Raw genomic sequence first — 106,105 nt, 5'->3', positions numbered from 1 at the left:
CATTACAATTTCTATTTGGTATTTTAAAAAAGCTGCTCTTTAATATTCCTTGTCTGTCTGTCTGTCTGTCTGTCTGTCTGTCTGTCTGTCTGTCTGTCTGTCTGTCTGTCTGTCTATCTATCTATCTATCTATCTATCTATCTATCTATCTATCTATCTATCTATCTATCTATCTATCTATCTATCTATCTATCTATCTATCTATCTATCTATCTATCTATCTACTCCCTGTGTATGTGCCCATATGCCCTGCCCATTACATAATGTCATTACTATAAAATACCATGATCAATACCTGAACTTGAACAGTTATTCATAGTTCATCCATCGCATGTATGAACTATTTCACACCTCCACCACCAGGTGGCAGTCTAACACCTGTTTATACCGCATCCAGCAATCCGGTTTGCTGGATAGTGTCAAGTAGTTCCGGTCCGTTTTATCACTCTAAATTAATGCGCTGCCTTATAAATAACTGTAATTATACTAACACGCAGTCCCAGTTATTATCACCTTACTGAGATAAACAGATCACTTCTACTGGTAAATGTGGCGTTGTTAATAAATATACCGAGGTACAAAATAATCTGGAGAAGAAAATTAAATTACCAGTGGACTTTATCAGGAATTATGCCATTATTTAATATATAATTATGCCCTCTTATCATATTAATGATATTCCACATATTAAGAACTTTCATATGCGATCCTATATATTATATAATCACTATAGTTGTTTCCCGTAGGATTTGTCTTTGCCAAAACGACCATGCATTTCATATTATTCCTATTATATTCGTTAAAGAAATTCGTTATAAAATATTTTCACTTTCTCATTGAAATGTAATTAGGATTTTTTTTTCTTGAAACTGTACAAAATTAGCCCAGACAATACTAATAAATAGAATTTAGGTTGATAAATGAATAGGTTGATAAATAAATGAGCATGAGGATTTTTTTTTTTTTAGCCGGGTTTATTGCTATATTCTGCCCCCTAGTGGAATAACAGAGACTAGCTCTTTTCTACCCCAATCCTTCAATTTAATTATAGTCAAGATTATTATCCAATTTTACAGCTGGATAAAGACAAGGGTGAATAAAGGGATGAAGAATGCACACAGAAATCTCACTTCCACCTAGAATGAAATTCACAATATCAGTAATAGATCCCATATTAACCCAAACACACGTGTTACATAAAACTGCAACATAGTCAAATATAAGGCCTCTTTCTTAGCTTTAATATGCAGTGTCTATTCTCCACTGTGCGATATCTTGCTGCACAGTCTGATCCTAATGCACTCTTTAATACTTGCACTGTCTAATGTGGTTTGCTGCACTAATGATCATGACAGTCTAATTCTGCAAACTAGAACAAAACCAAAAACATATCCTGTTGACACAACCAGTAAGAAAAAATAGCATGTACTTTTCACACCTGTAGTGCTGTTTTAATCAAATGTTGGGTAATGCTGTATCGATGATGATTAGCCATAACAAGAGGAGAAAGCAGAAAAAATAAACAGTTTAAACAGTTTTTAATATTATCAAACTATATCTTAAAATACAAATAAATATAATTATCTGTAATACACTGACTAAAGAGTCAAATATATATTAAAAACACTGCTTTTTTTTTAAATAGAACATTCTTTTAATTTCACATCAGACAAAAAATGTAATGATGCTTGAAAAATGTTGATTGAAATTAGAACGTTTTTGTCAAATATGTCAAGGTGAATGTATTTTTTCTTCGATTAATTTTATAATGATTATTTTTTTAAAAAATCACAGCTTCACTTAATAGTTTAGCTTGCACATTTAAATTAATAATATTTACAGCAACTTTTTTTCATCTGGTTTGCATGTCTAAGAGCCCCCACATCCCCCCATATGATTGAGAACACTGCTTTTTTTTAATTTCCCATTTATCTATTAAATAAATATTTGCAAAATGTATAAAAAAAAAAACCCCAAAAAAAACAGGATTAATTTCATAAGTTTCTGTCTAGACATTAAATCTATCTAGCTTATAACGGAAAAAAAAATCAGTGGTTCATTAAACTCTTCAGGCTCTATGTGACTTATACACAGCGAGTAATGCTCATGTGTGGTTATGTTCCTTTTCCATCTTAAACTCTTCCTGGGCAAAGTGAGGTATGCAACGACGTGAGAACCACAGTGGACCAACAAATCTCTGCGGTCATAAGTGAGAACAACTTCATCTGCAATTTAATCTATCTACAAAAGTCATTCATAAATACGTCGGAGAGAATTCTGGCTGAAGCTTTGACATCTTCCTGACATGAGCATGCACAGCACCAGGAACTGCTCAGGAAAACTCTGCTATCTTCCAGCTGGGGTTTAAGCTCTAAAGCGTCACTCGATCACTGTCATGTGTCCCTTGAGACTGGTGGAGTTTGTGCCGCAGTCCACGTAAAGGTAACTCTCCTGAGAGACCTGTTCAGCGTGGCCAAAGTACACAGTGGTGACAGTCATCCTGAGGAACACAGACCACAGAATAATGTGAAGGTATAAAATAAACTGCAATACAAGGCAGAGTTTCTAAGGGCATGTTCACAGAATGGTAAAGTGATCTTCATATTAACATTATAAACATATAAACATTCTCTACCTTCATACTCAATTTTATGGTCTTTATGATGCTTTTATAAAACTTAACCCGGGTGTGAAAATCTTTTACGCTCTTATAATACTTCATAGATCAAACATAGATAATATCTTGCTAAATATTATGATCATGTTAGGACTTGTAATGACTCACAGTACATTAAAGCACAACGAACCAGTGTGTACATGTGTCATTGTTAAATATGGGCCTGCACTAATCTGACCAAAATGATTGTTTTTCCTGACACCATTTATCAAAACAACGCTTATCTGTGACCTTTAGGGGTCGGCCAGAAATGAGTACAAAGCAAATGGCGCATTAATAAAAAAAATATGTTATAAATACTGGTCATATTTAAATTTACAGGATAGCCTTCTGAATTGTCAATATTACATTATAATAGATTATAATGCAATAATGATTAAATGCACTTAAAACTGAGTTAAATGACTGATACCAACGATTGAAGGTAAAAACACAATAAGGCTTGCATTTATAAACGACACCAACAACAAGGTGCTGTGATGCAGCCTGACATGGGGTTTTATTCGCCTATAACATTTATCATTTCTTTTATAAAAAAAAAAAAATTATAATAAGATTTAGTTATTGTGGAACATTCATGAAACAATTGCATTCATCTTATCACAAATACCTTATAATGGCTCCTACCAATTACAACTCCTTCACCAGCATCTCTTTTTCTCATGTCATTTTTTAGACTTCTTTCATAAATTCTATATAAAAATCTCCTCCCAGAGAATGTCACAATCTTCATTTTAACCCATTTATGAGCATGCAAATATACATCTGCCCTATAACTGAAACTACTACCCGAGCCATCGTTATAAAAATTGCTCAACACCTTCTGACCAATCAGAATCAAGCATTCAGTAGCACTGTGGTAAAAGGATTGAGAATGAACAGTACTCTTCTACTCGGTTCTCATGTACTTACTGCAAGATGACCACAATGTTGTGCACTTTTATGGACTGCATGGTACAAAAGTCACTGAAAAACAAAGACAACATTTCACGCACACACCCACACATAAAACTGTAAAGAATAATGAATATAGGAAACTCAAAGTATGTCAAATATGTCAAAACTCAAAGTACTTACTATATGTAGCTCATCTCATTGGCTATGACTGTGGAAACGGAGAAATCAACCTAAAAAGAATTCAGAGGGTATTGTATTTGTTGTAAAGGTTGTAAAAAACGAAGTGCTCAAACAGCATTGAGCCAGCTGATTATATAGTCAATGTTAAGGCAGTTAAAATGCAAGGAAAGATAAAAGGTAAGATGTTTGCTATAAAAACTATAAAGTGTACTCATAGGATGTCAGTCTATAAAACCTCTCAGAGAGGAAGTATACATTCAAATACACTATACCAGTTTTATACTGTCTATTTATTTGTGTCAATTCATCAGTAGACTTATTGCTATGCTCCGTTGTTATCTTGAGTTCATGAGGGAACTGATGACTCACTTTGAACAGGATCTAAAAAACAACATGTAAAGGCACTCTTTAAACTAGCCTAATGACTAACAGACAACAGGACACAATCACTGTAGCCACAGGCTACACCCATAGCCTTGAGCATATTATAAAAGCTGGAAGGGAAATATAACCTCTTAAAAGACCTGCCAGATTTACATTCACACCAATGTAACTACATAAATCTTGTCAGTCATCCCAATTTGGATACAGGACACTCCATCCTAATAGCTATGTATGGGTGGATGTGAAATTGTTCTACTTTATAATTCTAAACCATCATTTATAAACATACATATCTTCCTCTTTTCAAAATAACCACGAATTTACAACAAATACAGTTCTATAGTGATTAATTCCGATATAACATTAAATCAAACAACTCGTCAATAACCCTCCTAAAGACTGATATTCACCATGTACGAAAATCATATTTATCCCTCAAGGCTTAAGTCATCGTTTGTTGAGGAACTTTGTTTTCCTGCCTCATATACATTTAAATATACACAGACGAATAACAGCTGAATAACGGTGTAATAAGCAGCAACTTCAGAGGATTAAAAAAAAAAAAAAACATTACATGAATTTCAAAGTTTAAACAATAGTCTATAGAGCATGAAGCGCATTTTGGGGGGCATTCGGATTTGCATGTGGATGTGAAAGTAAAGTGACATTTTTAACTGAAAATATGCCACAAATGAGGAATTTACACACCTGCTGCATGTCTAGGGGCATCACGCTCGTCAAATTGCTCACAAATGACTTTCCGATCACTGTTTTATAGAACTGCACCTGCGCTGTGATGTTTGCCACTTGTACTGGATAGTAGTTGTTATTAGTAATGTTCAGAGTGTTCTGAAATGAAAAGACAATAAACTTTGTTAATTCCAAAAAGCGCAAAATGACACACCACTTCTTCAAATTAACCTAGAAAAACACTGAGTAAAAAAATTAGTTCGGTATCTGAAGCATGAGTATAATGGAATATAACTGCACAAGGCTGTCTAGTATATATATATATATATATATATATATATATATATATATATATACACATATACACAAATCAATGAAAAAGACAAAACGTCTCACTGTAATGTTCAGATAGATGATTCGATGCTGTGTATCAAACTGGACATATGTAGATTTCACACCAACGTAGGCGACATCAATGGTGCGGGGGAAGAGGAAAAACACAGCCAGGCCAGAAAGCAGAAGACACAACACCACTGACAAGCTAACATACAGCTTACTGTAAAAAAACACAAGTTTGCTCATTAGGATTATAACACAGGGAACTTTTCCAATAAGAGAATTATGCAGTCATGTCTAAAAACCAGTCAATTATTATTGCACAGAAAAAAAAACAGTTAGTATAATATATGTATAACATTGTAATAAACTGTCTACCGAAGGGGCTTCAATTAGTGTGGCGGCATGCTGTAATATTTCATACATCTGATGTTAAAAAATTGAACATGCATTTCATTCTTCCGCAAAAAATAGACAGGACAAATTGCAAACTGTTTAACTGGAAATTTTAGCTGACAAGTATATAGACTATAGCTAATAAATCTTTGAAAAAGGATTGTGCTGGTAAAACATACGTTCGTCTTGGTCTCAGTCTTTGGTCGCTGTATGGTATCAAGGCAACAAGCTGATTTTCTTGTTCTGAGCAGAAGAGAAAAACACATTATTACAACTTATGCTTAAACCCTCTTCTATTGTCACTGACGAAGTTCATGAGATATTGATGGAAGTGCTAGAGTTGCGTTGCACCACAATGACGGCTTGAACCAGAAGGGTGTTAAGTGATACTTGAGAAACTTGAGACCCAGAGTAAACTTTGACAATGTTGGGTTTCCTGATAGGCTGATAAATTGTTCTAGATTGGCTGCTAATGTAAGTAATTTATGTAAATTGGTGCTGGAAACATCTTAAGAATTGTATATAAACCCCTTCTGGTTCCAGTTCTCTATATAAGTAAGAATATACATTAATATAATAAACAATAAAAATATAGGCACCAAAGTGATCTTAAGCACCTCTAGCCAAATGAAAAGAATACATAAACCCTCTTTGAGGGAAAAAAAAACCCTCTCATTCAACAGTATATGGTTTTCTAGTTAACATTAAGTTACCTCTTGGTATTCTTCCTGTTCCCTGACAAGTGGGACAGGTGACACTGTCCCTTCCTGTGAACTCAACATAAGGGAACTGAGAGATATCATTTTTATCATCCTCTTCTGATGATTGATGGGAATGATTATCATCGGATGCCAGCTTCTCCTGGCTCTCACATTTTTGACTTGGCAAAGAGAAAATTGACTTGCCCATGACTGCAATTAAGGGAGAAAGAGGAAAAGTACCTTTGAAGCAGAAAGCATCAGTTAATATCTGTAAAAGGCTGTAAAATGTATAAAATAACTGGTCATCTTACACAAACATCGCTTCACAAAGGCAATATGTGACATACAGCAAATAAAATGTTTATGCAAGTCATGTTTTTTTTGTGTGTTTGGATTATCAAAATCTTTAGATTTCCTGTATTTTTTGCACACATTAGATTTTAATAAACATCATTAACATTCTCTTAAATGCACTCTCAGAAATAAAAGCTACTAAGCTGTCCTTTTCCTTGTTACAGGAGTGGTAATATTAAGGCTATATTGTATGTATACTTTCTCACCTGTGCACCGCTAAAGGTGCGTATTTGTTGTACCAATTGATTTAGAGCTGTTTTACACTTTCTCTTCAGGGTCCATTATAATAATACATTATTTATATATTATATTTTATATTACACATGATATAATATTACATAATTCATACATTATAATACATTACAATCAATATTCCCTTACATTTGCACTGTATGTGCTGCAATGGTATAAAAAAAGTGTCTATTGTAACATAGTTCCTTAAAGTGGGACCTTTATATACACACAGATAATTAAAAAAACATACAGATATTATCATGTACAATAAATAAGTCATGAATGTCATTTCAGAAAATCTCTCTTTATATAATGTGTGTTATATAATACTACTACAGGGCATAAGTCTGTGTTGATTTGTCTATGTAACTATTGCTTTAGTATAAATTCAAAGCAAAGCAAATGTTATTGTAAGAAAATATTATGCTTTATATCAGTAAACACACACACGCGCATATTAGCATTAGCATAAATACAGCTCTCCTGCCTGTGACATTGTTTACGTTATTTAACGTCGTCATGCAACCATTTATTGGTCACGGTGGAATAAAACGTGAACAAAAACGCGTTGTGGATCTATATAAGAATATAACTAAGCAAGAAAATCAACGAAACATTTTCCCAGTCGGTTCTTACCTTCGTGTTTTAATACCGCGTCTACTTGATATCTGCTAGTTTGCCCCAATACCGCTGAAACAACACTGGACCTGACAAGTTGACGCACTGAGCTTAAACGCGCATGCGCAGAACTGCGCCCTCACGTGGTCGTTAGCAGGAGATGGTGGCGTTATACAGCAGGCCATAATTTTTATATTAGATTATTTTTGCTGATGATCAGGTTTATTATTCAGATGTTCAGTAGTGAACATCAGGGGCCAGCTGATGATCTCAGGAAAGATAGAACTACACTGAACTGACATTTTGTGTCACCCAGATGTGTCTCTTGAGTCATCTCAAGCTTTCTTCCTCATTCCATCACAGGAAGTTTTTTCTTGCCACTGTCGACATCGGCAACATAAAAATTTGTGCTTTTCTATCTTCATCAGATGAGCTTTCATATTTTCAATGCAACAGTATTAAAAGTATGATTTGCCATGTTGCTGATAATGTTGCTAACACTACTTTAATACATGTTTCACATCATGTTTCAAATGTCTTATTATTATTGTTTCTGTTTGAATAAAAACAATAATGTTGAACAGTTTTGAAAACAGCATATATATTTATATATTTATATCAAGAAATCTATTTCATAATATTTAGACAGAAGTAAGGAATGAGTGAAGCATAGATAAATTTAGGGATAGATAGATAGATAGATAGATAGATAGATAGATAGATAGATAGATAGATAGATAGATAGATAGATAGATAGATAGATAGATAGATAGATAGATAGATAGATAGATAGATAGATAGATAGATGATGATGATGATGATGATGATGATGATGATGATGATGATGATGACAGACAGACAGACAGACAGACAGACAGACAGACAGACAGACAGACAGACAGACAGACAGATAGATAGATAGATAGATAGATAGATAGATAGATAGATAGATGGTACTGCATCCAGTTCACAGACATACAACAATGCACAAGCAACAAGGTGTAGAAGAATATTGAGAATTTTTTTTTAAAGAACTGAGAAAGGCAAATTAAGGCACACTAACGAGTTAAAAACTTCGCAAAATAATAATATACTCTTTCTATGTACATGATTATATATACTGGTTGGAACCTAAGTACATAAAGTTTTACATAACCCTAGTTGAAATAACAATAAAAAGAGAGAATGAAAGTGAATGATCATATCATTGCCTTCAGGTCTACAACCAAAGAGACTGTAGATTAGTGTGCATTGCTGGTATTTTAGTAGCTTAACATTATGGTTAATAAATACAGAACAGAATGTATATGTTCCTATTTATACAGAGCAGTGTTATCGTAAAGTCTAATTGCAGTCAGCAGGGGGAAAAAAAGATTTCCTGTAATGAATTCTCCTGCTGAAAGTGCTTTGTGGTTTAGCCAGGAGTTTGTGGAGGAAGGGGATGTGGGTTTGTGAAGAATCCTTCTCTCTACTACCAACTCCAAGAGCCCTGATAGTGAACTGGCCGTGTGGATAAGTTTGTTGATTTTCCTAATGCTATTTCTCTAATAATTTAGTGGAAGAAAATGTTGTATTCCCCCTATACCACAGTTGTCACATTCATAGTTCAGAGAGAGTGAAAGAGCAAAAGAGCATGTGTAATTGCAGTAATGAGACAAAAAAGCCTGCCTAACTATATATATTTTTTTTGCTTTAGTTTTTTATTATCTGCCATAGTAAACAAAACAGAAGAACCTGCTAGCAAGTACCAATATTTATTTATTTTTGTTTGTTTGTTTGTTTAAAATTTCCAAGTTAACATTCTAAAAGCATTTGATATTAAAATAAACCACTGTTGCTCTAAAGGTCAGGTGGTATTGTGGGAGCTTGAAACTAGGCTTTATCGGTTTTGCTGCACTTTGTTTCACTAATGATTACCCTTATCGGTTGTGTACCAGGACCAAACCATGTTCACTGGTTTGAGGAATACCGGGCGTAGCCACTAAACTATAAATCGAACTTTGTACAAAGTTTACGCCGAAATAAAAGGAGGAGCAAACTCTTATACTTAGTCTGGAAAACGACATGTAATAATAACGCGTCCCATTCCACAACCTCTGACATATATAGGACATGTTTTCAGGGAATCCCTGTAAGTTTCGGTAAAGGCGGCTTGGTGGAATCGTCCTTCCTCCCTCACCTGTTCAGTTTCAGGTTGTGGTCTCACACCTACACGACACGGCGCGGACAAAATGGAGGATTTACCTGTGTGAGGGAAAATAAGTGCAGACAAGACAGCCGAGAAACGTGCTTACAGATGTTTTGTCGAGTTTCTTAAGAACGAGTGTTTTAAGTGATTTTAAGTCAGTTTTGGTTTTTTTTTTTTAATTTGCCTGCTGTAGAAGAGCGTGTGCCAAAAAATGCGCTTGTTATTTGTGATCCTTATCATCTTCGTGGTAACAGGTACGGATATTCACCATATTCAGCTACATGTCTTTTTCTCTCTTGTTATACTTTTCTTTTGTTCTTTTCACATTCCTTATTTTTTTATATATATATATCGTTAGCATTTTAACTGAATTGTGGATATTTTGACAGACTATGGTATGCAATGAATTTCTGGGCCTAAGACAAGCTTTCAGTTTTTTCAGTGCAGTACTAACACACACACACACACACACACACACACACACACAATGTATAGACAAACACACAACACATAAGCACACAATGTATACACGAACACACACAACACATAAGCACACAATGTATACACACACCTCACATAAACACACTGTGTGTGTGTGTGTGTGTGTGTGTGTGTGTGTGTGTGTAAGCAGGTATCTACATGATCATTTTATTCATATTCTTTATTATGACTGACCCCTTTTTGATTTGCTATAAGTTTTTTATATTTGCTATGTTGGACCATATGGTCTGTATCGTGTTTTTAATACCAGGCCCTACATTATTGTTTCATAACTTCCTCACATCACAGAATAATCAGATCAACAACAAACAACTTAAACTCAACCTGCTCAAATAAGACTTCTTTTTTTTTTTTTTTTTTTTACCTTGAAAGTTACAACGACTGAAACAGTGACCAAAAATTGCATAATATTTATTGCATGCGGACAAAAAAATCATTATTCCGGTCCCTAAAAGTAGACTCTGTGTGAGTGGGTTTCTGCATGACCCATTCAGTGGTTTCTGTCTAAAGTATGTGAGTCACAGCTCTGCCAGTTTCAGTTACTACAGTCTTTTTGTTTGTTTGCTTTTGTGGCATACTTTTGCAAGACTTTAATGCTCTCCCCAAGACGTCATTCGGCAATGATAAAATAGAGTAAATTTAGTAAAAAACACCACGTGCTGATCTGTATTCTTTCAGTAATGATCATGCCTTAGAAGAAAAGCTGCTTTGTTCTATTGGACATACAGATGTGTGTGTCTATGGGCTATAGTGCAGCACCTGATCTTTACTTTACTTTGTATTTGGTAATTACGCGCTACTTGACAAAGGTTAGTTTGTTTTCTCAGAAGATCCAAATATGTTACAAATTTGCATTTTTTATTAATCAGATTTTAAGAAGCTAGGAAGTGCTATTAAATAATTGTGAATAAAATGGGTAAATTAATCAGATTTCTTAGTGTGTTAAATATAAATATGGAATGTGACACTCAACAACCTCTTGCTATTATATCATATGTAAATGCTCATATAATTCATTTAATATACAGTGTACATTATATATATATATATATATATATGTGTGTATATATGTACACTGTATATTATACATACTTACACACACACACACACACACACACACGTAAAAAATGTATAACTTTCTTATGTCTCTATTACTTTCCTCTCCTTTTTCCTCTATCTTTTTTTTTTATTTTATTTTTTATTTATTTTTTTAAATCCTGTGTAATGTTTAAAATGTAATATTGCTGTAGTTTGCCTGGAGCCTCTCTTAAGAATTTCATTGTGCAATCTGTCACTGACATCTGTACATATTACAAATAAAACTTGAAACGTATGCAATCATGTATCACACAATCAAGATGTGTATATTCACATAAAGCTTGATTTGAGTGTTTATGATAAGCAGGCTTATGAGAATCTTTTCTTTTAGTGACATTTATCAGATATCACCTTAATATATCTTTATAAATATGGAGGAATACTTGGAGGAAAAGGATGTACCATTGGTATATCCAGTTATATTAATCAAAACTAAAATAAATACATTTGGCTCACTGAAAACTTCCTGAATTGGTTATTTTATATTATATATCTTTTTAAAAATCTTCTTGAAGGTTCCTATGAGGGCATATCACACCTGAGTGTTTGTTTTATGATTGCAGCAGCCACACTTTTTTTACTTCTTGAAATTGTGCAGTATAAATGAGAAAAGGTTAAGCCTTCAAACATCCAAAGATTGCTACATTAAGACCATAATAATTAGTGTAACAGTACAAGAAGATTTCTGACACAATTATGGTAATACTGCTGGATTTGCTTTACAATCTGGGGTTCCACTGACTATCCTTTTTTTTTAAATGCAGGTTTTACCTCAGGAGTCAATGTTAACTGCCCGGTGAAGCGCTATGTGGTCATTCTCTTCCAGCCGGTCACGCTGAGGTGTGATTACACTACTACAGCAACAGTGCCCCCTCTTATCACCTGGAAGTATAAGTCTTTCTGCAGAGATCCGATCCAAGCTGCCCTGAACCCGGGCAGTGCGGATAATGCTATCGCCCAGGCCAACCCCAACTACAACCCCAACATCGAATGTTCAGACAGTTCAAGAACTATACGCATTGTGGCTTCTAAGCAGACCTCAGTCACACTGGGAACTGAATACCAGGGCCGCAAGATCAGCATTATTAACAGTAAGAGAGAATCATTGTGATATGCGACTTCAGAGGATACTACTCATTGTCACTGTAATGGTAAAACACTAGTTTTTAAATGTGCAGGTTTTGGAAGTCGCTGTCAGGTGGCACAATTATATACTATATATGGATGTCTAGTAATAAATCTCATATTTTCATATTTAATATTTTGCATTATAATGCAGTTTCACTGATACCATAGCACTTTTTTTCTTTCAGATGCTGACCTCAATTTTGCTCAGACTGCATGGGGTGATAGTGGTGTGTATGTGTGCAGTGTTGCTTCTTCCCAGGATCTCTCAGGAAATGGCGAGGACTACACCGAACTCATTGTTCTGGGTAAGAAGCATTGATTTTTTTTGATGTGTATTTAATATCTGCACACAAACGCAAACTTTAGACTGTAAAGTTTCTGACACCTGTAAATTAGTTTTAGTTTCCCTTAACGAGTGGTGGCATGTTTGTAAAGGAGGTGAAGTCGCCAAGTCTTTTATTATTGTGGTGCTTTTTGTACTGTCCAGCATTGTGTTGCCGCATGGTTGAGTTAGAGAGTAGAGCATTTTAAGAGCAGGGAACTTTGCTGCTTGGATAGTTGCAGCAAAACCTTTTTCAATCATGGCTTTGTCCTCCTTCTTTCACAGAGAGAAAGTCAAATACTACAGACCTGCTGCCTGGCATTGACTTACTGATCATGGAAGGTACACTAAGTGCACCTCTTTAGTCCTAGAAAACCCCCCCTTTGTGTTCTGCAATTTTGATTCCTTCACCAGGGAAGATACTTTGTTTTCGGATATTGATTTGAAGGTCATTGAATTACTGAAGAGTCTGCAAATTGGATACAAATATCTGCTTAGTTGATGGTGAAAGTATCAATAGGTGCAGTTGGTCTGTATGAATCCAGGTTTATGCTCTTAAACTCCAGGAATCAGCTCAGCCTACAGTAAAAGGTGCACCACGGCAGGGATTGAGGTAGTAATGTAAAATATGTTCAGGCATGAGTCTGTCATTTGTGACATTTGTGCTTGTTGCGTGTGATTTAAATGGTTGTTATGATTTTGGTGGTATAACCACTGGTGAGAGAAAGACCTGTCAAGCTGGTTTCACTTCCCTTTCTTTTCTTTTTTTTTTTTTTGTATAAATCGGATGATCTCTAGCACTGCATTTTGGTGTTCCCTGTTCACTGCAATGGAAAAATATGTACAGACATTTCTTTCCTTAAGAAAAAAAATGTCACCAACTTTCCCCAAGATGTTCTTACTCAAAGTATGCATATTTGGGGTGCACATGTCATAAGTTTTATTTTTCCTAAGGGTGATTTATCTATAATTTGATGTTGCCAGGATAAAATATTGAAATTCTTTAGCCATGTGTATTTGGGATTCATTCTATAAAAAAAAAAAAAAAAGAAACTGAGAACACCACATCTTGTTGGACTGTAACTTTTACGATAAGAAACGATTTAATTTAGAAACGTGTTTGCAAGGGATCTTTCGGAATGTGTCAACTGAATGGGTTTTTTTTCGTCTCCCGTAAAGCTGAAATGTTTTATATGGTAATTTAAATATAATGGATTTGATGATTGTGTCTGCTATGTATATGCTAACATGCTGCCATGTTAGCCCTGATGCTAACATTGTGTTAAAGCTCAATAAACAAACAAACAAACAAAAAACTGAGAACATTGAGCGCCAAATATAATTAAGTGTAATATTATTTAATATAACACTTTAAAAAGTTTTTTTTTTTTTTTTTTTTCGTTGTCTATTATGGTATTTTTTTTAATGGTTCAAAAGAGAACCTTTCAATCAATCCCTATGTTTGCTGAGTCTTATTTAATAGTTGAGTTCAGTTTGTTCACCATTTAAATGTTTAATTCTGGTCTCTTTTTCAGATTGGTTGTTGGTAGTGTTGGTGGTGCTTGGCTTCTTGTTGTTGCTTCTCTTCATTGGGATCTGTTGGTGTCAGTGTTGCCCTCACACATGTTGCTGTTATGTGAGCTGCCCATGTTGCCCAGAACGCTGCTGCTGCCCAAGAGCATGTAAGTACAATTATACCTAAATTTACATGTTCCTAAAATTTTTTTTGTTGTTGTCTTTAACTTTGGCTAGAATCTTTAGATGTGTGTTATGGTAATGTAGGCAATGTATTAATAAGCACACTAACTTTGTTTCTTCAATTACAGTGTATGAAGCAGGTAAAGCTGTGAAGGCTGGATTTCATAGCCAGTATGCAGCCGCTATGTATGCTCCTAGTGGGTATGGACAGCCAGTGTATGTTGGAGGGCCATCACCACCAATCCCAATGCTCCCCATGCCTCAGGGTGTCGGTGTTCCCCCCTCTAATGGCTATGGGAGAGAGTATGACACAGCTAGCTCAGGTGTGTGACTCCTTAAATCTTCTATGCACAGGATTATTATCATAAATTTTTTTAGGGTAAATTATTATTAGTATACATGGAGAAAATGACTAATAAAATGGCTTTTTTTTTTTTTTTTACTCAAATGCAATAATGCATAGTATAAATACATTAATCACTCTATTGTATATGTGGGGTACATTTATATGCATGATTATATAAAATAGTAGCTGTTTAAAAGCAAATTATATATATATATTTTTCTGTGGCAATGTTTAATATTAAGCCGAACTGAAAACATGTTTGGCTGTATGATCAGTAATAAATGTGTAAATAATCCTTTAAAACAGAGGGGCCCAAACGTTTTACTATGAAGGAACAGAAATCTAAGATGATTGAGGGCTGTGAGCCAGAAATAAATGTTGCATTATGCAAATATATTTGCATTATACCAAACATTTAATTAAAATGAAATTTGACATGGTTCTTTTCATTTCAATTTAATAAATAAAAAAACCCCCAGAAAACATTACTTCGTCCTTCATTAATCTGCTTAACTAATGCAGTTTTGTTGTGTATGTATGTATGTGTATATATATATATATATATTACACACACACACAGTACAGACCAAAAGTTTGGACACCTTCTCATTCAAAGAGTTTTCTTTATTTTCATGACTATGAAAATTGTAGATTCACACTGAAGGCATCAAAACTATGAATTAACACATGTGGAATTATATATGGAATTATATACATAAAAAAGTGTGAAACAACAAAAATGTCATATTCTAGGTTCTTCAAAGTAGCCACCTTTTGCTTTGATTACTGCTTTGCACACTCTTGGCATTCTCTTGATGAGCTTCAAGAGGTAGTCACCTGAAATGGTCTTCCAACAGTCTTAAAGGAGTTCCCCAAAAGATGCTTGGCACTTGTTGGCCCTTTTGCCTTCACTCTGCGGTCCAGCTCACCCCTAAACCATCTCGAATTGGGTTCAGGTCCGGTGACTGTGGAGGCCAGGTCATCTGGCGCAGCACCCCATCACTCTCCTTCTTGGTCAAATAGCCCTTGATGCCTTCAGTGTGACTCTACAATTTTCATAGTCATGAAAATAAAGAAAACTCTTTGTATGAGAAGGTGTGTCCAAACTTTTGGTCTGTACTGTATGTATGTATATATATATATATATATATATATAATTATACTATACAGTGAGGAAAATAAGTATTTGAACACCTTGCTTTTTTGCAAGTTTTCCCACTTAGAAATCATGGAGGGGTCTGAAATTGTCATCGTAGGTGCATGTCCACTGTGAGAGACATAATAAAAAAAAATAAATAAATCCAGAAATCACAATGTATGATTTTTAAACTATTTATTTGTATGATACAGCTGTAAATTAGTATTTGAACACCTGTCGATCAGCTCGAATTCTGACCCTCAGAGACCTGTTAGTCTGCCTTTAAAATGTCCACCTCCACTACAATTATTATCCTAAATTAGATGCACCTGTTTGAGGTCATTAGCTGCATAAAGACACCTGTCCACCCCATACAATCAGTAAGAATCCAACTACTCACATGGCCAAGACAAAGAGCTGTCCAAAGACACTAGAGACAAAATTGTACACCTCCACAAGGCTGGAAAGGGCTACGGGGAAATTGCCAAGCAGCTTGGTGAAAAAAGGTCCACTGTTGGAGCAATCATTAGAAAATGGAAGAAGCTAAACATGACTGTCAATCTTCCTCGGACTGGGGCTCCATGCAAGATCTCACCTCGTGGGGTCTTAATGATCCTAAGAAACTCGAGAAATCAGCCCAGAACTACACGGGAGGAGCTGGTCAATGACCTGAAAAGAGCTGGGACCACCGTTTCCAAGGTTACTGTTGGTAATGCACTAAGACGTCATGGTTTGAAATCATGCATGGCACGGAAGGTTCCCCTGCTTAAACCAGCACATGTCCAGGCACGTCTTAATTTTGCCAATGACCATTTGGATGATCCAGAGTAGTCATGGGAAAAAGTCATGTGGTCAGATGAGACCAAAATAGAACTTTTGGGTCATGTTTCCTCTAAACGTGTTTGGAGGAAGAAGAATGATGAGTACCATCCCTACTGTGAAGCATGGGGGTGGTAGCATCATGCTTTGGGGGTGTTTTTCTGCACATGGGACAGGGTGACTGCACTGTATTAAGGAGAGGATGACCGGGGCCATGTATTGCGAGATTTTGGGGGAACAACCTCCTTCCCTCAGTTAGAGCATTGAAGATGGGTCGAGGCTGGGTCTTCCAACATGACAATGACCCGAAGCACACAGCCAGGATAACCAAGGAGTGGCTCTGTAAGAAGCATATTAAGGTTCTGGCGTGGCCTAGCCGGTCTCCAGACCTAAACCGAATAGAGAATCTTTGGAGTGAGCTCAAACTCTGTGTTTCTCAGCGACAGGCCAGAAACCTGACTGATCTAGAGAAGATCTGTGTGGAGGAGTGGGCCAGAATTCCTCCTGCAGTGTGTGCAAACCTGGTGAAAAACTACAGGAAACGTTTGACCTCTGTAATTGCAGACAAAGGCTACTGTACCAAATATTAACTTTGACTTTCTCAGGTGTTCAAATACTCATTTCCAGCTGTATCATACAAATAATAGTTAAAAAATCATACATTGTGATTTCTGGATTATTATTTTTTTTTTTAGATTAGATTTAGACTGTGAGATGTCTCTCACAGTGGACATGCACCTACAATTTCAGACCCCTCCATGATTTCTAAGTGGGAGAACTTGCAAAATAGCAGGGTGTTCAAATATTTATTTTCCTCACTGTATATATGTGTGTGTGTGTGTGTGTGTGTGTGTGTGTGTGTGTGTGTGTGTGTGTGTGTATATGTGTGTGTGTGTGTGTGTATATGTGTGTGTGTGTGTGTGTATATGTGTGTGTGTGTGTGTGTATGTGTGTGTATGTGTGTATGTGTGTGTGTGTGTGTGTATGTGTGTGTGTGTGTGTGTGTGTATATATGTGTGTGTGTGTGTGTGTGTATATATGTGTGTGTGTGTGTGTGTGTATATATGTGTGTGTGTGTGTATATGTGTGTGTGTGTGTGTGTGTGTGTGTATATATATGTGTGTGTGTGTGTGTGTGTGTATATATATGTGTGTGTGTGTGTGTGTGTATATATATATGTGTGTGTGTGTGTGTGTATATATATATATATATGTGTGTGTGTGTGTGTATATATATAATATAATATAAAATAATATAATCATGAAGTGGAACGAAATTTATTGGATATTTCAAACTTTTTTAACAAATAAAAAACTGAAAGATTGGGCGTGCAAAATTATTCAGCCTCTTTACTTTCAGTGCAGCAAACTTTGTCCAAAAGTTCAGTGAGGATCTCTGAATGATCCAATGTTGACCTAAATGACTAATGATGATAAATAGAATCCACCTGTGTGTAATCAAGTCTCTGTATAAATGCACCTGCACTGTGATAGTCTCAGAGGTCTGTTTAAAGCGCAGAGAGCATCATGAAGAACAAGGAACACACCAAGCAGGTCCGAGATACTGTTGTGGAGAAGTTTAAAGCCGGATTTGGATACAAAACGATTTCCCAAGCTTTAAACATCCCAAGGAGCAGTGTGCAAGCGATAATATTGAAATGGAAGGAGTATCAGACCACTGCAAATCTACCAAGACCTGGCCATCCCTCTAAACTTTCAGCTCCTACAAGGAGAAGACTGATCAGAGATGCAGCCAAGAGGCCCATGATCACTCTGGATGAACTGCAGAGATCTACAGCTGAGGTGGGAGACTCTGTCCATAGGACAACAATCAGTCGTATACTGCAAAATTCTGGCCTTTATGGAAGAGTGGCAAGAAGAAAGCCATTACTTAAAAATATAAATAAAAAGTGTCGTTTAAAGTTTGCCACAAGCCACCTGGGAGACACACCAAACATGTGGAAGAAGGTGCTCTGGTCAGATGAAACCAAAATCTAACTTTTTGGCAACAATGAAAAACGTTATGTTTGGCGTAAAAGCAACACAGCTTATCACCCTGAACACACCATCCCCACTGTCAAACATGGTGGTGGCAGCATCATGGTTTGGGCCTGCTTTTCTTCAGCAGGGACAGGGAAGATGGTTAAAATTGATGGGAAGATGGATGGAGCCAAATACAGGACCATTCTGAAAGAAAACCTGATGGAGTCTGCAAAAGACCTGAGACTGGGACGGAGATTTGTCTTCCAACAAGACAATGATCCAAAACATAAAGCAAAATCTACAATGGAATGGTTCACAAATAAACATATCCAGGTGTTAGAATGGCCAAGTCAAAGTCCAGACCTGAATCCAATCGAGAATCTGTGGAAAGAACTGAAAACTGCTGTTCACAAATGCTCTCCATCCAACCTCACTGAGTTCGAGCTGTTTTGCAAGGAGGAATGGGAAAAAATTTCAGTCTCTCGATGTGCAAAACTGATAGAGACATACCCCAAGCGACTTACAGCTGTAATCGCAGCAAAAGGTGGCGCTACAAAGTATTAACTTAAGGGGGCTGAATAATTTGCACGCCCAATTTTTCAGTTTTTTATTAGTTAAAAAAGTTTGAAATATCCAATAAATTTCGTTCCACTTCATGATTGTGTCCCACTTGTTGATTCTTCACAAAAAATTACAGTTTTATATCTTTATGTTTGAAGCCTGAAATGTGGCGAAAGGTCGCAGAGTTCAAGGGGCCGAATACTTTCGCAAGGCACTGTATGTATAAACAGCTATTTAGTGGACTCCAATGAGAGACAAAGCTGGTCCTTCTTTGGAAAAACATTAAAAAAATTAGCATTTTTGTTCCTCGTTATTATTTTTTTCATATATGGCACGGCAGGCCAAGTCAAAGGTCACTACGGACCAACTTTTTTCAGGCATCTCTGCTCTAAAATAAACAAATTTGATTTTGATTCCTCATTCCTGCATTGTGCTTTCTATTGTAGTTGGTCATGGATCACAGGTACCATTGCTACATGACCATGATGGCGGAGCAGGCCAGAGTAAGTTAAGAAGCTACTACTTTCATAGCTATATGACCTTTTCTGATATATTTTTAAAGATTTTTATTTTCCCTAATTTGCACGTCACTAAAGACATTTGGGTTCGGGATCAGAAAATGAATATGAAACTTATATTTTCGTCACAGACTTGGTGCCCTTAATGGAAGCCAGGGATACATAACCAAATATTAAGTGCTGTTCACTTTATGGCTGCCATGTTTTGAGAAGTTCAACACATTTAGATGTAGATATCAGGAAATAAAAGCTAAAAATCTAAATCTTATTGAATTTATCAACCCCAAGCGATTGTGTATGGCAAAAAAAGATCTTTCTCCTCATTAACCATTGACTGTTTCGGAGAATTCTTTTATTCTGTTTATATTTATTTGATATTTGGTTGCATTTTAGCCCGCAGTGGATACCGCATCCAGGCTAATCAGGATGGGAATCCTACTCGTTTGCTGTACTATATGGAACGAGAACTGGCCAATATAGACCCCAGTCAGCCTGGAGGTGTCGCAGGCAAATACGGTCACAGTGAGTTCCCGTGGCTATTGATCTATTATTGAACTTAATTGATTTAAGTGATCTGGGGAAAACAGAGATTTTTGACTAGTGTCCCTTTGTATCTAATTAATCCAAATCTTAATTTTCTTATTTCCACATACCCTTTCCTATTACAAACACTTGCATTCTCACACAATTTCTCATTCCTCTTTCCTTCAACCAAAACTTATTGCCTCATACATTCCCTCCTCCTACACCTCTTTTTTTTTTGCACCCAGATGATGGTATGAGTGAGATCAGTTCCCTGCATGATGGTGGAGACCCTCGTAATCGTGGACGATCTAGGCCTCCTCAGCTAAACACGGTGTTTGATGATGAAAACATGAGCACCATCAGCAGCGTATCTCAGAACATGCGGAGAGATGAGCCCAGAAGAGGGGGCGGAGGTGGTCCTAGTCGTGGCCGTGCTCGTTCCATGGACAATCTTGACGATATTGTCCGAAATGACAGAGACCGCGATTATCCCTCTAGAGGAGGCAGAAGAGGGTGAGCTTATGGCTTATAACTAATCTGAATAAATATAATCACACATTTGTGGGGTTTGATCATTTGATTTGATTGTCAAATTAAAATTAATTTAATCTCTCTGCAGTTCTGACGATGAATGGAGCAGCAGCGCACGTGGATATGACCGTGTCGCAGATGACCGTCGTCGTGACTATTCGCCTGACAGTCGCTTCCGCAATGATCCTCGGGGAGTCGGCTTACAGGGCCGCCGCAGTCGTAGCCGTGATGATTTAATGGATCTGGAACGTGCTCGGGGTGGCAGAGGCCAGGATGCATATGATGACAGTTTCCTGCGGGAGGCAATGGAGAGGAAGAAGATGGGTGAGCAGCAGCGGGCCCGGAGCCGTGAGCACCTAGACAGTGACGGCGAGCGCTCAGATCGCTCCAGGGGAGGACGTGGGGGGCCACCACCACTCCCTCTCAGCAGGCCTGCAGGCAATCCCGACCATCGGCATGCCAACACCAGCTTCCCACCTCCACCCTCCTACACAGAGGATACAGACAGCTTAGCATCGTCCAAGAAAAGCAATCTCCGCAAGGTAAGGATTTCAGACGTGTTATTTTTGTAGCTGAGTGTATGTCAGACATTGTACACTAGTATTGATAAATGTTATAGTATTATATATCACCATGTTGAAAAATAAAAAATATATAATTCCAAGGCATCATCTTTTCATGATCTGATAGAGCAGGTTTTTGAATTTTTGTGAAATTGTCCCGTTTCCATAGAACGGAGCCGTGAGTCGTGAGAGTCTGGTGGTGTGAAACAAGTGATTGCAGTCAACGTTGGTGTGTACATTGTTTTATAAGTTTGTGTTTTTCAGTGTCAGTTGCTGAATGTTTAATGTGGTGGTACTAAATGGGGAGGTGTGTGTGTGAATGCAATTTTAATTGAGACAAAGTCTTAAGACTTAATGCAATGTTACTATTTCAATAGTTTTACAAGTTTTTATGTGATGGATTTATAGCTGAAGTCGCTGTTCATGTTTTATAATTAATAGTGCATTTTTAAATAACTGTTTTTCCATTTTTTATATTATACATAAAATATCCCGTAACACTAAGACTAGGCGGTAACTATGCACTTAACAAGCTTTGCATTTTATGGCTTAGCAACTGAACTGTAAATGTGTACAAATTATAATGAAAACAATTTCACAGATCTTTGTATTTACTGTAAAGATTTTCCCACTGTTCAGATTTAGTTTCAGTATGACAGAAATAACTTCTCTGTATTGCAAGTTTTATGGTTTAGAAAAGAAATGACCTCTTTTCACAATGTTGTACGTAAGTTTTCGAAATTCTTTTTTAACTTTTTTTTTTTTTTTTTTTTTTTTTTTTTTAAACCAGACATGTAAATTACTTTCATACATTTTTAGTAATGTTATGGAACTGTGATCATGTGATTCATTTGCTAATGCTATATAAATCACTTTATAATAAATTCTTTCTATATAAAATACATTTCATATTGTTTATAGTAAACAAAACAGGCTTGCTATGTATTTTCTTTTGCTGCCACTAGGTGGGGGTAATTTTCCTTTAAAACCTGTGTGTTGAGTTTTGTAGTTGAATGTCATTGGACCTACAGTTTATAGAGCTCTTTGCCCCCAGTCACTTTCATTATCACAGATGTATCAAAGCTTTCCATGTTGATGTTAGGTTTGTATTTCTGGTTTTGCGTAAAGGTGTCCCAGCCCTTAACTATTGAATAATTGATAAATAAAAAATATTTTATTTGAATTTACTTGCACCAAGCTGTTGAAGTGTTCAAAGAAGTAGTTAATTAAAACTGCATTTTTAGAACAGTAGTCTATCAACAACTATCATATTTTAAACTATTTATAAGTGGGACTCATTTTACAGAAAAAAATACATAATACATAAATTTAATTTAATGAATAGAATGAGCTTAAATCCAGCACACTGGTAAGAGATAAAGTGCACTTTGTACCATAACAATGTGTGTTGTTCAGTGTTATGGCAAATGATATATATCCCTTAACCTTCGCAGCTGATCTGATTATTTAATATAAGTGAACGGACATATTTCTTCTGTAAATAAAACGACAAACATACAATGAAATATTGTATACAGTAGAAAACCTGTTCAAATAATGATCTTACTAGTACACATTTAAATGGCCTTTAACCTTCCAGATTCTTAACATTCAGAATAATCCATAGGGTCTACACTAACCTTAAGCCAAAGAAAAATGATCCACTGATTGTGTGTGCGTGCACATTGGGTGGAGGGGATCTTGTAGACAGTGGGATGAAAAGGGAGGGCTTGGGCACACACATGCCATGGGGAAGGAGATTTGCATCATACTGGCATTGCTGGCATTTTAGTCTTGCTTTTTAGGGAGTGAGGATCCTCCTCCAAGGTAAGTGTGTTCTTTCTGTAATATTACCTGTGAATAGTATCAGGTTTAGAAAAGATGGTTCAAATCAAATGCAAATTAGTTTGAGAACGAGTGATGTTTGCATAAAAAAAATATATATATATATATAATGTGTGTGTGTGTGTATGTATGTATGTGTGTCTCACAAAATATGGTCACAGTTATTTGTAAGATAAAGATGCATGCAATTTGTTTTTGAAATGTCCAGATTGGTTCTACATTTGAGCATGTACTAGTATCTGATGAGTTATATTCAATTAATTATTTATTAATTAAGATAAATATATGGTCATACTGTATCAAGACAACTACATACATGTTTTGTTAAATGTGCATCTTAGATATTAATTTAATGTTGCTTACAGTATTTAAAAAAAATCGTATTTCTTCTGCAAAGTTGTCATGTAATGACATGCATTAGCAAATAAAAGGTTGTTGTACACAAATTCAATACCCGTCTGAGCAGATCGAATGCAGAAACAGCTACATATTTAAACAGTCTCCTGTGTAATCTGGGCATGCTGTGTCTTGCTTTTTAGCAACACTTCTGGAAAATCGATTTTTGTTTAATCATGATCCAAAGGGAGTCATGCAGTTACAGGTGACACACATATTCACAAGAGTCAATAACTGATATTGTTTCTTACTTGATAATAAGCTTTTAATATGACTTTGGTAACTGTCAAGATTAACGTACCCACTGAAATTTAACGAATAAGCTACTCATGATAACTGATCGCACTCTATAGCATGATAATGTTGTATTGGTGGTGGTGCTTCTTCATAGCTCCAAGCTCCTGTAGTTATAAGCATACTGAATGTGTGAATGTTTTTACTGTGTCTGCGTGGGTTTGCTTTAGATTCTCGGGTTTCCTCTCATCTCCCAAAGCCACTTGTGTGAGTGAGAGCTCTAAATTGTCCTTAGGTGGGTGTGTGTGTATGTGTTTGTGTTTGTGTGTGTACATGCACATGTTGCTCTGCAATAGAGTGGCTTTCCTTGCCCAGTTTCCTTATGCCTAGTTCCTCCGAGGATTATCTTTGGATCCACCACAACCCTGAGGTGGAAAAAAGGTTTACAAAAATACATGAATGATTGAAAGATGTCTTCTGGACTGTACTTGTTTGTCAGTCAGGGCGAGTTAAAGATTATTTACAATCGTGTATAATTTGGATTTAGATTCAGCTTTCATCCTAATGTTATGTGGAGTTGCTGTTCTAGCTGTTAAAAGCATCTTGCTAGAAGTTTACCACCCTGTAAAGCGAAAGTATTTTAACAGAATTTTTGTTATTCTACTGAATATTTTGCGGCACACTTTGTGCCTGAAGTTAATTTAGTTGTTTTGTTAGTTAATAATACAGGTTAGATTGCATCACAGTAAAGTCAACTGTTTCTATGTTCTCTGTGTATATGACGACAGTTTGGTTGAAGAGCTGGAGGCTTGTTTTATATACCTTACCTCACCTCATTTATTTACGACCTACACTTTGCATGAGGTCAGTGTTAAGTGCATGGACACAATAGTAGAAAAGTATAAATACTAGCGGTAAATCCACCACAGTAGATGAAAAAACAGAAAGCATACTGGGTCAACTAATAACAGATGCCGGTGCTGTGGTCATGACCAAGCTGTTACATGCGCTTAGAAAGTTTGGTGAAACACAGGCAAAAGAAAACACTCCTTTATGTTGCACCAGGTAATTGTAAAGGCTGATGGCGGCAATATCAGAAAAGGCTCTGAATATAACCAATGAACCTACAACGGAAGTGTGCACAAAAATCAGCAAGGTCTTGAAAAGAAATGAGGATTGTTTACTTAAGGTTTATGCCATTAGATGATGGTTAGAATGTAAACTCATTCCTAATGCAGCAGGCCAGCTGTTTTGAATCGGCAGCCTGTGGATGTAGCCTTCCTTATAGTGGGACAGGAATTATTCATTGTATACCCAGCTTTAGAATCTATGAAAAAGTTAAGTTACTGTAGACCTGACTGAATACACCAACCCCATTAGCACTCTCAGATATACGCATCTTGCTAACTTGCCCCTACAGCCGCTGAATAATGTATGACCCGTGCTTCAGTGCTTCCTATTGGTTCAAATGGTCCTACTGCCTATTGACCCTTCATATTGGTTAAAATATTTATTGAGAGAGAACCTTTGTTATTAAGTGTGCTAAGTGGGCCAACAATTGATACCCACCTTGGTGAACCTTGCAAAGCCCTGCTTTTTCACAGTTACCACACCCTCATACAGATGTGCTATTTGAATGTGTTAAAAAACAAACAAACAAACAAAAAAAAGCTCAATTTAAACATGTAAGTGAGCTCATGGGAACTAAGCAGTCATTCAACTTGTATAGAAAAGAACAGTATTGGAAAGAACACCCCGATTTTTCTCCAGCACAAATGGGGAAAAAAGAGAGAGTGGGATGACTCTCAGAACTACCAGAAGCTTTATACAATACTTACACTTATACTTGTTGTTTTGGGGTACTTGAATGGCAGAAATACAACGGTTGTCCTTCTCTGCTACATGGCAATCTATTGAGAAAATCTCTTCAGCACCTAAGAATAGCAGGTGGAATCACAGGCCATCATTCCAGAAGTTGAGCCTTACACCTTAGCACGACCCACCATGCCCACATCCTGATGAGTCAGCCAGTGAGTTGAGACAGTCCACCAACACTGTGCTAGCCTCCTTAAATACCTCCTTGTCAGATCCATCCATGCCAGTTCCAACGCAGTAACAGAATCTCACACGTTACATCACAGCTAGTGCTCAGCATCATCATATGGTGGCTGAACTCACTATTCACTTAACTGGCCTTCAAGCATGGAGGAATAGAGACAGGAGAACATATCATTACTGTATTTGTTAAAATACAATATAAGGTGTGTTGTGATTATATTACATAACTGTGTTATTTATATTGTTTGACTTTAATATTGTGTTTAATGATAGATGCTTGTGTATTTCATTAAACATTTTTCCAGTTTACTTAACATTCACTTTGAGCATGAATCCTACAACAGATATGGATGATTGGGGACTACACAGATACAGTACTTATAGTATCATTGTGCTACATCCTAATATAGAGATAATAAATGTTTTTTTTTTTTTTTTACCAGAGCAGTACTGCAGTGTGGTTACCTCAGACTTCACACGCTTTTATTGGAGTCAGTCAGTTCCATGATTCTTCTCTCAACAATCTCCTCTATCTCGTCATTCTAAACCCAATCTATCTAGTCTGTCTCCCCAAACAGCTAGAGGGACAATAGTCCTTTTCTTTAGCAGTGAGCCTGCCTGTAGGGCACAAGCTCTGGCCTGCGCATCACTGACATCATGACCTTTACAAATGAAGTCGAGAGCACGAAAGGGGGTGGTGGTGCATGTGTTTGCTAAAGGGAGATGCAATTTGCTGTAATGTGCCGCAAAGAAACATGATTTGTATATACTACAGAGAATAGGAATGCAAAAATCGGCCAAGACATACATCCCAACTAATATAAAGAAGAGGGGGAGGATTGGATGTGATGGACAATTATCAGTGCACATCAGCTTTCCTGTGTAGTATGGTGTCAGGCTCGAACTGGCCTGTTCGGACAATAAACTCTGTGTGTGGAGGCACAAGGGGAAGGCGTGAGTGTGTGTGTGTGTGTGTGTGGGTGGGTGGGTGTTTGCTTGAGAGTGTAGCATTTAGATTGTTATTTCATGGCTGAGAAGTGTACTATTGTCAGCTCACAGAACGATGAAAAAGTGTGGTACAGTGTTATCTAAAGCAATGACATCATATCTGTGTCATAGCACCAAAATATGCAGAAGTTCAAAATATGTCTTCCTGATTACCCTATCTTCAATACTTATACAAGCACAAACCTAATTATTTTTTGGACAAAATGTGGCACAAAAGTTTGCACAACCACCAGTTTTTTGGAATGGGAAATCAGTAAAAGTAGCACTACTTGAAGGTTATCAAGAAATAAAAATCCACTACAATTGTTTGATCAACACAATACAACTGAGAGGATCAAGAAGGTCTTCACAGTGGAGATAATAAAACAAAATATTGCAGTATACACATACTACAATATTATACTGTTCTATTTCACTATTCTCTCTCTCTCTCTCTCTCTCTCTCTCTCTCTCTCTCTCTCTCTCTCTCTCTCTATATATATATATATATATATATATAAAGGTTTCCAGGTACCACTTAATATCCATGTAATATACTATTATACTGTACTAATATAATATTATATTATAATACTACACACACACACACATACAGACACACACGTACCTGCTATAGAGCTCTGATCTCATCCCTACTTAACACCTCTGGGATGAACTGGAACTCTGACTGCAGGTTACCTGCCTTTTGTAATACCCTTGTGACTGATGAAAACAAATATCCATAAGCATACTCCAAAATCTGGTGGAACATCTTCTCAGAAGAGTGGAGGGAATTATAAGCGCAAATTGTGACTAAATGTGAAATGCAATGCTCAAAAATCACATACTGTACTTATCTTCCTGAAACACACCTAATGTCTAAGTGTTGCTATATATTAAGGTTTTCTTCTTTATTGTGTCTTATGGGAGTTTTCTTTAATGGCACAATGAGCATTTGGCATAATTCTTTAACTTCAATTACAAAACAGTGTATAAAAATTATTTTCCAGTTTTATCTCCTTGCTATGAGGTGTCATTTTCTGTAGCCCGATGGCAATTTTTTGCTGCTACTTTTATACCTCTAAAATAGTTGTGTTGGAGGGCTACTGTGATGATTCTGCTCCTGAGTCATCACAACTTTAATTCGAGAGAATCCAGAGAAAAAGTCAAACATTGTATCATCCACATTTGATCTATTTACATTTTTCCTCACATGCTGACAAAATCTTCACAGAGTCATTCTGCTCAGCATAGATGTGTATCACTTGTTCTTTTCTCTGCATCTCATTTGTTCCTTTCACCCTCTGCCTCACCCGTTTTTGTGTTGTGAACGAGGAACAGTGGTGCTTATTGTGCCAAGAGAAGCATCGGGGGTCGCTTTATGAATGGCCTCACGAGAAGAACAATGCTCTGTACACTGCAGCCCTGACATCTCCATCCAGCATAGAGGGAGTGGAGAGTGTGTTGGGGCAAGGTACAGGGGGTGGAGAGATGGAGTGATCTTGACTCCAGGTTGGGTGGTACAAGGGGTGTGTGAGAGGTTGAGTGTGTATCAGGGTACGGCTGCTCTCCCTGCTGATTAATGCTTACTATTTGATCAGAAGTGGAGGCCTGGACTGATTTGGTGAGTGAGTTTTCAAATTGAAAATTTGATCTGAAAGCCTATTTATTTTTTGTTAGCTTGTACGTGTTTCTTTGGTTTGCAATTATATGCTAGAAAAAAAAAAAACAATCTTCATCTTGGCTTTTTGTAATTCCATGGATTTGATTTGATTGCACTGGTATTTGTGGCGGTCAGAGAAGGAGTCGTGCCTATGACTGTGTCACGCTGTTCTGGAGAAAAGCTTGCGTGTGGGTGGCTTGGAGAGGATTGCATTTGCTGGCATAAGTGTGCAGGATGTTACTGAGACAGAGCCAATGCATGGATGGAGTGACAGAGCGATAGCAAGAGATGCTCAGGTGAAGGAGGGGGGTGGAAAGGCTGGGGTGCATGCTCATTTAATTCTTTTTAATAGTACAGATTTTTTTTTACCGATTATTGCAATGAAAGGTTTCATCGCTTTCATCAGAACCAGGCTGTCCTTGTTTTTTATTTATTTATTCATTATACTTAGAAAACACAGAAATGAATAACACAGATTGCTTTAATTCTTTGGTAACATTGTTGTTTGTCTTCGAGGAATAGTCATTGGCAATTTGCAGATCTTTTGCTTATTTGGAAATTACTTATTTGGTCAACATTGATCATTTTATGGTTCATTTTATCAAGCATAAAATGAATTTATTTAATATCAAATGTAAATAGACAATAAGAATAACAATGTAAAAGAAGGATATAGGCTCCTCCGAATTGGAACTGGGCCCCTCTCTCCACCCTGAGGTGTGGGCAGGAAGCTACAGTGTAGCACAGAGAGACCACTGAGTCCACCATCTGCCCATAGCTGCAAGTCAGTATACAACAGATAATAACATTGCTTGCACATACCGTAAAGCACACTTGAGAGAGTACGAGACTTGCCAATGTACAGTGTTATTTTGGTGACTAATCCTTTGCTCATGATCTACAAGACAACATAAGAACAAACAAGTCTAAGGCCACAACTAAGCAACTGTCCAGCTGGTTTCAAATGTCTGAATATTTAAAGAAATGAAAGCAGGTGGTCAATCCAAATGGCTTCTCCTTGATTGACACCAGTATGGGAAGTGCCAGCATTATATTTATATATAATATATTGGAAATGTCACACAGCTACAATGTGATGCCTTTCTCATTTGGTCAGCATCAACCAATATAGAACAGACAATTATTTGTTTTGATCTGCACTGGTTTTGAACTGGTTGTATCTAGTTTGAATAATCACATTTGTTTTCTTACCATAAATCCAGCAATATAGCACAATATAGCAATAAACAAAAATTTGTTAAGACTTTAAAGATTATACACAGATATACAGTAAATCTACACTCAAACACAAGGGAGTACTGTTTTGAGACCATCTGGTCCTTGGGTAATTTTAGTGGGCACCTGCGCTGGCGTATGGGGCGCACGTCACGGGAGAACCATAAGGCAAGCTGTGCATTTGCCTGTTCTTGAAAAATCCTTCATAACTTTAATATTTTATTCCCTTTATGAACTGAAAAAGAGCAAAAATGTTAAATAAATGTTAGATTATATTTAGCAGACACACTGGTTATCTAATTGTAGGACAATTTGTTGTTAAAACTCTCTTGTCTCTCTTTCTCTCTCAGTATTTCATTACCCCTCTCTGGTGCTCTCTCTCTCTCTCTCTCTCTCTCTCTCTCTCTCTCTCTCTCTCTCTCTCTCTCTCTCTCTCTCTCACACACACACACACACACACACACACACACACACACACACACACACACACACACACACACACACACACACACACACACACAGTATTACGAAAGAAAGGCTATGGTTTGCTTAACAAGGTCACATAACTACTTTGTTGCACTAACAGTTGTGCACTGACGTGTGTTTCAGTGATTGAACTTTTCAGAAATTTTCCCTATGTGTGGGGTGCTGTGGCATGTTGTGTGCTATAAACTTTACACAGTCTGCATTGTTGTGCTTCGATCTCTGACTGCCTTTCTTCCATCTTTCCTACGTGAATCCACCGTATATGCCAGCTGTTCATTTGTCTATTGGACAAAGTGCTAAACGCTCTAAAAAGCTGAGATAACTTTTAAAAGGGCACTCAACCTACATACACCAACCGCATTATACTATACAGCAAAGAAACATGATCTGGGGATTCCTGCATAGTCTTGAGCAATTTTTAGCTAAAATAAACCATTTTGGAGGGGAATCATATTGATAATTGATTCTATATTGTATTATCTGGAGAGATGCCAGATATGAATGGTGTTTGTCAGTCTAATTGTATTAAATTTGGATTCATTTTAACAGGATTATAATCATTAGAACACAAGACAACTTAAGAAGATCGTCAGCAGATGTAAAACTATCATCAAATTCCACATTCGGTTTGCATGTTTATTGTTGTAGTTTAACTGAGATCATTTCAAAGTTTCGACCCATGGATAGAGTATAATTGCTACAGGTCACAGAGAAAGCACTGATGCAAATGTAGATTGATGGATGCCAATGAAGAGGAATGTTGGTGTGGGTTTGGAGCATGGAGAGAAATGTCTGCATATTCAAAACTACCCACTGCAAGCATTTGCACATATTCATAACTAATGCATCCTTTATCATCTCCTTTCCCTGACCATGTCTTTGTCTCCTGGACTTTCAGCGATCTCCAAGAGAGGCAAAGCAGTGGAGTTTTTTGGAGAAACACAGCAGGAAGAATTGAGCTTTAGGATTCAGAAGGCCAGAACAGAGTAACGAGCTGGAGCTGGTATGAGGCAAGTGCTTTGGCGATGCTGTGAAAGTCTTGTTTGTTTGCTGTGAATGGTGTACTTGTTTTGCATGAGCAGTGTTTCAGTGTTAGAAAGAGACTGATGTCTACTTTTAGTCACTGTCAACTGTTGCTTAGTTCTTGCTATATTTATGATGGAATGGTAGTTTCTATGCTTTGATGAGTGGGTCTAGGGTGGTTACGGAAATTGGCAAAATTATTTAGAACAACAAAGATTTGGCCAAAAGATTCTGTATGGTTTTGCGCTACAAATTTGGCTTGGTACATATTCTTCAGTGACATTGTGTGCCTTTTGTAAGCATTATCTACTTATCTGATTAAATATCACCTGTTATGTGTTGTGTAATAAAGCCCTTCCTTTCAGTGTAGTAGGTAGTTGGCTGTGAAAGCACCGATTATCCACTTCATGATCATCTTTTTCTTAGAAAATAATGAACAGAAGTTTTATGTTTTTCTCTGTGAGTCAGGCTTAAGAGTTTGAGCTGTCTGGGGAATTTCCAAACATGTCCATCATGGAGATTTTCTTAAGCAATCCATTCCAAATCTCCCCATCTGTGGTGCCCGTCTGTTCATCAGGGCGTGATTGTTTACATGCATGATTGTGTGTAAAGGGAGAAAAGAGAAAAAGAAATTTGAATTTGTGCAGTTTGTGTGCGTGTGTGCGTGTGTGCGTGTGTGTGTGTGTGTGTGTGTGTGTGTGTGTGTGTGTGTGTGTGTGTGTGTGTGTGTGTATGTGTGTGTGTGCGTGTGCGTGTGTGTGTGTCTGGCCTTAACTAGAGGACACACACTGACACCATACCATTACAGCCTGCAAATAAATTAAAGCAGTTGGTTATGCAATTCTGTCTAATGATTTCTGAATGATGCACCATCACCAAACTGTGCTTAGAGTATTTGTGTCATGAAGATGCAAAAGTCTGACATCACACTAAGCTATTCTTCTCTCTGACACACTGCAGCTCTGTAGACATCAGGTACTGATCATCTGATGTATGGAAATTATTGTGTAGGGGTCTGCGTCTGAAAATAGAGAATGTTGTTAATGAAGAAGTGTAATGTCATTGCTGATCGTTGTCTTCATCCTTATCTGATAATTTCATAGAGAAGTCAAAAAGACAGTTAATCTGCAGCACATTCAATGAAATTTGGTTCTGTGACTTCATATAGTGCAGTGATAATTTGTTTGTTTTCATGAGCTATTGCTAATCATAATGCATTGCAAGGTCAAATCAGGTACAATTAATTACTGATATGCTTCAATCATATTTTTTAGTATTCTTCCAATAACTTGAATGCTAAAGTGACTTTTGTGTTATATTTTAACAAGGATATTGTTTAACTGGTAAATGTATTCTATTCATGGAATTGTTTAATACAACAGTACTATATTTATAATAGAAATAATATTATACATTAAAGCTGTGTGATTTATACATTTGACTCATTTAATGTAGAACTTTTGTGAAATTATGAAACACTTGTGAAATTGCGTTTTAAGGTTAATGGTCCTGAGTTAAACCACCACTATGAAGTCCTTGGAACTGCTGCTGCTGCCTTTACTGCTACTTGTTCGAGGTAATAACATTGTAAATGTTGAACTAAAAATTACATTTCTGTTGCAAGAGTAATTTGCTCTCTTCAATGTTTAAATGTCACATTTTTTCCTCTTTTTTTTTTATTCAGATATACATGCTCAATGGACAGTTTGGATGCCCAGAGACATCTCAGCCATGACTAACTCCTGTGTGGTAATCCCATGCACATTTATATACCCGTCAGGAGTCAGGCCATACAAGGGCACCCATGGAATATGGTATTTTGGCCAGCCCTATCCACAACTCTTCCCTCCGGTGGTTTTCAAGTCTCGCACAGGCATTGTGCATGAAAGCTACAGTGGCCGTTCCAAGCTTCTGGGTGACCTGTCACAGAAAAACTGCACGCTGCAAATCAGCAACCTTGGAGTTGAACATGCAGGGAGGTACTACTTCAGAGCTGATCTAGGAGGAGCAAACATTTATACCTACCCAGATTTCACTGAACTCAGGGTGTTGGGTAAGAACTCTAGAGTACTATAACATTACAGGCAATAAATTGTCCACATAGTAAAATATACATCATAATATTGGCAAAATAATTTTGCACTTCCTAAATATAAACTTTAACCACTTGAAACCATTTGCTTCCTTCTTAGACCAGCCCAACATTGATACCCCTGAAGAAATACTGAGTGATGAGAGCTTGGACTTGACTTGCTATGCTCCAGACAACTGTCCTGACATGAGTCCTGAGATCCATTGGATGTACACAGACTATCTTCCTGATCCTCTTTTTACAACAGACTATGTTGAGGAAAGCAACACTGCAGTGATTTCAAGCACACTTACTTTCACACCCAAAGCTATGCACAATGGTCAATTGGTTGGCTGCAGGGTCCATTATCCTAACACCACTTTTGTCTATGAGCGCCTCATCTACCTGGATGTCAAATGTGAGCACACAATCCAATAACATATACACTAATTTGAAGAAATCAAATAGAGGCACACTGTTACCTGATAACTGACAATAGAGTTCAGCAATATATAGCTTATACTGGCATAAGTTTTCATACACAGTACCATCTTTAATGTTTTTAGGATTGTTAGTCAAGGACAATTTGGTTAGCTGCACTAAACTAAAGGCAATGCATGCTGTAAAATACAGAGAAAAACATCAAAATATATGATAGAAAAGCTGTCTTTTGCTGCCCAATTATGTTTTCTATACTTTCTGTCTGTAGATGCCCCTAGGAAAGTTTGGGTAAATGTTTCTCATGAGGCCATGGAGGGGAGCTCTGTGGTACTTCACTGTGATGTGGACAGCAACCCTGTTCCACGGATTACGTGGTTCTTCAGAGATGAAGAGCTGATGGCAGAAACTGCTTCGAATGCTTCTCTTTTTCTGGAGTCCTTGACTCCAGAGCAGGATGGTTTATACACATGTGTAGGGGACAATGGCTATGGGTCAATGAACACCTCCTTGTACTTGGCTGTCAGATGTGAGTTTCATGTTACATTTTTTAAAGGTTTTGAATGACTGGTTTCACATTTTGCATTTATTTATTTATTTACTTTATTTCATTATCATAGCGCACACTATTTTGTTTAATGGGTTGTCTAATAGATTCTCCAAGAGAGCCAGTGGTGAACACCTCTCTGGTGGTGATGGAGGACTCCTCTCTGGCTCTTCATTGCAGCACTCAGGGCAATCCAGTACCTACACTTACCTGGCTAAAGGATGGAGACCTGGTGGGGACAATAAAAGCTGGAGAGCTGTCCATACTCGAGCTTAAAGATATTGACTCACAGGATGATGGCACATACCGCTGTCTAGCTGAAAATGAACATGGCCGAGCCAGCAGCTCTTTAAACATCACAGTGGAGTGTGAGTTATTTAAAAGCTGAGCAGATTTCTTAGCTTGTATGAAGTTTTGAATGAGGCTTACAGACAAATAATGGACATTCGATTAGTTCAATTTTGGCATGCTAAGTGCTATAATGAATACTTAGAATGTTATCAAGAATGTCTCATTTCATTAAGAAGTTAATTTGAGGTAAGCTGAATGTTCCTCACTCTTGTGTCTGTTCTTATAGTTGCTCCATTTTTCCTGGATGATTCCAAGTGCACCATAGTGCGAGAGGGTGTGCAGTGTGTCTGCATCGCCACAGGAAATCCTGAGCCATCCATAGTATTCTACCTGCCTGACCACAATATCACCATTAATGAAACAAACAGCCGTTACAACTTTTATACACATTCGGATGGCTATACATCAACTGGCATGATCAAACTAAGGGAGAAAGGTGATCGTGAGAACAACGAAGACATGGCTGTTCATGTACACTGTGGCATCTCTAACGCGTATGGCTCTGACTCTATCCGTCTGGAGCTGCAGCAAGAGAGTGAGTTTCCATGAAATAAACCAGAGGTGGCAAAAGTACACACATTTTCCACTTAACTAGATGTACAGATCCTGTTTTAAAAGACTCTTTTATATACTTTGTTTTTTTCAAGGTAAAGTAAAGAAGTTTGGGCTCTGACATTTACTTAAGTAAAAAGTAGCCATTACTACTACCAGTTTTAGTGTCATGCTGGTAACGGGACCTCACATCATATTGATATAAAAATTCAAAACAAATTTAAAATTTTGCTACCTAATAAATGTATTCAGGCTGAACAACCACCATATAGAATAAAAGCAGAGCAAAGATGATGATGATGATCGGGTAATCAGGAATGTCTCTGTTCTCAGTCATGTTTACATCACTGACTCCCTCTGTCTCATCCACATTAACCCCATACTTCTTTCTGCCTTCTGCCTTGGTTGTTGTGAGTTTCGTTAACTAGCTTACGTCTGTGGTGCATGATAGCCAGGGAATGATACGCCAGTGGTAGACTGAAAAAGTCTTGCAATGACAGGAAATAGGTTAATGGGATGAAAATATTGACATTTCACAAATTAGATCAAAACTAAAGTAACAAACCTGTTTTGAAAATGTAAGAAGTAGAAAACACAGATATTTGTGTAAAAAATTTAGAATGAAAGTGAACAGTTACTGAAAAATTAACAGTGAAATAAAGTACTGATACCAAAAATAAAAATCTACTTAAGTACAGTCATGAAGTATTTGTACTTCGTTTCTTCCCACCTCTAAAATAAACTATTAAAAAATCTTAAAATATATTAACCTAAAATATTTGAACAGTTTTATGTCTCATTTATGATGCTGTTTGTTCATATACATACATGTTGGGATTTAAGAAATCAAAGAAATCACTTCACTTTATCTTACCTTTAATTATATAATTAGAATGTGCTACTTATAAATCTGCTCTGATCATTTTTAAAACGTAATGAAAATAATGTTCACAATTTTGAGATTGATTAAAAAATATATATATGATTTTCAGAAAAATACCTGATGGCTGTGATAGTGGGAACCATTGGAGGAGTGGCAGTTATTGCTTTTATCATTGCTGCTGTAAGATATGTGGGACAAAACAACAAAAAGTGAGTAATTGATCATATCCACTGGACAGGTCTGGGGGAATGGGCAAAGCAAGGAAACACCAAAGCCTAGTCATCCATTCTCAAATGTGTTTCTTTTAATCTTGCTATACATACATAACCTATTCAGAGCTGAAACAATTTGATCAAGTGGTAAGATGGTACATGCAACGAGTTGGCAAACAAAATGACAGTGTTGGCCATGATGTGGACTCCAGATGACCAGACTAACAAGACTTTGATTTGCCTTCCACTGCTTTCTATCCTTAAACACTAAGCTAATCTAAGCAAAGGCACTTAACCTCAAGTGCTTCAGCAAATATACAACCACTATTATACTCAAGTCAGCAATAAATACAACAGTTCCACCGATTTGGACAGTGGAACCAAAAAAGCAACTCACAAAGAGCCACTTGGTTAGGGAGGCAAAATCTTCCTTTCTCAAAATGGATGCCCAGGCTTACAGTGTTGCCCTGAGCTAGTCAATAGCGTCATTCCGTGTGAGACAGAGTCTGATCCTCTGACTCCAACCTCCAGAGAGAATGGCAACCCTGGGCAGGACGTGGGCTCTAGAGTGGAGAATCCCTCCATGTACTACAGCGCAGTCAAGAAGGACAAACAAAGTCTCAGGAAAAAAGTGGTGAGATATTATGCCAACGAATCCTAATTATAATACAACTTTTACATGTGCAGTTGTTTATAGTGGTGTTTTGCTGATGTCTTGGGGTTGTTACATTCTTTGAATGGCACCAAGTCATAAGATTTAAATATCAATTATTTGATTCTGTTCATTTAACATATTAAGTAATAATAGGTTAAGTTTCTGTTGTTCGTTTTGGTCTACAGTATATGCTTCTGCCTAAATGTAAGACAAACACGAATAATACTTAGTTATTTGTTCTCGCTACAATGACAAAGGATGTTTTTTCAGGATCCTGATGGATGTCTTAGGCTAAGTGTACATTATAAGCTTCATTGCTCAGTTGTGCTTGTTTGCTTAGATTTGATCTGTCTCACTTGATAGTTCACATCTGTAACTGCAAATATCCATCTTTAATGTGATTATTATCACCCTAAATAGACATGACTTTTGCCATGAACAATAAATAAACGGCATTCTTTATAGTTTAGACATTAATTAAACGCACCACTAGAACTGCGGTCATGTTCTTTTTTGACCTTAGTGTTGTTCACAAGGAAAAAATAGGGGGATTATCACACACAATGCACTCGAGTTGTTTGGAAATGGGGCACAATGAGCAGCCATGACCTCTATGTTAATTTAAGTGTTTTTTTCGTTTTGTTATTTAGCCGGATTGTTTCAAACACTACTGAGGTTCGGTTTTTTCTTTCTAGTTTTGCATACAACAAATAATTTGCCCAAATTTCGAGAAAATCATAAATTTCTTCATCCTTCACTGAAAATAGTCAATACTGCTGTCATCATTCTGATTCATATCGTATGTATCTGATCTTGGACCATGTACAAAAGTGGCTCAGTGTTGACGAATAGATTCGGGGGAGTATTTTTACATAGTCCTAAGATCAGATTCACATTAACAGAACATTAGTTTTGCGTCACTGTACTGACAGAGTACTATTTACTGAATTATCTGCTGTTAAGTAATATAAAGTACATTTTTTATAAAGGAAACAGGACAGGATTTTTTTTATGAATAAATCAGTTGTTTCCCAGTATTATACAGTAGGGCTCTAGGGGTCTAGTCGTTGTTATTTGCATGCTTGACGGTGGAGTATGGCCTTTGCTTTAAAGCATTTCCTGACTATTCTTTCATCCTTCATTGCTTTTCTGCATTCTCTCTCTTTTGTCTTTCCCCTAACTTAACAGCTTAAGACTGAGCTGCTGGGCTCTAAGTTTAATTCCATCCTAGAAGAGAGCACGGTAAGGCTAACAAATCAACAGACTGGGTACAAGTACTCCTTATGAACAATGTAGAAAACAAACTGTAGTACAATTGGAGAATATATTTTCTTAAAACTTGTTTCTCATTCTGGTATGTAATCAATCATACTTGCATTAGATTCGGTTACTGCCTAACATATTACCAATGCTTGGCATCTTTTGGCTTTGCTACGTTTAACCTAACAACCTGCTTTTGATTGCCAACTCATGTCATTATTTTATAAGGATACACATTGGGAAAAATGTATGAGGCTGTCTAGCAATTGCTTCTCAATGCAATAATGCCTTGATCTGTTTTTTTCAGGGAGAAGACAGCGATTACCAGCATGTTGGATCGGCTGCAGGAATGGCGAGGCAAGAGCTGAACTTTCTCGGACGGGCCCGAGAAGGAGGATTGGGGAGGGGGGACGACACCACTGACTACTCAGAGATCAAAGCTAAATGAATTGCGATCCTTCCCTGAAGCCTCGGCTGAAAGGGATACAGTGGCCTCTAGTTCCTAACAAATTGATTTGTGCAATGTGCTTTAGTTTATAGCACTTAGCATGCCAAAATTGAACAAATCCAATTGGCTTGGACCAATATTTGAATCTATTTTACAGAAGACGTTTTGGAAACATGCAAGTCTCTGCACACAACCATATTTTGTTCCTTTTAGTCTTATTGTTGCATCAGACATTGTGCAACAGTGGGTCTAAATGGGCTTGCAAAGGGTTGTGCAAAAACATGTACAAAATTATATTAATGTTACTGTTAATTTTAGGTATTTGTTAAAGAAGAACAGGCTTTGGTTTTATCGCAAAACTATTCCACTAGTGGTCATTTACACTGTGTCCGCAGCAAGCCGAAGCATCAGGGAACGAGACATGCAGCATGTCTCAATGTTCTAGCACTATCTCCAGTAGAATGTTATCTCAAATCCAGAAGATCTCTCGGCCACTTTCAAACTGTACCATGATAAGCACTCCATGGTATGCACTCTTTATTTATAATGACATACCCTTAAGTGATTGTAAGAGTGTAAGTGTAAATAAGGATATTGTTTACCCAATGAATCTCTTTGACATGGGCTAAATGAATGGCTAACTAATTATCGGTCTTTTTTTTTCTGTTTTTCTTAGCGTGATGATGTATTTTTTCCCCTGTCAAATGTCACATTTAAGCTTAAGAGGTGATTAGTGGACGTATCTGCATTTTTGATAAGTAAAATTGCTTTTGAAGCATATTGTTTATTGAGGGAAAGGAATTGCTATTGCAATGTGAAATACTGTTGTAAAGAGGAAATTGTGTCATGACTTTGCCTTTCTACACATTTAAGACACATGGCAAACAGAATAGACTTTTACACTCTTCTTTCTTCATTTATTACATTTTGTCATTTCTTTTGTTTCAACGATGCTCCAATCTTTTTTCATTGTTTAAATGTAATTTTAAAACTCTTCACTCTAAGGGTAAACTCAGAAAACCAACCAACCAGAAGACAGAAGAAAATCTAATCAAACCCAAGATATTTAAAGCAAGGATGAAGTCATATCTGTTGAAATAAAAACACAAAGCCATCACTTTGAAACTATCAGTTGACCCAGGGGTGCTTTAATTATATGTATTATTTATTATCTTTTTAACACCCTCTATTGTGGTTATATCAGATTCAACAATATATCAATATATATGCATATCTCAAATATTAACATATGCAACTCAATTTTACTAAATACTTAACATAATATTACTCACCTTATATTTGTAAAGAATTCATAAAAAGCACCAATATAAAGAGATATGAAATATGTAAATACGCATCTATTCTCTGATGTGAATCCTTTAAAACCTAATAAAAGGTTTTTTTGCTGGATTTGCAGCACAGAAATATAAAACAGGCAGTTAATAACCAATTTATTTATAAAAATATTCCCGTGGGCTCACCACCTGCAGGAGGGACCGTAAGGGACCGGTGCTGAGAGGATTGGGCAGCAGTCGAAGGCGGGGGCCTTGACAGCCCGATCCCCGGACACGGAGAAGTGTCTGGGGAATCTGCTTAGACTGCTGCCCCCGCGACCCGAATTACGGATAAGCGGGAGAAGATGAAATGAAATGATGATGATGAAATTTATAAAAATAGATATATTTAGAAGAGAAATTTTGGTTGTCCAGTCTAATTATTCACTTTGTGTATTGTAAAGAGTATTTGTAAGCATTTGACTGTGTGATGATAATAACGATGGATTTTTAAAATTTTATTTTATTTAATTTAATTTTATTTAAGTTTCAATTTTGACAGGGACTTTTCAACCAATGGGCAACACAACATTGTTCATAGCTAATCGAGCATATGATTGAATGATTTATTTTTTTGTTGTTAAAAAACTTTCACCTTTAATGCCATCTTTAATGCAAACAAATAAAGTAAACAAGATGGGGACCAAAAAAATCATCTACTTGATGTTTTGTTTTATTAAAATGTAAAATTAATTTTTTTTAAAGAGGTAAAGGTTATTACCAGGAAAAATGGATCAGTAAAATCTGCTGAAGAACAAACAAAGAACATGCAAAATATTTGACATCGGTGTTAGTGTATATGACACCACAACTGCTATTTTTTAACTGTCTGATTATAATGTTAGAGATCAGTATTATTGTTCCTTTTTCTTCTTATTTGGCCTGCTCTCTGGAGAATGGCAACTCTAAAGATGTTACCGTTGTGCTGCGCAACACATTTTGATAGGAGTGTCACAGAGGAAGTCTGTGGTACACTTCAGCTTCCGTATCTCATATCCACTGTAAAAAAAAAGACCTAGCTGAGATAGGGATTCCTCTGCAGTGGCCTGTTGTGAAAACTGCTTGTGTTCAAAAGGTATTAAGTAAAATATTGACTTTTTAATAAAACCTATATTTAAAGGTCTTGGGATCTCAGACGGTGTTTTAAGAGTAATAAAGACTTAGAAAGAAAAGAAAAGAAAAGAAAGAAAGAAAGAAAGAAAGAAAGAAAGAAAGCAAGAAAGAAAGAAAGAAAAGAAAGAAAGAACAGGGTAGTATTCAGTTATGCATGAGTTGGCTTGTGAAAAGAAATATTTTGAAGTGTGTAAAAGGTGGAAGTACTTTTATTTATAAGTGTGAAGGAGGATGTGAAAGCAGTACGAACTGCCTTTACCAACACACAAACTCTGTAAGCACACTAAATAAAACCAGGCTGTGACAAGAAGAGGTAAGTTTGTTTGGCTTGTAATGAATATTCAAGGTACTTCATCATCTATAAATTATTATCTTTTTAAGCAATATCTATTTTGAATGGTTGACAGTAAAGCTCAAAGTGTCTCCTTTAAAAATATATTTAAATTGTGTATGTAGTTCACCTTTTTCAGGAACTGTTAACATTTAAATGTAGGTAAAGCATATTTAGCTGTGAGTCCAAAATGCAGTGACGAAGGCTAACAGGTTAAATGCTAGAGATAATAGTAGTGATAATAGTAGTGATAATAGTAGAAAGGCATACTGTGGCTCTCACTATTTATCCTGTAATGCTGACACTACTCATGGTTTATCAATAAATGTTAAATTCTTCTTTAGAGGATACATAATCATTACTCAATACACTAATCAGTACACTAATAAAACAATCTCCTACTGAATTATAATTATAGAGAGACAAGTGTATGAACAGTAAGCATGTTTTTAATTATGCGCAGATCTGTCTTTGGGTCCGAGTGAATCCTGAAATATGAATATACTAATAATCTGCATTTTGCTTTTTACATTTACACCAAAGAGCAAAGGTAGGTGTTGTTCATTGCCATAGCACGTATACCACTCTACCCATTCTGTACATGTTTCATATTGTTTTTTAGGTAATGCAGTAAAGAATAAATTAGTTAGTGCATGCAAACTTCCTTTTTCTTTCAAGGGGAATTACACTCCATTTAAGGTATCGCTTTTCTAAATACATAGTAAAATGCTACATCATTACTCAACACAACCTTTCATTTACTTGTTTTCACCAAAGTAATGTAAACTCCCCTTATATTGCTACTATGGATGTGGAAAATCGTGTAGACTGACACCTGTGCTTCCCTTTAAAAGTGTTGAAACGGCATAGACAATACTCTTTTGGTATTCAGTAGAAACATTTGAGTGTGAGATCAAAAGATGAATATGAGATGAAAGAGCAGAATTTTAGCTTTTATATCCTGACATTTTGATCTGCAAAGTGTTACAGCTTACAGTACATGTGCATGCGAACTACATACAGTTTTCCTACATACAGTAACACACCTTTTTTTTCTTTTCAAGCGAATACTGTTGGACCTAATAAGACTTCTCAAACCATACCTATTTCAGGTATTTCTTTCTATTATTTTATTAAATTGGCAAACAATTGTGCATCATTAGTCAGCACAACCTTTTTTTATGTGTTTTTACCAAAATAATGCAAAGTACTCTTTAATGACTACTGGATAAACGGAATAAATAAAAACTAGAATAATAATGAGATAATATGAGATGAGAAATCAGAATTTTCATATCCTGATATTTTTCATCTGCAAATTGTTAAACTGCTTACGTGTTTATGCTAACACCTTTCCTACATAGAGTAACACACCACTTTGTTTCTTTTTATGGAGAAAATTATAATAGCAATAGCACTACAACTGAAGCCAGCTTCCCACAAGGTATTTCCTATTTAATGTATCAAACAATGCTTCATCCTGGTCAACAAAACCTTTGTATGTGTGTTCGTGTTTTTGTGTGCATGTGTTTGTTTACCAAAATAATATGAGATCCTCTCCACGTGGATAAACTCATATGATTCAAGATTCAGTTTATTGTCGAGATTGAGTTTATTGTCATATGTCGTATGTTACAGCATACAAAGATACAATGAAATTCTTGTTCTGGGAATCCTCCAAGCAGCAAATGAAAGACATAAGGAAACAGACAAAGACAAAAGATTAAGTAAATTAATTAAATAGCAAATGTACATATGGTTTCCTCCAAAATTATTGGAACAACAATGCTAATTCTATTGTTTTTGATATACAGTAAAGATATTTTAATTTGAGATGAGATAACGAATTTGTGAAAAGAGAATTTCAGCTTTTATATATATATATATATATATATATATATATATATATATATATATATATATAAACATACATATTATATATGATATTTTTATCCACTTAGATATAGTAGTGAACGACTTGCATGTACAAGAGATCACGCAAATATGCAAACTAATTTTTTTACATAGTAACACAAGCATTTTCTTTTTAAGGTGATGATGAAAGTAATACAAGCAGTGATAGAAGCCTGTCCAGTGAAAGTTATACTGTGGGAGAGGGTATAAGCACGGAAATAAGCAACGCCACGACAGGTCAGGTGCAAAGGCTCAACAGCCACTTTTATTTATTTTAGGTCTGTCTGCTTAGTGCTGCACGCAGCACTTTTCTGGCCCACGCACACACCCACACACCTCCATGCTCTCCTCCTTAAATGCCTCCTCCAATCACTGGAAAAGAGAGAACTTCATTGGACCTCATTAGCTTCAGGTGAGGCAATCCTATGTCTAACTGCTCCTGGCCTCACCCTCCATTCACAAACCGGCGCTGGGCCACGCCCCCGCTGCCACAATTACTTTCTATTAAACTATAAAATTTTTAAACAATGCTCCATTTTTACCCAGCACAACCTTATATAAAAATTTGACAAGATATCAGAATTTAAGCTTTCATTTACTGATCTATTCATTTACATAGATTGTACATACACAGGTCTACATAGATGTACATACAAAGTTCATTACTTTATACAATAACACACCTCTTTTTTCTTTTATGATAACATATTAGACCAGGGGTCACCAACCTTTTTAAAACTGACCGCTACTTCTTGGGTACCGATTAATGTGAGGGGCTACCAGTTTGATACACACAGTTTTCAGTTTGATCTGAAAAAAAAAAATTTGCTTAATTTACCTATTATTATGTTATTATTAATAATGAATGATATTCAATTATGTGAAGACACTGATCATGTTAATGATTTCTCATAATAAGTATCAACAATGATTTAACAAAGTAGGAAACAGCTATTTTTAGAAAAGGCCCGCATGTGGTCCTTGCAGGCTACCTGGTGCCCACGAGCACCATGTTGGTGACCCCTGTATTAGACGTTTCAAGTGTTTCAAACATCCTCACTTGAGGTAGTGTATTACTTTTGTACTGAATTTATTAAATAATGCTGAATTCTATCTACATAGATGTTTTAGACAACATGAGCAACTTTTTAGTTGGGTTTTTTTTGTAGATGTTCTATTCTTCAATTAATAATGTATATAATATAATCATTGCTAACAATTTTTCTATGACATCTAGTTGCAGTGTTCCTCACATATACTTATTTTAAAGCATAATTCTTTTTCAGCATAACTCTCTTAGAATTTTACAGAAATAGTTGTAATAATATTGTTAAGCCACTTCTCAAATAATATCGTTTTAGAATAGCACTGAAACTGTTTTACATGGCACATACATACATAGAACTCTTGACCCTTTGTCCAATGACAAAGGTGAAATGTAAAAGGCTTACAGAAATATTACATGTGAACATGTCATTTGTAGAAAACTAGTTTGTCTCTTTTTTTAAGCAGAAGCTGTTATTTTGGTCTTAGTGAGAGGAAGTTTTGAATGTCTCATCTTTTTTCCACTTAACCACAGTGTTCAAGTAGCCTATTAATATAACTACTTGTATAACTTTAAGAAAGAAAGAAATAAGGAAATAAGAAAGATAGATCAAATAGATCTAGGCTTATGGCTGTTATTATTGTGATTAATGTTCAATAACATTTGCCAGTTGTTGTTTGCAATTTACATATTATATCCTATTCAGCCACTTTAGATGGTAAAACGACAAACATCACCAAATCGACGATGCCTTTAACCAAAACCTCAAAGTCACCAGGTAAGCTTCATAATTCTTTCTAGATCAGAATTTCAGCTTTCATGTCCTGATATATTCATCTGCATAGTTTTAAATAGCTTACATATGCAAGCAAAATTCCTCAATGACCATTGCGTGTGTGTGTGTGTGTGTGTGTGTGTGTGTGTGCGTGCGTGCGTGTGTGTGTGTGTGTGTGTGTGTGTGTGCGGCTGCTAAATGCCACAAATGTAAATGTGTGTGTGTTTTACCAACCTAAAGTAATTTCCACACATACTGCTACGATGTACAGTGCATTCGGTAAAGTATTTAGATCCCCTTTACTTTTTGCAATTTTTTTTTGTATTGCTGCCTGACACAACAATCTTTCAAATCTATTTTTCTCATTGATCTACACTCAGTACCCTATAATGACAAAATTAATTCTGTAAATGTATTTAAAAAAAAGAAAAAAAAGAAAATATAAAATTTACATAATGTGTTTAAAAACTTTGCAACAACACAAAATTAGCTCCAATTGTCTTGATCTCTGCTGAGATGTTTCTACTCCTTCGATTAGTCCAGGTTTATTGATTGGACATGATTTGAAAAGATACATACCTGCATATCAGACAATGCATATCAGAGCAAAAACCAAGTCATGAGGTCAAAGGAACTCTCTTCAGAGCTCAGAAACAGGATTGTAGCCAGGCACAGATGTTGTGAAGGCTACAAAGAGTTCTTCTCCATTGAAGATTCCCAAGAGCACAGTGGCAAAGCTCCAAAAGGACAACCATCACTGCAGCCCTCCACTGATCAGGGCTTTATGGCACAGTGGCTAGACAGAAGACTCTAGCGTAAAACCCTTGGAACTTAAAGTTTGCTAACAAGCACCTAATTGACACTCAGAATGTGTGGAACAAGATTCTCCATTCTGAGGAAACCAAGACTGAAATGTTTGGCATCAGTTCTAAATGTTACATGTTAACATCATCATGCTGTGGGGGTGTTTTTCTGCAGCAGGGATTTGGCAACTGGTCAGGGCTGAGGGAAAGCTGATTTGATCAAAGTACAGTTTCACAGTGTTTAGGACACCTTCCTACATGACAACAGTCATGTAGCTACGGGTGTGCCTGCATGGTCCTTGCCCCACCCACCTCTCAGTCAGAAGAGAATTCAGATGTTCAGAAGCCACAAATTTCAAATAGTAAGGAGCTAAATAGCTCTGCTGAAGCTAATGTTAATTCACCTATTTCTCATTCACCAGCAGCTCTCCATTCTCCACCATCTATCATCCCTGTACGCCAGTGTACAGGTATATATGTCACCTCCTGTTATAATCACAAGTAAGCCAAGCAACATTTTCCTACTATGTACAGTAGCTAGCTATTCAATGTTGTTGTTTTCAGGTCATTTATGTGGCCACTGAGTCAGCCTATGACCAAGCATTGTTTTTACATTATGTCTGCTATTGTACTATCTAATACTTCTGATTCGATGATAGTGTTGCGCTGCGTCTGTCAGATGCATGTGTGTGGTGAGGCTGCCTTACCAATGGCGTTCTTATCGTTATTTTCTTAACACTGCTGATGATGACATAAAGGCTTGTGCTCTGATTGAACGGTATTCAAACAGGTGTAGTTGTGTTGGCCCATTTTGATAATAGATGCATTTTAGGCTAGGGACCCCACATGTTTTTCTCTGCGCCCACCCACATTGTGATTTCTGGCTGCGCTAGTGTATGACAACAACCCTAGCACACAGCCAAAGCAACAAACGAGTGCATGGATAATTTTGTGAATACTAACCCTGCCAGAGCCCTGACTTGAACCCTATTTAACAACTCTGGAGAGACATGAAAGTGGCTGTCCAGCGACGGTTCCCCTATCGAATTTGACTGAGCATGAGAGGATAAGCCATGAAAAATGGCCAAAAAGTTCCCCAATTCAGGTGTGCAAAGCTTCATACAGAAAAAGACTTGAGGCTCTAATTGCTGCCAAAGGTGCTTCCAACTAAATACATGCAAATGTGATATTTCATGTTTTATAAATAAATGAAAAAATCACAAACATTTCTAGAATTCTGTTTTCACTTTGTCATTATGGGGTACTGAATGTAGATTAATTGGAAAAAAAAAAATCAACTGGGACGAATGTAGTGTCAGGCTGCAACATAATAATACTGAAAAGTGAATATATAGTTATAGTGCTATCTACAAGGTTATTTATAAAATAGTTGAACCTGGTATTTTCAAATTTATTATTGATAAAGTTCATGAAATCATTACTACAGTGGTGGCAAAAGTACACACATCCTTCACTTAAGTAGAAGTACAGATATTCATTTTCATGTAATTAAGTAAAAAGTAGTCATTACTACTACTACCTGTTTTAGTGTCACGCTGGTAACTGGACCTCACGTCAATCAATTAAAATATTTAATTGCAACTTAATTCGCACTTAAACTTATTAAAAATATTTAATCGCAACTTAAATCGCACATTATTATCTGTTCTAAATGTGCCATATATAGATACTTTGTTTTTATACTCTAAGCAACATGGACATGGAAAAATATGGATGCTTTATGCAATTGTATGTTTATTATTGGTGTAACCACACATAACATAGAGCATGAAGACAAAAAAAAAATCTTGTAAATGTTTTAAAGTAATTATAATGTTTTAAATGACTAATCATTAGGACACCAAACAGAACTTTTGCTATGTTTTCACACGGACAGTTAATGAGGTGATTCAGGAGAAAATGTCCACTGCATTAATCGCGAGTTAAGAAAATTTAGTGCGTTAAAATGAATTTGCGTTTTAATTTTGACAGCCCTAATATCCACACACACACACACACACACACACACACACACACACACACACACACACACACACACACACACACTATATATATATATATATATATATATATATATATATATATATATATATATATATATATATATATATATAAATATATATAAATACAAAAACAATTTGTACTGAAGAGCCTGTTTTGAAAATGTAAGAAGTAGAAAGTACAGATATTTCTGTAAAAATGCAACAAGAAAAAGTAAAAAGTTTTCCGAAAAATAAATAGTGAAGTAAAGAAAAATCTACTTAAGTACAGTAACGAAGTATTTGTACTAAATTTCTTTCCACCTCTGCATTACTACCTATTGATAGTTTGCATGTAGTGCAGTGCTTTTATTTCCTGTTCATTTTGCTATGGTACTGAATAAAAATCTAGGATTATGCTTATTTTCTATGAGGGTGGAGAAATATGCTGATCTAGCAGCAATAAGAGCTTTTCTATAACTCAGGAGGCTCTCCTTCCATGCTATTTGAAATACAGTACTGTTTGATCTGAAATAACAGATTTTCTCAATTTACCTTTTATTATATGTTATTATTAATAATTAATGATATTCATCTATGTGAAGACACTGATCATGTTAATGATTTCTCATAATAATTAACAACAATGATTTAACAAAGTAGAAAACAGCTATTTTTAGAAAAGGCCCGCGGGTTACTCATGTGGGTTACTCAATATAAAAAATATATTTTTTATATTGAATTTAAATGTTAGTATTAAATAAAGAATGTGTCCACCACTATAAGTGGGTCCTAAAACATTCTGATTAATTCCTACTGAATCTAGAATGGACACAATTGCTGTTCTTAAGGAGTCTTACTAATTATTAAAATGAAAAGTCACCAACAATTATTAAATATAATTATAAAAATATTTGTTTTGCTAGCAGCTAGAAAAACTAGAATACTTTTTAAGTGCACTGTATATTGAGTAAATAAAAAAGGGAATAAAAAAAGCTTACTAAACAATGACCTGATCCTATGGGTGGTGCTTTTGAGGCTGAACCTACAGTAATCCTACAACAAAACACACACAGAAGTCTTCGTTTACTCAGACAGATACTGAGAAATGGCTTTTATTAACATGGTCACATTTTATTCAGATGTAAACATTTAATGCATGGTCTAAACATTATTATTGGTATCTTTCATGTCTTAAGACATAAAGGTAAATAAATAAATGAATTCTCTCCACTGTACAATGATAAAGTGAAAGTAGCTATCATTTATTTTGCCTTGTAATGTAACTTGTAACTTGCATTTCGGGGATGTTTAGAACTAATCAGATTACTGTAATTGCAAAATGAGTAGGTTCCTCATTGCACATGTAAAAAACAAAAATAGAAAAAAGATGAACTAAGAAAAGATAAGAATGGTGTGAAACAATCAAAGATCAGATAGCAATCACACAGAGTTATGAGTTAAATAAGTTAAAAATGAGCTTGATCACAGTATGTTCTGCACCAATAAATTAAGCTATTGCACCTACACTAATGTTTAAATCTGTGTTATGTTTTTATTCAACATTGCTTGTGAATTTGTACAGACATGCAATCTGGAGCCAAAGGAAAAACAAATGGTTGGACACATGTTAGTGGGATGATTCTCCCATTTATTATGGGAATGATTTTTTCATCAATTCTTTTCTCTACTGTGTTTTGCACTGTGCTTATCTGCAAAAGGTACAGTAACATTTTATATATAATGAAACTCTAGTTTCTGATTTTATGATTGCATCAAAATTATTTTCTGAATTGTAAGTTCATCTGTTGTCAAAGTGGCAAATGTTGTGATTGAGGAAAAATTTACATTAACTTTTCAATTCATACCATGTCATTTTTTTCATATACTATTATATTATAGCTACTGGAGGCTTGTCTGTGTATTACTTCCTGTTGACACTTCTGATAAGAGCAATACAATATTTATGTATAAATGTTTTTATATATTGCATGTCTTTGTGCATGTGTTGAAATGGAAACACAGAAGTCGAGGATAATTAATAAACAGTACTCTAGCTGATATTGAAAGCGTTTTCATATTCACAGAAATTGTCATGAATATGTGGTTTACATACATTTACAGAAGCCTGTGTACTTGTTCACAATAGTTCTTCACACATTTTCTGTGCAGGTGCAGAACAACAGATACAAACGCAGACAAAGAACGTATTACCTTAAAGGCTGTTAAACATGACCAAGTAAGATTTGTATCATTTTTTAGTTTTTCCTGTGCATGCTTCCAAAATGACTAAGAGCAACAAGGGCCTGGTGTAATTGAGTAGCAGTACAAAGCCATTTTTTTTGGAAAGAAAGAAAGAAAGAAAGAAAGAAAGAAAGAAAGAAAGAAAGAAAGAAAGAAAGAAAGAAAGAAAGAAAGAAAGAAAGAAAATTTTGTATCGATATGCATCAAATGTTAACCAATAACTTATAGTAGTACTTTTCTGGAACAAAGAACATGTGTTAGTGACTAAAATAAGTAAAGTTACATAGAATGCTTTGATGTAGACCAGTGGTCCCCAACACCCGGGCCGTGGACCAGCACCAGTCCGTGGGTCAATTGGTTCCAGGCTGCACAGAAAGAATACATAACTTACATTATTTCCATTTTATTTATTATCTGATTTTGAACGATGTTTTATTTTGGAAAATGACTGGATTTTCTCCACCACAACTGTCTATAACTCACTCTTGATGCATGTCAAGATGCCTCGTTCACATGTCTTATCTACATCCACTTCCTTCTTAAAGGGGCGGCTCCGGCCGGTAACACATAATACATTACCGCTAAATTGAAACCCCCAAGCTAGCAAGATGAACAAAAAACAACAGAGTTGATTCACGATTATTATATTTAGAAAATACCAGTTTTTATGCCAGTCGTATCATTTTATTTTGTTGTATTTATCCGCCACATATTATAAGTAGCCATTGAGAAGGTGCACAATCAATGTGGGTCTCATTAAGCATGAGTAAAGTGGATTCATTTTAGGATCACTGATTTTCCAAAATGTCTTTCAAGGATTTAACAGAAATAAATAAACAAAAATAACGTAATAAAATAGTAAATAATCCATCAGAACTCTGTTTTGTGTAATTTAAATGAAAGTGGAATTTGAGGAAATTTTAAAGAGAAAATAAGGTAATTTTAAATTCGATGGCCAAAAAAGAGTTGTGATGAGGCAACAAAGGCTGGAAAATTGAGTGTTATTAAAAAGAAACAGGTATAATAATAGTATATCAGGGAAGCAGAGTCTCTCAGAATAAAGATGGGCAGTGGTTTGCCTATACAAATTGTGGAACAATTTTAAATAATGCTCTTCATCATCAAATTGTGAAGACTTTTAATAGCTTATCATCTACAGAACTTAATATCATCAAAGGTTTAAAAGAATCAGGAGAAATCTCAACTGGCACTGCATTAAAACTGGCATGATTCTGCAATGGAAATCACTTCATGAGGTCAGAAACACCTTTAGAAATTACTGTCTGTGATCGCAGCACACTGTGTCATCCACAAATGCAGGTTAACCTTTCTCATTCAAAGAAGTAGTCATATGTGAACATGATCCAGAAATGCCACTTTTTCTAGCCAAAGCTCATTTAAGGAGAGCGTTGCATATTTTAACAAGGCAATGCTAAACCTCATACTGTATCATATTAGAAGAGTCATTGTGCTGAACTGGCCTGCCTGCAGTCCTGACCTTAAACCTATTGAAAACATTTGTTGAATCACACAAAAACAAAAACAAAAAACATGACAAAGAAGACCCAGAACTGTTGAGCAGCTAGAATCCTGTTTTAGACACAAATTAGACAAAATTCCTCTCAAAAAATTCCACAATTGTTCTCCTCAGTTGCTAGACTTATATAAACTGAGAAGAGGCAATGCTACAGAGTGGAAACTTGGCCCTGTGCCAACTTTTAAAGTAATTTTCCAGTGTCACAACTTTTGGAATTAGGGTTGTACTTGAAACATACAAAAATGTAATCGCAAATGGTAGCCCTTAAGTTAGTGTGCTTCTGCATATATGCTTAATCATTTTATGCGTATAATGAGGCCATGGGCTATAAGGGTAAACCATAATAATATTAATAAAAAAAATGTTAATATGATTTCTCGCCTCCCATTTAAGTCAAGTCAAGTCAAGTCAAGTTTATTTGTATAGCGCTTTTCACAACAGACATTGTCTCAAAGCAGCTTTACAGAAAACAACAGTGAAGGTGAATGGTGTGCGTTTGTCCCTGATGAGCAGCCGTGGCGACAATGGCAAGGAAAAACTCCCTTAGATGATATGAGGAAGAAACCTTGAGAGGAACCAGACTCAAAGGGGAACCCATCCTCATATGGGTGACATCAAAAGTTTGGTCATAAATCTTTCAACAATACAGAACAATTTGTGATCATCATAGATCCAGCATCAGCTTCTCCATGCCAGGGCCTTTAAACACTCGGCATCTACTTCTCCATGATCATCCATAGGTCCATAATCTTCACGAGGTGGGACGTGACTGGAGCTGGCCAAACCTCAGGATGCCTCGGGATGGGGAGAGAAAGAGAAGCAGTGGAGAGGAATTAGCGTAGCTGCTGTTCATGATATTAACAGCACAAGTTGATAATGTGCATGTGATCAGATGTTCTGGAGCACAAGGTTGTGATGTGATGTGTGTGATGTGTGTTATGTGTAGGCTTTGCTAAAAAGATATGTTTTTAATCTGCACTTAAACTGGGAGAGTGTATCTGAACCCCGAACACTGTCAGGAAGACTATTCCAGAGTTTAGGAGCTAAATGTGAAAATGCTCTACCACCTTTAGTGGACTTTGCTATTCTAGGAACTACTAGAAGCCCAGAGTTTTGAGATCTCAGGGAGCGTGACGGATTGTAGCGTGTTAAGAGACTGGATAGATACATGGGAGCCAAACCATTTAGTGCTTTATAAGTGAGTAGCAGTAGTTTGTAGTCTATTCGAAACTTAATAGGAAGCCAGTGTAGGGACGATAAGATTGGGGTTATATGATCGTATTTTCTTGACCTAGTAAGAACTCTTGCTGCTGCATTCTGAACTAACTGAAGCTTGTTTATTAATGATGCAGGACGTCCACCTAGTAATGCATTACAGTAGTCTATTCTAGAGGTCATAAACGCATGGACGAGCTTCTCTGCATCAGATATAGATAACATATTTCTTAGCTTAGAAATATTTCTAAGGTGAAAGAAGGCTGTTTTTGTAACTTGATTGATGTGATTTTTAAAAGATAAGTTGCTGTCTAAAATAACTCCCAGGTCTTTTACCGTTGAACTAGTAGTTACAGAACAACCGTCTAAATGCAGGCTGAGATGCTGGAGCTTCTGTGTACTATTTTTTGGGCCGATGAGCAAAATCTCCGTTTTATCAGAATTTAATAGCAGAAAGTTATGGGTCATCCAATCTCTTATTTCTTCAACACACTCAGTTATGCGAGCTAATTGAGCTGTATCGCCTGGTTTGGATGAAATATATAGCTGGGTATCATCAGCATAACAATGGAAGCTAATTCCATGCCTTCTAATAATATTTCCTAATGGAAGCATGTATATTGTAAAAAGCAGGGGTCCCAGAACTGACCCTTGTGGCACGCCATAATTTACTAGCATTATCCTGGATAGCTCTCCATTTAAATTTACGAAATGGTAACGATTGGACAGGTAGGATTTAAACCAGCTTAATGCCTGTCCCTGAATACCGATGTAATTCTGTAAGCGATCGAGGAGAAGATCATGATCTATAGTGTCGAACGCAGCACTAAGATCTAGTAAAACTAATAGGGAGATGTAGCCTTGGTCTGAAGCTAAAAACAGGTCGTTAGTGATTTTAACTAGAGCAGTTTCTGTGCTATGATGGGGCCTAAAACCTGACTGAAACTCTTCAAAGATATTGTTCTCCTGCAAGTGGTTACATAGCTGGGCAGCGACAATCTTTTCTAAAATCTTAGACATAAATGGGAGATTTGAAATTGGTCTGTAATTCGATAGCGTGTTTGGATCCAGATTAGGTTTTTTAATGAGGGGCTTAATAACTGCTAACTTGAGGGATTTAGGGACATGACCTAACGATAGTGAGGAGTTAATAATATTTAAAAGAGGCTCACCAGCTGTATATAACACTTCCTTCAGTAGTTTAGTGGGAATTGGATCTAACTGACATGTTGTTGATTTAGCTTTCATAATAGCATCATACAGCTCTTCCTGTCCTATACATGTAAAACAGTGTAGTTGTGGGGTTGTAAGTACGATTGTGTCGGGAGATGCTGTCAGAGGTTGAACTGCCACAATTGTTTTTCTAATGTTATCTATTTTTTTCAGTGAAGAAATTCATAAAGTCTTCACTACTAAACTGTGATGGAACACATTTTTCAGATCCCTGATTTGTTGTTAATTTAGCGACTGTACTGAAAAGGAACCTGGGGTTGTTTTTGTTATTTTCTATGAGTTTGCTCAGGTGTTTAGCTCTAGCAGCTTTTAGCGCCTGTCTGTAGCTAAGCATACTGTCTTTATACGCAATTCTAAATACCTCCAATTTAGTTTTCCTCCATTTTCTCTCCAGATTACGTGCTGTTCTCTTTAGGGCATGCGTATGACTATTATACCAAGGTGCAGGTGCTTGTTCTCGAACCTTTTTTAACTGGATGGGGGCAACAGTGTCTAAAGTGCTAGTGAGGATAAGGTCTATGTTGTTTGCCATCTCATCAAGATGATCAGCAGTTATGGGTTTAATATGAAACTGAGATAAATCAGGCAGGTTATTTATGAATCTGTCCTTAGTGGTTGGAATAATAGTCCTACCAAGTCGATACCGTGGTGAAACACGGTTAATCTGCTCTACCGGTAGTGTGTACAGTAGGAGATAATGGTCTGTGATGTCATCATTCTGAGGTAAAATATTTATATCAGTGACGTCTGCTCCGTGGGATATTATTAAGTCTAGTGTGTGGTTAAAACGGTGGGTTGGTCTGGTGACGTTTTGTTTAACTCCAAAAGAGTTTAGTAAATCGACAAATGATAATCCTAGGGCATCGTTTTCATCATCTACATGAATATTAAAATCTCCTACAAGCAGCACTTTATCAAAGCTGATCAGGAGGTCTGAGAGAAAACAAGCAAACTCATGAAGAAAATCAGCGTAGGGTCCTGGGGGTCTGTACACGGTGACCAGAGCGAGTTTTCTGTGCATGTCTGAAAGTGCAATTTTAAGAACGAGCACTTCAAATGATTTAAAGCTGAATCCTAATCTCTGACTAACATTAAGAGAAGCACTATAAATGGTTCCTACACCCCCCCCACGACCAGTCTGACGGGGCTCATGCTTATAAACATATCCTGACGGTGTCGACTCGTTTAGACCCATATAATCACCTGGTTTAATCCAGGTCTCAGTGAGACAGAGTGCTGAGAGATTATTCTCTGTGATCATCTCATTTACAATCAGTGCTTTGGGTGCAAGTGATCTAATGTTTAAAAGACTGAACTTTAGAACTTTGTTGTGTTTGTTTATCTGGCATTTTTCAGTTTTAACTGCAATAAGATTATTTCTGGATCTTGTGTATGTAATTCTTGGTTTTACTACACGAGGAATAGATACGGTTTCTATAAACTGGGCTGTGTGTGAACTTGTAACTATTTGATCTGTAGTATGCGTGTTCTTATAGTTGAAGATTTCTTGATGTCTTACCAGTCAGATGGTGTGTAGTATCCTAGAGATGTTATCTGATAGCACTGCTGCTCCAACTCTGCTGGGGTGCAGGCCATCAGGGCGGAAGAACCTAGGACGCTCCCAGAAACAGTTCCAGTTATTAACAAAGAGAAGTTTATGTTCTCGACACCATGACTGTAACCATTCATTTAGTGCTAAAAGTCTACTAAACTTCTCAGCCCCTCGCTGGTAAGTGGGAAGAGGTCCTGACACAATGATCCATTTAATATAATAAATCAGCTATTAAAGGAGAGCAATCTAAAAACCTCATTTTTTTTTACATACAAAGATAAATGTATTTAACATAAATAAAAACAAAATGTATTTTAAAGGTGTTTAGAAATTTTACCAAAAATTTTTTAATTTAATATTTTTATATTTAAATAGGCAATTATGCTGTCTGATGAAGACCAGGCAGATGAACAAGTCCCTCTTCAAGCACAGTCTTTTGCTGAGGTATCAACAAATGCATCTATAATTAACAGTGGGACTGAAGAAGAGTTAAAAACTTTAGAAAAGAATGAAACACAAGGAACAGGAGATGCAAATGAAGTTCCCTATGCCTCTATCAACTTTTCACTTTTACAAAAGAAAGATAATAAAGTCATAAAGCCCCAAAATGTGGAGAGTGATTATGCGGAGATTCAGCTTAAAAAGCTAAATGAAGAAGAGGAAGTTGTGACCTTGCAGGACGGAGTGAAACAGGATGGAATAAAGCAAGATGGAGTGAAGCAAGATGGTGTCAATCAGGATGAGGTGAAGCAGGCTGAAGTGAAGCAAGATGAAATTAAGCAGGATGGATTGAAACAGGGTATAAATGGTGAGCTGGAAAGCCAGAAGCCAGAAGAGTAGAAAGTGTATTAACCAGGACAATTTTTATGTGACAAATTATAACGAATGCTCCAGAATTTTAAGTGTGAATACTTGGTTTTACTATTTATATTCCAGGTACATTTGCTTTAGATGCAGCATACATATTTGCATTAGTAATATGTAAAACCAGATTCAGTTTTATTTTGTTTGTTTGTTTCTATTCTGCATTCTCTGAAGTTTGAAAAAAAAAAAAAAAAAAAAACACTTCCCCTGTTATGGGGAACTATGAACATTTGCCTTAAAAGACGTGCTTCTCAAGTCTCAAGAGTACAGAGTTGCTTAACATTTATGATTATTCTGTGTCAAGTGAAACTTTTCATTGTTTTATAGTGTACAATGTCACTTGTTGATGTAGGACTCACTGCTGGTTTTGACCATATATTTCATGAAATTAAACAGTAAGTCTGATTAACTGAACTGTTTTGTTGTGTGTAATACATCACTTGCAAGTGGGCTTTTGTGAAGGATATATGCATCTAATAAAGTGGCCTCTGAGTGCGGATACACAATGTAACACTGCCCACTTATGGCAAAAATCGCTATTACATTAATGAACAAAAAAAGTTTACGTACATGAGAAATGCATAGATTCGATGTGTTAAGTAATAAATAAAGGTCATGGGTCTATAGCCAATACACCAATTAAATTAAAGTCTTTCTTAATAATACAAGGAAGATGCACAAGATTTCATTGAGGGCTAATGAGGATGATATGTGTATAGAAGTTGAAATGCTTGATATATGTGTGTATTCACCTACTACACATTATTTCATTTTTTTTTTTTACATTTTTAAGATTAAGCAATACCACTCACCAACTAAAGACTATATTTTTAGATAATGTATTTTTTATTATTATTTTTCAAAGCTTAGAATTTACATAAAAATGGATGCAGCAAGTGTAGTGTAATGTGGTGTTTATAGCTTACAGCTCCAGGTATGCTCTTCAATCTGCTTTCAGTGTTGTATTTTGAATGTTCTTTCTGGTCTATGTGGGTGTTCCTTAGACTACCCAAATTCCTACAATAAAAAAAATGGCCAAAGTTTTGTGTGTGTGTGTGTGTGTGTGTGGTTTGGGGCCCACCACAATCCTATCAATTTTGGACTGAATCTGCTGTGGATCTACTGCAGTCCAGATATGTATAAAGTGGTTACTGATTGAAACTGCTTAAAATTTGTGATATAACTGATAGAGCAATCAAAGCTATTCTGCAAATTATTTACTCTTTGGCTATTATTTAGAACTTTTTTTCTTATCATATTTTGTGTTAGTGTATTACATACAGATATATTATTTAATTATTCATTTAATTGCTAAATATGATCATCAAGTATTGGAAGTTGTACTATAACCTACAAATAGTAAAAAGTATAAGAAATAATAAAATAATAATTATACAAATAAGATTGGTATAAACTATTAAAGTTTAAGTACTGAAGTATTTTAACTTTCCAAATATATACTACACTCATGATTTGATTTATGTGGGTATTCACAGCCATGTTTCTGTGGATATGTAAGCAGCTTAAGTCTTAGATAATAGGATTAAAATGTTCCACACGCTGAAGAGCATCTTTAAATAGTCAGGGCTGCTTTTACTGTGACAAACATATACATGTGTTTAGTGTATAATCTTTTTACTATATATTATCAAGAGAAATTTGGATGTCTTTAGTGGAAAATCCCTGGTAAGTAATAAGATCTGCATCATTATGCATCTAGATACAATGTTTATTGTGTCTAGGTTTTATCTAAAAGCCTAAAACACGAATCCATTAGTATGTTAGACTTATTGATATTTTAAATATTAAATATGAAATATTTAGCTTGAAATACAATATGGTTGTCACTTACATTAACAAAGTGTCATGCAGCACCCTAAATATAGTTCTTAAGTTTGTTCCTCTATGGGAACACATTGCATTTAGCAAGTCTCCGAAGGTTACCTGAAAACATTTTCGATAGATATATGTCTGTTGTTTGTACTAAATATACTGAATTTTTATAGAATGATTTTGTAAATGTACCTTGTTTAGTTCTTATCTTCCTGAATAGATATTTCTTGAATCTATTTCTAAATTTCTGAATCCTCTACTAGTGTGTTTAATCTAGAACTTTAAGAACCTTTATCTAAAAGTGTACATGTATTATGTAAAACAAAAAATAAGCTTTTATTATTAGCTTTTATTATTTTAGCATTTAGAATAACTGACAAAATTCTTTGGCATAAATAAATTAACTACAAATCTGGACCTCAGATCACAACAGGAGACATGGCAGATGTGTTGAAGAGTCTTAACCTCCTGGAGACCCTGAAAGAGTCTATTGAGAAAAACAACATTTCAGACATAAAGGATGCTGTTGAAGACCTGCTGATAAGTCATATCAATATTGCAATTACCGGGGACAGAGGGCCAGAGAAAGCCATGTTTATTAACTCCTTGAGAGGGCTTAGTTTTGGTGATGAAGGGGCAGCTCTCTGTTCATCCACTGCAGCCTCAGAAGAACTGGCTGTATTTCAAAATCCCAAACATCCAGATTTCCGTTTGTGGGATTTGCCCAGGATCTCTGATGCTGACTCTTTTGACCCTGAGAAGTATATTGAGCGCTACAAAATCTCACGTTATAACATTGTGATCTTGACCTTTACTCAAACTCCTAGTCAAAACACTGTGGCTGTCTGGAGAGAGGCACGTTCACTGCAGAAAGAAGGCTTGTACTTTGCTTTATTGGCATCTGAGAAGGACAACGAGACGAGTTTGGAAGCTAAAAGACAATCTAGTCTGGAGGTGCTGAAAGCTAAAGGAGTGACTTTGTCGAAAGTCTTCCTTGTGCATCCTGACACTTTGGAAAAGCTGGACTTCCTAAAGCTTTTAGAGGATATTCAGGGTGACCTGCCCGAAATAAGGGCCTATGCCCTACTGCTTGCTCTGCCGACATTCTCCACTAAAATAGTGGCCCAGAAGAAGGATGCCTTTAAGGCCCTGGGGTGGGCAGCAGCCTCACTTTCTGGTGGGGTTTCTGCTATTCCTGTACCCATGGTAGCATCCTTGGTGGATACGAGTGTTGCTGTTCGGATCTTAACAAAGGCACAGATTTCCCTCTGCCTGGACAATGAGTCTGTGGAGAGACTTGCACAACAAAGAGGCATTGACTCTGCCAAGCTTAAGGCAACGCGGGCATGCACCTTGTCAGTGGAGGTCAGCAAGAATGAAGTGAAGAAGTGGCTTACAGCAGCTAAGAGAGACACAACCACAGCCACTAAGAGACTGGTGGAACTGGCTATGCCACGGCAAGCGAGAGCTGTGAGTCACGCCTTTACTGTTATGCTGCAAACTATCAACTCTGCCATCGATGACATGAGTGCTGATGCTGAAAATATTGTAGCTTTGGCAACAGGGGAGTCACAGTGACTGGAAAATCTGTATATTTGTTCTAAAACTGTTATGCTTTCGGAAAAGGAATCACACAGGGTTCAGCAAATGAGGACTAATGTGTTTTGCTTGCAGATATTCAAAAATAAAATCAGACCCACTATGTTTTGACAGTTTCCCGCTCAACTGAGTAGCTTTTACAGAAAAGGACATCTAGTTCATGTAACTTGCAGCAAGATATACTGATTTATTTTCCACCTGTTTATAAGTTTATGCTTGAATAAATAATATAAGCATTTTGTGCATTTATGCTTTGAAATAAATTAAGTGTAAACATGTCTAAATCTATTTAAAGAAATAACAAAATAAATATGGTTTTAATAATAGAGCCTGACTTTTAGCCTGATGTTATATTACTTGGTCGTGATCCTTCCAGTAAGAAAAATATAAAATTTAAATATTTTAAATTTACAGAATAATTTGAGAAATGTTAGAGAATTTGTGTCACTTATCATTTACAACAGTAATATACAAACAGCCAGGAACAACTTAACAACCTATTTGTATGTACGTGTTGAACAGTTGTGATTTTAATGATACACAGAATTGCTGTTGACCTGTATTTAGTGGAGCTTATCCAGCTGTTAGACCCCTTTTAATCACTTTTTATATATTAATTTCTTATACACAAAGTAATTCTGAGATTATAACATCAAACAACATTTTTGCATAAACACATTTTCAGTACATTTTCTACTCACCCTTCTTATATGTTTATAAAAGGGACAGATTTAATTAATTTGGATTAAATGTTGTGGGACTAGCTTCCGTGTCCCACTGGGAGGAGACCCCGGGGAAGACCTAGGACACGCTGCAGAGACTATGTCTCCCGGCTGGCCTGGGAACGCCTCGGTGTCCCCCCGGAAGAGCTGGAAGAAGTGTCTAGGGAGAGGGAAGTCTGGGCATCTCTGCTTAGACTGCTGCCCCCGCGACCCGGCCTCGGATAAGCGGGAGAAGATGGATGGATGGATGTTGTGGGACCCACAATCACTCACAGCATCGCTCTTCCAATCTAGCACTTCAAACCAGGTTCTTTTTGCAACGATTCTCACAAAAGTACAAATACAGTGGAACCTCGGGATACGAATGTCCCTGAATACGTGTAATTCACAACACGAATCGTCATTCGCCAAAATGTCCGTATCAGTTTACATAAAAAAAAAAAATCAGGATACGATTTATTTATATTTGTACACCTGAATGAGAATATTAGAACAGGGGTATATACCTTTAATATCGTAAAAACTACACTGACATCATTTTGTAGGACTTATACTGAATTATGGGTAAAATAAGAAAGACCGGGAAAGTTAAGGAAACATGATGGCTATGTCTAGGAAATAGATAAGTTGGAAATTTTATCTAATACCTTTCATAAATCATAATAAATGACAATGTCAGATTTATTTAAAGAGTCTTTAGCAGAGCTGGATGAAATCATATGAATAAGTTCAGGAAATGATGGAGTTGGATTGTCAGATTTCAATTGATATCGTGTAATGAAATTGCAATTAGCATGATTAAAAGTTGCATTATTTTAAAAATGCTATGTTTTTGTTTTGCACAATGTTAAATATTATAGACTAATATATTATAGATAAATATATAAATATCATATGTTGTAAGAACCTAGCAAATGTGCAATGTTTTAATGAGCTATTTTGTGCTACCTAGCTATACAAAATCCATGTGTGGACATTAGCACCTGCGAGAGAAGTGAGTGAGTTAATGTGATTTAGAATATATAGGGATTGGCCAGATGTGTGTAGTGTCTTGATGAATGTTTGTATTTTTTTCTTTTGTCAGTATCACCACTACCGTGTTGTATACCGTGTTTAACTGTATGCCGTTCATTTTTGTACTGTTGCGTTTACCATGTGTAGGGTAGGACGTTGTGCACCGTTTTGCACTACAGATTCTTATACCATTGTCCATATCATTTGGAGGGTGGCACTACTTTGCATTGCATCAGCTTGCACTGTACCAATTTAGTCATCCTGTTGGAGAACAGATTTAGTCAATTTCTGTTTTATTCTTTTTTCTTTTTTTTTTTCTCTCAAATCCAAAATCCCACATTTTTTGGTTTGTTTTGTGTGTATAAATTCTTAACCCACATATACAATGGAACCTTGACACTCGCAACCTTGATAGTTTGCAACTTTTCATTCGAAACTGAACTAAAAGGAACTAGCGAAAAATCTACAGTACATGCACAATTCCCCTTGAAAAAAGAAACCATCAAAAGGAAAGAGTCAAAACCATGCAATCTTTTGTTACTCGGGAGGCGTCATAGAACCTCACCTTGTACAAATCCTCCTGATTCATTCAATCCATACAGGATTTTTGACATAAATCTGTATAACATAAATCCAGAATACATGATTTATTTATATTGTAAAGTGTATGATATGGTTTGTATTGTAGTTTATGTATGCTAATGTTAGATAAAGTGTTTGATTTTCTATTGTTCTAGTTTTGTTTTGGTTCACATTTCATTATTTCAAGCTTAGATGCTTCTACAAGGTATACATCACCACATCTGGAAAATGTCTTATAGCAAAATATGAGCACATTAGGGGTGTTTTCTACAAATAAGGAAATGAAACCTCAACTTGAGAATAATATACTCTAGGTAAAAAGTGTAAAGATTTCCTGTCCTTGCACATCATAGCGCACCAGACCCACTTATTAAAAAGAGCAAAGAGCTCTACACACCTACACATAGATGCATCTGTAAAATGAAGAAGCTGCTTCAACATGTCTCAGTCTCTTCATCTGCAGATGTAACCCTTTACTTGCTTTTAAATGACTGTAGATTTAGCATTGTTGACATTTAAAATACAAATGCATGAAAGAATCCGAGATCTACCTAAAGAAATTAACGCATCTAATCTTTTATCATTAGAAAAACTCTGCCTTGTATATACTACACATACATGTTTTCATTCAAACTTAATCTCTTTTGTTCCAAAATGATAGGTTGCCACAAAGGAACTCTGTTTTGCATGCATCACGATCAGAGAAATAGAGTAACTAAGATATCTCATGTTAACAAACTGCCATTTACAATTAACATAATATTCATCTCTTTCTGAAAAAGTGTTGAATTTATTGAGAATCATAAACTGAAAAACAAATAGCTGGCAGGAATCTGACATGCTGTCTTTTCTAATGATAGAACTCAATAAAAATAGTTTGTTCTTCTATCTATGCACCATTTCTGCTAACAGAAGTTTTTTCAGGTCACACAAGTATTGACTATTACATACTAAAGCCTTGTATTGAATTCTCTCACCTAAAAGTCAAAGAGGAAATTTGTGCTACAGGAAGTGGGCTAGTTTGCACACATTCAGGGGGGGTAATATAAGCATTATTTTTTTTTTTTTAAACTAACAGGAATAAGACTTTTTGTTTTCTGTATGGCTAATCATGCAAATTTAGAAGTTCTCCTTTTGTTTGACAGTTTCCTTTAGATTTGAAGGGCCCTTTTTCAGTTTGAAGCATTTACTTAAGCTAAAGTCCTTGGAGCGATTTATTAAGAACGCTGGATACTGTAAGGTAATTAGCTTTTTTATTAACTCTAATTTTTTTACCAACATAAAAAAAAATCCTATTTTGATTATTTGACAGTAGGTGTATGTACTACTTTAAACATTCATACTAATGCACTTGTAAATGCCACAATTTACTTATAAGACTTATAATACTATTTACTTCTTATATATAATATAAATGCTGTGGCTATACTGTATAGATTTCTATATTTTCTATATTATACAACATAATGTTATATTGTAACATTTTTTTAAATATTTTTCAATGACAGCAGATATTGTGATAAAAATAAATATTTAAATGCTTAGAAGTTAAAATTTGACAACGTTATTTGTGGGTTTCGTAAATTAATATGCTTAAATGTAAATAATGTATGGATTTGCTCAATAAACTCACTTTCTGCAAGAACAAATTTCTCAGTTCCACACCACCAGTTTAACCATGAAGCTTACACCCTGAGAATGAGTCATTTGCAGCTGCCATACATTAGTAGAGCAGAGGGTAAAGGCAGAATATAAAATGGAAATGTCTTTCTTTTTCAAAAGCACACAGATCACACCATAGCCTGAAAAGATGTGTTCAATTTGGAACTCTGTCCTTATCTGGGGTGTGTATATTTTTTTTTCTTTTGAATTCTTTTCAAAGATATTGCTTTATCCATAGAAAGATTTCAGTAAGAAGTAAAACATTTGAAGGTGCTGCTTTAAAAAAAAAAAAAAAAAAAAAAAATATGGGTCGTTGGGATGTCAGCTAGACATAGAAATCAACATAGATCATTAGCCACAATGAAGTAAATATTTTCTTTCAGTGACACTTCCATAACAAACAACACAATATGCTAGACATAACAGCTCCTTCAAATTTTCTTGAAGCTATAAAAATATGTAGCTTGTTTCTGAGAAAAAAGGCTGAAAACTTAGACAGGTTGAACTTTTAATTGAATAGCTGACATTAGAGTCTTAATTCAATAATGTATTTATAATATTATACTATATCAGTATAATTTTTAAGAATATATGTTTGAAATCAATATATCTATAAAAACCTTAACATGTTACAAGAACTATTACTATGCTGTTATTACAGAGGAAATATTAATTATGTGTTACTGATTTCTTCCTCAGTCTTGTTGTGTTTGTTTAGCTCAATAGAAATGCAAAATAAATATATATTCCTCTTGGAGAATCATGCAGAAAGAATGGAGGGATCATGCGTGACCATCAACTGCACGTATGAATTACAGAATGGCATGGAAGTGTTTTGGATTAAAGATTCTATGTGGAATAAAAAAGAAAGTAAATTTAATGGAACAGTTGTATTTAGTAATACAGAAAACCGAGCACAGGCACCTGAGTACTTCTACAGAGTGGAATTTTTACATGATAACAGCTCTTACGGCAATGCCAAATGCTCATTAAAAATTAAACATCTTAGAAAGAAAGACAGTGGAAACTATGCATTTAGGTTCATTAAAGAAGCTCACAAATTCAAAAGTGAGGAATTTAATCTCAAAGTAACAGGTGAGTCTTGTTTATTAATTTATTCTGAATTCTGTTTTTTTTTTAGAAATGTAAATGTTCTTGGATTATAATCGACCCTGTTTGTCAATTTCTATACAGACAATAACTGCAAAGTCCACATTAAGCCACCAAATTTGAACATGTCACTCAAAGACGGAGACAATTTGATTCTTCAGTGTGCAACATCAGTGAACTGTGAGTTTTTTCCTAAATGGCAGTCCTCAGTCAAGGATTTCAGCATGAGGGAAATAGAGGAGAATGAAAAACTCAGTGAGCTAAATTTGACTGTGAGCTGGAGAGATGATGGGAAGACTCTGAGGTGTCGGTCTTCTGGAAGCTTCAATGACAACTGCTTGGAAAAGAATTATACACTGAGTGTGGAATGTGGGTACACCTGCAAAAAATGCTTTCCATACACTATTAATATAACTTGTAATAAATTAATCATTAGATTAATAATTAGAACAGAACTAAGAGAACAAAGGAAAAGATCAGGTGAAAATAAGGTAAAGTAGTGTTTTAGGAATAAAATACGGCATGGTGGTCGGATGCCACCAAGACTTTGATTCTATTCCAATAAGAGCATATACAGAAGTGTTTTATTCCTCTATTTCTAGAGCAATCTGCCAATGTTACCCAATTTCTCTGAATTAAAGAATGAAAAACATGTTTATTAATTTGTTGGTTATGTTTGCTGTTTTAGAATGTTCGCAAACAATTATTAATTAGATTGTATGATATAGCTTAACTATTATCTGTCAACAAGCAACAAGTTTCTCTTTTGAAGCTTATCGTGTCATGTGACAGAGAAACCTCAAAGCTCTCTGCCTTGAAGACATCTCTATGATTTTATCATTTATTTTCTATTTTTATCCAGATGCACCCCAAGAAACAGTAGTGATTCAGAGGTCAGACCTGAAGAACATAAAAGAAAAAGAAAATGTGACAGTTTCCTGCACCAGCAAGGCCAAACCTGAGGCTGAATTCACATGGTTTAAACATGATAGCTTCTTTTCTCAGCCTGGAGAGAATCTTACTTTATATAATATGAAACCCGAAGATAAAGGCATATTCTACTGTCAGGCTAAAAACATTCATGGAGATAACAAATCACCTAATATAACATTTAACATTATTTGTAAGTATGTGTTTCATCATATCAATAAATGCATAATGCGTAATTTAGAAAAAAATTATTGCTCAGCATAAGCATATTGATCAACAGGTTATCATAAGTAAATAGAAATGAAGGAAAAGCTCAAAAATTCTCTTAGGCACATGTAGTATTTGTATACATTTTTTGTTTTTTCAGACGCTCCAAAAGGTGTCACTATCAAATCTGAATCCAATATACTCAAAGAGGGAAGCTATCTTACACTCACATGCTCGGTGGAAAATAGCAATCCAGCAGTTGAAGAAAAGGCCTACAGATGGTACAAAAACAATAAAGAGATTAAAGCGCAGACAAAGAAAATATTAATTTTATGGGTAAAACGACCTGATGCAGGACATTATCAGTGTCAGGCCAGAAATTCTGCAGGGGAGACCAACTCTACACACCCTATACAAATTTATGTGAAGTGTAAGTATATTGAGGAAATATAGTATTTGACAAGTTATAATTCCACTATGACCTTATTTATAAATTTTTTTGAGAACAAGGTGATTTAATGTTTACATAAAAGTGACTGTGAGACTCAGTACTGATTATTAACTGAACTAAAAATATTAAATGCTCATACTACATGCATCACTCTAATAGCCCCAACTTTCGATTTTTTTATGCACATATGAAGCAAAAACCTTTTTACAGCGATATATTTAACAAAAAAATTGACGTGAACAAGTTGAAAATGACTGTTGTTTTAATTTTGTCTCTTTTGCAGTTGTTCCACAAAACACAAAAATTAAAGGCATAACAGAAATAAAGCTGGGTTTTAAATTAAATCTTCAATGTGTCACTGAGGCTAATCCTGATCCAATTAATTATTACTGGTATTTTAAACCAGAACATGACAAGTTCTTTCACACCATTTCAAACCAGCATCAGGAGTACCTTGAGATTGAGAAAGTGGCTGTCACTAATACTGGCTCATATAAGTGCAGTGCGGAGAATATTCTCGGTACAGGAGCAAACTCGACTGAATTCAGTGTTCTTGTGCTCTGTAAGTATAACTGATTTGTTTTTATTTAAAAAATTTTTTTTTTGTGTGTTTTTTTTAAACAATGTGAAATATCATGTTCAGCATTGTGTCACTGCATTCTAATCCTGCTATTCTACTACAAGATGACAACTTGCAATGTGTCCTTTCTTCTTCTGATTTCAATGATTATGGATAAGTATACAAGAGCATATGTCTTAATCTCTTACTGTATAAGTGCTACTTTTTTCCCCCATAACAAAAATCTTAACTTCAACATTGTGGTTTAATTTATTTTTTTATTTATTCCAAACTGAAAGAGAAATTTACTCCCAGCTATGTGATTTAGTTTACTGAATGTGTTTTGAGAACATAAACTGAGTTACATTTAAGGACTGCTAAATTCTCTAAGAAGGTTGTGTGTGAATATTATAAAAACTTTGTGAAGAAAACCATTATTACAGCTCACTTTGCAGGAACATTATTTGTGGAGTGTTACAGTCTCATCATAAAAGCTTCTGAACACTTACTCAATAATTAACAAATCACATTTTCAGTTCTCTGTTTGCTGGGACTGTAATACAAAAGCATTTTGTATTCTAGATATTAAGTCTTTTATATATTAGCAGGTAGGTGACTGGTGTGGTTCAAATGTATTTTTAATACCTCGTATAATATATGCATGCATTTCTGTCTGTTCTTTTCTCACTTTCATTTACAGACCCCCCCAAAAAACCAAATCTGACCATGAAACAAGTTGTAAATGAAACTGAATATTATTCCATCACGTGTACAGTAGAAAGCTCACCCCAGGCATCACTCACGCTAAGTATATCTTCTCTGTCAAACCCCAAAACAAACAGGATATTACATACGACTTTTCAGTCCAACTTTCTCAGTTTTTCTGCCACTGCAAAAGTGTCAGATGCGGGTGAATACACTTGTTTAGCAAAAAACACACAGGGTGAAAACTCCTCAGAAAATCATCTGATCGTTTGGTGTAAGCAAAACTGTTTACTTCTGCTTTATTTTCTTGCAGTAGACGTCCTATTATAATATCAAGATAAAAGCTATTATCGAATTACTATTACAATTTTGTTTTTGCAGATGCCCCTAAAAATGTTAACATAGAAGCACATCCTGGTAAAGAGCTAAAAGAGGGCTCTAACTTGACACTCACTTGTACAGCTGATTGTGTACCCAGGGTGAATGCTTACACATGGGAGAAATCTAATAGGACCCACTCAGTGAGAGTTGGACATGAGCAGACATTAAGACTTCATTTCCTGAAACCCTCTGACTCCGACCATTATGCCTGTATTTCCAAAAATGACATTGGCATGTCCAAGTCTTCAGCACTATATATCAGAGTTAACTGTGCGTATGCTGTTTCATAATGCCACAAAATACTCTTGTATTTAATTAATGTGGGGAAAGGGATACAATGATATACTGCATAGTAATAAGACTGTTTAAACTCATGTGGTACATTATATACCACATTAGGTATAAAACATGTGTTTGGTGGATTGGTTTTACATTTAAGTTGGTGAAAGTGAGTAGTTAAAACGTGACATTTACATTATCATGAATTTGTGGCTATTACAAACACCATAATAGCCACAAATGTGATTATTACACATTACAAAGAAATCATACACATATTTTATTGTATTTTATAAAAAATTAAAATAGAAAAAAAATCTAAGTAATGCAATGCACTTTTTTATATTGATTAAATTGAGTAATCAATTAAACATTTAGATTTGTTAGACCCTATTTGGGTAATACAGTGTGTGTGTTTTACATTTAATATTTATTTTTTTTAAAGATATAATCTACAATCCGGATTCCGAAAATGTTGGGACGTTTTTTTTCTTTGAGATTTGCAAAGCTTTTGAAATTTGACATTTTTAAAGTATTCCACAATTTTTTACGTTCTCGTTCACAGATTGGAGAGCCTCTGCCTCTCTAAGACATCCTTTTTTATAGCTAATCATCTTACATACCTGATGTCAATAAACTTGATTAGTTGTTAGAATGTTCTCTATGTTCTATTGTGAATAAAACATTGGCTCGTGCGATTGGAAGGTCTTTTAGTTTTTATTATGTTCAAATTTAAAACACATCCCAACATTTCCAGTTGTACAAACTACTTATTTCAGCATACTTTAACAAATGTCTTCATTCCTTCCATCTTTAATTCATTCACTCCCTCGATATGTGGAGTTGTCAGGATTTTCTCCTTTTAAGAGAATGTACATGCATGAAAACGCTAAAGAATCCATCGCTAACATTAGCCGCTAACCAGAAATCACTATGGATTCTTTAGGGTTTTCATGTATGCGCAAAACAAATCTTATATCGGTACGGAATGTGTAGCCACAGTAACACTGCACTAACAGTAGTTTCTTTTTATACCCCTGGCATTGTTGTGTATGTTCTCAAGTTTTATAATGAAAAACCTTAAAAATGCGCTCAAACTGCAAGGCAGAGACAAAAAAAAAACTTGCGTCCACCACTTAATACGTTTCAAAGGGAATTCAGATTTTAACTATGTTTGGCATTTAAAAAGAATTGCATTGAACTGAAAGCCCTATACCAAAAAAAATAATTGGTAGGAATAAGTGCACTGGTATACCCCTAATATACAGTATAGTATTCAAACCCCTTTCTTTCTTTGTTTTTGCCATGACGAATGTCAAAACCTCCCCCAATTCAGTTGTGAATGGTGTTGTCTCATACCTAAAAAGAACCAAGGCTGTAATCGTTGCAAATGATAAGTCTTGAGTAAAGGATCTAAATACTTGTGTACATGTCATATTTCAGGTCACAATTTTCACTATGTCATTATGGGGTACTCGGTGTACTGTAGATAAATATGGATGTTTTTAAGACAGACCAGCTACAGTATTTACAGATATATATATATATATAAAGACTTGAAACAAACTGTACAGAAGGATGGAATTGGCATTAGAAGAAATCAAAGAATTTAAGCTACTCTATTTGCTAGCTCCCAATGAGGATGAGGATGATGATGATTTTTTATACATAAATTCTGTAACCAAATCTGAAAAAAATTTAATCATTGTATCTTACAATTCAAGTTTATGACCATTTCATGCCTTACATTTTTTACTCAGATCGTCCACGGATAACGATTATCCATAATATGACATCAATGGGTCTATTGGAAGATGCGGTTCCTGTCCACCTGAGTTGCAGTGCTCAGTGTGATCCACCAGCCACTTTCTTTGCATGGTACATGCTAGAGAAAAACACCAGCGCCTTGTCATTTCATCAGAACTACACAGTGCAACCACATAATCCTGGAACATACTACTGCATTGCAAGAAATGGCATAGGGGAGTCAAGTTCTCAAACCGTCAAAATATATCTTAATCGTATGTACAAATTTACACTTTTATAAACCCTTGACAATTTGTAATAGAAATCAGTGCAACTATGTACAGTATATATCACAAGCAGCGAAAATGATTGAATAATGAGATTTAGTTTTTATTTAGTTTAGTTTTTCATTTTTAGCTGTGATATATACAGTATTAACAATACAATTTGTGGACAGTGGTGCATTAAGAAATCAACTCCTACTCAAATTCAATTTTTTATTTCTTCATTTTTAGATTTTATCATTAAACGGCTGGTTCAGATCATCATTTTCTTACTGGTTATTCTCATACTGATTGGTGCCTTATTTCTCCTATTGAGGTAAAAACCTCATAATTATTCTTGTATCTTAAAGATGCAGCTCGTCATTTTTAACAAATTTCAAAATGTTTTGTGAAAAAAATCCTTATTTTCTCAGTGTTGGACTTCAGAAGTCTCTCATTCCTAGTTTATCTCCATATTTATTTATTTTGCATGTGTTTGTGTGTACTGCCTTCTTACAGAATCATAAAAAAAAAAAGACATTCAGGGAAAAATGAGTCATCCCAACGGTTATTTTTCTTCTCAAAGGCTCCATTTTGGCCTTCATCAAACTTTTGCTCATCGGTTAGTATTATTCGTTTTAATTAAAGATTAATACTTTTCCCGAAAACAGCATGTGCCATGGAAACCAGTATTACAGTGAGGAAAATAAGTATTTGAACACCCTGCTATTTTGCAAGTTCTCCCACTTAGAAATCATGGAGGGGTCTGAAATTGTCATCGTAGGTGCATGTCAACTGTGAGAGACATAATCTAAAAAAAAAATCCAGAAATCACAATATATGATTTTTAAACTATTTATTAGTATGATACAGCTGCAAATAAGTATTTGAACACCTGTCTATCAGCTAGAATTCTGACCCTCAAAGACCTGTTAGTCTGCCTTTAAAATGTCCACCTCCACTACATTTATTATCCTAAATTAGATGCACCTGTTTGAGGTCGTTAGCTGCATAAAGACACCTGTCCACCCCATACAATCAGTAAGAATCCAACTACTAAAATGGATAAGACCAAAAAAAGCTGTCCAAAGACACTAGAGACAAAATTGTACACCTCCACAAGGCTGGAAAGGGCTACGGGGAAATTGCCAAGCAGCTTGGTGAAAAAAGGTCCACTGTTGGATCAATTATTTGAAAATGGAAGAAGCTAAACATGACTGTCAATCTCCATCGGACTGGGGCTCCATGCAAGATCTCACCTCGTGGGGTCTCAATGATCCTAAGGAAGGTGAGAAATCAGCCCAGAACTACACGGCAGGAGCTGGTCAATGACCTGAAAAGAGCTGGGACCACCGTTTCCAAGGTTACTGTTGGTAATACACTAAGACGTCATGGTTTAAGTCATGCATGGCACAGAAGGTCCCCCTGCTTAAACCAGCACATGTCCAGGCACGTCTTAAGTTTTCCAATGACCATTTGGATGATCCAGAAGAGTCATGGGAGAAAGTCATGTGGTCAGATGAGACCAAAATAGAACTTTTGGGTCATAATTCCACTAAACGTGTTTGGAGGAAGAAGAATGATGAGTACCATCCCAAGAACATCATCCCTACTGTAAAGCATGGGGGTGGTAGCATCATACTTTGGGGGTGTTTTTCTGCACATGGTACAGGGCAACTGCACTGTATTAAGGAGAGGATGACCGGAGCCATGTAATGCGAGATTTTGGGCAACAACCTCCTTCCCTCAGTTAGAGCATTGAAGATGGGTCGAGGCTGGGTCTTCCGACATGACAATGACCCGAAGCACACAGCCAGGATAACCAAGGTGTGGCTCTGTAAGAAGCATATCAAGGTTCTGGCGTGGCCTAGCCAGTCTCCAGACCTAATCCCAATAGAGAATCTTTGGAGGGAGCTCAAACTCCATGTTTCTCAACGACAGGCCAGAAACCTGACTGATCTAGAGAAGATCTGTGTGGAGGAGTGGGCCAAAATCCCTCCTGCAGTGTGTGCAAACCTGGTGAAAAACTACAGGAAACGTTTGACCTCTGTAATTGCAAACAAAGGCTACTGTACCAAATATTAACATTGACTTTCTAAGGTGTTCAAATACTTATTTGCAGCTGTATCATACAAATAAATAGTTAAAAAATCATACATAGTGATTTCTTTTTTTTTTTTTTTTTTTTTATTATGTCTCTCACAGTGGACATGCACCCACAATTTCAGACCCCTCCATGATTTCATATGGGAGAACTTGCAAAATAGCAGGGTGTTCAAATACTTATTTTCCTTACTGTATATTTCAAACACATGTACATTGTAGCACATTGGAGCAGTAGGCACTGTTCCAACCTCACAGTTTTATCTAGAATCAATCCTGAAATCAGTCTACTGTCTGTGTGGAGGTTGTGTGCATGTTCTCTTTGTGTCCACATGAGTTTCCATTAGGATCACAGATTTCCTTCTAATTACAAAGCCTGTAATTAGATGTATTGTCTAACATAAATTAGATTGTGGGTCATAGTGCCCTATGTTTTAACTACTCATGCCTAGTGTTTGAGTGACTAGGATAAGCTGTTACCTAAAATGAGTGAACTAAAGCAGGACAGCTGTATGATGTACAGTATATATATATATATATATATATATATATATATATATATATATATATATATATATATATATATATATATATATATACACTGAATATTTTTAAATCTTCTCCATCAGCATCTCCTGTTCATGATATTATGTCATTAACAGATTTTAAACCAAAAGTCCACATATTAATAAATTGGCATTAATATGTCTTTTCAATGGGATAACAATTACAACTGGATTATAAGAGTCAGTTTGGGTTAAGAATGAATTGGACATTGACCCTTGTTCTGTGTAGGTCACGAAATCTGCTTCTAGAACAAATGGTTTAATGCCAAACAGGTTTATGTTTTTAAGCCTTTCAGTAAAGTATATTGTATGTAGGGCTCACGTAACAACACTCGGGAGACCCTTGTGATAGAGGAATCTGATGAGCTCTCTGGCTTTAGAGACAACCATTCAGTCGACATTGTTCACTCACATCCTCCACCCAACAGGAAAAAGTAAGCAGGAAGTATACATACTTGTGTGATCTGGGGGAAAAGATTGTACACATAATACTATTGTGTTTTTGGTTTCATATGTTATACAATATAAATATATTATTTGATATTAATATTATTTTTCTGCATTTCCAGCCCAAATTCTAACATTCACACAGTGTATGATGCTATTCATTTGCCCTCAACCATAACGGTAAGAAATTAATGCATTTGTTTTTACTTTTAAACCCAAGAAAATTAGGGTTTTAATGAAGTCCTGGGTCTTTATATGTTTAAATAGTAAGGTCATTATGTAACATATCCAATAAGCAAATGACAACTGTAATAACCTGTATTTGGGTATTGGATTTATAGGAATGTCATTATACAGCGGAGGATTTACCCATAGCCACTTTAAACTATGCTACGCTGCAGTTTGCAGACGGCAACAATCCAAATAAAAGGTACACAAATAAACATTTTTATATTTTATACAAATCTATTAAACAGTCATTAATGATTACAGTCTCAAATTAAGAGTGGAATTTTGTACTAGTGTTTGTTTCGCTGATCTAGTGTACCGAGCAGTGACAGTTGTGGCCCAGTTTATGCTAAGGTTTTGAAAAAAGAACAAATGGCAAAGGTAAGTAAATTTACTCATAGTACAACTGAACAACCGCTGACCTACTGATCCAAATGATGTATTTTGTTTTAATAGGAATACAGCTACTTTTATCTGAATAAAAACATGTTTTCATGGATGAGATTATCCTTATGGTGAACATCTTTATGTTACATACACTATGTGTAAAGGACATTTGTGATGTTTCTTTAGAAAGCATAATTGTTAAGAATATTATAGTCTCAAAAAGCTTTCACCAAACTAAAACCTTTAACTCTAAGGGGCAGACTGAGATTACCTCAGCCCACCACCAGGGGGAAATAAAGAGATACCTTTTGGTAATAAGTGGCCTATTTAAGAGCTGCAGATTGTTCTAATGTTCGACTTGGGTTCATACTGAAAAAAAAAAAAAAATCTAAGCGGTAGTGGTATATGATATGATTAGGGGTGCTTGCTATTCTTTTCTTTTGCCTTTTTAAATGACAGTATATTTACTCAGGTTACTGTAACTTTTATGTGTTTACTGTGTTACTGTGTTTTGTGATTGCTTCTATTTTATAAAGCTGTAAGTTGTTAAGTTTTTAAAATCCATAATTTTCCTTATTTTGTATTATATATCACTTCAGTTTAAATCACATACATTACTGAGTAAAAAAAAAACCTAAATAAACATAACAAGGGGAAAAAAATAAATGCCCTGGAATGTACTACACTAAAATCACAAGAAAGATGGAGACAGATGATGGAGACAGATAAGTGAGACACCAGATGTGCTGACCCAGCTGAAAATCAACCCCATTCCCCTGAAGTTCTGCTTTGAAGGGGATAAAAAGAAGATAAACTGCAGTTTGGTGGATTAGGTCTTTGAGGAGGCTTTCATCGAGTTTTTTCAGCGTTTGTTATCAATGTAGAGCCCTAGTGTGTGAGGGTGTGGAGCAAAACTGTGGGAGAGGGAAATTAATAGAGCAAACCCCATTTAGCATGTTTTACTTGAATATTTAAGTGTCTATATTAAAGTGGAAATCTGACCCTGAAATCCTAAAAAGACAGGGCTAAGTACATTTTACTTAATACGCCACAGGTGAGAATCATTACACATTACCTACTGGTTTGTCCACTACCTTATCATTCATAGCTGATGCTTGGCCATGTCCATGCTACTACAGTGTTGTATTGGTTTAAGCTTTGGTGACTGTAAAGGCAATAGCATATACTTTATAACATTTTAGTTCTCATCAAACCTTTCACTTTGCATGCATGCCCTGTGAATGTACATATAGTCACAAGCTATTAGATTTTAGGATAAGTTGTATGTGCACTATTAAGAAAAAGTTACAAAATTAAATATTATATAAAATATCCATGTTTTTCTGAAATTTCTACTGAAATAGAGTTTTTGTTTTTCTCATAGAGAGAAGCAGGAAGCCAAAAAACATTCACTATTAGTCACACATTGGATTTGTAAGATTTATTATATTTGTAGGATTTGTAACTTCACTTAATCCTCCTTTTCTTGCAGGAACAAGGAAAAGGCCATAGTGATTATGAAAATGTGTCTGGTGTTTACAATACAAAGCAGCCATTTCCAAACTGGGACTCAGACACGAGTGAGTCAGAAGAAGAGGTTGATTACACTAAAGTGACCTTTACCGTAACAACACATAACAATCCACAGATGGATCCATTAAGTATAGAGGAAGAAGACCAAACAGACTACTCTGAAGTCAAAATCTAGGATTCAGGGTTTTTAGAGAGCATTTATGTACAATATATGCATGCATATAAAGCTTCTATTACAGTATGCATTTAATTGCTAGATAGTGGCAGGCTCTGTAAACCCACTTCATGTAATTCTGGCTAAATATACTATATTATTTTTATGTACTTTGACTGAATGTAATATTTTCTACTTTAAGAAAACCTGAACATATTTTACCAAAATATATTTTCATTCTACTTTTCTAACTGTGCCTTGACTGTGCATCTGACTGTAAAGATCATGTTGTATAAGGAGCCTCTTTAACAAATGTGGTGGCAAAAATTGTAAGTTTACAATGTCAGGTTCTGATGGTTGGATAGCTACATGCTGTAGTAAATAGAAATGAGCTAAATGAGCTACATTTTAGTTTGTAATCAGTTTATATATATTTTAGAAAATGGAATTAACAATGCACTGATGTCTTAATACATTATTCTTTTTTAGTATTATAAATTATTATTATAACATTATTAGTCTTACTTTTTCATATTTTCCCTGTCCCCTGCTTCAGTAACTACTGCATTTTCTTTATTAGACTATTCTACATAAACGACATGCAGAAAAACTGCATAAGATTAAAATAAGTCTTATAAAAAAGAAACCAGCAGTATTTCATTCATTCTCTACAAACTCGTCCATCATTCAATTTTTCAAAACTGAATTATTATCATCATAATGCTATGAATAGATTTCCAGGACAAAAACACTGACCATCTGTGAGCGTCAAGGATCAGTAGAGCATTAAACTCTGAACAAAACAGTTGAGCAGCTGTTCAATTCGTTGGAATTGAATAGAATTCGTTGATAGTTTTTTTTTCAAGAAACTAGTTAGCAAACTGTTTAAAACAATAACACATTGTTATACACTTACTGATTATCTGCTATAACTGCTAATATGAGATTATATATGACCAGTGTTGGGCAACGTTACTTTTAAAAGTAATGCATTACAATATTAAGTTACTCCCCAAAAAAATAACTAATTACGTTACTTAGTTACTTTTTATGGAAAGTAATGCGTTATATTACTTTTGCGTTACTTGTATCTCTTTCACGCCTTACAGGTGTAACAGGTGTAATATAGATAATTGCTATTAAGAAATAAGTTATATTAGAGCCAAAGTCGGCAAAAATTTTCTATATTTCTGTCTCCATTTCCATATATTCAACATTATACACACACACACACACACACACACACACACACACACACACACACACACACACACACACACACACACACACAGACACACACACACACACATCTGTAGTGCTGTGCTTTGCATGCAGATGTCTTTTTTTGTTTTTTGAAGTGGTATTTTTTGCATTTGACAAGAGCTTTTCACCAACACATAATCTACACTTAACCATTATTCCTTTCTCCTTTTCCTCCACTATTTCAAAATAACAAGAATACTACCATCACAGTAATGTAATTCTCTGGTTTGCCATCTCCGCTTCTGACCAGCTTCTGTTCCCGCGGCTCGCACGTATGAGTGCGCGATTCTACGTAACTACGTTCATTTTAATTCATTAATGATTTTTTTATGCAAAATAATTTAACTGAAAAGTAACTGGCATTACTTAAAAAAAAAAAGTAACTCAGATATTAGTGTGTAAATTTATAAAGTAACGCGCTACTTTACTCGTTACTCCAGAAAAGTAATATTATTACGTAACGCACGTTACTTGTAACGCGTTACCCCCAACACTGTCTATGACCAGCAAACAAAATTATTGAGTGCAAAGACATTTTTTTTCGTTTAAAACACAATAAAAGGATAAAGAATATAGGAGATGGCAAATTCTAAGCCTTTGGCAGTCATGGGAATGTGCTAAATGATAGACATGCATATACTTTCTTTTCAGCTTCTCCCGTTAGGGGTCGCCACAGCGGATCCTCCGCACGTTTGATTTGGCACATGTTTTACGCTGGATGCCCTTCCTAACGCAACCCTCCCCAATTTATCCGGGCTTGGGACCGGCACTAAGAGTGGCTGGGGATGGTTCCCTGACCGGGAATCGAACCCGGGTCGCAGCGGTGGCAGCGCTGCATCTTAACCACTAGACCACCAGGGGGGCTTGTGTACTAATGGACTAAAAATGATGGACATGCATATAAAGAATGAAAATAGTAAAGATAAAGGCAGGTAGGAGGCTTTAACACCTTTCACGCTGAACTGTTGAAGTGATTTCTGCAGTTTAAACATTCCCTTATTTTTTCTTGGCAGGTAATCAAATTTTCATGACCAATATTTTTTTTTGTTCCTTGCTATGTTTATAAAAGAAAATGTGCTGCCAAGTTGCTGTTCACCGCTCCAAATATATTCATTCTTTGGAGCAAGTGTATGTAACAGAGCAAACAAGGTCTGTGTCTGGATCAGGAGTAATCTTTGCTTGATCAGTGGAACCTATAACAAATAATATTGGAATTATGTATGACTATAACAATAATACAAAAACAGTTTTACTTTAAAACGGTATAAATGTGTATTGGTTTATACTCACGTGAAGGGTTAATATTAATTTCAGTCTTCGATGTCTGTCCACCTGCATAACTCACAGTACAAGTAACAGAATGATCATTTTCCTCAACAACCCATGTAACCTCTAAGGTTGCTTTCCATTTCCCATTGTGTAGAGGTGTATTACTAAAGCGTAAAGCTCCATGTGAAATACTCAGGCTCAGTGTTGGAGGTGATGGGGGGCAGGTGTGTATCACACTGCAGGACAAGGTTACTGGTTCACCAACTATAGCTATCCCAAGAAGTTCTGCCTGTGGTTTCTCAGCAATATCTTCAAAAAACAAAACAAAGAAACATACAAGTATTTTACCATGTGATTGGGTATTTTATTTTCCCATATATACATTTCAAACGCCACTCTTTGGCCTGTTACACTTGTTTTTACCCCTATCTTATACATATACAAATGCATGTGTGTGTGTGTGTGTGTGTGTGTGTGTGTGTGTGTGTGTGTGTGTGTGTGTGTGTGTGTGTGTGTGTGTACAGCACTATGAAAAAGTATTTGCCCCCTTTCTGATTTTAAACATCAAGCAATTCTTTTTATCAACATTTTTAAGATTAACAAGATGCAATTTTTTTGCCAGTTATTGCAAACACTTGCAGTTGTTACCTCCAAGGGTTGCACAATCAGTTATTAGTTTTAGGGGGCAATAACTTTTTCCCATAGGGCCAGGCAGGTTTGGACCACTTTTTACTTATTTACATAAAATAAATAATTTCAAAACTTAATTTTTAAATTTACCTGTAGTTATTTTTGTGTAATATTAAAAATGAGCTTGATGATCTAAATCATTTGTGTGACAAATATGCAAAAAAAAGAAAACCCTGAGGAATACACTTTTAGATTTACATTTAGCAGACGCCCTTATCCAGAGCGACGTACAAAAGTACTTTGAGTCTCCAGCAATCAATAAATCTACATGTGAATACACTTTTCATGGCACTGTATATATAATATACCCACAGTATATATAAACAATATGGTAGTAAAATATGATCTATATAAACAACTTTATTAATATAAAGTTATTGTGTACATAGTATTTCTGCCTCTAGAGGTCCTCACTGTTCGATGCTGTTGTCATTTCTCTGTTCATTTTAACATTATATTCCCTTGTGTCTCATTACCAAGTTTTCTCTTGTGGATTTTTTTATTTTTATTTTTTGTACCTTTTTTTTGTTTTCTGTTTTTTTCTGTTTGCAATTTTGTACTTTTGACATCACTTTACTTGACTTGATCCAACTCTTGACACATGATACGTTTTTTGGAAGTGGGACTAAACGGAACAACAAAGATGAAACCCATGCAGACGTCACAAGAACAAGCTGAACTCCTGACACTCCTATCAGTTTTATAGACCTCTAACTGCAAGATTTATTCGGCTCTAAACTTAACCCTATTGAGCAAATTTGTCATGAATTGGAATGCCTTCTCATCCTACTAATAATCCAGAGAGATTACAATTACCTAATTTATATAACTCAGCAGTTGAGGGTTAAGGGACTTGCTCAAGGCTCCAGCAAGGGCAAGTGTTGCTGCAACTTGAACTCACAACCTTCTTATCAAAATCCGGAAATCTTAACCACTTAGGTATGACTTCCCCCAGTACAACAGCTGTTATAACAGCAAATATGGCCTAAATGTTTAGTGAAATGTTTAAAAAGTGAATATGAATATTATAGCCAGGTGTCTTGCATACCTAATAAAAGTATTGATCATACCTGTTACCTCAAGGGCAATAGTTTCATCCTTAACATCTTTTCTGCTGTATGTTTCAATAGAATTTGGGTCCATCCAAGGAAACAGTCTTTCCTCATTATGCTCCATCTCAAGTGGCTGTATCTTTAAGCTGCAGCTTTTGTAATTGGAAGATCCATATAAACTTGTCTTTCCTTTAAACTTATCAATGATATTTTGTGTTGAATAGCCATACACCAGAGGGTAACCTGAAGTGGAGAGTTGATACCATTTGACATTGGTGTTACTACGATGGGAATTTTTGAGTGTGTAACTGCAGGGAATGACCACACAGGAACCTCGGATACCAGAGATTGTACTGGGGATTGTGAAAGTCCAGTCCACTAACCCTACAACAAAACAAAAATAACAATAAAAATAACAAAATAAAATGTTTATCATACTTTTTCATGATGCATGCTAAATACAGTGCATGTGGAAAGTATTCACAGAGCTTCACCTTTTCCGCATTTTATTTATTCCAAAATTCCCCATAATGACAACGTAAAAGAAGTTTGTTTGAAATCTTTGCAAATGTATTAATAAGTATTCACAGCCTTTGCCATGACACTCAAAATTGAGCTCAGGTGCATCCTGTTTCCACTGATTATCGTTGAGGTGTTTCTACAACTTGATTGGAGTCCACCTGTGGGAAATTCAGTTTATTGAACATGATTTGGGAAGGCACACACTTGTCTGTATAAGGTCCCACAGTTAACAGTGCATGTCAGAGCACAAACCAAGACATGAACTCCAAGGAATTGTCTGTAGACCTCCGAAACAGGATTGTATCAAGACACAGATCTGGAGAAGGGTACAGAAACATTTCTGCAGCATTGAATGTCTTACTAAGCACAGTGGCCTCCATCCTCTGTAAATGGAAGAAGTTTGGAACCACCAGGACTAGAGCAGGCCACCTGGCCAAACTGAGCGTTAGGGGAAGAAGGGCCTTAGTCAGGGAGGTGACTAAGAACCTGATCGTTACTCTGAAAGAGCCCCTGCATTTCTCTGTTAAGAGAGGAGAACCTTCCAGAAGATCAACTAACTCTACAGCACTACACTAATCTGGCCTGTATGGTAGAGTGTCCAGATGAAAGCCACTCCTCAGTAAAAGGCACATGACAGCCCACCTGGATTTTGCCTAAAGGCACCTGAACAACTCTCTCATAGACCATGAAAAACAAAGATTAAATCTTTGGCCTGAATGCCAAGTGTCATGTCTGAAGGAAACCATGCACCGCTCATCACCTGGCCAATACCATCCCTACAATAAAGCATGGTGGTGGCAGCATCACCAGGTCAGGTTTTCCAGTAGTAGGAACTGAGAGACTTGTCTGGATCGAGGGGAAGATGGATGTACATGGCATCCTTGATTAAAACTACTGGGCACCTCTGTGAATGTCCTTGAGTGGTCCAGCCAGAGCCCAGACTTGAACCTGATTAAACATCTCTGGAGAGATCTGAAAATGTCTGTGCACTGACACTCCCCATCCAACCTGAAGATGCTTGAGAGGTTCTGCAAATTAAAATGTGAAAAACTGACTATAAATAAGTATGTTAAGCTTGTAGCATCATACTCAAAGTGTCTTGAGGCTGTAATTGGTGCCAAAGGTGCTTTAACAAAGTATTGAGCAAAGGTTGTAAATACTTATAGACATGATTTCTTTTTTCTTTTTTGCAAAGATTTCAAACACACTTCTTGTCATTATGGGGTATTTTTTGTAGAATTTAAATCAAATAATTAATTTAATCTATTCTGAAATAAGGCTGTTACATAACAAAATGTGCGAAAAGTTTCTGGATGCACTCTATTTAGAAAATAAACAAAAATAAACTCCTGAGCAGCTCAGCAGATATATGCAAAACTGCTTGTCTTGCCTGTAGCCCTAACCTTAAACATCTATAATGTATTAGTTTTCATATGCAAATTCATCTTAACAGCCAGGAGAAAATGCTAAATACATTAACAAGTTATGTGCATACATATCAAGATCATCTTACTTACTCTTAACTCTTAAAGTCATCTGTGCTTTTTGAGAAGATCCTTTAAATCTTGTTTCACAGGTAATGGTCTTGCCGTTATCATTAGCCTTTGCTGTAAACTTTAATGTGGATTTAGCTTCATGTTTAATTCCTTTTGTGCTTATAAAAGTTATGCTTTCATGTAAATTTTCATAATTCCAAAGAATCTGAGGTTGGTAACTTGAGCACCCGTATGTAACAGAGCAAACAATGTCTTGTTGCACACCCTCCAGAAACTCTGTGTTTAGAGCACCAATATTGGGTTGATCAATGGTACCTATAATACAAAATACATAACAAAAATGTCAGAAATACAGATTCATTTTCTTTGTAAACTGATTCATAAGAAAACTACGCTTTAGTGCCACGGTTAAAAATATATAAGATTACGTGAATAAAGTTGTAACAGCACCGGCTGAGGTACTGGCATGCTGGTGTATCAGCCTCTTGAGAAACACCTCTCCTCTTCAAAAAGCACACAGATGTAAACATCTGTATCCTTGGATTCGGTCATTGGTCGCCAATATAGACTGCGTAAAACAGGCAGTTTCTGTTTGATATCGATGGTTACATCTGAGTCCTATTCAAAGAGGATATGTTGTTTCTCAAGTGGCTGATACGCCAGCAGATTCTGTGACCATCATATTTTGTGACCTTAGAGGGCGCTATTGCGCAAATAAATAAATATTTTGTATGCAGTTCAACCAAAAATATTCAATTAGCATCTGTTTCTCTGCAGCACGACTACAGACTGTTCTCCAAGCGCATTCAATGTAACTTGCATTTCAACGGTCAAGTTCTCACATTACATTTAACGAACAGTGGTCGCATATGTATGAATTTGTGCTGTTTGCAAAGCGAACTTTCCTGGGTTATCAATTCTACGTGGCACTAACGCTGATGTAGAATACACATAGTAATGCATTCGATTTTTTGTATGGACAATAAATTACATTGAAAATGTTTTTAAATATTACTTACACTGTGCAGTGTGTATTTCTGTAGTAGATGCAGTGAGGCCACCACTGTGTCTAACGGAACACTCAATTTCTTGTGTTTCAGACTGAACATCCCCTTCACGTATCAGTGTGATTTCCCACTTTCCATCACCATTGTCTATGTGTAACAATTTGTCGTCTTTTCCGAAACTTTTCTCAATCCCTTTCAAACTGAAAGATGGGGGTTTGTAAGGACAGGTGTGATAGGTTGTGCATTGGACTTTAATACTATCCCCAATTTTATCACCACCAGAAATGTGAACTCTTGGCTTTTCTGCAGATGCTACCTTATGCAAAATGGACAGAGAAAGCAGAAGAAAATTACATTAAGCTTCCAAATATTAACTGTTGCAAAGCTCAACTTCATTTAAAAAAAAAGCCAAAACTGTATGTAAATGTAACACTCACAATCAACATTAATTATAGTAGAAACATCATAGAATTTGTAAGTGGTCCATCCAATATTTTCCGGGTCTACCCAAGCATATATTCTGTCTCCGCTGTGGGAAAGACTAAGGACTTCAATCAGCAAACTGCAGACCTTGAATTTTTGCTTATATAAGCTGGTTCTTCCTTTGTATCTATCAATCACTGAAGCAGGGTTCCAACTGTCAAACACTACAGGATACCCACGTTCAACAAGCTGATACCACACAATCTGATATGGATTCTTAGGTGGATCAGATGAGTAGTCGAATGAACATGGTATAACAAGGCAGGATTTTTGCAGGCCACGAATGCTTTGTGGCATCGTTACTGTCCAGGCCCACGTGTTGTAAAACAGGATACCTATGTGACAGAACTGGTATATTAATTCATTTCCATGTTCAAAGCTATGTAAGGTTAATCTCTGCAATTTTCAAAAAATCTGTCAATCAAGTGTGAGGGGTGGGACTATATTATTATAAAGCGTGTTTGTACTGGGAAGTGACGTAACTCACAGTCGATGGCCAAGAGGGGAAATGCCAGTAATAGACGATTTTGGGATTTTGGGTTTTAAATAATGGAGGTATGTGGGGAAATTGTAATAGTTCACGTTTATTTCTATAGAACCTCTTACAATGGACATTGTATCAAAGCAGCTTCACAAAACTTTTTTTTTTGCAAAACAGAATGCTTATTCCTGATGAACAAGCCTTTTTGGATTGCATTATGGTTTGCTTAGATACTAAGCACCCGTGCAAGCAGGACACATGAGTAACCACATATCACATTCTGTATTACTCAATCGTTTCTAGTGGTATGCCATCAAAGGACGTCCTGGTCCTTTAGGTGTTCTTTCCTTCACAAAAAGCCTATTAGCCACTTCACTTAGGTTGGCTAAGACATCATTATTCATGTTGCTGTTTGTCAAGGCCACAAACTCATTGGACCTGTCCAAAGCTAAATGGATTCTGAGTGAGAGGAAATCTGTTGAGTATGAACTGTCATCAACTTGCTGCATGAGCATTATAATGTCCTCCACAATTTCACGGACTACCTCCATTGTTTAAAACATTAAGCAAAATCTTCCTTTTTTACTGGCATTTTTGCTATTTCTCCTCTTGGCCGTCAACTGTGAGTGACTTTACTTCCCAAAACACACATGGACAGTAATATTATCCCACCCTTGACACTTGATTGGCAGCTTTTCGTGCAACATGATAATTAATATTGATATTAAAATATGACATGTTTATAACTCGTAAGACACGGGAAATATAATTGCAAATGCAAATGCTTTTCTATTTGTAATTTGGCAGCCACTGTGCCTTCACGAAAGCGGAAACGCAAATGGTAATGCAGCATTTGCAATTGTGTTTGACTTATGTCACAATGTATGCGTCCACAAATTAAAAATGCAATTGCAAAAACAATTTACTGACAATTGCCTGGAATATTCTCCTATACATAACATCCTATTGATGTTTTATACAAAAACAGTATTTAAGTTTAAAACACACTGTACCATAAAGTATTATATCCATTAGCAGGAACCTCCTCATGTTCTCAGGCCAAAATGAAACCAGATTAACAGACTTGTAAATTCTAGAATGAGCAGGAAAATGTTAGAAAGATTATATGGAAAACAGCATTTGTTCTATGCAAGCTTAATCATGTGAGAGAACATAATTCACTATTTAACTTGAATATAGTGTTCTATTTTACAGGCCTAATCACATCTAGTGTAAATGCGATTAGAAAACACAGTAAACAACAGAAAGCCAAGCTGTCCCACAGAGCAACAGAGTCTCAGCACAGTTTCAGTATCACGCATTCCTGAGATTTCCCTGCCTACTGTAATATAGCCAGCACCTTTTGGCCTTATGTCACTATTATTTTCTATAATTTGTCTCATCTGGTTTCCCCTGTAGTAAGAAAGTGTTTTATATATCCACATCCTTCAGCTGAAGTTTTATACAATGCATGTTCTCCATATTAGACACATTATTAGAACATTGTTGTCAAGATTTGAATATATGTTAATGCTGTATGGACCAGTTCTATGCAAAAAATCTCTAACATTGGAGAAGGAACACGAAACGCTATTTAATAATATCTGTAGTTAGAGATAATCATCGGAAGGCACAAGATGGCTTTTACTTTCAGTTCAGCTATTTACAGTGCCATGTAAACAAGTTAGCGCTCCATATGCTCTGCTCCTCTCATGTTCATGCACCATGAAGCTCATGGAGACCACCTGTTTTCCTGGTTCACTATAAGGTGTTGTGTGTGAGCTCGCGTTATCAGTGTTTATTTACCTGTAAACCGTGTCCGATAGCTCTCCGTTCACTGAAGATACAAAATAATGACACCACCGCCGTCTTCTTCCTCTGGCGTTCAGTTACTGACCACCACCGCTCCAAGTGGACATTTACTCCAGGATATAGATTCGAGTTTTTGGGGCAGTTCAGAACACCTACTATGTGTCGTCTCTCCCAGCATGTTAACTCTCAAACCATTTCCAGTTCATCCTAAATCATATCAGTTTTAATAATCCTATTTGTAATTTAAATATCTGTCAAAATATTCAGAGAGACATGGAGAAGAAATGCAATGGAGACACAGAGAAGTGAATGTAGAGACTGCGGTAAGCAGAACTGCTCTCAGAAAACTGCTATGTAATAAATGTAGACCCCTGATAAAAACACAAAATAATGGTGATAGTACTGCAATAAATCAATTGCACGCTCTGAGTTTGGCTCGTTACATTCACTCACACACAGACACACACACATATACACACCGGATGCCTTTTAAAGGTCCAGCATATTTAATGCTACACTATGGAAAACTGTGATCATCTCGTCAAAAGTTGATTAGGTCTCTTTTCAAACACACAGGCACACATAAGATGGATGTCATAACTAGTTTTACGATTACATTGGTGTGGATTACAGTTATATTGTATTTATTATTTATTTATTATTGCATTTTTTATTTTTTTTTTAGAGAAGTTTTCAATGTCAACTCTTACGCTATCATATGACTTTAGTGCTTTAATGCAATAGGAGTTGGTATACATATTCAAGGGCGTGTATCGATGGTAGTATTTGTGAAGGTCTGGGCCAAAATTCTAGGACCGATTTTCTTGTCCCAGTCCAGCCTGGTTTATCTCTAATAATCAGCTAGTGGCAGTAAAAATAAACCCATCTTTATCAGGGTGGCACCTAATGTCCATCCATTACAGTTCCATCATTGTTGTGGTGTGCTGTTCAGTAGTGGTTGGTTAAATGCAGAATTGTTCATGCAAATTGCAGTCCAAAGCCATTGTAACAGACTGTTTCTTTTAATTACAGTCCAAATCCATCCACATAGTTCTTGAGTTGCTCAGTAATTTCATGGGACTTTAGGCTATTCATGTGGAACCAATTATCCTTACCTGCACAGAGTTTTCTACAATTGAAGAGAACTCCATCCAGACGTAGGGTGCTGAGATGGATCAGGGGGATTTCAAAACAAGAAAACAACAAGATCACTGGACACTGGTACCTTAGGAGCATGTTTAACTCAACACAAAAAGAGAGAGAATGAGAGAGGAATAGAAGGATAGTAGAGGAGTAACAGGGAGGGAGAAACATGGATGATTAATTATCCTTATTGTTACATAAACGTTAAAGACACTGTACAGTGTACAGCCAGAAGGCAACACAATAATAACTACCATGATTCTATGATGGCTGATGATTGTTTTTTTTTCATGATTGGTGCAAATTTTCTAGTCTGGTAGCTCGTCATATTTAACCTGTTGTTTCCTGTATTTTTTTTTTTTTATCGTGTCTGTAGTGATTTTTATGTCAATTTATTATAAGCAAGGATTTTATTAAAATTAACAAAGTTCACCTCCTGTTATTGTTTAGGAGTGTTTTCTCTGATCTGGTACCTTTTTTAGGTAAGTATGTTGTAGAGTTGGAGTCTCATCCGTAGGTGAACCTGTGGTGATCTCAGGTGAATTTTGAATTTGCTTTGACAATATAATAGTGTCTACAAATTATTGTAACAAATTAACATAAAAAATTTAAATGCTTTTATTATTATTTAGTATAATAATTAATTGATTTAATATTAATAATATAAATAAAGTTTCTTTTCGGCTTCTCCCGTTAGGGGTCGCCACAGCGGATCCGCACGTTTGATTTGGCACATGTTTTACGCTGGATGCCCTTCCTAATAATTTATTAAAATTATTATTATTAATATATTTTATTATTATTATTATCATTCATTCATTCATTCATTCATTTATTCATTCATTTATTCATTTTCTCCCGCTTATCCGTAATTCGGGTCGCGGGGGCAGCAGTCTAAGCAGGCACCGTCCCTTACGGTCCCTCCTGCAGGTGGTGAGCCCACGGGAAGTATTATTATTATTATTATTATTATTATTATTATTATTATTATTATTATTATTATTATTATTATTATTATTATTATTATTATTATTATTATTATTATTATTATTATTATTATTATTATTATTATTATTATTATTATTATTATTATTATTATTATTATTATTATTAATTTGGTTAGTTTTCGAAAATATTTTGCCATGGTTGTTGACTGTAGATGTGAAATATGTTTTCTTTTGATAGAGTGTGTTAATAGAACAGTCTATAATTTCATTATAAATAGGTTAATTTAAAATGTATCTTTAAATAGGTTATTTGTTCATAGAGGTTATTTGCATTTACATATTATATTTGCACTGATACATTGGGTGAAATAATTATTTGATCCCCTGCTGATTTTGTGAGTTTACCCCCTTACAAAGAAATGAACAGTTTAGAATGTTTAGGTTTATTTTAACAGAAAGAGACAGAATATAAAAAAATCCATAAAAACTTTAAAGAAAGGTTATAAATTAATTTGTATTTAATCAAGTGAAATAATTATTTAATCCCGTACCAAATTAGAAATAATTTTGACTTTCACAGACCCAAATTAGTCCTGTCCCTTTAAGACAGGACTCCTAATATCAAGTGATTATATGTATAGAAGACACCAGTCACCTCTTCCATGCAAACCTTTCCATCACTATGGGAAAGACCAAAGAGCTGTCAAAGGACATCAGGGAAAAGATTGTAGACCTGCACTAATTATTTACTGCACTGTATATTGCTTTGGACTGTATTTTTTGCTCTTTTGCAGATATATTCAAAACAGAAATGAGTGGTATTTTGATCTAATAAGTGTAGAATAATTGCCCTTGGTCAAGGCCCATGACCCTCAACTGCTCAGTTGTATAAAAAAAAGTTATTGTAAGTTGCTGTAAAGGAGGTTGTCTGCTAACTCCTGTGTGTCCTGTGTTGTGTTTCACTTTCCTTCTGCCCCAATTACTTTCCTAACCACATTCCATAGACTGTGTATGTTGAACATTACAAAGCTTCTTTTCTAGTTTCCGTCTTTTCTGGTTTTAATTTCCTGTCACCTATTTAAATAATGAATCTACTGCTACTGTCCATGTCTACATTTGGAATAACTAATAAGGGGGAAGATGTAGCTCAGTGGTTAAGGATGAGGGTTACTGATCGGATGGATGGGAGTTCAAGCTGCAGAATTGCCAACTGCAACTCTTGGGCCCTTAGGCAAGGCCCTTAATTCTCTGTGCTTCTGGGATGTGTGTCATGGCTGACCCTGTGCTCTGACAGTAGCTTCCTAACATTGCTGTGATGTGTGAAAAAAGAGTTTCACTGTGCTGTAATGTACATGCACAAGTAAAAAGACTTCTCTTACGAAATTGACCATAATTCTTGTATGCAATGCAAATTTCTACATGTTTGACGTGGTAATAATTTGTAAATTGTAATATCATGAAAGTTGTATCAGAAATCTTATGTACAAATTAATTTCTTGTGAATAAAGAATTAAATTAGTGACCAGCTAATTTTACAATTTTTATTTAGCACACAATGCATTCCATACACACATAACATATTGCAGGACAAAGCTGATGAGGCTAAATGCTATAAAATGATTTATACCATTTGTTATACATTACCAACACACATATGTCTAAAAATAAAATGATTAATACATATATCTTGTTACATTATTCTGTCTACATTTTTTTTTATACTTTCTGTGTTTTATCAGGCATTACAAAGCTCTTCCTTTAGTTAGCGCTGTACAGTAAGCCCCCACTTTAACGGGATTCGAATCTTGTGCCCCCGTTTTATCGCAGAATCGCATTTGCCACATAACTAATTCGTTTGGCTGATTTTCCCAATCTCTTGCGGATAGCATGACAGGCCAAAAAACTTATAGGGAATTGTTTTTTATGAAGTTTCATGTTAAAATAATGAAATTTATTAATAAAAATATAATTATTAATTATAAAATGAAGTAAAATGTTAATACAGTACACTACTAGTAATAGTCGCTGCACACTATTATTCACATTAATAGTGAATACAATTATTTACTTTTATTAAATATATATTAAATATATATTTATTATTTATTTTTTTATATTTTTTATTCACATTCATATACTTGTAGTCAGATTATTATCTTTACGTTACTTTACTCTTTTATTTATTGCTTGCTTTACTGTTTTTTTTTTATCTTATATTGTATTTCTTTCATGTTTACAAGTTGGACAGTCATAAAAAGCATTTCACTATATGTCATGCTCTGTATGAATGTGTATGTGACAAATAAAATTTGAATTTGATTTGAATTTGATTACTGTCTACATAAAATAGCATTATTGGGGTGGTGTCCATTTACAGGGGATTACTGTATTGTCTTTCTTATATTATTCTACACAAACAGCACACACAAAAGCTGCATGAGACCCAAATATTCCAAGCCTAATAGAAAAAACAGCATTTCATTTATTTTGCTAGATGATTCTAAAATCTGCAGTGTTGGTGGAATCACCTTCATCATAATACTTTAGTGGATTGTGAGGAAAAAGACAAAAGAAATTATTAGACATGCAATCAGCTGAATAGAACAGTTTAATTCTTTATTTGTAAAATTTGTGGTAGTTTATATAAAGTTGGAGTTATAAATAGAATTGTCGATATCAGTACATATTAATATATACTTACTGCTAAGTGGCAAATCCTAATATGTAGGATTTTGGTTCACTGTGGGGAGAAAGAAGCACAGTGTTAATTCAGGAGAGAATTATGGTGGAGTGAGATTATTTATATGTATGTATATGTATTTATATGTATATTTAAACTGTGCAGTCATGTATTATGATGTTATTTATGTAAACTTATAGCATTGTTTCAGCAAAATTGAGTACCAATATGTAATAAGCTTTGTCTTTTTCTAATAAATTACAGCATCTTATCTGATTTCAAAAAGAAAGCTAGAAATTATTAAATATGTACTTCAATGGTGATGGAAAGCGGGGATTTTAATATCCTGCAGATGTGGATACTCTGGTATTGTTTACCCTGTGAATAAGAGTTAAACATTTAGATATAGACATTTATATGTTATCTATCTGTGAAGATTTAAAAAAGTAAAAACATATTCTTTGGAATTCATGGTCAACATAAACATTCTGTCTGTCAATAGAAATGCAACCAATCTAATTTGGAGGACTGTATTTATTTTGAATTTTTTTAGCAAATCAGTAGCCCAAAAAAACACTGCCATTCATGTCATTGTTAATGTCAATGGGCTCTTGGCTTTACTGAAATGGCAAAATTGTTTAGAATTGTGTTCCAATACTTTTGCTCACCTAAAAAGTTGTGGTTGAACACATCCAAATGTAAATATAAGAAAATGAAAACTCAAATGTCTTCGTTGTATAGCAAAAACAACAAAAACAACAAAAAGGTGTTTGCTGTTCCAATACTTTCAGATTTTTTTAAAGTAAGAAATCTTCTCACTTATAATCCAAATCATTTTTGCTTTCATTTACATTGTTTTTTTATTTTTCCCCTGGTAAAATCAAGCATCAACCATATTGTACTATACCAAGTAATATTAAAATACCACATACTTGTACTGCACCCTCTGATCTGCACTGGCTGCTGGACTTCTCCTGTAAATTAAAGATGATAATGAATGTCTTAATAAAATCTTTAACTCAAACATGTAGTAATATAGAATGCAGTCACCTGGAAAACCTGCTCCAGATGCTGCCCCTAAGAAAAAGTGAGATCAAGAATTTTGCACATGAACCATTTCAGTATCACAAACTACATTCATTTTAAAAGATTTCAGTTGCCCAGAGAAGTGCAAGTTATATAACAAAGCTTACCTCTTCTCTGGTTTTGGTGGCCTTGGAGGTGGTCTGTTGGTCATAATACCATTGATATAATAGTCAAGATGCTTTTCAGTAACAAATGCAAACAGATTTGGAAGTAAGTTTCAGTAACAGTATACCTGGTCTCCATAGTGGAATTTAGCCAACCTGCAGTCCCATTATATCTCCTTGAGCATGCATGTTAAATAGAAAATATAAAAAGGAGTATAAATATGTATTTAGTGGCAGTAACTGTGACAGAAATATAAAACAAAATAGATCATATCTGAACTGAACTGAACTAAACTGTGACATTTGGCATAAAAAAAAATATTTTGTGTATAACATGTAAGTGAGCACTGTTTAGCACTGTAATATTACATTTTCACACCCCTAATGCATGTAAGAATCAGTTAAACTTGTAATCTTCACACCTCACTCTCAAATAAATAAAGTTGTAATTTATCATAATACTGCGTGATTAAAATTCTAGAGGGAGTTTATAGAAAACATTGTTTGAACCTGGAAATTTGGGTCCAAAATGATCTCCTTTGTAAAAAGAAAAACAAGACAGATTTGTGATTGTGATTATTTCAAGATAAGCATTGCTTAATATGAACAATTTTTTGTAAAAAAAATAAATAAAAAATTCTTGCCTTCTCTCAGGTGTTGCTTCATCACTAGTTTTCCTTTGAAAGCATGTTCAAAATCTCAATATTAAAAAATAAGTTTTCAATATTTTAATAAAATTGTTGAAAAGAACATGAAAAAAACTTACGTTTGAACTCTTCTCCTACAAATGATAATTCCAGCACACAAAAGCAATAGTAAACCCAAAGGCAGAAATATATAAAGTCCTATAATGCCCATACCCAGTCCTTCAAATCCTAAAAATGTACACAAACATCATATAATGACCCATGGCAGCATTGTGATAAACATATCAGCCCATGCTGAAGGATTTTGTCTTACTCACGTTTCACACTTAGAAAGACTGAGCTTTCTTGTTTTTTTCCCTTCCAGAAAGTGACTCTGCAAATGAGATTTTCTTCTTCTTCGTAGCCAGTTGGGATGAAAGTAATTGAGGAGGTTGTTTCCCAATTGCCTGCATTCTTCTCCACATGCTTAACCACTTCTCTGGCAGCCCGAACATTCCATGTGATATTTGGCGGATGTGAGGAACATGTATGTGTGACAGAACAGTGTATTGTGAATCGCTTGCCTGGCTCCATCTCCTCGGGAAGAGCTGATATCACAGGCTTGTCAGGAGTTGCTGCATTTAGAAAAAGACAAAAAAAGACTGGTCAAGCTAGGTCTTGTTTTGGTCCTATATGTATTTAACCATAATAATGTTGTAGAGAAGAGCACCTTTAAAACACAATTATTGCTCATGTTTTAAAAAACATATGCAGAATGCAAAAAATATGTGTATTTTTTTTACAGTTTTCACCTTTCATGATGATGAACACACAGCTGTGGTTGAAGCTGTACTTATCATTGCCCTTTTCTGCACGGAAGCAGAACGGCCCATTATCATGAGATTGGACATTATCAATCTCTAAAGTGCAGTTCTCCGCATTTGTCATCCCCAGAAGCCGTGTGCGGCCCTTAAAGTTGTCCATAATGTTTGACCTTCCGGTATGGTAAACATATTCACCAGTACTGGAGTACCACAGACCTCGAAGGTTCGTAATTGGCATATCGCCCGCTTTGAAAGTACATGGTATCACCACACAAGAGCGGGTCAAAGCACTGATCTTGGGCACGACATTTGCCTCTAAAATGTGGAAAGCTGACATCAAGCAAGCCAAAAGTTAGTGAGCAAAGCTATTGTTCAGTTGAATGAAAAATTTTTTTTTTCTGTCCTAGTATGATTAAGAACACTTTAATATATTTACACTGCTATAGTATAAAAGATTTAAAAGCATGCATACTGTCATTTTCAAATGGATCCACAAATTTGGGCACATATCCTAGAAATGAATACAAAGCAGAAGATCAAGATATATCAAGAGAAGTGTAAATAGGTTTAATCATACAGTCATATACATGGAGTCACTCACTTTGAACCTGTAAAACAATTGAAGTTGTGATCTCTCCACCAGGAAATGTTGCAGTGCAAGTCAGTTTCTTTCCATCATCTTCCAGTGAAGCTATAAACAAAACATTGGAGAAGGTGGCCCATTTGAACAATGAGCCTTTTTTGGTCCCCACAGTCTCTGGTAACTCTTTGTAGTTCCAAGCAAAATTTAGAGGCTGATTCTTGCAAGAATGGAAAACTGTGCAGGTTAAGTTCTTCTCAACACCTTCTACAACATCGCCCACTTCAGGATCAATGGTTATATCTGTATAAGTACCTGGAATTAAATAAAAAACCTCTGTAAGGTCACATGTTTTTGAAGATACTGTTACTAGTGTGCATTCTGTGTATACTTATAAATCATACAGATCTTTCATGACTCATTATTTGTGTTAAAATATCTTCTGGTGAAATTATTGTCAAAAGTGTGGTAGTTTTATATTGTAATTGTGAGAACAATAACATGCAATTGCAATTGTAATACATTCACCATGAATGAAAGGAGGAATAGATTCTGATTTTAGTGATTTTTGGTCAATTACATTTAAACTCTCGGAATGTATAAAAAAATTATTAATTCAGAACAGCGCTCCAGGGATATACATGATTTAGGCAGTCTTGACATTTCTTCAGTCATCAAACACCATCACACTACAGGGTTTGCTTAAAACAAAACACCACACACTTTCAAATCAGCAATAAGCAACTTGGATCTTATTGAATTTCTAGTAAATAAACCCAAATTCCTATAAAAGTGATGGTACTTAAGCTCAGCTGTCACCAATTACTGTCAAGATCTCATTTTAAGCATTTTAATGTGAGGTGGATTAGAGGGGTTACATTTTGTGTTTGCATGTCTGACAACATGGATTAATATAGAAAGCTAACAGTTAAGACAAATGTAAAATCAAGGGGAGGAGACAATTAGCCTGTTTTCCAGGACTTTCTACTTACACTGAGCATCAAGATCGATTTGTGCCTCTGATGTCTGTCCACCATGGAATGTTGCTTTACAGTGAACAGTTTTCTCCTCTTCCTTAATTTTAAATGTGTGAATCCTTTTCATTTCCCAAAAGCCATCCTGTACTGGATTGTGTGAAGTAACATCAGTGTCAAGTTCTTTCCCCACTTTTAGATTTGGAGGGTTGGATGGACAGGTATGCAGAACACTACAAGACACTGTGACTTGCTCACCCACTCTTGCTACACCAATAATACTTAGTTTTGGTTTATCAGCTTGCTCTGTCAAAACAGGTAATAGACTGGATTTAAAATCAAACACTTCTTGGTAATTTAAAGTGTCTCTATAAAAAAGAGCAGTACCTTTTATGGTGAGCTCAATAGATTTGTCGTAGTAATTTTCCTTGTGAAATTTCTCAACTGGTGTAGGATCCATCCAGGGATACAGTCTTATGTTATTGTGGTCCGCATTGAGTTGCTTAATTTCCAAACTGCAATTGCTCTCACTTGGCAATTCAAGCAGTCTTGTCTTTCCAAGGAATATCTTTACAATATTCTTACTATCTGGGCCATACACTAAAGGAAATTTGTCTTTAATGTATTGGTACCATTTCACCTCAACATTGCTATGTTTTTCTTTTGTGAATTTAAAGCTGCAAGGAATGACAAGGCAGGAGCTCTGGAGGCCTGTGATCTTACTGGGCATTGAATAGGTCCAGTCCAGTGAAAACATTCCTCCTGCATTAGAGAACAAATAATGCAGCATGCAGTTAGTAGAGCATTTCCTAGCATTAAGTCACTCTGTTTATATGAACCAAGTAATGTAATGTAAGTTTTTTACTATGCAGAGAAAACTGAGCCAAAAACTAGAATTAAATTAACAAATGTATTAATTAACCAATGTATGTATGTATGTATGTATGTATGTATGTATGTATGTATGTATGTTCAGGACGTATTATACTGGGCTGGTAATCAAATGATGCAAACTAACTTACGTTTTACTTTTAAAGTAACATGATCTGAAGTCTCTCCCACTGAAGTTTGAGATGTGCATGTTAATGTCTTTCCATGGTCATCCCTTGATGCTATAACTTTTAAACTGGAAACTGTTTTCCAAATGTAGGAAGAAACTTTATTTGTTTCAACAGAAACTGGCATGTCTTTGTAATTCCAGATTATGTTCGGCTTATCCTTTTGACAGGTGTGCTGCACTGTACAAGTAAAGATCTTCACAATGCCTTCCATAACCTCATCTTGGCTTGGACTTATTAAAGGATTGTGAAAGTCACCTGAAAAAAATATGAAAAGTTTGTAAAAGAAAGAAAAAAGTGAGGCTTTCAATCTGGCAAAAGGATAAAATCCACAGCTATTGTTTCAGACTTACATATGGGTTTAATACTGGTTTCAGTCTTCGATGTCTGTCCACCTGCGTAACTCACAGTGCATGAAACAGATTTATCATTTTCCTCAACGATCCATGTAATCTCTCTGGTTACCTTCCATTTCCCATCATGAATAGGTGTGTGTATAAGCTGTGAAGTTCCATGTGTAATACTCAGACTCAGTGTTGGGGGTGTTGGAGGACAAGTGTGTACCACACTGCAGGACAAGGTTACTGACTCACCAACTTTAGTTATGCCAAGAAGGTTTGCCTGTGGTATCTCAACAATATCTTTAACAGTAAAACACATCATCAGTAAGTGATACAACACATACCTAATACATAGACACATTATATGCAAAGCGAAAACAACTAGTGATATTGGTTTAAAAATCCTGTAGTACCCTGATTTTTCAAAAAATAAAAAAATAAATACAAAATAATGCTATAAATATGATAAGGATTCTGTTTAAAGTGTATTTATACTTAAGTGGACCTACCTGTCACCTCAAGGGAAACAGTTACGTGGTCAAAATTTTTGCTGTGATAGGATGCAATAGAGTTTGGGTCCATCCACGGAAACAGTCTTTCTTTACTATGCTGCATTTCAAGCGGCTGGATCTTTAAGCTGCAGTTTTTGTCGTTTGGGGATCCAAATAAACTTGTCTTTCCTTTGAACTGTGTAATGATATTGTTTGCTAATTGGTCATACACCAGGGAGTAATCTGTAGTGGAGAGTTTATACCATTTCACATTGGTCCTACTATGCTGCAATGTTTTAAATTCGTAATTGCAGGGAATGACCACACAGGAACCTCGGACACCAGATATTGTGCTGGGCATTGTGAAACTCCAGTCAAGTGAGCCCATTGATCCTGTATTAAAAATACACATAAAAGGTTGGCTTATGCAAATTCATTTAGCAGTCAAAAAAATGTGCTAAATGATGGACATGCATATATTGAAGGAAAACATAGACAACAAGAAGGCCTTAACACCAAGAGGTCTTACTCACTTTGAACTCTTAAAGTGATGTCCACAGTTTGAACATTCCCTTTAAAATCTGCTTGACAGGTAATGGTCTTTCCATGATCACTAGCTTTTGGAGTTAACTTTAATGTGGAAGTAGCTTTGTGTTTTTTTCCCTGCTTTGTTATATAAAACGTGCTGGCAGGTAACGATTCACCGCTCCAAATAATGTACGGCCGGTCTTTAGAGCACATGTATGTAACAGAGCAAGTAATCTTTTGTTCAATATCCTCGAGGAACTCTGTCTCTGAATCAGGAGTAATCTGGGCTTCATCAATTGGACCTATAACAGACAATAAGGACATTGATGTAAGACAATACACAATAATAAAATTATAAAAGTACAGTTGTGCAATGGTTTTTGTGTATTGATTCAGACTCACATGAAGGATTAATACTGATTTCAGTCTTTGATGTCTGTCCACCTGCATATCTCACAGTACAAGTAACAGAATGATCATTTTCTTCAACGGTCCATGTAATCTCTTTGGTTATTTTCCATTTCCCATTGTGTAGGGGTGTATTACTAAGAGGTGGCGAAACTCCACGTGAAATATTAAGGCTCAATGTTGGAGGTGATGGAGGGCAGGTGTGTATCACACTGCAGGACAAGGTTACAGATTCACCAACTTTAGCTATGCCAAGAAGCTTTCCCTGTGGTTTCACAACGATCTCTTTAAAAGACAAAACCGAAAAACATACAGAAGTACTTTATTACCTGACTGGAGTGTTTTGTATTTCTGAATATACATTTTCAGACACCACACTTTGGTTTTAGTGATTTGTAGTTTTTTAGTCGTTTTAGTTTTTAGTTATTTAGATTTTTCATAATATTTTTGACAAATAGTGAATATTTTAATTATTGTACATTTATTTCATTTTATCCACATCTATTAATATATTCGTTTATATTGTCTGCACATTTCTCACTTAATCACTTATTTTCAGAAACCACTTTAAGATGAACTGAGTCATGGTGGAATCTGATTTGATCTTGGGCATACTGATCACACTCATTCACACAATCTTTTGTGCCTGGGGGCAATTTAACTAAATCAGTTCACTACCTGTCAGGATTTGGGTTTGTTATTTTAGACATGTTGTTTCTGCCGCTAGAGGTCCTTCGTGTTCCCCCCATGTTGTCTTCCCTCTGTCTGTTATTTGCATCATCACTGCCACTTGTGTCCTCGATTCTTTTTTCTTCTTGTAATAGCGTTGTTATGTTTGCTATGTTTGCTTTATTAGACTTCATTAAACACTTTTAAAACTTTAAAAAATCTGAGTACAAGTACCAGCCCTGACACATAGAATAGCCTTTATTATATTATTTTCATTACACTTATTATTATTATTATTATTATTATTATTATTATTATTATTATTATTATTATTATTATGAATAAAAATCCCACCCAAATTAAATTTTTAATAACATATAATAATAGTTTTATATTTATTTAAATATCTAAGAATTTGTATTATTTTTTTTATTATTATTATACAATGTTGTATAAGTATAACCAGTAAAAGCTTTGATCATACCTGTCACCTCAATGGCAATGGTTTCATCCTTAAAATCGTTTATGTTGTACGTTTCAATAGAATTAGGGTCCATCCATGGAAAGAGACTTTTCTTATTATGATTGTTCTCAAGTGGCTGTATCTTTAAGCTGCAGTTTTTGTCATTTGAGGATGCATATAAACTTGTCTTTCCTCTGAACTCATTCATGATATTTTGTGTTGGATCACCATACACTAGAGAGTAAGCTGAATTCAAGAACTGATACCATTTCACATCAACACCACTACGATGAGAATTTTTAAATTTGTAATTGCAGGGAATGACCACACAGGAACCCCGAATTCCAGTGATTTTACTGGGCATTGTGAAGCTCCAATCAAGAGAGCCTTTTGACCCTGCAACAAAAATACATGTTCATTATATTTTTCATAATACCTTACTTCATATTTAGGAATCCGAAGAAAATAAATTTAAGAAGCCCCTAAGTGCTCAACAGAAATACGTAAAACTGCTTGTCTTGCCTGTAGCCCTTACCTTAAGCATTTTTTCAAGTATGTATGTAAATTAATTTTAACATTCAGGAGAACATGCTAAATACATTAACAAGTTATTTGAATGCATAAAAAAAAGCAAAGAAGGAAAAGGATACAGGTGACTAAAAAGTCATTACCTCCAGAAATTCTTACTTACTCTTAACTTTTAAAGTCATCTGTACTCTTTGAGAAAATCCTTTAAATCTTGTTTCACAGGTAATGGTCTTGCCGTTATCATTAGCCTTTGCTGTAAACTTTAATGTGGCTTTAGCTTCATGTCTTATTCCTTGTGTGCTTATAAAATGTATGTTTCCATGAAAATGTCCATCATTCCAAAGAATCTGAGGTTGGTAACTTGAGCACCTGTATGAAACAGAGCAAACAATGTCTTGTTCCACACCCTCCAGAAACCCTGTGTTTAGATCATCAATTTTGGGTTGATCAATAGTACCTATAATACAAAATAAAGTCATTCTATAAGACAGTACATAACAACAAAAATGTCAGAAAATACCGATGAATTCTTTGTAAACCAATTTATGTGAATACACATAGTAATGCATTAGATTTTTTGTATCAACAATAAATTACATTGAAAATCTAAAATATAACTTACATTGTGCTGTGTGTATTTTTGTAGTAGATGTAGTGAGGCCACCACTGTGTCTAACGGAACACTCAATTGTTTGTGTTTCAGACTGAACAACCCCTTCACGTGTCAGTGTGATTTCCCACTTGCCATCACCAATGTCTCTGTCTAACAATATGTCATCTTTTTCATAATGTTTCTCAATCCCTTTCAAACTGAGAGATGGTGGTTCATAAGGACAGGTGTGATATGTTGTGCACTTAATTGTAATTCTATCCCCAATTTTAGCACCTCCAAAAATCTGAACTCTTGGCTGTTTTGCAGATGCTACCTCATTCAAAATGGGCAGAGAAAGCAGAAGAAAATTACATTAAGCCTCCAAATATTAACTGTTGCAAAGCTCAACTTTATTGAAAAAAAAATGACAAAACTGTATATAAATGTAACACTTACAATCAACATAAATTATAGTAGAAACATCATAGAATTTGTAAGTGGTCCATCCAATATTTTCCGGGTCTACCCAAGCATATATTCTGTCTTCGCTGTGGGAAAGACTAAGGTCTTTAATCAGCAGACTGCAGCCCAAATGTTTTGGATTATATAAGCTGGTCCTTCCTTTGTATCTATCAATCACTGAAGCAGGGTTCCAACTGTCAAACACTGCAGGATACCCACGGTCAGCATACTGATACCACACAATCCGATATGGATTCGTAGGTGGATAAGATGAGTAGTAGAATGAACATGGTATAACAAGACAGGATTTCTGTAGGCCACGAATGCTGTGTGGCATCGTTACTGACCAGGCCCACGTGTTGTGAAAAAGGATGCCTGTGTGACAAAAATAATATACTTATTTAATAACCATGTTAATAACACCCTATTATTGTTCTATACATAAACATTACATTTGAAAAACACTGTACCATAAAGTATTAAATCCAGTAGCATCAATCTCTTCATGTTCTCAGGCCAAAATAAATGCAGATTAACAGACTTGTGAACTCTAGAATAAAAAGGAGAAAATGTTAATGAGATTATATTGCATTTGTTCTGTTAAAGCTTTAATTATTTGAAGAAAAATAATTAATTTAGTAAGTAACTAATCACATATTGTATGCAAGTGAACAGAAACAGCACTCTGGTTATTTCCTGTTTCATCTTGTCAGACCAAATGTTCACATTGAAATACCTGCCGCAGTGACTGTATATTAACTAATTTTAAGCCCTTTCCTGAGGATATACTTGGTCAGTGCATGGTTTTATCTGTGAAAGTTCAATCATCAATCAACTGTTAACTGGTTAGCTCTAAACATCCTCAGTCCTCATGTTTTCAGTAAACAGCACTGTATATTCTCCTGACAGATTGGGTTCTGCCTCATTGCCATCGCATCCTATTTCACATTTTGCACAATATAACAAACAAACTAGCCATTATAGGAAGTCCATTTCACTGTTACCTGGGCATCCCTTTGCAATTTCTATCAGGTTTCACAATGACTACCGTAATACCGTATATAAGCCGCACCCACTGAATCTGACAAAGATTTTTATTTTGAACATAAATAAGCGCACCTGTCTATAAGACTGAAGTATTTTGACACATTTTTTATTTAAACCCTTATTCCTACTCATTAAGCTAACCTTTATTTTATTTTATAATTTTTTTTTTCCCTGAAGTTTAGTTACATTGTGGCAAATGTTCTAAAGCACCGATTGTCCAAGCCAGGTTTCACTCCTGTATAAGAATTAGTTGTCATCCATAAACACATTTCCTCTTAGTCCTAAGTTATATCTGACATTCTACATTCTCACGTTACCATAATTCTATGTTCTAGGTAAAATTCTATGGTTCTATGATAAGTGAAACCTGCCATTTTTAATTAACGTTAACCTCAAGAACTTGCCAATTAGGTTTCAGAGAAGGATGGTTGTATGACAAAATTATTTACAACAAAAACTGCATCATTTGTCACCAAACCCTTTTTTTTGTTGCCATCTACATGACTATCATGATGATCTCACTCCTGCTGGTTATTCTGAAATGTATGAATCACTGTTCTGCGACTACTGAATTCTAAGTTTGCTTTGTGGTTATTAGCTAGCTAAATTAAATAGTTTGTAATATATATGCTTTTTGTCTTTTCAGTTAGAAGACGTAATGTAAAGGAGGTTCTACTTTCATTCATTCATTCATTCATTTTCTCCCGCTTATCCATAATTCGGGCCTTCGACTGCTGCCCAAGAGGTTCTACTTGGAAACAGTTATTATAATAATTTAGTATTTGGATTAATCCTTATTCAAAAATCAAAAATAGGATTATAACCCAATGTAAAATGCCAACATTAATAAATGTATTGCATAATATTTACATTTAAACAAGTTAGTAAAATAATAAATCAATCAATCAATCAATTAATCAATCAATCAATCAATCAATAAATACCAATGCAAGCTCAGGTTCATGTGACAATCTTACACTGTTCAACATAATTAATTTCTATGAAAATCTATGAGTGCTCATTGAGCTGGTGAATGTAATTGACTTTAAATGTGTTAGCCTAAATGTAATGCTTGAATTCCACTTTGGTAATCCGTGACATTGAATTGAATTACACAAAAATAAAATTACACATTATATACATAGAGAACCACAAATTGTAATGGCTACTTATGATTTGACATATGCACAAAAATATTGCAGTAACTTTGTAGTTATAATTCTACACTCATGTCATTAATGTGATTTAGTTGTGCAGGTCCCATACCCTTTCAAAACTGGACTGATGCAATTTGCTTTTAATAGGTCATTAAACTACTGTAACTAATAAACAATGTAGCTGCACATCATGTTTTTGAAACCCCAAGGGTCTCTACCTTATCAAATCTGTCTGTCTAATTAAGTTATAGTGAGATGTTGATAAAGAGCAACAGAGAACAGAGACTTTCATGCAAATGAAATGGAACATCTTGCTTTGTTAAGCACAGAACAGATTACAGATTATATATATATATATATATATATATATATATATATATATATATATATATATATATATATATATATATATATATATATATATATATATATATATAAAATATGTAAAAACAGGTGGCGGTATCTTAGTGGTTAAGGCATTGAACTGTGGATCAAAGGTTACATGTTCAAATTCCACCACCACCAAGCTGCCACTGCTGAGTCCCTGAGCAAGGCCCTTAACCTTCCCCTGCTCAGCTGTAAGCTGCTCTGGATAATCGTGTCTGCCAAATGCCATACATGTAAATATACACGTGTATAATTTTCTTTGTCTCTATACAATGCTTACATTTTTTTCTATTATAATTTCAATCCAGCAAAGACAAGTTCCTAGTGATTGAAGATTAACTCCCTGCTTTTAGTAACTAACCTTCTATACACTTAAAGCCATTAACCGATCCAAACCCATTGCTCAATCTTTTGTTTGCTCTATTGTATTTCTAGTTTGGCCCCAGCAATCACTTCCATTTTTTTCTTATATGTTTCATGTTATGTGAATAGTTTATCAATTGGACTTTCACTTCACTTCTGCTATATTTTAATGTATAGATAGTGTTCTGTCCACAAACACACACTCACACACACCGTATATACTGTGACAGCAAGAGAAAAGTAATGAATGTAGACAATTGTCTTTGTACTTACAAAGTGGCTCTCTTGTGTTGCTTCTTGAAAATCTAGCCCACACCAATCAAAAGCTCATATAATTCATGCTATAATAATGCTTAGATAAGTGTGTATGATAATGGAATTGCTTTATGTTGCTGATTAAAAAGCATCTGATATCACCCACTATGATGGAAAATAAGTTAAAACTACACTCTACAGACAGTGGGAGTATATGAACATGATGCAGCAGGAAGGGGTGTGATGCATTTACATGAACAGTATGGCATGTGACAGACCCCAGTATAAAAAGCTGTAAAAAAATAAAAAAATAAAACTTTTTGATACTATGTTACAAACTAAGAATTACTATTATTGTTAGAATACACAGTGCCTAAAATACAAATCTCTGTGTATGAGTGGTTACCAAATTCACAACGATGTATAAGAACAGGCCATTTATAGTAATCTATGCCTTATCTTTAAATGACAGACACCACCAATCAAATCAGATTAAGAATTCATAATATAATCCACATTATGATATAAACAGTTAAACAGTTAACAGTTCAATTCTGAAAGAGCTAAAACTTAATCTTACTTACTTGAATGCACACAGCTGCAGAGTGAAGTCAACTATAAAACCTTGTACCAACAGTCATGCTTTACCAAGCACATTACAGATATGAACTTACTATATACTTTAAGAAAAAGAAACAGAAATGCATTGTTGATAAGTAGTGATAATTACAAACAAACAGTGATAATTATGAAAATCAAAAAAAAATATATAAAGAAAAGAAGGTATATTATGTACCACAAAACACACACATTAAAATTTGGTTATTTTAAAGCTTTTTAATTACTATTTAATGTTCACCAACTTGGTCCGATGATGCTTATCAGCTTCTGAAACCTTCATGTTAGCTTCAGATTTTGCAACTTCTCTTTTTCATAGTAACACAAAAAAACAACCTTTTTTTCTGAGAAAACCTCCAGAGACAGAGAAAAACTGATGCCATAAAAAAATCCTGAGGAATCAGCACTTGATCATTTCTGAAATAAATTGTGCATCAGTGTGTAATTAAAAGACTGTGATTTTCTTAGGAGTGTCGCTGTGATGACTATGAAAGCATGACTGTTGTGAAGCTAATTATGCACATTTCTTTAGCGCAATTTTATTCAGCCACAACCCTTAATAGACTATAGATTTTTTTAAATAAAAAAAGACATAAATGTGACTGTATATGCCTTATACACCAATTACATATTTCATCATTAATCAAACATCACTTAGTTCATAGAAAATTTTAACATAACACTGTAGCATATACAATAAGATATCAAATAATTGATATGGATATCAAAATCCCAGAAGGTTAGCAGTTTCTCAAATGCTCATTAGTTTTAGCTCTTAAATTGTATCTGCATCTCTTCTGTATCTTTGTTCATTGTGCTTCTGACACCTGATTCACAATAAAGTAACTGCATATACTGTATAAGCAGGAGTGTTTATTGGCAGGCATACTTTTTAAAATGGCATGTAAGTGAAAAATAAAATATTTGATCATATGTTTTTCTAAACTGTAAGCAGGGGGATGTTGAGGTTAACAAAGAGCTAATGATTTGCACTTGTGTATGAATAGAAACAGAAAAACAAAAGTTAATATTGCATACCACATAAGGTGCAATGATTAGATGGCCATTTATTTACTATCTAATAGCTCACCAACCCTCTTCCTGGAGACCTATTTATAATCAAAGTGTGAATGAGTAAAGTGTGAAGAGCATTTTCTGAAAAATTCTTTGTCCGTATTTAAACATAAAAGAGAAGTAAACAGGGCAGAGTTTGAAAAGATTACTGTAAAAGTTTTCAAAGTTTTCTGTAAGTAAATAAATCAAAAACAATTCTTATCTTTATCAGCTATTAAGCATTATTTTATTGTCAACATAAAGCATCACTGCAACTCTGTCCTTGATAGAAGAAATTACTGAAGCTAAAGTTAAGAAGATATAATCCTATATTTTGTGAAAATATTGTGGTCTTTTGCTCTTTGAACCCATTCTCTTTAAGACTTGACATGTTTATTATTAGATGCTTTTCTTCTCATTAATCTGGTACACAGTCATGCCATTGTCAAAAGTCACTGAAATAAAATTTTCAAGAAATTGAATTCTATAGAACTG

General features: G+C 35.5%; 8 protein-coding genes and 1 long non-coding RNA gene across 36 annotated transcripts; 5 read left to right on the top strand and 4 right to left on the bottom strand.

The window, feature by feature from the left end:
* Positions 1-953: 953 nt before the first annotated feature.
* Positions 954-7,617, bottom strand: tmem106ba (transmembrane protein 106Ba). Its single transcript, XM_083548805.1, has 8 exons — positions 7,486-7,617; positions 6,274-6,471; positions 5,740-5,803; positions 5,225-5,384; positions 4,847-4,987; positions 3,755-3,804; positions 3,590-3,643; positions 954-2,500 (listed from the first exon to the last, which is right to left on the bottom strand). The coding sequence occupies exons 2-8, from the start codon at positions 6,467-6,469 to the stop codon at positions 2,380-2,382; spliced, it is 786 nt and encodes a 261-aa protein (XP_083404931.1). The 5' UTR covers positions 6,470-6,471; positions 7,486-7,617; the 3' UTR covers positions 954-2,379.
* A 1,857-nt stretch (positions 7,618-9,474) lies between these two features.
* On the top strand, positions 9,475-22,315 carry lsr (lipolysis stimulated lipoprotein receptor). Of its 2 annotated transcripts, XM_083548259.1 has the most exons (11): positions 9,475-9,909; positions 12,019-12,345; positions 12,568-12,687; positions 12,990-13,046; positions 14,240-14,386; positions 14,531-14,725; positions 19,695-19,751; positions 20,160-20,288; positions 20,537-20,804; positions 20,911-21,364; positions 21,555-22,315. In XM_083548259.1, exons 1-11 carry the CDS (start codon positions 9,867-9,869, stop codon positions 21,588-21,590), a joined length of 1,833 nt encoding a protein of 610 aa, XP_083404385.1. In that variant the 5' UTR covers positions 9,475-9,866; the 3' UTR covers positions 21,591-22,315. The 2 variants fall into 2 exon arrangements, with proteins under 2 accessions (XP_083404385.1, XP_083404386.1); XM_083548260.1 differs by lacking the exon at positions 12,990-13,046.
* A 751-nt stretch (positions 22,316-23,066) lies between these two features.
* mag (myelin associated glycoprotein) lies at positions 23,067-40,716 on the top strand. Of its 20 annotated transcripts, none has more exons than XM_083548242.1 (13): positions 23,103-23,212; positions 31,202-31,300; positions 32,813-32,889; positions 32,998-33,366; positions 33,506-33,802; positions 34,094-34,351; positions 34,477-34,737; positions 34,947-35,255; positions 36,265-36,364; positions 36,899-37,001; positions 38,211-38,264; positions 38,590-40,201; positions 40,408-40,716. In XM_083548242.1, exons 3-12 carry the CDS (start codon positions 32,841-32,843, stop codon positions 38,728-38,730), a joined length of 1,941 nt encoding a protein of 646 aa, XP_083404368.1. In that variant the 5' UTR covers positions 23,103-23,212; positions 31,202-31,300; positions 32,813-32,840; the 3' UTR covers positions 38,731-40,201; positions 40,408-40,716. The 20 variants fall into 20 exon arrangements, with proteins under 20 accessions (XP_083404361.1, XP_083404369.1, XP_083404372.1 ...); XM_083548248.1 differs by having other exon boundaries at positions 23,111-23,212; positions 31,202-31,293; XM_083548247.1 differs by lacking the exon at positions 23,103-23,212 and adding an exon at positions 28,270-28,529 and having other exon boundaries at positions 31,202-31,293.
* A 2,861-nt stretch (positions 40,717-43,577) lies between these two features.
* LOC310729800 (uncharacterized protein) lies at positions 43,578-57,730 on the top strand. Its single transcript, XM_083548300.1, has 5 exons — positions 43,578-43,659; positions 45,174-45,245; positions 49,631-49,766; positions 50,218-50,284; positions 56,202-57,730. The coding sequence occupies exons 2-5, from the start codon at positions 45,215-45,217 to the stop codon at positions 56,664-56,666; spliced, it is 699 nt and encodes a 232-aa protein (XP_083404426.1). The 5' UTR covers positions 43,578-43,659; positions 45,174-45,214; the 3' UTR covers positions 56,667-57,730.
* LOC310729805 lies at positions 47,044-48,106 on the bottom strand. Its single transcript, XR_014534677.1, has 2 exons — positions 47,690-48,106; positions 47,044-47,647 (listed from the first exon to the last, which is right to left on the bottom strand). It is a non-coding gene; the product is annotated as an uncharacterized lncRNA (long non-coding RNA).
* Positions 57,731-58,063: 333 nt separating the features above from the next.
* irgq2 (immunity-related GTPase family, q2) lies at positions 58,064-60,825 on the top strand. The gene is made up of 2 exons (XM_083548541.1): positions 58,064-58,376; positions 58,947-60,825. Exon 2 carries the CDS (start codon positions 58,962-58,964, stop codon positions 60,099-60,101), a length of 1,140 nt encoding a protein of 379 aa, XP_083404667.1. The 5' UTR covers positions 58,064-58,376; positions 58,947-58,961; the 3' UTR covers positions 60,102-60,825.
* A 2,606-nt stretch (positions 60,826-63,431) lies between these two features.
* On the top strand, positions 63,432-78,001 carry LOC310729773 (B-cell receptor CD22). Of its 2 annotated transcripts, XM_083548225.1 has the most exons (19): positions 63,432-63,480; positions 63,586-63,680; positions 64,223-64,284; positions 64,802-65,197; positions 65,297-65,581; positions 66,075-66,335; positions 66,510-66,779; positions 67,084-67,362; positions 68,060-68,338; positions 68,446-68,715; positions 70,485-70,745; positions 70,986-71,070; positions 71,253-71,355; positions 73,718-73,836; positions 73,972-74,029; positions 74,191-74,279; positions 74,392-74,458; positions 75,957-77,110; positions 77,922-78,001. In XM_083548225.1, exons 3-18 carry the CDS (start codon positions 64,251-64,253, stop codon positions 76,170-76,172), a joined length of 3,072 nt encoding a protein of 1,023 aa, XP_083404351.1. In that variant the 5' UTR covers positions 63,432-63,480; positions 63,586-63,680; positions 64,223-64,250; the 3' UTR covers positions 76,173-77,110; positions 77,922-78,001. The 2 variants fall into 2 exon arrangements, with proteins under 2 accessions (XP_083404351.1, XP_083404352.1); XM_083548226.1 differs by lacking the exons at positions 63,432-63,480; positions 68,060-68,338; positions 68,446-68,715 and having other exon boundaries at positions 63,496-63,680.
* A 302-nt stretch (positions 78,002-78,303) lies between these two features.
* LOC310729780 (uncharacterized protein) lies at positions 78,304-86,428 on the bottom strand. Of its 2 annotated transcripts, XM_083548261.1 has the most exons (8): positions 86,221-86,428; positions 85,428-85,507; positions 83,888-84,268; positions 83,463-83,762; positions 82,465-82,758; positions 80,444-80,809; positions 78,705-78,992; positions 78,304-78,607 (listed from the first exon to the last, which is right to left on the bottom strand). In XM_083548261.1, exons 2-8 carry the CDS (start codon positions 85,462-85,464, stop codon positions 78,525-78,527), a joined length of 1,749 nt encoding a protein of 582 aa, XP_083404387.1. In that variant the 5' UTR covers positions 85,465-85,507; positions 86,221-86,428; the 3' UTR covers positions 78,304-78,524. The 2 variants fall into 2 exon arrangements, with proteins under 2 accessions (XP_083404387.1, XP_083404388.1); XM_083548262.1 differs by lacking the exon at positions 85,428-85,507.
* A 3,981-nt stretch (positions 86,429-90,409) lies between these two features.
* Positions 90,410-104,858, bottom strand: LOC310729771 (uncharacterized protein). Of its 6 annotated transcripts, XM_083548215.1 has the most exons (28): positions 104,785-104,858; positions 104,524-104,619; positions 103,958-104,231; positions 101,201-101,280; positions 100,725-101,105; positions 100,299-100,598; positions 99,840-100,133; positions 99,170-99,544; positions 98,011-98,301; positions 97,614-97,910; positions 97,099-97,473; positions 96,602-96,889; positions 96,213-96,506; positions 95,578-95,952; positions 95,209-95,496; positions 94,238-94,531; positions 94,109-94,147; positions 93,625-93,966; positions 93,151-93,447; positions 92,953-93,061; positions 92,831-92,863; positions 92,697-92,723; positions 92,315-92,362; positions 92,190-92,222; positions 92,047-92,073; positions 91,929-91,970; positions 91,309-91,374; positions 90,410-91,056 (listed from the first exon to the last, which is right to left on the bottom strand). In XM_083548215.1, the coding sequence occupies exons 4-27, from the start codon at positions 101,235-101,237 to the stop codon at positions 91,335-91,337; spliced, it is 4,926 nt and encodes a 1,641-aa protein (XP_083404341.1). In that variant the 5' UTR covers positions 101,238-101,280; positions 103,958-104,231; positions 104,524-104,619; positions 104,785-104,858; the 3' UTR covers positions 90,410-91,056; positions 91,309-91,334. The 6 variants fall into 6 exon arrangements, 5 of the variants coding, with proteins under 5 accessions (XP_083404341.1, XP_083404345.1, XP_083404342.1 ...); XM_083548219.1 differs by lacking the exon at positions 103,958-104,231 and having other exon boundaries at positions 99,840-100,045; positions 104,520-104,619; XM_083548216.1 differs by lacking the exon at positions 103,958-104,231.
* Between the last annotated feature and the right edge of the window lie 1,247 nt (positions 104,859-106,105).

This window comes from Silurus aristotelis, assembly GCF_946808225.1.
Source record: "Silurus aristotelis genome assembly, chromosome: 8".
NCBI lineage: Eukaryota > Metazoa > Chordata > Actinopteri > Siluriformes > Siluridae > Silurus > Silurus aristotelis.
The sequence above is the reverse complement of the archived record's forward strand: the minus strand, read 5'-3'. Positions and strand labels throughout refer to the sequence as shown.

Bases quoted from the DNA above. Each gene is read 5' to 3' on its own strand.
- tmem106ba (XM_083548805.1), bottom strand. From the start codon at position 6,469: ATGGGCAAGTCAATTTTCTCTTTGCCAAGTCAAAAATGTGAGAGCCAG. The intron at 3,805-4,846 runs GTGTGTAAATTC...AATTCTTTTTAG, and splicing joins TGCCCCTAGACATGCAGCAG to GTTGATTTCTCCGTTTCCAC. The intron at 3,644-3,754 runs GTAAGTACTTTG...TTTGTTTTTCAG, and splicing joins AATGAGATGAGCTACATATA to TGACTTTTGTACCATGCAGT.
- lsr (XM_083548259.1), top strand. From the start codon at position 9,867: ATGCGCTTGTTATTTGTGATCCTTATCATCTTCGTGGTAACAG. The intron at 9,910-12,018 runs GTACGGATATTC...TTTTAAATGCAG, and splicing joins TATCATCTTCGTGGTAACAG to GTTTTACCTCAGGAGTCAAT. The intron at 21,365-21,554 runs GTAAGGATTTCA...CCGTTTCCATAG, and splicing joins AGAAAAGCAATCTCCGCAAG to AACGGAGCCGTGAGTCGTGA.
- mag (XM_083548246.1), top strand. From the start codon at position 32,841: ATGAAGTCCTTGGAACTGCTGCTGCTGCCTTTACTGCTACTTGTTCGA. The intron at 34,352-34,476 runs GTGAGTTTCATG...GTTGTCTAATAG, and splicing joins CTTGTACTTGGCTGTCAGAT to ATTCTCCAAGAGAGCCAGTG. The intron at 35,256-36,264 runs GTGAGTTTCCAT...TATGATTTTCAG, and splicing joins TCTGGAGCTGCAGCAAGAGA to AAAAATACCTGATGGCTGTG.
- LOC310729800 (XM_083548300.1), top strand. From the start codon at position 45,215: ATGCCTTTAACCAAAACCTCAAAGTCACCAG. The intron at 45,246-49,630 runs GTAAGCTTCATA...GAATTTGTACAG, and splicing joins CAAAACCTCAAAGTCACCAG to ACATGCAATCTGGAGCCAAA. The intron at 50,285-56,201 runs GTAAGATTTGTA...ATATTTAAATAG, and splicing joins AGGCTGTTAAACATGACCAA to GCAATTATGCTGTCTGATGA.
- irgq2 (XM_083548541.1), top strand. From the start codon at position 58,962: ATGGCAGATGTGTTGAAGAGTCTTAACCTCCTGGAGACCCTGAAAGAG.
- LOC310729773 (XM_083548225.1), top strand. From the start codon at position 64,251: ATGTGTTCAATTTGGAACTCTGTCCTTATCTGGG. The intron at 66,780-67,083 runs GTAAGTATATTG...TCTCTTTTGCAG, and splicing joins TATACAAATTTATGTGAAGT to TTGTTCCACAAAACACAAAA. The intron at 68,339-68,445 runs GTAAGCAAAACT...TTGTTTTTGCAG, and splicing joins AAATCATCTGATCGTTTGGT to ATGCCCCTAAAAATGTTAAC.
- LOC310729780 (XM_083548261.1), bottom strand. From the start codon at position 85,464: ATGAGGAGGTTCCTGCTAATGGATATAATACTTTATG. The intron at 83,763-83,887 runs GTGAGTGTTACA...TGCATAAGGTAG, and splicing joins TACTATAATTAATGTTGATT to CATCTGCAGAAAAGCCAAGA. The intron at 78,608-78,704 runs GTGAGTATAAAC...TATTTGTTATAG, and splicing joins AATTAATATTAACCCTTCAC to GTTCCACTGATCAAGCAAAG.
- LOC310729771 (XM_083548215.1), bottom strand. From the start codon at position 101,237: ATGAAGAGATTGATGCTACTGGATTTAATACTTTATG. The intron at 99,545-99,839 runs GTAAGTAAGAAT...TTTTTGTTGCAG, and splicing joins GATGACTTTAAAAGTTAAGA to GGTCAAAAGGCTCTCTTGAT. The intron at 93,062-93,150 runs GTGAGTAAGACA...GTACATTTTTAG, and splicing joins AGTCTTTCTAAGTGTGAAAC to GATTTGAAGGACTGGGTATG.